The sequence below is a fragment of the Diceros bicornis genome, chromosome 4 (assembly GCF_020826845.1).
Source record: "Diceros bicornis minor isolate mBicDic1 chromosome 4, mDicBic1.mat.cur, whole genome shotgun sequence".
Taxonomy (NCBI): Eukaryota; Metazoa; Chordata; class Mammalia; order Perissodactyla; family Rhinocerotidae; genus Diceros; species Diceros bicornis.
The window spans coordinates 35,926,487-36,070,665 of NC_080743.1; the positions used below are offsets into that span (position 1 = coordinate 35,926,487).

General features: G+C 36.6%; 1 protein-coding gene and 1 long non-coding RNA gene across 5 annotated transcripts; one reads left to right on the plus strand and one right to left on the minus strand.

Annotated features, from left to right (window-relative positions):
- Positions 1-526: 526 nt before the first annotated feature.
- Positions 527-34,457, minus strand: DPH5 (diphthamide biosynthesis 5). Of its 2 annotated transcripts, none has more exons than XM_058538646.1 (8): positions 34,354-34,457; positions 33,973-34,130; positions 27,616-27,740; positions 20,606-20,714; positions 10,001-10,121; positions 4,811-4,850; positions 2,952-3,055; positions 527-1,424 (listed from the first exon to the last, which is right to left on the minus strand). In XM_058538646.1, the coding sequence occupies exons 2-8, from the start codon at positions 34,105-34,107 to the stop codon at positions 1,201-1,203; spliced, it is 858 nt and encodes a 285-aa protein (XP_058394629.1). In that variant the 5' UTR covers positions 34,108-34,130; positions 34,354-34,457; the 3' UTR covers positions 527-1,200. The 2 variants fall into 2 exon arrangements, with proteins under 2 accessions (XP_058394629.1, XP_058394628.1); XM_058538645.1 differs by having other exon boundaries at positions 34,350-34,453.
- Positions 34,458-34,477: 20 nt separating this feature from the next.
- Positions 34,478-106,143, plus strand: LOC131404211 (uncharacterized). Of its 3 annotated transcripts, none has more exons than XR_009219747.1 (3): positions 34,478-34,726; positions 49,485-49,527; positions 105,741-106,143. It is a non-coding gene; the product is annotated as an uncharacterized LOC131404211 (long non-coding RNA). The 3 variants fall into 3 exon arrangements; XR_009219748.1 differs by lacking the exon at positions 105,741-106,143 and adding an exon at positions 64,716-65,878; XR_009219746.1 differs by lacking the exon at positions 105,741-106,143 and adding an exon at positions 50,541-50,689.
- The last annotated feature ends 38,036 nt before the right edge of the window (positions 106,144-144,179 follow it).

Genomic DNA, 144,179 nt, shown 5'->3' on the forward strand with positions numbered 1-144,179 from the left:
GGTTTGTATTTTACAAGTTATTCCACCATCACCAAAACCAGAAGTCCTTCATTTTATAATTCCTATCTGTTCCGTTTAACACCTCAGCAGAAAATAATACAGCACAGGTACTTAAATGTCCTTGGCTCTCTCCCCTTTTGTGTCCAATAGCTTGAAAATGGAATGTTTCATATATATTAAAATATATTTCATCTCAAATGAAATAAGTTAAAATAATCTCTTGCTAACTGATGCTCCCAGGAAGTAGGGAAGTATTTGTTCAACTTCCAATGAATTTACCAAGCAAAGAGGTCAGATAAATCGATTAGGCCATGGAAATACTCAGAGTCAGACCAACTAAACTAGCACATAGCAGAGCTATTTCTGTTATGAACAAAAAGTATAAAACTTTATGGTCATGAAATATAATAAATGGAGTGTTATTTACAACTAATAATAAGAATGTGACTACTTGCATATACATAGTGGCATATTAACTGAGTTAAGTGATATGACGATCTTGACTAATCCATTGTTGTCCTCAAACTTAAATTTTAAAAAATTTTATTTTGTAGTCAGCAAGTTTTCCATTTGTCAGCTTGGATGTGAAAGCTGCTATTTAAAACCAAACAGAAACTGTACATGGCTGGCTGAGCATTTATAATTCGACAATTATATAACCTCCAAAATACAGCAGAATATGAACTACATAATTAGGATGTCAGCTAAACAAGACAAGGCAATTCAGAAGGATGTCATTTTGTGGCATGTACTCAGCTGAGCTTTAAGTAGGACTTACTCTTTCCACCTCTCTTTATATGCACTAATACCAACTGCTGTCAGGACAACTCATCTTGCAGTCAGGACAGCTGACTTGTTAAGAAAGAAGAAAGTTCCACCTTGTATACAGACTGGTTTCATAAGTAAAAACGGGTCTTAAATGACTCTCTTTATGGATGTCTATTTACAAGTTTCCAGCTTGGTCTGCTCCATGTGTGTACATCCTGAAAAACTGCCAAAATAGCAGCAACAACTGATGATATCATGGGGAAAGAACTCATTGTGACAGGAAACCAAGCATTGTTGAGTCAACATCTTTCTTCTTAGTGACTTGTTTTATAATTATTAGGTAAACCAAAAGATCTGTTCAATTTGTTATACAAATATGTGTACATGCATATATGACTGAAATTAACATCCAACAATAGAAAATGTCTATGTTCAGAGTCCATCAATGCTTTGGGAATCTGAGCTATTTTGTGGTATGGAAAACAGACTTAGCATCTCCATCTCCAGCGGATGCATGCTGCCTCCTGTGATAATCAAAGAATGTAATGGTCCTCCCAAGTCCACAGTACACATTTGCTGCAAACTGCCTGCTGCGATTTTTTGGTCCTCAGCTCCAACCCTGGCTAGGCCAACACAGAGTGTCTCCTCGGTGACTGCTATTTAAAAAAAGAAAAAAAAGATACTGCCATTCAATTCAGCAAATGCATTATCTTGTCCAACATTCAAACTAACATTAGTAGCAAAAGTACATTTTAAGAAGCCCCAAATATCTTAAATCTCCTTAGTCACTCACTATGGACCAATTATCTATTGATTTATCTAAGGCTTTTCTAAACTATTTGTACTACCTGACTTATAAAGTAGTACTTCCCAACTGGACCCTTTCAGAATTCCAAAGGCTTACCTTAGTTTAAGTTTTTAGGATTTGATAAACAATCACCTATATCCATACTCTTTACAATTGCATAGCATTTGTCTTTAAATAGATTCTGAATAAACAGTGTTTATTATATGCTTATACTCTTAATAAACTGCTTGAAATATGTTCACATCAACCATTGACCATACTGGAAAAACCACAGGATTGTGAGATAAATACACAGATTTGAGTTTCTGCTTGGCTACCTTATCAGCTATGTGACAAACTTCAGTTTTTTCATTTTTTAAATGCAAAAAGTACTCTTTTCTCATTTCCTCACGGAATGGTGGTTGTAAGGTCTAAGATAATAGATACAGAAGTATTTAGTTAGTAAACCAAAGAGCCCTTAACAAATAATGAGCATTTGACATTACTTATGCTTTTAAGTTCAAAATAACCAACATCAGTGAACTTTAGTATTACTCTGGTACAACAGCTGAAGGGCTGACCCTGTCATGGTTTTATTGTTTAGTTGGGCAAGCTGTCCTGATTGAACAATGATCAAAATGGGGTAAATGAGTTATATGAGGACAAGCAGGCATGCAAGGAACTCTGCACAAAGTTATGGATATTGAACACTCTTGCAGATTATTTGTTTCATGACTTTAACAAGGCCTACTGAGAATAAAATAAGCAATGGTCACTCAAGGATCTCCTTATGCAAATTTTCTATCAAGAAATAGGTGCTCAAAGGCAGTCAGCAAAACTTATGACAATATAATGACTAGTTCATTTAAGAAACTCTCAATTAAGATTTACTGACAATAAACATTTTATTACATAGTATGCACTATGTCTAGACATTAGGAACATAAGGTTAAATTCTCTTATCTTTATCCTGAAGAAAATTATCCCTGATCTCAGTGTGGAGAATGAGAAAAAGCAAAATCAATATATTTTTGCAGGACAAATCTCACCATAGATTTGGGCTAAAATGGAAGTTCTATATTTTACTAAAATATTTATATATTAACATATTTACATTAAATCTGATTTATAGTTAATTTGTGAAAAATCTTCACTTTCTGGAACTTTATTAATTTTACTAGAAAGAACTCCATGATTATTCTTTCAGTACAACTTTCAGCCTATGAGATTCAAGTTAAGGTTGGAAAAAAATGACAAGAAAAGGTACAATTCAAAAACACTGACTCTGGCTTTCTTGGTGGTGGTATATGTATGTGTGTGTGTCAGATGTTGTATCATATACACATCTCAGTGCAGCAGTAGGGGGATATCAGAGCCCTTTTTGGGTCCTGAATACCTGGTTCTTCTCCTCGTATTCTTTGATTTTGAACAATCTCCAGAAGTTGCTGGGCTGCTTGGTTTACACTCATATACCGAGGAGGTTCATAGATCTTCCTTCCCCTGTAAGCGTAAAACTAGATGTCATTGTTCTTAGCCATGAAATGACATAATACATTTTTAATGCAATTATCCCCCAGGTAAACTCAAGTACCACAGTCTACATTCTGTCTGAAGCTTTCACATGCTACCCACTTTAAGTATACACTAAAGCACGGATACAATGATTGCTATCTTAAGCTTCTTAAACTTTTTTCATTGTTCTACTTCAGCTGCCCTCTGATCTCACTGAAATAGTGGCAGAAATAGAAGTCCAATAACTTAAAGATAAATGTCTAAATCAAAGCTACTTTTATTCAGAGATACCTTAGGCAAAAATAATTCCAAATAAGTAGTGCTTTGTTCTATATCCTAGCTTAATCAGGTTCTATCGTGTTCATTTTTATTACTATGTTTAAACCACATATTCCTCTTTTCACTTCTTCCTCTAAGAAAAATACACTAAAGCAGTAAATATCTGAAAATCTTGGAGGGTAAGTTATGTTTACTTCTTTACGCCTCAAAAGCCTACCCATGTTTGCCCAACGATCATAGCAAAAATATTGCTTTTGCAGTTTACAAAACAGTTCATATAGATGATTTTACTAACACTAAAAATAATTCTCTAAGTCAGCACTGTCCAAAAGAAATATAATGCAAGCCACAAATGTAATTTTAAATTTTCTAGTAGCCATATTAACAAAAGTGGAAAAAAAAAAAAAAAAGAGGCAATGGGGCCAGCCTGGTGGCATACTCGTTAAGTCTGTGCGCCCTGCTTCGGCAGCCTAGGGTTCACCAGTTCAGATCCTGGGCGTGGACCTACACACCACTCATCAAGCCATGCTGTGGCAGCATCCCACATACAAAATAGAGGAAGATTGGCAAAGATGTTAGCTCAGCGACAATCTTCCTCAAATAAAAAGAGGAAGATTGGCAACAGATGTTAGCTCAGGCCCAATTTTCCTCACCAAAAAAAAAAGAGGCAAAATTAATTTTAATAGTATATTTTACTCAACCAAATATATCCAAAATACTACAATTTCAACATTTACTCCTATAAAAATTATTAGACATTGTTTTTGTACTAAGTTTTTAAAATTTGGTATGTATTTTATACTTACAGCATGTCTTAATTCAAATGTTAAATTTTCACTGGAAATACTTGATCTGTATTTAGATTTCATAAAATTCATGGTTGTAAAAGTAGATTTACATATTGAAGTTGTTCTAACCATACTTAAAAGTTTTCCAATAACTAAATTGAGTATTAGTTTTAAGTTAATTAAAATTAAATTATAAATTCAGTTCCTCAGTTACATTAGCCATATTTCAAGTGCTCGTTTGTCAGATGTGGGTAGCAGCTACTGTACTGGACATTGCCTCTATAAGCAAAAAAGGATTATTACTCTTATTATACCTATGAGGAAAATAAGGCTCAGAAATGGAAGTAACTTGCCCTACAGCACATAACCTGAGGCAGTGCTAGTCCTGAGGCAGACTCAGGACTCGAACCCATGTCTTCTGACTCCCAATTCGTTCATTCATTCCACAAGTATATACTGAGTGCCTATGGGGTGCCAAACACTGTTCTTAGTATTGAATCTATGAAATATTGCTCTTTCTACTCTACCACACAGCTTAGCATTTCATAAAAGTGTTTAATTTTTAACCATTAATGAAAACTGATTTTCAACAATTTTTAGAACTCATGTCATTTAAGTAGAATTTATTGTTCACGGAATTAAAATAGATGTAAGCATTCTCAGAATAAGAACTTACTTGATTAGATTTTCCAAAGACTGCTCCTTTACTTTGATGTCTGTAGGAAGCAAAAAATAGTTTTCTTTTAATTTAATTAACTACTTTATCCAAAACCCTTTGTGTAAACTTCAGTGGAGTTACCTAAATTTTGGGGAAACAGTCTTCTCAAGTCTCCAAAATGCTCATTTGAGAGTCTGTGACAGTCTTCCCTCACACTTGTTTCTAGCCACTTTTTTATGGAAATACAGAGAAGGATGGAGGTTTGTGGTTGTGTAAAGGTCATTAGTTAGAAAACATACATGAAGTTGGCCTTGAGACCATCCTGAAAAGATCTAATTTCTTCTTGGAAAAGAAGATACAGGAAAGAGTTAGATAAATATTGGCATATATACTACCTAACAGCTAATCAAAATCTTTGTGTTCATTTCTACTAGCTGCTAACTGCATAGACCCAACTGAAAAATCTTGTTATGTTCCTATTCTTACCAATAATGCAGGCACTAAAATGTAAGCTTCAATGCATGTAATATAAATAGAAGAAAATTCTATCCACATTTTGAAAAGAGACTTTTGCTTTCTTAGGAATGGTATTAGAATATGTCATTCTAATAACTTATGAATAGACACTTTAATACCAAATATTCATGCTTTTAACAGGGCTTTCCCGAGCACTGGCTGCCAGGTATACAGCTACCACAGGGGCCAGAATGCACATAATCTGCTCTCATGAAGCTTGACAATCCAAGAGTCACAAATATTTGATTCTTTACGCTTTTTAATCACTGACACTCAGCTGAACAATTTGGTAAAAGGTAAAAAGTGGAATTGCTCTACATCCTCACAGGAACTCAGTCCATAACAGCAGAGCAACAGCTGCTTCCTGTCCTACATACTGAAAACAAACAGTTCAGCCAAAGTTTGTTTTTACAAAAATAAATATAGTGCAACTGAGGGGTCTTTTTGATAGACTCCTACAGCTTTCCTAAGTGATTATGAAAGTTTTTCTTATACAGGATACTAAAGAGTTTGCTTGGAAAATATAACAAAGATTAATCCCTTATATGTGTTTCTAAATGTTCTTGGAACCAGTGGTAAGTGTATTTTTCAGGTTCAAAATATCATTAATTATTTAATATTTCCACTTGTCTGGCACATATAGGAAAAAATGCATACCTGTTACTGAAAATCAGTGGTCTGCAATACAATTAATGGTATAAGTCAACTTAGATTTCCTTTACATGATATTTGTAAGATTTTTTAAATTCAACAAATTTATTAATTCATTCACCTTGAGCTTCTGAAATGTTGTTTATGATGGTAAGGTTTTAAATTTAATATTTCCAATTCTTTTACTTTTTTAATGATATACTCTACAGAATCTGATTTTAAAAATGAAGAAGTTGGGGAGAATTTTTTACAGGCAAATGCTTTTTAATCGAATATAAGATTGCATTAGTGAATTAATCTCAAGCCAGACCAGTCTTAATACTTTTCCCTTGTCTTCACACAGGCCATAATTATTCCTCTCTACTTCTACTTGCTAGAATGTAAACACAGCCTATTCATCTTAGTACCAGCACCATAATGCAAAGTACCCAGTAGACAGTCCATAAATGTCTACTAAATAAACTTGGTCACATGGCTCTACTACTACCCACCCAACCAGCCCATCTTAAACTATCTACTTTAGTATTAATTAGATAATTTAAGTAGAGTAAGTCCCAACTCCTTCATAAAGGCTTTGTTGATTTCCCCTCAAATGCTCTTTGTTCTCTGAAATATACAATTAATGCTATATTTTATTAATCTCTACTTACATCATATATATCAGTCTTGTCTTTCCAAATAAATTTAAAATTCTCTGTGGTTTCCTACCATGGTCTATTCTCACTAATCCCTACAGGGGTTGGACCATAGCCGGCATTCAATAAATACATACTAATTTAAATGATGAGAATTCCAGATGATTAAATGGCGAGATCTATGGTTTGAGGATTTGGAAGCACGGTATCTTATACTTCACACCTTGTTCCTGCTTTTGTTAATGGAGCAAGGAAGACATATTGTTTGACCTTGTTTGTCTTTTCCCAGGGAAGCCAAGAAAAGAGGCAGCTCTTAGAAAGAGAGTTCAAGAGCCAAAGTTCTGGTTTGTCCTTCCTGCTTCTCCATACAATAGAACTTAATTGTTCTTTAAACTTTCATGTCCACAGCATGTTAGTTCCAACTAGATTTCAAAATCCTGAGGGCAAGACCCATATCTAATACTTCTTAGTATTTTAAAAGAAGCGAACTCCACATTGGGCTTACAGTAAACATTTAATAAATACCTGTAAATTGATTTTCTAACTGCCTTTCCAAAGCTTCCTGAAAGATAAATGTTACTTTTCCCTCTTCCCCCCATTTTTTATGGACATAGGGGAAGTTATCAGGTAGCTTGCCTCTTAAGACTCTTCTCTCTCTGTTCTGTTTTAAAACCTCTCAGTGCTATTGTAAAACACACACTCACCCCCAACACACACACATACTCACTCTAGTATCTGAGTTCCACGGAAAGCCTATTTTCTTTCTTTTTCTTTTTTTTTTTTGCTGAGGAAGATTCACCTTGAGCTAATATCTGTGCCAATCTTCCTCTATATTTAGTATGTGGGCCACCAGAACAACATGGCTGCTAACAGAGCGGTGTAGGTCCATGCCTGGGATCCGAACCCGGGCCGCTGAAGCAGAGCGTGCTGAACTTAACCACTAGGCCACCAGGGCTGGCCCATGAATCCCTATTTTTTTATCCCTCAGTTGCATATATTTGTACTTCTTTCTTTAACAAAAGTCCTTTTAACAGCTGTCCTTCCCTCATCATTCTACTTCGATCTTTACATACTGCTGGCCTTAACTGGATCTAAGTTTGGGATAACATGATGGATATATCTAATGGCATAATCCACATGAATTAACAAGTGCCTTACAGTGTGCTTATCAGTAAGAACTACAAAAAAGTAAGGCCAGTCTCTTTCCACATGGAAAATCCAAGGACAAAACTAAAAAGCTCATTAATTAATTAATAATGAAGTGCTAAATTCACTAACAATAAACTAAAATAAGAAAACATATCATACTAGTTAACTGTGGGATATAGGCATAAGCCAAAAAAATGTTAGAGAAGCAATCATGGCTTGATCTAGATCTAGAATTAATTTCGTGTCAATGCGGATGGAATAAAAGGAATGTGTTCTGGCTGGAACTGAATGAACTAGCAAGAGTTAAAGACTTTCTCTGCCAATGGGTAATAAGACTGAGTCTGAGAGTATAAACTAAAAAAAACTTCAACCAATTAACTTTCATAAATATTTATTGAACAGCTACATTGTGACAGACTTCTAGACATTAGGAAGAGAGCAAGGAGCACGACAAAGTCCCTGTTCTTATGAAGCAGGGAAGAAAACCAACAAGTTAATAAAATAATGCAGATTGGTGGTAAGACTGAAAAGAAATAACACAAGGTCATGGGAAAGAGAATCACTGGGGGATACAAGGTGAACCACATTAGATTAGGCACAGCTCCACTTTAGATCAGGAGTCGGCAAATTTCTGTAAAGAGCCAGATAGTAAATGTTTTAGGTTCCGAGGGACATGAAGTCTCTGTCACAACTACTTATCACTGCCATGGTAGCAGGAAAGCATCCACAGATAATACACAGATGAAGTAGCATGGCTGTGTTCCAATTAAACTTTATTTACAAAACAGACAGTAAGCTGGATTTGATCCATGAGCACTAGTTTGCTAACCCCTGGTCTAAATATTAATTTCCATTTCTACCCCATAAGAAATGCCAACTATTAGTAAAACTTTTCTATAATTTTTCCTACTAAAAGAGACATATTAATTGGGGTTCTGATAATGCACAAATTATGTAATACATTATTAAACAATAGAGAATTGGCTATATTACACAAATAACCTAAATGTTTTTGGCACATAGGAATCTTTTCTAATGTTCTGAATATCTGTACTTACTATAGAGGCCAAAATCATGGATTCATTCTCTGCCATGATCCTGTGCTATGTGGCAGACATTCTGCCGGATGGCTTCACACACAGTAATCACTAAAACAGTGCAATTCAGTGTGTGATCTGAGGACTGATGCCAGTATGTGAGCATCTTGTTACCAGTAAATAACGAAGTAACTACAGGAGAATAAGCGTTTACAAACATTTATAGTAATTTGATATTGACACAAAAGATTGGAAATTAAAAAATAAATATATATAAAAAAAGAACAAAACCTGGTCCTTTACCACATATAGTTTGAGAAGTACTGCTCTAAACAAATTCAAGAGGCAAGGAGGGATTATTCCTCTTTGATAAAAATGAAAGGAAAGGTAAAGAATGTTCACAATAATTCTCTACCTATTCTCTATTTCTGTTCATCAATCACAGAACAAAGCTTTGAGACTGGTATATTTACAACATACGTTGTTAGAACAGGAACTGATAGCAAGTGTGAATCTGTACAATTCCAGTGTCTCTGCTGGAAAATGCAGCCCGGGTCCTTCTGAAGCTCTATCAATACCATCTCTTAGTATACCCAAGACAGGGATCTCAGCTCTTCCCACACTAGGTAGGAAAGAGGATTTGGGCAGCATGATACAGTGAAAAGAGCTGGGAGTTAACAGGCTATCTGCATTCTACCGATTCTGCCACCAATAAGCTGGATGACAGTGGGGAAATGATTCAATAGCTCTGTAAATTTCAACTGTAAAACAGGCCTCAATAAGATAATCTCCAGAGTCTCCTTCAGATTGATAATTCTGTGATTCTGATAGCATCAATACTGCAGTATTCAAAGAACATCTCTGGGAAGACAAAGCATGGTGCTTAGTAAGAATAAATGCTCAATATAAGTCTGTTGAATTGCAGTAAACTGACAACAACAGGGTCTTGATGGACAATGTGTAAGACATGGGATGCTGAAGAGGATCTATTAAGGCATAAGAGAGGAGCAGCATGAACTATGGAGTGTATGCAGGAAGAGCCATGTGGTATTTGGAGCAGAAAATGCATGTCTCCCTGAGAGTATGAGAAAGTGGCTAGACTGTCCTTTCTTACCTCTAGCTAGTTACCCACAGAATGGTTTCACCTTAACACAAAATCAAAAATGAGAACAATATGAGAACTCCATACAGTGACTTTAAGGAAACTCCAAAGCCCTTACCAAGTAAGCATAACGTGTGCATGCCGTTTTGTCTGTTCTTCTTCACTTTATCAAAGAAGCTTTCTGGTCTCCACGTGTCTGTCCAAAAAACAATAGAAACTGTCTCTCCAAACTTATATAACTAGAAAAAATAAAAACATTAATTAATTATGGAATAATTCACTACTATTTCAGAGATAATCAAAATAAAAAGTGAGAACCAGACTTGAGATGGGCTGGGGATCAAATCTGTCACAAAAAAGGTAATAAAAGTTCTCTTTGGTCCACAGCAGCTGGTGTCTCTCTGATGCCCTTTCAGTAGCAGGCTTCTGGTATTTCTGCATTCAGTATAGGAACATAGGGAACCAGTTCACGATTTAGCTATGTAGCTGCTAAAAATACTGAAATACAAAGAACCCAGAAGGAAGTCAAAAAAGACTTTTGAGCAGTCAGAGCAGGGTTCACAAGGTGAATTATTATTCTCACTTTACAGATGAGACCACCAAGGCTCAGAAGATCAACTGACTTGCCTAAGGTCACACAGGTAGTTAGTAACGAAAAAGAAACTCAAACGTAGGTCCAAGGAAGTGCTCCTTCCTACCATGCCACCTCAGTAAAATTCATACACTGTATACTCACTCCAGCCGTTTCTCAAAACCTACTCCCTTACTTGACCCACTATCTGTTCCCTCACTATAGAGCTCAATGATGAGGGCCTTTTCCCAAACCTCCTCCTTTCTCCCTAATTGGCCCACCCATCCCACTCAACCATCACATAAGCAAGAAGCCTCCTTGGTTCCAGCTTGCTTCCAGGCTGGCTGCAAAGTTCACTTAAGTGAGTCCAACTCCAAATCTTATGCTGAGAAAATCTAATTTTGAATTCTTGTTCTTCAACTTCTTAGTTGTGGGACATTACTCTTTCTAAGTCTTTATCTCTAAAATAGGAATAGTGATAACATACTGTCCTTCCTACCCATAAAGTTGCAAGGATCAAATAACATGTAAAAAGTTATTCAAACTGTGAAGTGATATGCTACTGTTAGTTCTTATCTAGGCACTATACAAAGGACATTTACTTCAAAGACTTAATATACAGTAAAACATAACACTAAAGTTTTTATGTAAAGACTTTTTTTTTTTAATTTTTTTCTTTTCTTTTTTTTTTTTTAATAATTTTATTTATTTTCCCCCCAATGTCCCAGTAGGTAGTTGTATGTCATAGTTGCACATCCTTCTAGTTGCTGTATGTGGGACGCGGCCCCAGCATGGCCGGAGAAGGGGTGCGTCAGTGCGCGCCCGGGATCCGAACCCAGGCCGCCAGCAGCGGAGTGCGCGCACTTTACCGCTAAGCCACGGGGCCGGCCCTATGTAAAGACTTAATGATTCAATTTAAACATTGCTTGAAAGAATTTTTAACAGAGCTGGAAAGCACTAGATGCTGGAAATCACATCTAGACCTCCGCCACAAATTAACTGTGTGATTGAAATAGCTGTGTGACTTCAGGAAATCACCTAACTTTTCTAAGACTACAGTTCTTCGTTTGAAAAATGAGGAAACTGGTCTGGAGAAGGGATTATTATCCTAAGGCTTCCCAGATCAGTTTTCAGAAGCTGCTTCGAGAGGTAAAGGGGGAGGCAGATAGGAAGGGAACAGAGAGCTAGGGCATTCAGGGTCCTCCAACCCTACATCTGTAGAGAAGCTCAACTTTTCTTGATTTTTATGTACTGAGGTCCTAAAAACTATAACCAATACTCCTAATGGTGACTTTGAATTCCCAAGGGAAGGTTCATCATGTTCCTCATATGGCCATGACCTCTAACTTACCTACCAATGGGCTTAATTCCCCAAGTCATTTGAAAACTGTCTAGAAAGGTATTTCCCCACAGAAGCCATGCAATCCAGTGGCAGTAGAATTAACAGACCAGTATACAAAGACTCATGTAACTCCAAGAATCCAGAGTCATAAATCTCCCAACCACATGTAACAAGGTTTCTCTAAAAATGCATTTACAGTTCCAGTATGGGATTCCTGGAATACATTCACCCAAGCTACAAGAAATGGGCCTGGCCCCGCTGGGGGGTTCTGTTACTGTTATTGTTCTATGAGAGGCATTTTTTTTTTTTTGTGAGGAAGATTGGCCCTGAGCTAACATCTGTGCCAATCTTCCTCTATTTTGTATGTGGGATGCCACCACAGCATGGCTTGATGAGTGGTGTGTAGGTCTGCGCCCGGGATCTGAACCCGTGAACCTCAGGCCACCGAAGCAGAGTGTGCAAACTTTGAACAACTATGCCATCAGGGTGGCCCCTGAAAGGCAAATTTATCTAACAAATATTTATTATAGATCATCCACTATGTGCCAGGCATTATGCTATGCATAGGTATAAGGTGAGAAGCAAAACACAGCTTGGGCCTTCCTGGAGCATGCAGTCTTGTTTATACCTCACAGAGCAGCAAAAGCCCTGGAGTCTTGGCCCTGGTTCTTCCCAGTTGAGTGATAATACACAAGTCAAGCAACCTTCCTGACTTTCAGGAGGAACTCCCCTGCAAAATGGGTATAATAACTATAAACCAAATAATATGGTTTTTAAGGATTAAATGATGAAAAGTATGTAGAGTGCCGAGTGCCTTGCACACAGTCAAGACATATATATTTATAAACATATAAAGATGTTTATAATGATGATATGAAGATGTTCTAAAATGCTGTGTCTCACTATAATCCAACTGCTTTCTTTACTGGAGTGAGCTCAAAAATATTATCAAATATCTGAAACTATGCTTATGATTTAATTCTCACAAGTTCAACTGTTTACATTCTAAAAAGCATTTTTGGTATCTCTAATCAGATTTTGAAATATCAGTATTACTCTATAAAAAATCTTTAAGGGAAAACTATTAAAGAAAATCATATATCCAACCATATATAAATATTTCAAAATGAGTCTTTGATATCTTTAGAATCATGGAAATATAGTCACAGAAGTAAATCCTTCATTCAAAAAGAAAGGGATAAATCATTTAAAAGAGAATTGAGATGCTAGTCACATATACACACTGGCTGAAGCATTCTGTGTAAAAGCATCTTTGAATTGTTAATTTGGGAGATTAAAGAAAATCTCACATAAGCACTGCTTTCTAGGACCCTGATTTATAGACTGTAACCGTTCACATTGCTGTGTTGCAAACTTCTTCAATGACTTCTGGAACATGATGCAAACAGTTTCACCATTTAGACGTCAGTACCTCAAAGAACAGAAGGGCCAGTCCTTTGTGTTTCACAATTCAAGGACTTACAGTAAACTATAAAAAGAAACTGGAGCAAAATCACACAGAGACGAGAAATGAGGTTGCAGAAGCCTAAGCACTTAATGTCAGCCTTTGTGTTGTGATCATTTTTCCCCAAAACATTATTGATACAAATCTAAATTTAAAGACTACAAAAAGGGCTGTTTTCTCAGAACAGTAGGTAAATACAGGCCTTTTTTTTGTTTTAGCTAAAGTAAGTTACAGAGAAAACAGTTTAACTTGATATTGGATCATGTTTTTACCTATTGAAGACAACCAAAACCTCAATTCAAAATGATCCATCTAACGATATATACAGCAATATCTAGTTAGAGTGAGAACATGCAAAAGACAAATGTGAGGTAGTAAATAATTAAGAAAAATGAGATATGGACTGTATTATAAGAGTTCAGCATTTCCCCCACTTAGAGAGCACCTGAAGGTGACTTCTGAAGAGACAAGACATATGCTGTACCTTAAAGGATGGATAAGATTTAGACTGGGGAAGTTGAACATGGTGGAAGAATGAGATGGTATGAACAAATTAATAGAAGTGGGAAATCTTGGGCAATCTTTAGAATGGCATTAAGCAATTATCTAGAAATAGCTACTGCCTGACTTGCTTCTAGCAAATATCTCTAATTCTTGACATCTTACTATGTGCCAATTCCTATCAATTTCAGCTCTATAATTTATCTAGAAACTATTCATTGCTTTTCCCACTACCTTAGTTTGAGCCCTCAATACCACTTAGCTGAATGACCTTAATAGTCTTCTAGCTCATTTCACTGCCACCAATATTTACTTCCTCTCAGAAGCAAAGATGCTTCGTAAATTCCACTTTACAATTAGGTTTTAATGCTGCTGTTATTTTATATTCAAACAACAATATTGTGTCATTTTTTAAGTTAAAAATATCTTCTCTACTTATGGAAAAATTAGAAAATCTACCTTGCTAAGAACTCTATTAAGCCCCACATATATCTTTTATATATGCATATCCTAAATCAGATCAGTTAAATCTGTAGGTAAAAGATAGCTGAGCCAAAAACCACACCACAAAACCAAATAATCACCAGTTAACAGTTTTCTCTTCTATACATAATACCAGTCTTGGAGTTGTTGATTTTTTAAATCCTCACGTTGCATTTTGCTTAATATTGATGTAACACTGATTTTTGCTGACCCTAAGAAAGATTTATGCACATGGCCACACACTAGGTATATAGATAAAGTTGAATAACTATGTAAACAGAAGAGCTACAAGATTTATATTCCTACACATGAATGAGAGAATCCACAGATGAATTAGAAGAAAGAATTATAATTTCAAAGAAGATCCAACTTGGGGGAGAGAATAAATAAACAAGCAATTTAACTCAGCCAATATTTGTTGTACATCGATAATATGCATAGCACTGCAATAAAGTGCAATAGAAGATGTGAAGATGAGTAAATCAAGGAGTTTATAATATGGTAAACACATAAATATATACAAGTCACTGAACATTCTGTATAGGATGGGGATTTACCACGATTGAGTAGCAGAACGGCACAATCAGATCTATAATTTAAAAAGAAACTATAACGTGGAAGAGAATGATGGTAATGTGGCTATTAAAATAGTGATTAAAAACAGTTATAGTGGAAATGGAAAGGAAGGAAAAAGATTTTTAATATGCCCATGAATTAGCAGGTGGTCAAAAACAATTCAGGGGCAGCCTGATGGCGTAGTGATTAAGTTCACGCATTCCACTTTGGCAGCCTGGGGCTCGTGGGTTCAGATCCCAGGCACAGTCCTACACACCATTCACCAAGCCATGCTGTGGCGGTGTCCCACATACAAAGTAGAGGAAGACTGGCACAGATGTTAGCTCAGGAACAATGTTCCGCACCAAAAAATAAATGAATAAATAATAATTCCAAAGTGACTAAAAGAATAGAGAACTTATTAGATGAGTTCTTCTAAGGTTACACAGCAATGCAGAGCTCTGATATCCTCGTTACCTAGTTTAGTGTTCTCTGTACTAGATTAGGCTTTATCATTTCTACATTAGTCCCTGGACAACAATGAAACCAATTTAATGCTTCTGAAATTAACAGTAAGAACTACTATGAGGTCAACAATGCTGATTATTACAATGGGTGTTGTTTTATGAAAAAAGGAAGGAAATGAGTTGTTACTTTTTGAAAGAAATATACATTTTTTTCAAAGTAGAAATGTATTATGTAAACAGAGGAACATACGGCAATAATCAAGGTCACTCATGCAACAGCCAGAGAAAGTAGAAGCATTTCATAATGATGAGAAAATTATACAATCTTTTCCCTGAAGTCAGCCACAACTGATAATGCAGTTTTTACCCAGAAATCATTGCTACCTGGTTGTCTTATTTATCTGTCCCTTAAAATGTCTCAAAACCATTTTAGTCACTAAATTTTTACCAAAGAATTAATATATTCTACCACACAAATGCTTAGCAATAAATGATAAATACCACACAAAGAAAGTATTTTAGGATTTGTAATTTATTCTTTTATTTGGCCTGTCAGAATCAGGAGAATGTATACATAGTAAGTATTGAATAAAAAGACTGAAAGAAAATACACCAAAACTATGGTTACCTCTAGGTGGTAGGACTATGGATGCTTTTATTTTCTTGCTTATACTTACTATATTTTCTGAATTTTCTATAAGTATATATGTTATTTATTATCAAGGAAAAAAGTTATTTTTTAAAATGGCTCTTCTAAAGCAGAAACAATGGTAAATTAAAGCAATTCTGATTCCACATGATTAAGCTGCTAATTGCTTCATCTGAAGAATTCAAGAAAAGAAGGACTTTGTTCCTCTTGTCTTTTGTGTTTTGAGAAAAATCTGACTTTTCATTATCAGGAATGTCTAAATACAACCAACTTGCCTGGCCCTAGACAAATAAATGGATTTTTCTTTGATTAGAAAAATCCTCGAAGTACAAACAATATTTAAGTGTTAGAAATATCTGTTACTTAGGAATTTCAAATAACACGATTCTTAAGTATATGTTTATGACTAATATTTTAATTCTGAAAAATCCTAACATTTCCAATGAAAATTTGAGTATCTAATATATGTTGGTCAAGGTAACCTTTCCCTAAAGTTGGAAAGAGGCCAGCTTTTTAGCTTTGAAATCTACAGGATGTTAGAGCTTATCTAGTTTAGTATTCTTCATATTTTTAAGTGTCAAATCTTTTTTTCCAAATGAATTCTCAAAGAGAACATCAGTAGAGTTAAAGATAATGATTGGCCATCTTGGGGATTTATTCTTTGTGTTTGGTGTCAATTGCTTCATTATCTGCAGAATCCCTGAAGCATCTTCATAAACCATGGTGCGCTCTGAAAACCACTGCTCTTGCCCAACATTCCTCCCTCTCCCCAGTTCATCCCCTTGTAGTTAGGAAACCTAAGATCCAGAGAAGTTAGATGACTCCTTAGTTACTGCCTAAGCAAAAAGTCAAACCAAGACCTTTTCATTTGCAGTTAAACTTTAAACCATTTCCATTATATTTTTCCTTTACCAATTCCACCCAATATATACTCAGTTTTTATCCAACATATATATTGCTAAGTCTTATGTTAACTAATCTCTAGAGACCCAAAGTTTCTGTGGTATGCATGTATGTATTCATTTGTGTTTGTGTATTTCTGTAATACCTTGCAGATTCCCCAAACTGCTTCCATGACTCTCTTCTTTAGCTGTACATTTCTCTCTGTCTTTTGTCTCCTTGTTCATCTAGCAAATTTCTTGTAATTCACTTTTTAAACCACTTAATTGAGGTATAATTTACATATCAGAATATTCACCCATTTCAAGTGTACATTCAATGATTTTTAGTAAATTTACCAAGTTGTACAACCATCATCATATCCAGTTTTAGAAAATTTTTATCACTCCAATCAGATCCCTTATGTCCATTTATAGCTAATCTTTGTTCTTAACCCTAGCCCCAGCCAACCACTAATTACTGTCTCTATAGATTTGCTCTTACTGGACATCTCATATAAATGGAATCATACAATATGTGCCTTCTGTGTCTCACTTCTTTTACTTAATATACATATATTTAATATTTATGCCAGGACTACTAATTCTTCACAAGATAAAAGGTGAAAATTCAGGGCAGTATCCATGCCCTCAATGGTCTGAGAGTAAGACAAACCTAATCATACTCTTCTACATAATCAATTCTAGATTGATAATGGTCCTGAAAGCAGAGGAAGACTGGCACACGGTTCTTAGGAGGCAACTGCTCTAGAAATGATAAGTTAATACAACCAACCAAAATAAGAAACCAACTAAGCAAAGAAGTTAGAAAGGTCCAGCCTCCATGGACAAGTTTAGGTGGGTAAGGACCATAATAACTAGGCGAGATGGTGGGAAAGGATCCATTGACATACACAGTCCATTTCCTTTCCTAGGACTATCAGTAATGAAGAAATGGCTCTTTACATCTCCCTAAATCTCAATTCTCTCAATGGACACTGCTTCTACAAGTCCACTTCTTTTGATCTTGTCTTACACCCCACCCCTCCATGCAGGCCAAGCCCCTATCATATCTCCTCTAAGCACTGCAACAGCCTCCTAATTGACTTCCTCACTTCCAATCTTGTCTGACAGTAATTCAATCTCCACACACTACCCAGAGATATCTTTTAAAGATATTTATCAGATCAAGTATTTGCACTGCTTAAACCCCTCTAAATTCAGTCTATATCACTTAGAATAAAATCCAAACTCCTGACGGTGAATTAGAGAGTCTAGAGAGCCACTCGTACCCACCTCAGATCACTCTTCCCCTTGCCTGCTACTCTCCAAAAAGTCTATCTTTGGTTCCTTTAACAAGCCACACTCATTTCCACTTTAGGGTCTTTGCATGAACTGTTCCCTCTGACTGGAATATGCTAATTCCTTCTTGATTCATATCTAATCTTAAATGTTACCACCTTAGAGACCTCTCTTGACCACCCAACTACAGTACCAACCTAGTCACTCTCTAACATATCAGCCTACTTGAATTTCTTATACTTGGCACTACCTGACATTTATTTTTTTACTTGTTACTGCCTCTCGTTCCTACTAGAACATATGCTCTTCGAGAGCAGGGAGCTTCTTGGTCAGGTTATCACCGTATCCAAAGGCACTTAGTGGTCAAACAATAAGTCGGCAAACAGTATTTGTTGAATAAATGGATCACTATTCCTCTTAACAATGTCTAACTCAGCAGCTTCCAATATATTTTTCATTTAACAAGGAAAATTTTCATTAAGAATATGGGATTTGTGGTAAGGAATTGTATTTTATGGCCTATGAGAGAATGCCTCTCACTGGCTGTGTGTGTATGTGTGTGCAGAAGTGTTAGTCAGTACAACTACTTACTTTCATTTTTACTGATAATCAAGAGTCTTCTATTGGTTAATAAACCACAAAGTTCACGAAAACAACTTGATTGATTCTGAACTCTCTATGCTGCTTTAGAAAAAAGCAAAAACAATAAAATAGCTCAAAAGGGGCTGATAAATAGTTTAAAAAATTTGTGCCCATTTCTAGGTTAGGAATTTCATACTACTACTCTTTAACCTAAGGTAAAGATGTTGGAAAGCATAAACTGTTCAGGCATGTCACAGCACCCAAATAGCACTTTATTCAATAACTAGATGGCTCTTTTTGAACTCATGGGAAAGCTCTTTCACAGAGATGACAGAATACCTTTCAAAAGTGGTGCCCACTTCCCTTTTTAAAGACTGAGCAAGAGAGCATGACAAGGCAACCTGTTAACATTCTACATTTAGCAAGCATATTTTTGGGAATTAAAATCTACTTTTCCTTGGGCCTGCCCAGTGGCATAGTGGTTAAGTTCGCACACTCCGCTTTGGTGGCCCGGGGTTTGCAGGTTCAGATCCCAGGCGTGGACCTACGCACCGCTTATCAAGCCATGCTGTGGCAGGCATCCCACATATAAAGTAGAGGAAGATGGGCACAGATGTCAGCCCAGGGCCAATCTTCCTCAGCAAAAAGAGGAGGACTGGCAATAGGCGCTAGCTTAGGGCTAATCTTCCCTCACCAAAAAAAAAAATCTACTTTTCCAATTCTGCTAAGCTAAAAAAGAGATAGTACTGTTCTTTAACTTTCTAAGAAATTTTTTATCTGCCTAGGTTGGTGGTTCTCCAAGTGTGGTACCTATACCAGCACCTTCAGCATCACCTGAGAATTTGTTAGAAATGCAAATTCTCAGACCCCAACCTCAGATCTACTGTATCAGAAAATCTGAGGGGAAGGCCCAGCAACCTCTTTCACAAGCCCTCCAGGTGATTCTGATGAATACTAAAGTCTGAGAACCACTGGTATAGGCTATTGTTTTTTCCATAAATGTGAGTCCAAATAGGAAAGAGAAAAAGACCAGCTATAATAAGGAAGAGGACTTTGCCAAAGTTTTTGCATTATGCAGGATATCCATACATTTATTTTAAAATTTAAGTGTGCCATGCATATAGTGATAATGTAAATAGCTATTTTAAATTATGCATTCTAGGAAGATATATTGGGGAATATCTTATTTCATAGATTCTAAGATACACATTTTTTTCCTGTTATATCTGAAATACAAATGTGTCTTAACAATCAATGAAATCTTAAAATCATTGTTGGCCATAAGCAGTTGTAGTTGCTATGGATTATATATGTGTGAACATCAGAACAGATATCAAACTTGGAAAACAATTGCCAGCAGCTTGGAAGAAAATCTTGGAAACAGGGAGCACTCTTTTAATCCCTCAGGACCGAGATTGTGCATTAAAAACAACTGACTTTACACATCAATAATTGCAAAACTGGCTTTAAAGCCCAGTATCACTGGCTTTTGGCTCTGTTATACATTATTTTAAGAAATACTGCATCACAATGCTCTTGATGCCACAGAAAACAATACTGTGTGGAAAAACGTGGGCCTCAGCAATGCAGAGTAAGTCATTTGGAAGAATGTAAAAAGGTTTTAGAAATACTTAACCAATTTAATTAGGTTATCTTTCCTTTTTTGTATGCACAAGTTGGATATAAGCTTAAAATCTTTCTCTAGCTAAATATCAATGGCCTATTCCAACGAAGGGGAAAAAAATCTAAGTTACAGGAAAACTTAGTATAAAAAAATTTAGTATTATAAAACAGTACACAGTGATGTAATATAAAATAATAATGTCTTATAATTCATGAAATATAATAAAATCTACTTGCAATTTGTAGAAAAATAAAACATTTTTGCTTAAGGCCATTTGAAAAAAAAGCATTCTCTGTAGTATTACCTGTAAACCGCAGCAGCCTACAGCATTCATTATGGAAGCATTGTGAATAACTCGATAAGGGATTCCCAGTTTTGTTGCTCTCAGAATAAGATCGCTGTGTGTTGTAGCACTGTAGTGAGAAAAGATCAGGTTGGATTAATGTAACCAACACTGACTTTTTAAGACAGTAAAGCTTTCAGATTTCATGAGTTCAAGTCAATCAAAGGGTTGAGGGCCTGGCTTCTCCTCAAATACTGCTGGGCACCTGCATTAAGGCTTCCATCCGGGCTTTTTGGCAAGAAAAGTGTTAAGTCTACACATGCCCTTTACAATGTTGAACTGCACCAGTAATACTCTTAAAGCAGCCTTGGCAGCTATAGAAAAAAGGGAAGTTTTACTTGCTCTTTTCATCCTGTTAATACCTGCAAAAGCCATCTGTGGAATACTGTATAAGCTCAGCAACTGAACTCTTGAGCAGCAATTTTCAAACCTTTTGGTCTTAGGATCCCTTTAAAAAACGCTTAAAATTACTGCTCTAAAGTTCTAAAATATGGCACAACTAGACCTACACTTTGATTTCTGCTCTATTTTGAAGGCTTTGTTTATGTATTTTGAAATACAACAAGGTAGAACATAGAGAACATTTTCATAGCCTGTCAATCTTTGTCTTTATGTTAGAGTTCCATCGTATATAACCCTAGCTGGATTTTACATCAGTCTAGCAGTCATTTTATTTCTAACTGTTTTCAGTCTGGTGACCATATAATTAGTATGTGTATGTGTGTGCATATTCTGCCTGTTACCTTTCCTTTTTTGAGATAAATCTAATGACTATAATTAAAAAGACTGGGGTGGAGAGAGAATATATGTAAATATAAATATGGATATTGTGAAGTGTAAGCCCATATCAATTTAGAACTGCATTATTAAAGGCCTTTTTCCCCTTGATGAAAACTCCAGGCCCTACTGGGGAAAGCAACATTAGCATGTTTGAGAAGCCACATACAAACAAGCAGAACCTGTCAACTGGTCAATGCATACCAAGTAGGAAGATCAAGGGCTGGTACCCCATGTGGCAGTCAGAAACAGATTAACAAATGCCCACCAGGGAAGCCTGTTTTTAATCACACACATAAAATAAAAACAAATATGAAAAACAATCATTAATTTGATTTAGAGAAAGTTTTTAAAAAATGAATGCCAGTTGTAAAGAATGTTTTTAACATCATCTTCAACAGACTCTCACTACTTAACACTAAGGAAAACTGAATTGGTTATTTGGTGAGTTAATGTAATGAGCAGAAAGAAAAACTGATTTAAAATTATATCTTTCTTTAATATAAGTTCATTTAAAATGACCAGATGTGGTTGGTGTACTATGAAGACTTAATGACCCAGCAAAGGGATCTGATTTTGTAAAACTGCCATAAATGTGACTGAATAAGCTCCTCAGGTTTCTGCTATGAAAAATTGTGATAAAATTGGTATTTTACTATCACCATTACTTAGATTATATTGCTTCATGGAAAAGAAAAAACTAATTTGAAACACAGGCTTACACCCTAATATTGAGCATTCCTTCCAGTTTGTGGTTCATGAAAATGCTTTATTATGGTGACTGGGAACGCGCGTGTGTGTGTGTAAAGACAAATTTATTACTATTTCTGGGCATGTGGCTCTACCCAAAATCGTATGTACAGATAGACACACATACATGATTCTGGATAGAGCCACATGCCCAGAAAAAGTAATAAATTTTTCTTAATAATATACTTGTTACTTGGAATTGCTCTGAAGGCAATTTCAAAAGAGAAGATTCAAAAATGTTTTGATCAATGGAATCAATGAAATAAAATACATAATGGTGACCAATTTGAATGTGTAAGACTTGGTATGTTTATTCAAAATTTTATTTTATAATAACATTAGTTTGTGAATATAGTACCACTATATCTGACAGAGGTATGGCTGGTGACCTGAAAATCCACTATTTGCAATGAAATGGTGAAACTGATATTTTCAGGAAGCATTATAAATTGGCACAATCCTTTTGAAAAGCAAATTGACAATACACACTTGTAAGCGTCATGTCCAAAACTTTTGAATCTTTTGGTATTATAAACCTATTTTGGAGAATCTACCATAGGAAAACAATCCAAAATGTGGGGATGGGAAAGTGAGAGGAGGGGAAAAGGATCATATACATTAATCCGTACATGGCAGCTTTATTTATATTGGAGAAAAAAATGGACTAATGATAATAATGCTGACATTTACTGGATGTTACTAGATGCCAAGCACTCTTCAAATGCAGTAACTACATGGAATAGAAGCAGTCGAATGACCCACACTAGGGCACATAGGAGACAGGCACATTTTTGTATGTGTGTCACGAAGGAAAGAGCACACAACATAAGGATAAAAAATTTATGTGTTCATTTATTATAAAATATATATAGTTATAGAGCATAGTAAAACACAGAATGGAATAAAAATGGAACCATCTTTAGAAAGAATTTGGTTAATGATGACCCTGTTCAACTGCTCTTTATGGGGACAGAAAGCTTAAGGCTCATCTCTCACATGACTGAGTCAGATCTATTGATGTAGTATTTTTTTCAGTCATTTACATTCTTTATGTGATTAACTTCTACATTCCTTTCAATAACCTGGATAAAAGGGCAAAGATGAGAACTACATCAACTGACTGAACTGATTTCAACTGCCTTCTTCAAGAATTTAAGATTATTGGACATGGTTGGTGGTGATGGTGCATAACAATGTGCAAGTACTCAATGCCACAGCACTGTACACTTAAAAATGCTAAAATGGTAAATTTTATGTTATATACACTTCACCACAACTTTAAAAATACTAGAAAAAAGAATTTAAGATTGACTGAACAATTTTCCCTTCTTTTTGAATTTTTTATTCAAGTAAGTAGAAAAGGGCTTAAAATTAAACAAAAGACTTTTTTTTTTGGTCTTATATAAGGAAAAATTTCAGTGCCTTGTTGCATTCTGCGCTACCTTTCTGGTTTATCTCATTTAATTCACTCAAATTCTAATTCTTCAATTAAAATTTACACATTCCCTACCATCCTGTCTTCAACTACTATATCCCAACAGTAATCCAGTGGGTAAATGAAAAATAACTACAGTATAATAAATATTACATAATTCTGAATACAAGGTTATACATGATTAGTCACTGACATTGAGAAACTTAACTGTCTAGGAGTTAAAAAAAAAAAAAAAGCACTTACTCCTGAATAAAATAAGGGAGGATTCATGGAAGAGGTGGCATCTCAGCTGGGTCTTCAAGCTAAATGTATTTTACTAAATGTAGAACATTACTAAAAGAACAGTCTGTTTTAAGGAAAGAGCATAAGTAAAGACATGAAGGACGAATACTGCAAAACACTTATGAAATGGCCAAGTCGTACAATTTGGCTCTGGCATAGTCAAAAAGAAGAGTAGCCAAAGGAAAAAGTAGATAGACTATTAAAAGATTTAAGGCCATGAAAAGTCACTGAAGGATTTTGAGCAGCATAAAGGCACTTTCTCTGGGTCTCAGTTTTTTCATTTACATTGAATTCTCCCTTCCACTCCCCAATCAGCACCCCCAGGCCTACCCCACAATCTCCACTTATGAACCCTACCCAGTCCCAGCCCAAGCACCAACTCCTCCATAAAGCTACAACTGATTAACTCTAAACACCGTGCCTTTAAATTTATACACACTTTTCTATCCCCATTTCCTACTTAATCTTTCAGCAGTATATCAAAGTTGACCACTCTTTTCTTTTTGAAACATCTTCTTTTCTTGGCTTCTGTGACAACACACTTTCTTGGTTTTCCTCCTCCTCTGGCTCTTGATAGACCATGAAATGCCAAAGTTTCTAGGGACTGATCCTAGGTCCTCTCCTCCTGCCCTTGTTCTTTACTGAAGTAACTCCATCCATTCCTCTGGCTTTAAATACCATCTAAATATCAATGACTTCAAAAGCCATAAATTTAGGATAATCCCTCCCTTGAACCCAGTCGCAGACATCAAATTGCCTACATGACATCTCAAATTTAAAACGTTTCCAGAACCAATTCTTGTTTCCCCCAATCCTTTTCCCTACTGGTTTTCATCATTTCAAGTGGCACCATCTACTATTCAGGTACTAAAGCCAGAATCCTGGAAGACTTCCTTCCTTTTTCTCATCTACTGTATACACCATGGCATTCTTCCTTCTAAATTTTTCCTAGTTTGTCTTTTTCTCTCTTCCACCAGAGCCACCTTGGTCTCCCTAAAATCCCTTCACCCAAGCATTTAGAGTGATCTTTTAAGAATGTCAATCAGATTGTGATTCTTTCCTGCTTAAAATCCTTCAAAGGCTTACCACTGTACTTCAAACAAAATCCCTCCTCCCTCCAAGGCCTTACATGGTCTAGGCCCTGCCTGCCTCTTTGATTCCTTCTCATGTCCCTCTCTCATTCACTTTGCTCTCGCCACTCTGGCCTTTTAGTTCCTTGAATAGTCTTAATAGTTCCCTCTGCTTAGAATGTTCTTCCCTCCTGCTATTCCTTTTATTTTTCAGATACCTGCTTGAATATCACCTCCACAGAAAGGATTTTCCATATGACTCTGCATAAATAAGTCTATTCCTGTTAGTTCCTATTTTTTTTCCTTTACACGCCTATAAAAATTTTAAATTTATTATTTTTTCTTCAATTGCTGTAGGCCTTTCCTAGTAAACAGTAAACCTGTTTTATCATCTAATATACATCCAGCATGTAGGAGTGCCCGCCATGAGATAGGTGTTCAAAAGGTATTGAATGGATAAATGTCAGTCTGAGATATGCCTGGTCTTCCTTTGTCATGACCTCAGGCAAAATAGTCAACAACTCTTTCAATTAATATTTAATTGATGTCTACTGTATACTAACTATTGTGAAGGAAACGCAGGAGATAAAAACGTGAAGGACAGCCTACAAATCTAAAGAGTAGATATACATATAACAAATACATTGTGAGGTAATATATGAAAACTAACATGAATAATACATTAGCAGTTAGGAAGAGATGTAACTTCTGGTCGGGGTAATTAGGGACCACATCACGGAGAATGTGATGTTTGAGTTGGGCTTTGAAAGATGAGTAGGCTTCTGACAGTCAGAAATAGGGTAAAGGGCATTACAGATGAAGAAAACAGTTTGAACAAGTGTGTGATGGTGAGAAAGCATGATGACTGAGGAAGGGCAAACTGGCATGAATGTGGGTTTCAGCACAGAGTGGCAGAACATCAGTAGAAGGGCAGGCTGGACGGTATTTTTCATGTCTAGCCAATGATGGATTAATAATGTTCTCATTTTGAGCCCAGGTAAGACTTTCAAATGTGGTTTTACAAATAAGAATTTGACCACAGCACAGGTAATAAATTAAGAGTCTATACCTGGACCAGGCAAAAGGCTACTATATTAAACCAGAGTGTACGATAATAAGAGGTTGGATTAGAATAGTGGCAGCCAGAGTGGAAAGGAATGAAAGGATATAAAAAACTGGGTAGCACAAAAGTCAACAACAGTGCTTATCAAACTAACTGTGGAGAAAGATGAATATTTTTTTAAGTTCCAAATTGTCATGGAACAATAGTTTTGCAAAATGCAATAAAAACTAAGTATTAGAAAAATAAAAAATAAAATAAAATAATACAAAATACAAGCTCGAAATTTTTATTATTAGACTCAGCAGAGATAAAATTACTTTTTAAAATTGCTGTAAAAGTTTCTAAATACTTACTCTAAATTTCTGTAGTTATCTCACCCTGGACTAGTAAATTTGTGGGCTGGCACTAGTTTGCAAACCTCACTTTGAGTAGCACTGTTTATTGAACTTTGTCAGTGACCGGATGCCATGAAAGTCAAAAGTGACTCTGCAATTACTCGTCTAGGTGACTGTAAGAATTGTGGTACCATTAAGTCGGGAAGTTTGATGAGTTCAGAAGGTGTCACTATATAAAACATGGGATTTTGGCAGAAGTCAGTGTGATAAGGATAAAACACTACAAGAGTTCCAAGACATTTTATATATAGGATTTTTCGTTACCCTTATTTTATTTTACTATTTTGTGGCTAAAAAAAGGAAGACAGGTACCGATAATTTGGAGGAAGTCTTACTTTTACAGAAAACAATGTCAGAAGCTAAAACAAATTATTTAAATATTTTAAAAGGTATGATTATCCAACGTCATTTGCAACCAAGTATAATAATGATACATAATCTCTGGCACCTCATACTGATACAAATTACTCTCTTTTTGACAGACACATGCACGTGTAACTCCATTCTTTTGAAAAATATCCTTGGTGGTGGGCTCAGAGTGATTTAATTGTCCTTGTGTTCCTTAAATCTGTGACATAAATCTTGGGTCACCAGCTGGAGACAAAGAATTCTTCTGTTTGGCTTGACACTGGAGATTGACGATGCTTGACTAGACAAGTGGAAGCCCATCTTTTTAGTAATGGGGAAGAACAAGGCTCCCAATGGACATAAGAAATGGAAATCTGAGGCTTGATAAATGATAAATTCAAGGCAAGTAAAGTGACAGCAGTATTGCTAAATATTAGATGATTAAAAAAAAAAGCCTAGGACAAAACAAGCAGAAGATGCTTGCAATTACCCACAAGGCAAATGGCAGGTATGGCTCTTGATAATGTAATATACTTATTTAACAATGATATACTAGTTAAGTTATCTGATGCCCTAAGTGACCTTCTAAAAGAACAACAGAAGCAATGATACAAACTCTCAAGTTGACACTTGATAACCAATGTAAGTGATACATATGACATCCTTACCAAGCAGATTTTCTTCATTAATCCAAAGATAATGAAAGTTTAAAGTATGAAATTTTAGACAGAATCTAGGTAAACAGAGTCCCTTATCAGTACCCGGCAGGTAAAAGGTTTTAAATGTAATAGAATAATTCTTATTAAAAAAAAGTAAATAAACCAAAACTCAAAATATCTGCTTTGACTTACCCAAATGGATCACCAACCACAAGGAATGCGACATCACTGACATCAGCATCCTTTAAAATATTATCTGCTTCTTGTTCCACTTCTTCTCTATCAGCAAGAATCACTTTTCTTCCATAAAACTCTTCCTATAGATTTAAGTCCAATATCAAAATGAAACAGCAGGTGACCATTTCAAAACACACATAAAACAATCTTTGTCCCGGGCTGGTGCAAATCTTGGCAACCATCCAAACACAGATCATTGACTAGAACTCATCAATGAGCTACCACTCTATATCATGTTGCAATTAAATTCTGTCTTTGGGGTTATCTTAATATCCCAAGAGGAGGTAGACCTCCTAACATCTGAGGCTTTTTGCATTTTAAATTTACCTCAAATTTGGGTCTAATAAACCAGGCAGAACATTGTAGGATGAACAGAGAACATGTATGCATGAGCCTTACTTCAGAAACATGGTAATACAGAATAAATATATTAAACAATAATTATAAACATAGATGGTAGTTTGAATTTTATTAAATTTTCCATAGGAAAATCTGAGGGATCCTGGCTAAACTATAAGGTAACTTCAATGAGAAATAATAGAAAATTAAGATTTAGTTGTTTACAGAACCAGCAAATCTCCCTATATAATTGCAGGAAAGACTAATTTAAAACTGTATTTCCTAGTTCCTGCTAAAAAAGGCAAAGCTGCAGGGAAAAGAAAAGGAATATAGGAATTACATTCTAAATATATAGGAAGTCTCTATACAACTGCTTTGTGAACTAAGCCCCTGAAGTTCACTCAAGAGAACAAACCCAGGAGGCTGACCTTAACTGGAGCACCGCATGTAAGTAAGAACGAGCTAGCAGTGTGCCAGGGGCCATGTGGTAGTAGTTACAAGCTATTTTACCAGATCATGAATCTTATAACTGATTTCCTACAGAGTAATATGTAATTCAAATATAGTAAAAGTGGATGCATAGGTAGACAATACTATTTCTTACATACTAAGAAGTCTGTTTGAATCATAAGGACTATATCATAAGTCAAAGGTTATAAGAACTGCTGTAATAGAAGAATGTCTGGTACTCACTATTTGTCAAGCAAATGAGTAAATGAACAAATGATTAAGCATTTGAAGACAAAGGCTACAGTTCCAACTGTGATAGTTATTTCCTAATACTTACTAGAATCTGTTTCTCAAATATGAAAAAAGATCCCCTCCTTTCCTCTGCATATCTTCTTAGCAATAATGTTCCAAAAGTTCCCAATGACAATGATGTTTTTATAGATGAAAAATGTTCTCTTTATTTTCACTTTTACCACGTATTTTTTCTTAATCATTAATTTTTATATACATTACTTTAATTTTGTGAATCCAGAAAACTTAATAGTTGCAGAACATTTATATTCACATATAAAACAGAACACACGCCATTACCGAAAACTGAAGGAAATGATGTTTTTTTCTGACCTTCTCACATTTCTTAAAGATTAGGAAGACACATGCTACCAGCTTAATGCTAGCAGTAATTCTATCCAATATTTTATAAATGATTTAACAACAAGAGAAAACGCCACTCTTTAATCAAGACTTCTATTATGGGTCACTCCATATTTAATTTATCACTTACCCTAATCTAAGAAACATTTCATTACAGAACTGAGACAACAGAATGTTTATTAAAAAAATCTCCTTTAAAGAGAAACACATACACACACAAACACCCTAATATAATGTTTGAAAAAGGGAAGAGACAGCAAAAGCAGTAAGAGACTGGTGTTACATTATTTTTAATTTACCCACTTATTTATTTATTTGTTCACTCACTCACTTGAAAAATATTTCTTGTGCACAACCTCCATGCCAAACTCTATGCTTGATGTTGGGAAACACTGGTGAATGAGACATACATGGCCCCTGCCCTGTGGAGCATAATGTCTAGTGCGGAGTTAACTACCGCATTGCATGTGCTATAGGAGCATCAATCCTAGTCAGGGTCAGGAAAGGAAAATAAAAAAAACAAGCAGTACCACTTAACAAATGATTTTTATACTACATAGTATTCAATGACTGATTAGCCAGTTTTTATATAATCTCAGCCCTAATCTTCTCCATTCATGAAAATTAAGGTAAAACTCAAAATTCATTCTTCACTTTAAGTTGGCGGGTTTTGTATAGAGGGGACAGGGTAAAAACTAAAAGTTAAAATTACCTTTGGGTATTTCTGGAAGGATATACAAGAAATCAGCAATGATTGCCTCCAGGAAGGGGAACTGGGGTAGAAATCTTGGTGTATATACCTCTTAGTATCTTTTGAATTTGAAACCATTTAATGTATTACCTAGTGAAAAAGTAGAAGAGTAGAGGCTCAAAGTAGTATATGGAAACAAATGAGAGAACATAATCTTAAAAAAACAAAAATAAAACCACTAACATTTAAAGATGGAATGGAGAAATAAAGAGCTTACAAAGTGGACTGAGAAAAATGGAAAAGTAGGAATAAAACCAAGAGAGAGTCATGTCTTGAAAGCCAGGTTCAAGTAATCAAACTAAGTTAAAAGAAATAAAACACATAAGAATTCAAAACTATTCTCTGGAATTCTCCAATGCTAAATAATTGTTCAACAAACAGAGAAATATTTCAAAGAAAAGGAAGTCAGTCTGCAGGAGTCTGAGACAGGAATGGAAGTGGGAGACAATAAAACGACACTGCTTTTTCAAAAAGCTTTGGAAAAAGAAGATAGAAACAGAATAATAACTATGAGGAAAAGAGGTTTAAAAGAGGAGAGTGTTCAGAACGGACAATATTTGAGTATGGTTTCAGGCTAAGGGGAGAAGGATGTTAAAACAGAACATCAAGAATAAAGAATAATTGATGGGAGTACGGTTCGAGAGGCAGGGAGAGAAAGAGGTTTGAAAAAAACCCATGAAGATGGAGTTAGTCTTGAACAGGAAGAGAAACTTATCTTACAAGTCATCTTCTAAGACTGGAGGGAGGACAGATTCAGATTTAGGGTAAGTACAAAAGGGCAGTTTATAATAAAGGTCATAGAGAATGGCCTCATTTTTTTCAATGCCAAGTCCTTTACTGTCCTCTTCTGTCCCTCCAATCTCAATCCACATCAGTTCGATAAGAGGACAAGGAAACAGAGTGAACTGGTATCAAGGTAAAGTAGGTTAGGAAGGAAAAAGAGGGAACAGACACACTGGGAGAAAACTAAAGTTATTTCAGTGATGCCCAAGAACAAATACAGCAAATACTTGTGCTTTTTCTCCTCCATGCTCTTGCACACAATTATTTTTCTTCAATAAAGAATGCTCTTTCTCTTCCCCTTACCCAATCTTATCTTTAATAATAACTCTTTTTCTTTCTCGTATCAAATCTTATCTATAATAACAATATTTATAATAATACACTTTAAATAGGCTCACTCTGTGGTCAGTCACCATTCTAAGAACTTATGCATATGATTTCACTTAATCTTTACCACAATCTATGAGATAGGCACTATTTTTATCCCTGTTTTACATATAAGAAAAACAGCATAGAAAAGTAAAGTGACTGTTCACGGTCACAGAACCTCGGTTGATTGCAAAACTTTATATGTACTACAAATGGGGTGTACACAGGCAGAGATCAGTGATCTCCTCTGCTTTCTGCAGGGGAGCAGGGGCCCCAAAGTTAGCCCCTTTTGGCCATGAGCAGCTTCCTCCATTTACCCTGCAAAGCGGTACAAATATTATCATTTTCTATTTGGACCATGATTTAAACAAAAGAAACAAAACAACTGAGATGTGTTATTTTAAAACATAACTCAAATTCTATCTATTCCATAGTATTCCCTGACCACCACAGCCTGAAATGATCTCTCTTACATGTATTCCAATTGTAATTAAGAACTAGTGATTATTTAACATTTGAGATAGCTTCTAGCACTTAGTTGGTGAAAGCAAGAGTGTTGGCTCAAATAAGATCATCTAAGCTCTTTCCAGCAACATAATTTTAGTTTCTCCTTTCCACTGCTGTCATGAATTTTGTTATTTAAATCTTCCATTATTATTTAAGTTTTCCTGGGTATATGCAGATGACTCATGAACCACTTGAGAACAAAGATTATAGCTTATATCTCTTTGTATAACGCACACAGGTGCATTATATCAAATAAGCATATAAAATAATAATTTATCCAGAAAGTGCCTAAAGAAATTCAACTTGTATATACCAAAACTAAAACTCTTTCCTGGATTCACTGTCTCTAGTTTAATTAACCTTTGAATAATAGAGAACATACAAATAATACTACCTGTTTGGCAATTTGAAAATGATAGCTTTCAACATAAGAAGAGAGAAATTTTAGATTTCTTTAGCAACATCCACGTGTGCCTTTTATAAAATATAAAGAAAGCATATGTTCATTATAGAAAACAGAATTTTCCAATCTTTTTTTAACAGTAATAATTATCTAGTTATCGAGACCAGATTGTGCACCTAAGTGTGAGCACGTCAACAATTTTTTTTTTTTTATTTGGTGAGGGAGATTGTCCATGAGCTAACATCTGTGCCCATCTTCCTCCATTTTGTATATGGGACACTGCCACAGCATCCATGTGTGGTTTGTAGGTCTGTGCTGGGATCTGAACCTGTGAATCCCAGGCCACCGAAGTGGAGTGCACGAACTTAACCACTATGCTACTGGGCTGGCCCCAGGTCAACAATTTTAAAAAATTAATTTGTTTTAAAAGGAAAGAAAAGGTAGAAATGAAAAGAAGAAAGGAAGTGGTTGAACAGAAAGTGGCTCTGAGATTTTACTGGGCAATGTAAGGCATAAACTTATTTATTTATACCTTACTTTATTCCAGAAACGATTCATTTATGGTGGCCTATGTTGTATGGCAAGCTGCTCAGGGAAGAATATGAACTGAAGACCGGGAGGAGGTCATGGAGAGCAGACCAGTGGAATTTTGTGACAGGGAAGGATCTAGGATTGACCATTTTGGTTGAATCCTAACTTCTCTGTAGGTGTTCTCTGAAGTTATACTTTGTGAAACTATTATCTATCCCTAAGAATACAGAGACACAGGATGGTACAAAGGTCAAGAGTTGTGGATCACAACTCATGACTGCCTTGGCTCATATTCTGGCTCTAACGCTCACTATCTGTATGACCTTGGGCAAGTTTCTCTGTGCCCGTAAAATGTGAACAGTAATTATACAGTAATAATCCTGTTCTACATGTAAAGCATTTAAAACACGGCATAGTAAGTTCTATTAGCACTTATTATTATGGAGGAACAGACATTCTAGCACCTTAACAAAACACACATAATTTACCTCTAGGTGAGGTTGGGCCCAGCCCCAGATCTTCTCTATAAGTAATAACTCTACAAGTATGTTTTGGGAAAAAAATTAACACAAAAAATGATAGCAACCAAAATTAACACTTAGCTAGCGGTGCATAGGTCCAGACCCAGGATCTGAACCTGCAAATCCCGGGCTACAGAAGTGGAATGCACCAACTTAACCACTACACCACCGGGCTGGCCCGGATGTTTAAGATTTTAAAGTAACTTTGAGACCTTCAGAATTCTCTGGGCTATGACTCTGATAAGGTAGAAGACTTGCAATTCTCTAGGTCACCTTTTTGTTTGGAAAACTTGATAGACCAGACAATTCTAAAATCCTTTCCCTCCTCCTATAACATGCCCACCAATCTTTTCATCTTAATTTACATTCTACTTGGAGTTTGACAATGAACCTGAATTTGACCCCTCCTCCAAAATATACTGAGTCCTTAATGAGAGCCAGCTAAATGTATGATACACTAACAAATCCTATGGTTACTAAGTCCCAGGCTCACTCAATATAAACAAGCGTATGGGTATAAGCCTTACTGGGAGATGTCTATTTAAAGGTAAGATCTCTCTGGATATGATACAGACCAAAAGGCGATTAGCATTCCCTATGGAAATACTTGAAAGGGGGAAGCTTTCAGCTCGGTTTCTGAATACAAAACCAACTCATTAAGGCTGTCTCAGCACCTCATTAGCACTCAACTCAGAAAGGATTTCTTAGCTATCTCATGAAATAAGAGATTTTGATAACTATCCCCAGGAGTGTAAAATTACTTTCCTTTCCTATTTACTGGAGAAACTCACAAAATTAGACTTGTAAAGTAAGACAAAGCACCCTTTCATTTTCCAAGTCACTTGGTTGATGTATGATTTCCATTCTTGTACTCCTCAGATCCTGAATGAGCAGGGGATGTGTTTTAAAGGATTCAAACAAGTAGACCTGAAAATTCGGTTCAGCTTAGTGTAATAAAAATCAGCTCCTTCTTCCTAGGAGGCTGGAGAACCCTGAACACCTACCAGGACTTCCTTCCCTACAGTCAGGATCGAGGTATAGGCTTCCAGATACACTCGCCTGCAGCGTCTTACAACTTCCAGGCCCTTGACTGTGATGTCCTTGGCATCTCCGAGGCCCAAGCCGATCAGGTAAAGCATTTCCAAGTCCAGGGGGAGGGAAACTGCAGGACGAAGTGAACAAGAAGAACAAATGTCAGCTACACCGAAGACACCTAAAATCTAGTGAAGATGAAAACCAAAATAGCACGAGGAGGGATGGCCCCTCACAAGGAGTGCGATTTGAGACTCTTACTTCACGCCTCTTAAATAAGGATTGGAATAAGTATTTTTAAACAACCCCACTCCGCGTTCTCTACTGTTACCTAGGAGCAGACAATTACCCACTGAGAAAATCGTAGCTGTGACCCCCTCCTTCCCAGATTCCCAACTGCCGCCTTTCCGCACAGCCAGCAGCCGAAGCGTCAGATTTGCGCCGAACGAGGAGCCACGCCGCCGGCCTCACCTACGGTGCCGCAAAACGCCGGCGCCTTTACAGCACTTTACGACTAAGCTGGAGGAGATGGGCAAGCCTGCTCCTGCGGGGGAGACCCGGTTCCGGCTCAACTTGCAGTGAGCCGCCGGCTGCTGGGGCGGGGAGGTGAAGGGTTAGTAGGCCAAGGGGGTCCGTCTAGTGCCCCCAGCCTGGCCTTTGGGGAAGGACGAGGTCGCCTCCCGATTCCCCTAGCCAGTGGCTTAAACATCTCCATCCTGGGACTGGGTAAGTGCAGGAGCTCTTCGCCCGGGAGTAGCGAGACCCGAGGTTGGGCCGCGGAGCCGTACGCCCTGTGCTTCTCGTCCTCGAGACACGCGAGGGGGTGGGGGCTGGGAGGGACTTCCCTAATTTGCCCCGGGGTTACCCAAGTGCAGAGATTTCCATCCTCGCCTTTTCATTCAGCTGTAGTTCAGCCAGCTGCCTCCCCGGTGAGGTGTCAGCTTGGCAAAGCCGGCAGTGAGTGTGGTTCTGATTTCCCAGCGGGGCAGTGATTCCTCGGGTTTGTTCCCAAAACCGCGTTCTGGAGTGTCCCAAGGGTCATGACTGGAATCTGCCTCCGTCATTCTCACTGTCGGGAAGCCCAGACCCTCCTGTGCCTAGAGAAGTGACCTTTAAGAATGCTCAGGGATTTCAGACCTCGCCCCAATTGGTACCACAGGGGGAATTATAAAGTGGTTGGTAGATGTAGTTAACAATGTCGGAATGAATTGTTTTGACTGGAAATGCTCTTCGTAAGGTCACTAATGACCTCAAACAAGTTAAAAAAACATTTTTCATTGCTTATCTTAGTAGACAGTGTTGATTATTCAGAATTTTCCTGGTGCATTTCTGACGATGCCTTGTATCTCTTTTTGCCCAACTCAGCTTCCTTAAGCCTTGGCCTTATGTTTTCTCGCCAGGTTCCATCCACCCTTTGCATTTCTTATTCTCAACACTTCTCATGATTGATTCTACCCACTCTCATTATATCATCCATTCCTCACACCATAAACAAGAATTAACTCGAAATGGATCATAGATGGAAATGGAAATCCTCAAACTATAAAACTTCCAGAAGAAAACATAGGAGAAAGTATTTGTGACCTTCTTTAGGCAAAGATGTTTTAGATGCAACACCAAAAGCATGATGCAGAAAAGAAAAAAATTTATAAATTGGACTAAAACAAAATAAAAAAATTATGCCCTTCAGAAAACACTGTGAAGCCATGTGCTGGAAGAAAATATTTGCAAAGCATATATCTGATAAAAGTCTTGTATCAAGAACATATGAAGAACTCTCAAAACACAATAATAAAAAAACAACTTAAAAAAATGGGCAACAAATTTGAACAGCCACATCCCCAAAGAAGATACATGAGTGGCAAATAAGCATTTGAAAAGATGCCAAATGTCATTAGACGTTCGGGAAATAAAAATTAAAATGGCAATGAGATACTGCCACACACCCAAAATGGCTAAAATTGAAAATAAATACTAACCCCGGAATATTCACTCTTATAATTTCAGGTATCTCTAATATTTTGCTGACTCAGATTTCAGCCTCCCATTCAGACCTCCTCCTCAGCAGCCTATATTTAACTTTCTGCTGAAAATCACCTAGATAATCCAGAGGTGTATCAAATTCAGTACATCCAAAGCTGAATCCATCATTTTCCTTTTCTACTTGGCTTTTCCTTCTGTATTATCTTCTTTGGTTGGAAGGCGTTGTTATCTGTAGACTGTCATGCAAGCCAGACACATGGAAGTCACCCCACATTTAACCTGACAGTCTGCCTGTCTTTCTCAATAGAAACCATATGTACCGTCACAGTCTTGGTTCAGGTCCTCATTATGTCACTCCTGCAGCTGGTCACTGTATCTTCCTCATGTTCATCCTTCTCTCAGGGGCCAGGGAGATCTAGCTAAGATAACATCTGAAAATGTCACTCCCCTTCTTAAAATCCTTTTGAGGCCAAGAGAAAGTCCAGCTGGTTAACATATCCGACAAGATCAACCATGGCATGACCACTGCCTGCCTCTCTAGCCTCTTCTGTCTTCACTTCGTACCGTGAGCTTTTTCTCTAGCCTCACTGTTCTGTGCCCACAACATCTTGCTTTGTGCCTCTCTCGGCCTTTAGTCAGGCTTCCACCTCAGCATGGAATACCCTCTCCCATTCTCTCCTGCCTAAGTCACTGCTACTCATTCTTTAAGACTAAACTCAGGAAGCCTTCCCAGAGAACCTTGAGCTAGGTTGGGTACCTCCTTTTTCTTACAATAATACTCTATGCATGTACTTATTGGTCAATTTAAATGTTTTGTAATTGTCCATTTGTATGTCTTCTTTACCAAACCATCAATTTTATGAAGTCAGGACTATATTTTATTCATATACTCATCCCTAAGGCTTAGTATGGTGTCTGGCACATAATAGGTATTCAATAAATATTTGTTAAGTAGATCATTATGTATCCACTATTAGCTGAGCAATTTCTTTGAGTTATGATGTATTTTTCTGTCTTTATGAAATGCAAGGAGTGGTATGTTTTCGATGACTACCAAAAAGTTATTGATGGAATATCAAACATAAACATGCCTTGCTCATGACACTTTACAAAGTTGTTTCTGTTGAAAGGCTTATGACACATATCATGTATATTTTATATACACACTATTGAATAGGTAAATTTTCCAGTGTAGTGGTCATTTTTTGTGTGTTTTGTTTGCACATTTTCTCTGAGTAATTTCAGGTAGATTCGCAGTGAGTGAAAGGACATTGCCAAAAAGAATAATCCAAAGGAAGGTATACTTTATCTCCTTTCAGGAAATCTATGTTGAAAATGAGGTTATTCTGGGTAAAGAAATATTATATTTTTAAATATAGAAGTAATTTCAGTTTTTACTCTTCAAAATTCAGTCAAAGGAACTTATTTTCACTATAGAATTCTTAATAGGGCTGGCCCGGTGGCGCAAGCGGTTGAGTGCTCGTGCTCCGCTTCGGCGCCCCAGGGTTTGCAGGTTCAGATCCCCGGCACGCACTGTCGCACTGCTTGTCAAGCCATGCTGTGGCGGCATCCCATATAAAGTGGGCACGGGTGTTAGCTAAGGGCAGATCTTCCTCACAGAAAAAAAAAAAAGAATTCTCAACAAGCAAACCTTTCTAGCTGCCTTCATTTCTCAATAGGAGTGGAAATTTGGGGGACTTTTCTCGAGGTTGATAAAGTAAAGGTGTTATGGCAATCTTTTTTCCTCCCCAGCTTAACAAATATAAGCAGCAAAGTCTTGCCTAGTCTTTTTGTGCAGAATTATTCTGTGTGATTTGGACATTTCTCCCTTGCCATTTAAAACAGTTTTCAAATATTTGAAACAGTTTTCAAATATGATTGCATTTTCCCCAACAATATATTATTAAAAATTTCAAATGTATAGAGAAGTTGAAACAATTTTACAGTAAATGTTTACCTATAGCCATCTCCTAGGTTCTACAAGTTTAACAATTTGCTGTATTTACTGTATCGCATATTTATCCATCCACCAGCCATCAACTCATGTTATTTTTTGGTGCATTTCCAAGGGAGTTGCAGACATAAGTACACATATGATTGTATTTTGTGTGAAAGATAAACCCCTCATATGGGTAACAGATTAGCAAAACATACCTAAGCATATAGCTGATTAAATGATATCATTTTTTCACCTAATTTAGGCGGGGCTTTGAGAATTTTGCTTTAAAACACTTTCAAATTAGTATTTGATCAACACTGTAGCATTATTTTGATGATAATGAAAGCAAATAGAATACATATTTATTTATACTGTCATAGCAAATTTGAAATCTCGTAGCTAGCAGAAGAGAGGGGAGTGGTTATAGAGAACCATGATTGTAGGGCAAAAAAAGGGAGAAGAAGTAAAAGCCTTTTTTGTTGAAAGAATAATAAGGATAGGTGAGGCTTGAAGAGTTTTCTGCTTTCTATTTCTGCTTTAATGTGTAGGACAATACCAGATCATCCCTGAGGGTGAGTGTTCATGCTTTTCCTGGAAAATCTTTAAGGTGTTTTTATAACCTTTGTTAGTAACTCATTTTTAGTACCCTCACTGTCAGAAATTCTTCTTTAAATCTAATCTGAGGCCCTCAAACAGTAGTCATAAGAAGTTAATACTGGTGGCTTTTCTATTCCATTGTCATAAACGCATCATATAATAGTTTTATTTTAAAGTGATAACAGTTGAGGCACTGCATTACATTATGAACAAGTTGTAATTACCTTACATCTAAAAGAAGTCTTCCTCCAATTTTCCAATTTGAGCTCATTGTTTGTCTATTGAAAAGAAGATATCAGGGCTACTGGGTAAACTCCATCTGACCTTATTGTGAATAGAGAATATTATTTTACTCTGAAGCTGGCCTTTTAACCTACATATTCCAGAGACTGTCTTTGTTAGAGGAAATCTTGATTAATATTCGTAGAGCTTAGAGACCCTGAATTGATTCATGGTTATTATTTTCTAACAATTCACAAATAAGTTCTAACTAAAGATAGCATTGCTTTAGGAGAAGGGATTGTATTTACTAAGAGTAAGAAAATGTTTGAAGTTATTTTATTATGCATTGGCTTATGAAAAAAAGTCACTTTTTCTTTATTCAGGGTTCTTGTTTACTTATCTACACATTTTATATGTTATGTGATTGTGCAAATTGCATAATAATTTTTTTTAAAACCCTGCATATCTAGGGCTATTTTTTCTGAAAAATATGGGACTTTTATTGTTGTCAGTACCCCTCGCTTAATAGATTGAGAGAGTAACCATGTGGACTGAATGTAAGAAAGTCACCTAAAGCCCTTTGTTTTTGTGTAAAGTAACTAGCTCCCCAGGATGTTTCCGTGTGTGTGTAAACTTTTTTTCTTTGTTTCTAACCCATTTTTATACTTGGCAATTAATTTCTTCAAAGTCTATTGCTAAAAAAGTAGAATCAGGGATACATAGTTTCATTCTTTCTGTGCTTAAAAAACTGCATGGTTTTTTAAAAAACTCCCTTTTACGTTTTATTTAGGGAAACATCTCAATTAGCCAAGATTTGGTGGGAAAAGGGAGGTGATTTCCCCTTCACTCAAAAGCCAAAGTTCTTTGAAGTGGCCTGCCAGGCTCTAGATTAGCCACCAGCACCCCACCCCACCCCCACTCACTGCACCTCTCTTCTACTTCTCTGATCTCACTTCCTGATATTCTCCCCACCCCCACTCCCTACAGAAATCTGTGAGGCTCTAGCCCCACTTTCTTGAAGTCTTTGCCCAGAATTCACCTCCTCAGTGAGGCCTAACCTGTATGAAACTCGGACACTTCTAATCACTTCATCTGCTCTTTCCCCCATAGCACTGTTCACCTTCTAACATAACTGTATAATTGACTTACTTGTGTTTATTGTCCGTGTCTTCCTAGAATATAAGCAGCACAAGGGCAGGAATTTGTTTTTGGTCCATTTGATTACTGATGTGAAACCAACACCTAAAACAGTATTTGGCACATATGCTCACTAGATATATATTGAATGAATGAATGCACATCTACATATGATAAATTATAAATCTTTTATTTATAAGGGAAGAACTGTGCAGAGAGAATTTTCGTAGTGGTTAGAGCTCAGATGTTGGTGTCCTTACAGACCTTGGATTAAGTTCAGGTGTTTCCCCTCAGTAGTGCATTCCCTTTCTAAACCTCGGTTGTCTCCTCTGTGAAATAATAGAGATAATAGTACCATGCCTCATAAGATTATTGTGAGGATAAATGAAAGAATACATATAAGGGCTTGGCATAGTGCCGGGCAATTAGTAAAGACTCAATAAACATTAGCAATTATAGATATAGAGTCTGAAATTAATTTTATAGTTATCTACATCCATCAGATTATAATACGAAAATTAATCTCATTCATCCCACATAGATTGGTTCTCATTCTTTTCCCCATTCACAAAAGTTCTATGAAATCATTACATAGTTCAGTAATTGTAGACCAATCCTCTAGGTATAATATTTTATTGATTCACAAAGGGTTATCTCAAGCAAACATTATTATTTTAATACTCTGAGGTCCTCCTTCTGAGAAAAACTGTCTTTGTTTCTATCATTCTGTCATTGAGTTTAGCAGTATAGACTCAGTGGGCACCAGATAAATGTTGCCTGGCAATTTGTTAATACTTAAAGTAGAAGATGGTTAATATGCAAATGGACTTTGTTTCTTAGTATTTTAGTGAACAAAATCTACTAGTGAGAAGAGGAAATGTTCACTTGGGATCTAAAAATCAAATTAAATTTTTAAAAACTTTTTTAGATGCCCAACAACAGTAAAAAGAATAATTGTGGTACATTTATACAATACTATACAGCAATGAAGAAGAATGAAGTGCTGCTAAACAAAACAACGTGGATGAATCTCGCAGAAGGAAAGTTGAGCAAAAGAATACCTTGAAGATGATGGAGTATAGCTTACATATGGCAAAGTTCATGAAATCTTAAGTGTATAATTTGATGAATTTTTACATAAATGTACAACCATATACACATCACCCCGATCAAGATATGACACATTTCTATCATCCTGAAGTCTCCCTTTTGTCCCCTCAATAAATACCTTCCTCTCCCCAAGGTAACCGTTATTTGACCTCTACTACCATAAATTAGTTTTCCTGTTCTTATAAATGGAATCATGTACTATATACTCTTTCATGTTGGCTTCTTTGGCTCAAGTCTGTTTCTGTGAGGGTCATCCATATTGTTTTGTGTAGCAGTAGTTCATTCTTTTTCCTTGCTGAATAGTATTCTGTTGTATGATTGTATTACTTTATCTTTTTTATTATTGATGGAAATTTAAGTTGTTTCAGTTTGGGACCAATAAGAATAAATCTGCTGTGAACATTGTTGTATCTGCCTTTTGTTGGACGTAAGCACTCATTTCTGTTGTTATATGTACCCAGGAATTGGAATTGCTAGGTTATAGGATATATGTGTTTTTACTGTAGTAGGTAGTACCAAACAGTTTTCCAAAGTGTTTGTACGGTTTATATTCCTCCCAACAATGGATGAGAATTCCAGTTCTTCCATATCCTTGCCAATACTTGGTCTTGTGAGTCGTTTGAATTTTAGTGGGTATGTGGTGGTATCTCATTGTGGTTTTAATTTGCAGTTCTCTGATGATTAATGATGTTAATCACCTCATATGTAATTTTTTTTCTTGAATTATTCTTTAATTTTTTTATTCTTTTTTGTGTGTGTGTGAGGAAGATCAGCCCTGAGCTAACATCTGCCAATCCTCCTCTTTTTGCTGAGGAAGACTGGCCCTGGGCTAACATCTGTGCCCGTCTTCCTCCACTTTATATGGGACGCTGCCACAGCATGGCTTGACAAGCAGTGCGTTGGCGCACGCCAGGGACCCAAAGCCTGGGCCGCCGCAGCAGAGCGTGCGCGCTTAACTGCTATACCACCAGGCCTGCCCCTAATTTTTTTATTCTTTAATATTAATAAAACAATATCACTTTTTGTATTGGACGAAAGTGTTTTTAAGGTCAGTAGTAATTAAAAACACTTCTAAGTAAATTTATTTTTTTTAAAAATAACAAACAGTGACATCTTAAACTTTATTTTTCTAATCTTTTTGCTATACTTATCCAGACAATGTTTTTTTCCTGCTTTACTGAGATATAATTAGCACTAACATTGTGTAAGTTTAGGGTGTACAATAAATTTATTTTTTAAGGCAAAAGTATTTATTTCCACCATCACAGTGTTTATTTAAGTACTGAGTCTGTACTTGTGAGTAAACCTATTTGCAAATTAAGATATTTTCTTTAAATGAGCCTTAAAATGGTGCACCAATGACCATGTGTGCCTAAAGAAAATAGTTATGCGCGAGAGAATACCCGTGGTTAGTATGCCCAGTTATTCTGGCTCTGTTGCCAGTCACTATGTGAGTTTGGACCGTTTTTGCTATCAGCAAAATAGACGCTTTTAGCTAGGTGATTTCTAAGACACACTGTAGGATTCCGAAACTTTCTTCTGGGGAAGAAGTAGGATAGAATGGAAAGAATACTAGACCAGGATTCAACCTGGGCTCTTTGCACTTGTGGGCTTTACTTTGTTTCTGGGGTTCCAAACCCCAATAATAAGTATCTTTGTCCTCCTCCTCTTTCCCTACCTTCCTTCCTTTAACAGATTTTGATATGAAGCAGTGAGCAATACAATAATTCCTTAAGCATGGAAATTAACATAACCAGAATATACATTTTTTTAAACACCATGTAAGTTGTTATTATTAAATGTGTACACTAATAAACTGTGTAGACCTTGAGTTATTCAGATTTAGTAATATGGTCACTTATGATACTTACAGACAGTGATTTTTTTCTCATGATAAATCTAGAAGCTTTTCAACCAAAATTAAACCCCTGTCCATATCAAGTTGCAGAAATTTCCACAAACTTAATTTTCTTGGAGTGGATTTGGCTTGCATTTTCTAAATCCTAGGCAGACATAGGATATGATTCACCCTAACCTTATTTCCTTGCATTTTACTTTATTTTATTTGTTTTTTTGTATGTTTTACTGTAATATTTTTTGTTGTAACTTTGAGTAGCATTGTTTCTTTTCAGCATTTTTTTAACACCTCACTATCACAGCTCATTAAATTTTCTGAAAATAATGGGTTATTGGGAGCTAGACCCAAATAGAATCTGTTTTAATCGTATCTTTGCTCCTGGCTATCGCTCTTCTTTGGGCACGCGTTAAATAATACTTGATGAAATTCCAACAGTGGTATGGAAGATAACTGTTTACTCTGTGTATGCCAATTGCAGAAGCAATAAAAAGCTGTGATTAAGAGCCTGGGCTTTGGAGTCAGACTACAGGACTTGAATTCTGGCTCTTCTTACTAGCAATGTGACCTTAGGAAAGTTCCTGAATCTTCAGTTGTATTACGTGTAAAATGCAGATAATAAAGGTTATCTTATCTCACAGAATGTCATGTGGCTTAAATGAGGTAATACTACATATAAATTGCTTTGAACAGTGTCTTGTACTTAGTGATGGTTCAATAAATGTTAGCTGCCATTATAAATATCACTACCTTTAGAGTTTTTGTGAAGATTAAATGTGGTAATATAAGTAAAGTATATATCAAAAGGTCTGCAGTGTAGTACAGTCATGTGCCACATAACATTTCGGTCAACAACAGACCACATTTACAATGGTGGTCCCATAAGACTATAATGGAGCTGAAAAATTCCTACTGCCTAATGACGTTGTAGCCATCGTAATGTTGTAGCACAACGCATTACTCTGTGGTGATGCTAATGTAAACAAACCTACCACCCTGCCAGTCGTATTAAAGTATAGCATATACAATTATATACATTACATAATATTTGATAATGATAATAAACAACTATGTTACTGGTTTAGGTATTTCTCTACTGTACTTTTTATTGTTATTTTAGGGTGTATTCTTTCTATTTATAAAAAAAAAGTTTACTGTAAGACAGTGTGCTGTGTTATGCTGGCAGCAGCTTTACACATCTCGTGTTTACTGCATCTCTTGATTGCATCATTTTCTCTTGTGCTTGATTTAATCTCGTGTTGTTTTGTTCATCCTGGTCCTTAAGCATACCAAATCCACTGCTACTGTTGCCAGTAAGAGGCCATGTTGAGTGATTGAACTGGAAACTCATTTAAAAGTGATTGAGGACTGCAAAAGGTAGAAAATCAGTGATGATTATTGCTCCCAGGTCAGTCATGTCCCATTCCACCATAGCTGTGATCTTGAAGAACAGGGACAAAGTGCCAGAACCTGTTCAAGTATCTGTTTCATTGAAGGTAAGAGACTAACAAAAATTCGAGAAGGGCCTATATCAGACATGGAGAGACTTCTAATGACCTGGTTTGAAGAATAGACAGAGAAGCACACCCCTCTCAGCACCATGATGATCATGGCCAAAGCAAAAAGTTTATTTGCCATGTTGAAAGAAAAGGCTGGACCTGGCTATGATGTTGGATTTACTGCTGGGTCTGGGTGGTTTAAACGATTCAGTAATTGTTATTCATTACATGATGTGAAAGTAAGTGGTGAATCTGTGAGTGCTGATGTGAAGGCAGCTGAAGAATTTTTGGGAACTCTAGTTAAGCTGATTGTGGAGGAAAATAACTTTCCAGAGCAAATACTCATTACGGATGAAACCTCCCTTTTCTGGAAACGGACACCTGAAAGGACTTTCGTCCATAAGAAGGCCAAGTCAGTGCCAGGTTTCAAGGCTTTTAAGGGCAGGATAACAGTCTTGCTTGGGGGCAAGTGTTGCAGGCTACAAATTGAAACCTTTTGTAATCTGGCACAGTGATAACCCCAGGGCCTTCAAGCATATCAGTAAGCACATACTGCCGTTGTACTACAGGAGCAATAAGAAGTCACAGATGACCCAGCTCCTCTTCCAAGATACCCTCCTGAATTGCTATGCCAGTGAAATGGAGAAGTACTGTTTGCGGAATAACATACCTTTCAAGATTTTGCTTATTGTTGATAATGCTCTGCAACATCCTCCTTTTATTGGTGATGTTCATCGCAATATCAAAGCGGTGTTTTTCCCTTCCAACACTACCTCATTGATCTAACCAGTGGATCAAGGAGTTATAACAGCTTTTAAGGCCTACTTCCTGAGGAGGGCCTTTGCCCAGGCTATTACTGCAACTAAGAAAGATACTGAGAAGACACTGGTGCAATTCTGGAAGGATTACAACATCTGTGACTTCATCAAGAACCTTGCTTGGGCTTGGGGTGATGTCATCAGGAGTGTATGGATGGTGTCTGGAAGACACTCAAGACGTTTGCCCTTGACTTCAAAGGATTTGCAAAGATGAGGAGGTTGCAAAATCAACAAGACTGTGGTTGAGATGGCAAACAACTTTAACCTGGGTGTGGATGAGGATGACATTGAGGAGCTTCTAGAGATGGTTCCTGATGAATTGTCTAATGAGGAGTTGTTGGTATTGGAACAGGAATGCATAGCTGAAGAAGAGGCAAGAGAAAAGGAAACTTCAAGAAAAGAAAAAGAAGAAGAACCCTCAAGAAAATTCACAGTGAAGGGTTTAGCAGGAGCTTTTGCAGACATCAACAAGCTCCTTAACGAGTTTGAAAACATCAACCCCAACACCCAAAGATTTTCATTAATAGAGAGGAACGTTCGTGGTAAATTATCTGCTTACAAGCAAATCTACGATGGAAAAAAGAAAGAAACCAAGCAAACCATGATGGACATAGTTCTGAAAAGAGTGACACCTCCTCAAGATGAGCCTCAGGCAGGTCCTTCAGGAGGTATTCCAGAAGAAGACATTGTTATCATAGGAGATGACAGCTCCATGCGTGTTATTGCCCCTGAAGACCTTCCAGTGGGACAAGATTTGAGGGGGGAAGACAGTGATATTGATGATCCTGACCCAGTGTAGCCCTAGGTAATGTGTGTATTTGTGTCTTAATTTTTTAACAGAAAAGTTTAAAAAGTAAAAAAAAATAAAAATTTTTAAAAATAGTAAAAAGCTTATAGAATAGGGATATAAAGAAAGAAAATATTTTTGTACAGCTGTCCAATGTGTTTGTGTTTTAAGCTAAGTGTTATTACAAAAGAGTCAAAAAGTTAAAAAAATTAAAAAGTGATAAAGTTACAGTAAGCCGAGGTTAATTTATTGAAGAAAATATTTTTTTATAAATTTAGTGTAGCCTAAGTGTACAGTGTTTATAAAGTCTACAGTAGTGTACAGTAATGTCCTAGGCCTTCACATGTACTCACCACTCACTCACTGATTCACCCAGAGCAACTTCCAGTTCTGCAAGCTTCATTCATCATAAATGTGCTATACAGGTGTACCTTCTTTTTAATCTTTTATACCGTATTTTTACTGTATCTTTTCTACGTTTAGATACACAAATACCATTGTGTTACAGTTACCTACAGTATTCAGTACAATAACATGTTATACAGGTTTGTAGCCTAGGAGCAATAGGCTATACCTTGTAGTCCAGGTGTGTAGTAGGCGATACCACCTAGGTTTGTGTAAATACACTCTTTGATGTTCACACAATGACAAAATTGCCTAACAACGCATTTCTCAGAATGTATTCCCTTCATTAAGCAATGCATGACTGTACGCAATTAACATTAGCTGATATTATTAACCAAGATTTTCTCTTTGTTTTTGCAGTTGGTTTAACACAGTGTCTATGTGTCCAAGTAAAATTGCACTTTAGGACCATTCTTTCCCTTCCCTCCAAAAAAGTGAATTTGCAATTAGAGTATTTGTACTCAGAAAACATGGATTTCCAGGTGAAAGCTCAAAGTTTTTAAAAATTACAGTGTAGCTGAAATGTTATTTGTAATGAAAGGAAGCAAAAGTGGTATTAATACTTATACAAAATAAAGATTTAAACATTCTTTTTGTTGATGATGTGATGACATGTTTTAGTCCCTAATAATTTTGTCCTATGGCCAGTTAAACTCCATCAGTAAGTTGGGGTGTTTAGGGCATGGCAGTGTGAGACTCTGGGGCAAATCCTTTTCTTAAAGAAGCTGTAAGAATTCTTACCAAAAAAATCACAGTCCGAATCGTACTAATCTTGGTCCTTGCATCACTCAACATAATTTATTCACTCTCTGTTATCTGGGCTCCTGTCTGACCTCTCTGCGTTTAGAGTAATTGAGTCTGGTAATAGAGTTCAGTAACTCAGAAATAGAGTTCCTTGCTTGTACCTAGTTCATCAGGACCTGTGTCTCTGCCTTGTTATTTCAAGAGATTGAACCATACAACTGATTTGAGTCTTCTGAGAGACGTAATTTCTTGCCCTTGGCCCCATCTCCCCATGAATGAGCTCCCTTTTGCAAAGCTAGACCCCCACAAAGCTAAGTACTCACATCTCTGAAACTGTCAGGGTCACTGAGTACTTTTGAACAGGTTGTGCACTGCACAGCTTCACATAGTGCCATTTACATGAACTACATACAACCTGCCCAACTGTACATGGTGGCCCAGTGACCAGTTGTCTATTTCTTAAACTGTTGTTGATCACCTGCTATGTGTCTGCTTGGATAAATACCCTGAATCTTGTGTTACTTGATTTTTTGTTTGTTTATTTTTGGTTTAAACTAATGATACATGCCCTATCATTACGTACTGGAATAGCACACTTAAAGAGTGGTCTTCATTGGATAGCATGTGCTGAGATTCTTGCCAGTGTTTGTAGTCTTCTTTAATTATTTGATCTCGTCTGCTTTGTATCTTGCTTCTGGTTAATTTGTCTCAAATTTTACAGCCACCCATTGCTCAGTGTTCTTGCTTCCATCTGGAATACTCCTTCCCTACTTTATCTTACAGGAATCTTATCATTTAAGTTCTAGTTTAGAAGCCCCTCATCTGTGGTGTCGTCGCACCTCACCTAAGCTGCAGTTTCTTTCCTTTCTTCCTCTTTTGATTTCCTTTAATATTTTATTACTATTGCATGTTATTTCTCTAGTTAGACTGTAGATTTTAAGAGTGAGGGCAATGTTTTATTTCTCTTCCTATTCTCTGTAACACCTATATCAGTGCTTTGCTCATAACAGATGCTCAGTGAATATTTGTAGAATGTCTTGGTGAAAGTGCTGCTTAACAAGAGCAGTCAAGTAAAGATATGCTTAATGGAACTGAGAAGGGAGAGGCTAGAAATAGGAAAGTGATTTGGTGTCAACTATTGTAGTGATTTATGCATGAGGTGATAATCAGTCTTGAGTCTACTCAATGATGGTGTAAGTTGAGATGCGTTGATTATATAAATCAGTGTGGATGACCATGATCATAATGAGATAGGGGAGGGGAGGGCAGGGATTGATTAAAACCTGTGGTTGATCTAAACTGGAACCTGTGTCTTACTTTTAGAAGTTTATGTCAGATGTCAGGAAAATAAAACTAAATTCAGATCTAAGTTAACAGTACTCTGTATTCAGCTAAATAATGTTTAAAACCACAAAGAAATGGATCCTAGAAAAGCTCTCCTTTAGTCTTTCTAGGGCTGTCATAACATTTCATTATTGTAAACATAAACTCCATTTTGTGGTGAAATTCAACAACACTAGAATGAGCTGTGGGATTTTTCTTCCCTCTTGTAACCAGCTGGACACAGGCATCAATAGGCAGAGAGAGAGTTGAGATTATTACTCATTTCTGCAAGTCATTTGAAATAATTTTACACCCCTCTCCCAAAAAGCCCCCTGAGCTAAACTTACTCATTTCTGGAGGATTACATTTTTGACAGGTTCTTGCACATTTATGAGTGTTCATCACATGCAGAGATTTAGCTTAATTTCTTTCACAAGTAATTTGAAGCCTGATAATACCTAATTGGCCTTAATTGTGCCTGGTTAAGTACAGCAAATATTTATTGAGTGTCTGTCATGTGTAGGCTATGTGTTTTGTACTCTTAGGGATAAAGAGAGACATAAGTTATTCTCTGTACCCTCTAGAGATTATATTCAAGTGGGAGAAACAGCATAAATAGCTGTGTTCCATAGAGATAACATGATAATACAATGATACATGCTATAAAAGAGATACAAGCTGGATACTGCTCTAATAACTTGGTCTAATTCTGTTCTTTTTATAATATCTAGGTAACACATGGAAGCTCTTTCTGGATGCTTGACTGGTCACCAGATAACCAGAGTTTGTTTATGTCATGGTTTGGGGGGACTGTATTGGTGGGGTGTTGTCCAGGGAGCCCAACTTGTTGCAGATGGGACAGCATTGCAGATAGACTTCAGCCTTGCAAACATGTTAACTGGATTTTCCAGCTTACCCAGAATACCAGTTTCTTAGCAGTGGATAATACTAACCACATTTATCTGTTTCTTATCTACAAAAATCTGGCTGTCGTTTTATCAGCTTTATTGGTGTTTGGGAGAGGTGGGGAATGTGTATTCCTAATTAGGACATCTTTTCTTTCAGATACCAATTTGAAGTTGACTTGATGAACATAAAATCCATACAGGTAAGTGGGTATAATTACCTAGATTCTGGGAAGATGTAAGGAAATACCAGTCTTCCACACAGCTTACAAGTTAATGGAATTCTTGTGAGCCCCATATCCATAAGTTCCCTTTCTGAACCCTGTTCTGGGCTGACCTTTTCATAGAGACATATTCTTTCTTTGCGTTAAAAGCACTTGTTAAGCTACAGTCCAGTTGCTTTTTCTTAGCACCTGGAAAGGTTAAGCCTCATTCCATTATGTGTGGATATATTTGACCAGCTCTCAGTCCTCGAAGGCTCATCTCTTCATTGCAGTCTGTATTTTAAGTTTTGATATTTATTGTTAAGGTCTCATTTATTGTTTTCTGATACTGCTGAAAAGCCACAGTTTTACTGCTAATAATAATATGAAAAGATTCCAGCTATTACATGGACCTCATTCAAAGAAATTTGTTCAAGTTAGTTTGTGGGCTGGAACTATAGGGGCATTAAAATAACACTTACTTCTCCACCTATGATTTCCACTTCAGATAGTCACACAAGGATGCATCTAATTACCCAAACCTGAGATTCTGGAGTCACCCTGCATGCTCTCTCTCACCCCCTAATTACTCTCCATGTCTTGTCAGTTCTGTCTCCTAAATAGCTCTTGAATCTTTCCAGTACTCCCCACTACTCAAACTTTAATTCTAGCTTTTGTTGTTTCTCACCTACACTGTGGAGTAGCCTCCTAACTGGTCTCCCTATCTCAATTATTGCCCTAACCCATCTTTTACACTGCAATAGTGCTTTCTCTAGAAAGAAGTCAAGTTTTTCTTACCATCACCATTTTGTACATGCTGTTCCCCCTCTCTGGAGAACCCCCAAATCCATCCTCTAGGTAGACCCCTGTTCATTTGCACAAGTCAGTTTATATAGCCTTTTCTCCAAGAAACCTTTCTTATACTCTCAGACATAAAGCAGCAGTGCCTTTTCTATGTTCCTTTTCCTACACTTAGTAGTACAGACCCTCTTACAGTAATTCATTGTTTTCAGGTCCACCAATGGAGTTTGTCCTGCTGGAAGGTAGAGGCAATGTTCTAATTTTTGCAACTGGAACAATGCTTGGGACATAAAATTTCTTTGTTATAAGAAATAATGTTTCTTTATTAAATGAATGAAATAAATAGACACTTGTTATTCTGGATTTGATTTCCTAATTTGCAAGCAACTTTGAAGGTCCATCACATGAAGTAATTTGTAATTTGTAGAAGCCTAAATCTAAATCAGGTAGCCCTGTGGGGTTGGTATGCAGAAATGAGTCACTCACCTTGTGAGGATTCTAGCCAGCTCCCCGTAACACCATTATTTCAGAGTGGCTTTGTTTGTTTGTTTTTTATTCATGAAAACTGCCAAAATTCTATTGTAAAATTTTAGTTATAGGATGAATTCAATCAGTTTTTGTGGGCTATTTTTATAAAACTGTTCTGAGAGAAAAATGAATAGTGATTACTAGTTTAAAATGTTGTAAATACACCTCGGTAGTATGGCCGTGCCTTCTGCATACTCAGCAGAAACAGAATCTTTACTTATGTATCCATTTCAATAGTTAATTCCTGGCTTACTCAGGAAAGGAAACATGGTGTGGAAATACTTCTTATTCTTTGGGCCTCATATTTTGCATGGCATTTTTCTGTAGAGAATGTACATAAATTGTTGCATGTTTTGTATCATTTTCAAAGATTAGCAGGCTCAGTAGGATTTCCATTGTCAGTGAATTCCCTGTCCCTGTAAGTAGTTTATCTTTGAATTGTAACTTAAGTTTTTCTTTGTAGTGCCTCCCCTACCATTCTTATTATTGTTTTCCACTCAGAATACAGTATTCAGAATACAGTATTCCTCATCTTATTTGTTGAACATGTATCCCTCTACCCCTTCTCTGAATCTCTTCTCCCACATTAACAGAGACCTTGCTTCATCTGTTGTCCTGTTCCATAGTTTCAACTACTCCCTGCCTGTTGACTTTTTCCCTTCAGCATACATTAAGATGTACCCATCTTAAAAATAATCAGAGCAACCTTCCTCTAATTGTTGCCCCAATCTAGCTATTTCCCAATACTTTTCCTTCCTTTGACACATAAGCGTTTTGAAAAAATAGAGGTCATCTCAAATTCCTCATCTTCTCTATTGTCTTATTCCATTTTATCTGACTTCCATCCCTACTACAATGAAACTATTCTTGCCATGGTCTCTAATGACCTGCATGTTATTAAACCAGGGGACATTCTGCTACTAGATCTCTGCAGCTTTTGACTCTGTTGATCAATCCTTCCTTGGTTTTTCTGACACCATTTTCTCTTGAATTTCTTTATGTTCTAATTCTGTCTACTCCTCAAATATTGGTGTTCTCAGGATTCTTTTTTTGGTCTTATTGTTTCCTTGTTCTACTAACTCCCACTTGATGATCTTATTCACTCTCATATCTCCAAAATCACTTCAAAGTTATGACTTTCTGTCTTTTCTATACAAACATATATATCTGTGTTTTTACTTGAAGTTTCTTTCCTGAGCTGCCATCCCATATATTCAACTATGCATCTGCTACACTTAGTTCTTCCACAGCATCTCAGTATGTGTAAAACTTGAACTCTACTCTTCTACCATGCTGCTTTTCTTCCTGAATTCCCTGTAGTGAAGAGACGCACCATCCAGACCAAAGCCTAATGCCTCCCTAAAGTGTTTACCCCCTCAAACTCAATTGAATCGAATCCAGTTTTACTTGGTTAGTATCTCTTGATTCTAATTCCTTCTTTTTATCCTAATTCCAAGGCCTTACTCCAGAATTACTTCATATTTCCTAAGACTGATTCCAATTTCATCTATTTAATCTATTCATAATACTGCTCCAAAATTTTTTTCTGAAACATGGTTCTTATTGTTTTATTCCCCTACTTGAAATCCTTCAGTGCTTCCCTACCACATTAAAGATAAAATCCAAACTTCTTAGCACAGTGTAGATAAGGCAGTTTATGTTCTAGCCTCAGTATTTTCTTTGTCACACCAATTCTTACCCCTCCTATGTGCAATTCAACTGTGTATCAGGTCCCAGGGAACTCTCTACTCTCCACTTTCCACGCTACCCTCTTTTCTCCTTCTTACACCTTCCGTTCAGCTATTCTCTGCTCAGCTCTCCTATTTCAATCCTGATGTCACTTCATTAAAGCCTCTGCTTTTCTTCCTCATCCACTCATTTTGCATTGCCATACTTCCTGTTTCACATGTTTTTTTTTGGTGAGGAAGATTGGCCCTGAGCTAACATCTGTTACCAATCTTCCTCTTTTTGCTTGAGGAAGATTGTCGCTAACATTTGTGCCAGTCTTCCTCTCTTTTGTATGTGGGATGCCACTGCAGCATGGCTTCATGACCGGTGTGTAGGTCTGTGCCCAGGATCCAAATCCACAAACCCCGGGCCGCCAAAGCAGAATGCATGAACTTAATCACCACGCCACAGGGCTGGCCCCACATTTCTTTTAATAGCACTGATTAATTCTATTATAATGGTTGGTCTGAGTCTCTCCCAGACTGTAAACTCCCTAGCAGCAGCAATTACGTATTTTATCTTTGTATCTTGCCAACTAGAATGTACCTATGGAATATACTTAATAAAAGTTTGTGGGATAAAAATATGTCTGATATCTGATTTACTTAAGAAATAATCACTACTATCTACAGTTACATTGCTTTTTTAAAAGTTTATATAATGCAAAGTAGGTTTACTCTTTAAAAATGGTCACAACTCATTTCAACGACTGTGAAGCTGGGGAGATCCTGTCTGGGCGGAGGACATCGGATCTCATTGGCCTCGCAGCCCTATGACCCTCCCCTGAAGCCCCTCAATAAAATGGTTTGATCCAAAAGAAAAAAAAATGGTCACAACTCATAAATGAACCAAAGAACTTAGAGATAAGAGTAAGTAGCTCAAGAATACATGTGGCAGTAAATATGGTAAAGCCTTTGCAATGCAATTCTAACACCAACTACCCAGAGTTAGACCAGACTCGTAGGTTAAAGGCACAGCCTTCCACAAGACTGCCCTCATTTCAGACGCCAGCTGCAAGCTTGGGAATTCCCAGGGCTACCCTCACTTTAGACCAGCTGATTGCAAATTTGGAAGGTTCTCGTCACCCCCTCAGTTTGATTATTTACTAGAACAACTCACAGAACTCAGGAAAGCACTGTTTTTAGACTGTAGTTTTATTATAGCAAAAACGATACATATCAGAACCAGTCAAAAGAAGAGACACATAGGGTGAAGTCTGGGAGGGCCCTAAATGTGAAATTTTGTCCTCTCCCCATGGAGTCAGCACACACTCCCCCACACATTGATGTGTGGCAATGCATAGAGTATCACTAACCAGGGGGGCTTGTCTGAGCTTCAGTGTCCAGAGTTTTTATTGCAGTTTCATTATGTAGGCATGACTGACTGAATCATTGGCCATGAGGTTGCACTTAATCTCCATTCCCCTCTCCCCTCCCCAAAGTTGGGCTGATACCATATGGCTCAAAGTCCCAACCTTCTAATCACATGATTGGTCTTTCTGGCATGTCTAGCCCCCATCATGAGTCATCTCTTTAGTGTAAACTCCCTAGGAGCCCACCATGAATAACAAAAACCCTCCTATCACTGGGAAAATTCCAAGGATTTAGAGGCTACGTCACAGGAATCATGGACAAAGGCCAGCCACATTCTTTACAACAGCTTTAGGCTATCTAAAATAAAAACAAGCATGGCCACCAAAGCTGAAGCATGTGCAAAATCTAAATTATGTTATTAGTTCAGAATTTGTGTTCTTTTGTCTATTTTAATCATATCAAGAAAGGGCCATAGTGCAAAGGAAATGAAAACAGAATATCAAGGAGATATTTGTATGCTATGTTCATTGCAGCATCATTCATAGTAGCCAAAATATGGAAATAATGTAAGTGTCCATCAATGGATGAATGGATAAAGAAGATGAGATGTGTACGTACAATGGAATATTATTCAGCCATGAGAAAGAAGGAAAGCCTGCCATTTGCAACGACATGGATGAAACTTGAGGGCATTATGCTAAGTGAAATAAGCAAGACAGAAAAAAACAAGTACTTCATGGTATCATTTACATGTGCAATCTTAAAAAAAAAAAAAACCTCAAACTCATAGAAACAGAGTAGAAAAGTAGTTGCCAGGGGCTGGAGGGTGGGAGAAATAGGGAGAGGTTGGTAAAAGGTTACAAACTTGCAGTTATAAAATGAGTAAAGTCTGAAGATCTAATATATAACATGGTGACTATAGTTAACACTGTATTGTATAATTAAAATTTGCTAAGAGAATAAACTTAAATGTTCTCACCAAAAAAAAAGGAGGGGCTGCCAGAAATTTGGAATTCATTTACACATTAAAAGTCTGAGTGACACTTAAAAACCGAATTGACAGCATTTCCATTTGGTATTGACAGCATAAATTTGCACTTGTTAAAGTATGTTAAAGGCTGTCTGTACAAGAAAAATTATCAGAATTAGGAAATAACTTCTTAATTAGATTATACCAACTTTGTTTAGAGAATATGTTTCAGAAATTGTGCTAGTGTGGACAGTTAAGAGCATATAAACAGAATAAAACTTGAATGATCCTTATAAAGCTGATGGCCTGTGAAATCCTGTTGGGTCCTACATCAAACAAATCAGCAGACAAAGTGATCTATTCCTTAGAAATGTTGTTTCCTCTATTTGGTGTTTGTTACTGATTTAATTTAAAATTCTGTTTACCTTTTATAATAGATTTAGGTTTTGCTTATAAACAGTAATTAAGTCTTAAGTTTTCTGCCTACATTTACAGGTACCTTAAGTAGCCAAGCAGTATTAAATCCATTTTACCAATATTGACACTCTTATTAAGAGATGTTAGCCTGGAGTGAAGTATAACTCCTAGGAAGAAATCTAAAAATCTTCCTAGGACTTTAACCTCCAAAACTTTGAAAAATTATAAGGTGAGGAAAGAGGGTAAAACAGCACATTTCTTTTAGGTAGTGTGAGTAAAAATTCCTTGTAATTAGGATCTCTGTTTTTATGGAATGGCAGAATACTCTGAATATCTCCTACTGATAACAGCAATAGATGATGGATAAAATGTATAACTGAGCTAACAAGAAATTTAAAAAATTCAGAGGCTGAAAGCAAAATGAATACAGAAACTCAGAGAGAAAGTAGCACTCAGGCTGCCTTTTGCCCTAGGGAGTTGTACAAAAGCATTTGGACCCCGAGCTGCATTTGCACAACTCAGGCTACTGAGCACAGGAGACAAACTCTCCAGCCTACCAAATTCAGCAGTCTAATAAGAGACCTCCGTTGTAAAGACATCTATACTCAAAGGGCTATACCTTCAGTGTAAGGGTGAATTAGACGTAAACCTGTCCCACAAAAGGGGACAGCAAGAGGGCTGGCCTGGTGGCATAGTGTTTGGGTTAGCATGCTCTGCTTTGGCAGCCCGGGGTTCTCAGGTTCGGATCCTGAGTTTGGACCTGCACACTGCTTATCAAGCCACGCTGTGGCAGCATCCCATATAAAGTAGAGGAAGAGGGGCACAGATGTTAGCCCAGGTCCAATCTTCCTCAGCAAAAAGGAGGATTAGCAACAGATGTTAGCTCAGGGCTAATCTTCTTCAAAAAAGGGACGGCAAGGAATATTAATAAAATTGAACTTTCCCTTGGCCAGGGATCAGCAGACTACAGACCTCAGGCCAAATCTGCCTGCTCCCTGTTTTTGTATAGCCTGTGAGTGAAGAATGGTTTTTACATCTGTAAATAGTTGAAAAAAATCAAAGGAACAGTATTTCGTGACATGAAAATTATATATGAAATTCAAATTTCAGTGTACATAAATAAAGTTTTATTGGAACACAGCCATGCTCATTCGTTTACATATTGTCTGGCAGCTTTCATACTAGGACAGCTAAGTTAAGTTGCAATAGAGACCATGCACAGCTTGCAAAGCCTAAAGTATTTACTGTTGACTTTTTTACAGAAAATGTTTGCCAACCATTGGTCTAGGATTTATAATGGTTAGAAATCATTCGAGTTTTCTTCAGGTGCAGCTCATATCTCTAACCCATGTGATACTACATAGGCCTTTGTTTAAATAATAGATTCGAAATAACCGATAGTACAGTGATTTAAAGGCAAAGAAATAAAACTTAAATTACTTCAATTCTGTCATTTTATGTGACTACTTTGAGTTTATAGTTGTGTTGGAAACTTAATGAAACAGTGTAAACTATGAGGTATAATATTTTAACGAACTTTCTTATCTTTATAATTGAAGTATATTCTTATTCATTTACTTAATTTTTTAAAACTAAAGAACAAATCAAGAAAATAATTTCTAGAAATAGAAGTATAATGATGTACGCCTGAAATTTATACAATATTATAAACCAATGTTACTGCAATAAAAAAATAAATAAAAATTTAAAAAAATAATAATAATTTCTTATAGAAGTCACAAAAAAGCACTAAGCCTAAAGAAAAAAGATTGATAAATTGAAACTATCAAAATTACAATCTGCTCATCAAAAGTCATTAAGAAAGTGAAAAGTCAAGCCACAGATTTAGAGAAAATATTCAAAAAACATATATCTGACAAAAGACTTGTATCTGAGTAAATAATTAAATCCTACTTGGATGGAAAACTCCCTTTCTCCATTACTCTCACACTACCACCACACTACTTCTAACACCAGATGTGTGGGGTTTTTCCTACAGCAACCAATTCTCTGACTCCAGCTAAGTGTCCTGTAACTCAGTTCAATTCTGACGCTAACCAGAGTTAGCACAGGCTCCACAAGTTAAGGGCTCAGTCTCACAAGCCTACTCCCAACTTCACATGTCAGTCACAAGTCGTAGGTGCCCAGGTATGACGTGTGTTTTTTTCCAACACCAAGCAGTTCTCCAATTCTTACTAGATTACTAGATTTACTAGATTTACTAGATTACTAGATTACTAGATTACTGCTTTATTATAAAAGGATATAACTCAGGAACAGCCAGATGGAAGAGATGCACAGGGCAATGTATGTGGAAAGGGCCACCATGCTTTCATGCTCTCTGGGCTCACCAATCTCCCACCATCTCCAGAAGCTCTCTGAATCCTCTCTTTTTGGGTTTTTATAGAGGGTTCATTATAGGCATGATTGATTAAATCTCTGGTCACACGGTGATTGATCCAATCTCCAGCCCCTCTCCCCTCTCCAGAAGTCTAGGGTGGGATTGAAAGCTTCAACCCTCTAATCGTGATTGGTTCCCCTAGCAACCAGCCCCCATCCTTAGGGGATTTCCAAAAGTCATCTTACTAACATAAACTCAGGTGTAGTTGAAAGAGGCTTGTGAATAACAAGACACTCTTTTCACCGTTATGGCTCTGGAGCTATTTCAGCAACCAATGACAAAAGGCCAAATATTATAACAAAAGATGCCTCTGTGGGTCTTATATAGGAAATTATAAGGTTTTAGAAGCTATGTGCCAGGAACAGTGGACAAAGACCAACTATATATTTCTTTAAAGCACAATATCACACCAGGTTACCCACAACTTCTGTCTGACTTGGCTACAAATTGAAGGTTCCCACGACCTCCTTGACTTCTGTCATTTGCTAGAACAGCTCACAGAACTCGGAAATGCTTATGTTTACCAGTTTATTGTACAATAAAGGATACAGATGAATAGCCAGATGAAGAGATACATGGGGCGAGGTCTGGAAGAGTCCCAAGCACAGGACCTTCTGTCCCTCTGGAGTTGGAATGGGTCACCCTCCCAGCACGTAGATATGTTCACCAACTGGGAAGCTCCCTGAAGCTCATACTGTTGGGATTTTTATAGAGGCGTTATAGGCATGATTGACTATTAACTCCATTTCCAGCCCCTCTCCCCTCTCCTTATCCCTTCCTTTTGGGTTTTTATGAAGGCTCCATTACATAGGCATGATTGGTGATTACATTCATAGAGAATGGGAGGTGGGGCTGAAAGTTCTAAGGTTCTAATCGTGGCTTGATCTTTGGTGACCAGCCCCTATCCAGGAGCCCACCAAGAGTCACCTCCTTAGAACAAAAGATGTTCCTGTCACTCAGGAAATTCCGAGGGATTTAGGAGCTCTGTGTCAGATGCTCGTATCACTCAGGAAATTACCAAGTTCTTAGGAGCTCTGTGTCAGGAACTCAAGTCAAAGACTAAATATTAGAACAAAGGATTCTTCTAGCACCCCTTTTCACAAGGGTTTTAGGAGTTCTGTGTCAGGAACCAGGACAAATATATATATATATTTTTCACATTACCACTCAAATATATGAAGACAGCCCAATTTTGAAAAATTAATTGAATGACGCTTCACCGGAGAAGATTAATGGCTGGTAAGGACAGGAAAAGGTACTCAGCATAATTAATCATTAGAGTAATGCAAATTAATATTAACAATGAGATACCACTTTACACCCATTAGAATGGCGAAGATTTTTAAAATTAACACCACCCAATGTTGGCGAGGATGTGGAGCCCCTGAATTCTCGTACATTGCTAATAGAGTGTAAAATGGTGAAAGGACTTTGGAGACCTGTTTGGCAGTTAAACATGCACCTACCCTATGACCTAACCCATTTGATTTCCAGTATTTATCCAAGAGAAATGAGTACATATGCCCACAAAAAGACTTATACATGTTTTCTAGCTGTTTTATGCATAATGGCCATAAATTGGAAACAACCCAAATGCCTGTCAAAAGGAGAATGGATTTAAAAACATTATCATAAAGTCATGCAATGGAATACTATCCTATAAGCAATTAAAAATGAACTACTGGTTCACATAGCAAGATGGATGAATGTCAGAAACGTATTGATCAAAAGAAGCCAGACACAAAGGAAAAAATACTGCTTGATTCCATTCACGTGAAATTAAAAAACAGGCAAAACTAATCTCTGAGGACTATCATAGGTAGTTGCCTATGGGGGTGGCACTTGACTGGAAAAGTGCACTAGGGAACTTTCTGGGGTGATATCTTAATTGGTTGTTGGTTACATGGGTGTATACATTTGTCAAAACCTATCTAATTTTACACTTAAGATCTGTGTATTTCACTGTATGTAAATTTACTAAACAAAACAAAAAATGAGCATACACATAACTTACAATGAAAACATTCCTAAAACTAACCCAAAGCAAATCTCTTGCTTAACGCTTTAGTTACTGGTACCTCTGTATACCATTATACATACTGCATTATTTTTCAAAATGACATTTGGTTTTATGTTACATGATAGGATCTAAAATCGTTTCTTTTCCAAATGCAAGGCCACTTGTCTAAAAATAACTTGTCAATAACTCCATCATGTTCTCTCCAATATGCCTTCATCATAAATTAAGTGTATATCTTTAAATGAGTAATAAAAAATAAAGAATACAGGAGATCAGCATCAGACTTTCAAGTCAAAATCAGGATCACAGGAGGAGTCTTGCTAAGAGCTTGCTACAAGTTAGGTGTTTCATATTCATTATTTCAGTTAACCTTTACCATAATCCTGGTAAATAGGTATAAGGTCCATTTTACAGATGAGTATGTTAAGGTTTAGGAATGTTGAGTAACTTAATCGAAAACACAAAGCTAGTAAGTGGTGGAACCCAGATTTGAACTTAGTTCAACTGACTCCAAAACTTAAGCTCTTTTCACAACACCCACTGTTTCAGTGAGGAAGGGAGGGAAAAGCAGTGTAGTTAAGATTTACAGGCTGGAACATGATAGAGTCTGGTGGGTTGATCACTCCAGTGAGGCCTAAGCGTGTTGACTTCTTGGCTGCCCCTTCAGATGTCTCTTCCACTGTCTGACCCAGGCCTCCACATGATCTCTGTAGCTCATCTGTTTTCTTTGGGTGCTGTGATAGTCAAGGGCTAGCCCACTGTTCAGTAGTTCGGTTACAGTTCTACCAATGTGAATCATCAATACTGAAAATAGAGAAGAGCCAAGGGGAAGAGTGAAGGTAAGTTAGTGGAATGTATTCTTCAAAAGAACTGTGTCCCTATGTTGTGGTAAAGAACAGCAAAGGAGAAAAACAAAGAAAGGGCAAAAGAGAAAGTAAATTCAAAGGCAATTTTAGGCATACCGAAACAGGTGTATTTTCCCAAAAACTTCAGCTTTTTTTAAAAAACCTACATTCTAGTGAAAAGCAAAGGAAAGAGTTATGATTGTTACTGGCACTGATGTTTGTGCAAGTCTTCAAAAGGCATTAAAGAAAATTGTGGCTTATTGTTATTTTAGTAAAAGTAGTATCATCTGATTAAAATTTTTGAGTACTTAGGCTATTGTAAAATATATGAAAACCACCTTAGCACACTTTTTGGAAATGCTTAGTTCTCAGAGTGAAGCCTGATTCTCCCAGTTAAATCATTCTGGATTTTAGTCCTAATTTATCTGATTGCTAATCTTAGACATTCTTTTGGAGTCTCAATGTTTTTGTCTATTAGAGAGTTAGACTAGACGTTTTAATAATAATAATCACTATCTTTTAAAAATCTTCTGCCATATGCTAGGAACCATACTTGATGTTTTGAAATAAGTTTTTTCATTTAATTGGCACAAAAACCTTATGAAATTTGTGTAATATTGCCTATTATATCTTATTAATGAGGAAACTAAAATTCACAATGTTTAGGTCTGGGTTTGGACTCTGACTGCATTTGATTCCAAAGCTTTAAACCACTGTGTTATCCTGCCTATCTCTGGGTCTTTCAACTTTAATGTGCTGAGATCTATTCCTTTGTGACAGATCAACAAACACACGTTGAGTTAGGTGTGAGTCCTTGAAAGCCAGAAGAGTTGATTAGTGTCTTATTTTTTATCTCCGATGCCAAGAACATTTTAGGCCTGGTTGAATTCAACCAAAGGAACAAAATAAATTAATAATCTTCTTAAGGGGAAGGATTATATTTTATTTTTCCACTCTCCTGACCACTCTTCCCTCTTTCCACCGTATTCAGCATGGTATTTTGCACGTGATACACGTTCAGTAATTTTTTACTCACTACAGGTAGAAAAGATTAAAAAATGATCAATTCTGCTTGGTAAAAATAATTATACTCAAAGGTTTCATCTAAACACATCTGTTTAACGTGGAGGAACTGATAGTAACCAAGAGTTTGAGGTTGAGTGACCTTTCAGAGCCAGGGGAGCCTGCGGCTGCTGCTCTGCTGCTGCTGGAGATGATGATGAGAGGAAGAACAATTGATGCTGCCTGCCGCTGCGCGGGCCTGTGGTAAAAAATTGCATACACCTTTTTTGGAGGCCCTATCTTAATCTCCCTGATGGTGAAACCTTCAGACACTTTCAGTTATGATTAAGAAGCCCTTCCCGCTGTATCCCTCCAACATTCCACATGATAAGATGTCCTGTTCTTTATTACAGAGGGTTCTTGTGTTGCCTTTGGTTGTGCTTCTGGATAGTATATGTTTTCACTGCTGCCTTTAAAAAATATTTCTCTTCCTTTTTCAGTAGTTTTATTTTATTTATTCTTTTATCTTTTGCTTTTAAATAGGAAATAGAAATAAGAAGGGGCAGCTCATTTACCAAAGTATTTGCGCATATTGGGTCTTCAGAAGTATTTATTGAATTAAGTAAAATCTTAATTGACAATAAAACTATATGTATCATAATTAGCCTATAGATTAAGTATATGTCCTCTACCCCAGTACAAGTGTTAAAAAAGAAATATTTTAGAAAATTTTAATTTTAATTCATAGATCCAATGGCTTTTCTCCTGAATGCAGAGAGAAGCCCTTCAGAAAGTAGTTTTAGCCTTGGAGAGCCCCAAATAATTTGTATATATGTTTTTATTTTAAGAAACACGTAAGATTATTATTGTATCAAATAAATATTAAGATTATATGTCAAACAAATTTCTACCAATTGTGAAATTCAAGTATTTTAGATGGCATTTCCTGCCAAATAATACTTCTCCTTGACTTCATTAGAGACAAACTAAGACTTACCTTGATAAAAACCAACTTAAGTTCGGTTTAATTATCATGATGGCATAATTCTATGCGTCCATTTCTCATAAATGCCCTTTTTATTAAGTGTGCTCATCTTTAGCTAGCCAAACTAAAAGTATGACTGCTTAACAAAACTGGATGTGTAATAAATGTTTGAATCTTTTCTGATACCAGAAAAGTATATAGATTACCAATGATTTTTTAAAGTAATATTTATTAATGAGTGAATTTGCGTTTCTTTCTACAAAAAAAAATTAAAAACTTTTTCTAGGGATTCTCTTGTATCTCCTAAAAGTATTACTGGCATTTCCATTGTAGTCTCTAATTGGTCATCTGTGACATGAAGCTAATTTCCATAATGCTTGGCATCTCGTCAGCCATGACTGCACCTGTTGCTGGGGTGGCCCCTCAGGGATTGGTAGAACCCAAATAATTTTGAAGACCCAAATAATTTGGTAGCGAGGAGGCCCCATCCGAAGAAAGGGAAAATGTTTTTTGGAAGATTTCAGTCATTGTTCCTACTAATAAATTGCAATCAGGCCTTTACTTCTCAACTCTCTTTCACTTTTCAATTCGCTGTAATCTTGCCCCTCTCCCTAAACTCCACCAAAACAGATCTTACTAGGGTCACAATTAACTACTTAGTGTCAAATGCTGCGAATAGATTTTTGCTCTTCTCTCATGTGACCACTGAGTAGTGCTTCAACCTTTTGGTCATCTTGATGATCTTTTCTTTTTTGGCTTCTGTGACCCCTTTTTTCAAGTTCTCTACCTCTCTCACTGCTTGGTGGTTATTTGCAGACTTTTGTCCCTTTTTTCAAGTTCTCTACCTCTCTCACTGCTTGGTGGTTATTTGCAGACTTTTGTTTTCCCATTGACTGTTGAGTGCTGTCTTTACACCTGTGATGGTTAGCTGTTCATTTGAACTTGGCTAAGCTGTAGTATCCAGTTATCTAATCAAACACTAATATAGTATTGCTATGAAAGTGTTTTGTAGATGTGGTTGACATCTACAATCAGTTGACTTCAAGGAGATAATGTGGGTGGGCCTCATTCAATGTTAGAAGGCCTTAAGAGCAAAAAGGTTTCCTGGGGAAAAAGAAATTCTGCCTCAAGACTACAGCATCAACCTCTGCCTGAGTTCCTGAGCTTCTAGCCTGCTGGCTGGCCCACCCTAAAAGTTTTAGACTTGCCTGCCCATCGGGTTTCAGAATGCCAAGCCTCCACAATCATGTGAGCCAGTCCTTGAAATAAATCTCTTTAAAATACCCGCACACACACGGACATACACATCTCCTATTGGTTCTGTTTCTCTGGAGGACTCTGACTGATTACAGATCCCTTTGTCATTTTATTCATCACACTTTATATGACCCATCCATGTCATTTCTTCAACTGTGTCCATAATATATCTTTGACTCCAGAATATTTACCCAGTCTCTTATCTGAACTCTTAATCATATTTCCTACAAGTAGACATCTCTACATTGATGCCTCAATCCAATCTTAAACCCAATATGTCCAAATGGATTTTTTTCCTCCACACTTCAACACGCTTCTCTCCTTATTTTTAGTCTCAATTAATGGCATCTCTACACCTAATCATCCTGTTTAAAAATCTCAGAGTTCTTCTTGACTCCTCTCTCTCTCTTATCTTGTATATCTACTCAGCCTCTGAACTTGGACAGTTTTTTCCTCCTTAGTAATCCTTGAATCTGTTCCTTTGTCACCACTGAGAAAGATTATTTCCACTGCCTTAGGTTAGAACCTCTCTAATCATCTCTTGCATGGATTTTTTTAACCTAATTAAATGATTTTTTTTGATCTGATCTTCTTGTTCACCACTGTCCTTTTCTCTTATATTATTCTCCACAGATCCACAAAGATTACTGTTCTTGCCATAGCTATTGCACTGTATTGTAATTATTTGTTTACATGCTTTGTCTTCCCTTCTAGACTAGGAACCATCCATTACATTAGGGTTGAATGAATGAGCATGATGTTCACCATCTTTTGATTGATAAAGATCTATGAATTTGCTACCTGTAGCAGAAAATATGTTTTCTAGAGAATCAAATTAATGAATCTAATTAGACTGTTGAATCCAATTATTTTTTCCTTACTACTAATGTATTTGTAGTGATTCAGTTCTTTCCAATACAGGTGTTCTTAACTTGGGATCCACAAATGGACTTCTAAGATGTATGAACTCTCTAAAATTTTATGGAAAACGTTTTGCATATTTTTCTGCGGAGAATGACCACAGTTTTCACCAAATTTTCAAAGAGGTCTGAATTGCCCAGATGCTTAAGACTCACTGTACTGAGTGAAATTGTGTAAGTTTATATCCCAGCTCTACAACTTAATGACTGTGGGATATTGAACAAGTTATTTAGCCAACCAGTGCCTCACAAAACTTGCTCTGTTTTTCTGCATAATAATAGTAACGGCTTCATAAGGTTGTTGTGAATGTGTGCAAGTTAATGTATGTCAAATGCTTAGCACATATAAGTGGCTATGTAACTCTTACTAGAAAAATGCCTGTAAAAATAAAAATAAAACAAAGCACAGAACTAAAAAATTACTGTTGTTGAAAACTTAGGATTTAAAGCTCAAAAGATAGGTCAGACGAGGGGTTGATCTCCATAATATATAAAGAACTCACACAACTGAACAACAAAAAAACAAACAACCTGATCAAAAAATGGGCAGAGGAAATGAACAGACAATTCTCCAAAGAAGATATACAGATGGCCAATAGGCACATGAAAAGATGTTCAACATCACTAATCATCAGGGAAATGCAAATCAAAACACTAAGGTATCACCTCACGCCTGTTAGAATGGCTATAATCACCAAGACAAAAAACAGCAAATGTTGGAGAGGATGTGGAGAAACAGGAACCCTCATACACAGCTGGTGGGAATGCAAACTGGTGCAGCCTCTATGGAAAACAGTATGGAGATTCCTCAAAGAATTAAAAATAGAGATGCACTATGATCCAGCTATCCCACTACTGGGAATCTATCCAACGAACCTGAAATCAACAATCAAGAGAGGCTTATGCACCCCTATGCTCATTGCAGCATTATTCACTATAGCCAAGAAGTGGAAGCAGCCTAAGTGTCCCTCAACTGACAATTGGATCAAGAAGATGTGGTATGTATATACAATGGAATACTACTCAGCCATAAAAAAAGACAAAATCGTCCCATTTGCAACAACGTGAATGGGCCTGGAGGGTATTATGTTAAGTGAAGTAAGCCAGAAAGAGAAAGACAAACACTGTATGATCTCACTCATATGTGGAATATAAACCAACACGTGGACACAGAAAACTGTATTGTGGTTACCAGGGGCAATGGGGGTGGGGGGTAGGCACAAGGGGTGAAAGGAGACGTATATATGGTGATGGACAAACAAAAATGTACAACCCAAAATTTCACAATGTTATAAACTATTAAAATATCAATTAAAAAAGATAAAAAAAAAGATAAGTCAGAGTTGAAGATTTAGGTTTGGAAGCTATCTACATAGAAGCAGTAGTTGAAATCACAAGAATAAGAGTGGTCCTATGGGAGAAAGGATGAAAAGAAGGGCAAAGAGTTTTGGAGTAAGCCCACAATGAGGTCAAAAAGGAGGAAAAAGAGCTCATGAAGATGCAGTGGAGTCTCCAACTCCAGTGAAGGAATTTTACTGTAAAAGGTACAGTTAAGCCTTCCTTAAACCAAGGAAAATGAGGAATAAGAAGGGACTGTTGGATTTTGTGATTAGAGGATGTATTAGTTTCCTAGTAACAAATTACCACAAACTGGGTGGCTTAACACAACAGAAATTTATTCTCTCACAGTTTTGGAGGACAGAAGCCTGAAATCAAAGTGTCAGCAGAGCCATGCTCCTTCCAAAGGCTCTAGGGAAGAATCCTTCCTTGCCTCTTCTAGTTTCTGGTGGCTACTGGCAGTGCTTGGCCTTCCTTGGTTTATAGCTGCATCGCTCTAATTGCTAGCTCCTTCTTCACATGGCCATTTTCCCTCTGAGTGTCTGTGTCTCTATGTCCAAATTTCCCTCTTCTTATTAGGACATCAGTCATTGGATTTAGAGCCCATTCCAATCTAATATGATCTCATCTGAACTTGATTACATCTGCAAAGACCCCATTTCCAAATAAAGTCACATTCACAGGTTCTGAGTGGGCATGAATTTGGGAGGGGACACTATTCAACCCAGTACAAAGGACTTCACTTACTTTAGAGACATGGTGACTAAGGAATGAGTTAGTGAGTGCTTAAAGTGGAAACTACTTTTTTTTCCCCTGGAAATATGTTAGTAAAAGAGAAATAAGATTGTAGTTTGAGGCAAAAGCTGCATCGAGAAGGATAGATATGGTGATACATTACGTAGAGATAGGGATAGGTTAAAAAATAGAGATATAGAGACAGATACAGATATAGCTATAAAACTTAAGCATAGTTTTTAGGCAAAAGTGGGAGTGACAGAAGGGAAGGTTATCAAGTCCAGTGGTGGGAGGTGAGTTGGAAAGGAGACAGGACAACTGTTCCTCTGAGATAAGAAAACAGACTGTATTTTGCAGTTCCAGTAAGTGCTTGAGAAACAAATGCCTGTTATTAATCATACATTCTTCAAAATAGTACCCGCTCTTTTACATTGTTTTTTGTTTTGTCTGAGTTCACATTGCAGATGTCAGTTACATATTTCTCAAAGAGATTCTTTATTTTCAAAGAAAATTCTAAAAGAATCACCTATAATTAAAATTGAATGTAACCAACATGTTTGAATTCAAATTGTGTTTTATAGTTTTCATCAGAAGATTATCTTTTTAGGGGTTGGAATATAATTTCCTACTATATTAAGGGTTGGCATACTAAAAAATGGTTCTTTTAATAAAAGTACTTACATGGTTGGATCCTAGCCAATAGCAAGATGTATGTCTATGATGGCATGTGTAGTTCAAAGCCGTGACAATGTTAAAGTGCTATTTCAGATTTTTCCTTTTCATGGTTAAATTCCGTGTGACATCACCTTTTGTGGGAATCTGCCTGAGAGGGAGGAGGGGAAGAAGAGCTTAAGTAAGTGAAGTTTCCTGATAATGAAATGGCTTTGTTTCTGTGGATCCTGATTTAGTTTTATTCCTATATGAAAATCAATGAATAAATAAACATCTGTGGAGACTAAATGTGTACAGATTGTACATTTATTTGTAAAAACTTCCCTTCTAGCTTTTATTTTTCAGATTTGCTTAACTTATTTTTACTTACGAGAATTTAATACAACACTATTTCTCATCTAGAGAGAATATTTTTACACTATTATATCCTGTTGTTGGGCTTTATTAAATAATGATAGATTTAAACAAAAATTTAACAGAATAGAATAGGTTTCTTGGGATAATATGTAGTCTATATTTTATGATATTAAGACTCATAAACATTGCCATTTAGAGTAGTAAGGGATCATAGAGGCCATCTATTTGTGCCCTTTTTCAGATTAAGAAATGATGGCTCAGAACAGTTCAGTGGGTTACCCAGAGCCAACAACAACGATACCATATAGTGGATCCTATATGCTAGGCTCTGTTCCATAAAGTTTACATGCATTTTTGTATATTAATTTATTTAGTAATTCTTTTTTAAATTTCAGCTTTATTGAGGTATAATAGAAATATAAAATTGTAAGATATTTAAAATGTACATTGTGGTGATTTGATATATGTAAATATTGTGAAAGTATTCCCCATGTCTAGTTAATTAACATATCCATTACCTAACATATTTATCTCTTTTTTTTTTGGGTGAAAACATTTAACTTCTACTGTCTTAGCAAATTTCATTTACACAATGCAGTGTTATCAATTATAGTCACCATGTTTTACATTAGATCCTTAGAGCTCATTCATCTTATAGCTAAAAGTTTGTACCCTTTTACCAACCTCTCCCTATTTCCCTCATCCGCCAACCCCTGGCAACCACTTTTCTACTCTCCATTTATATGAGTTTGACTTTTTTTTTTAGATTCCACATATAAGTGATACCATGCCGTATTTTGTCTTTGTCTGCTTTATTTCACTTAGCATAACGCCCTCAAGTTCCATCCATGTTGTCACAAGCAGCGTGATTTCCTTCTTTCTTATAGGCTGACTAATATTCCACTGTGTGTGTGTATATATGTGTGTGTGTGTATACATATGTATATACACACATGTATATGTGTATATGATATATATATATATATATATATATATCACATCTTTATCCGTTCATACATTGATGGACACCTAGGTTATTTCCATGTCTTGGCTATTATGAATAATGCTATAGTGAACATGGGAGTGCAGATATCTCTTTGAGATCCTGTTTTCATTTCTTTTGGCTATATGATCAGAGGTAGAGTTGCTGGACCATGTGGTATTTCTATTTTTGATATTTTTTTGAACAACCTTCGTATTATTTTCCATAGAGGCTGTACCAAATTACATTCCCACCAACATTACACAAGGGTTTCCTTTTCTCCACAGCCTTGCCAACTTGTTATTTCTTGTCTTTCTGATGACAGCCATTCTAACAGGGGTGAGGTGCTGTCTCATTGTGGTTTTAACTTGCATTTCCCTGATGATTAGTGATGTTGAGCACCTTTTTCATGTACCTGTTGGCCATCTGTATGTCTTCTTTGGAAAAATGTCTATTCAGATCCTCTGCCCACTTTAAAATCAGATTGTTTGTTTCTTTTTTCTATTGAGTTGTATGAGTTCTTTGAATATTTGGATATTAACCCCTTATCAGCTATATGATTTGCAAATACTTTCTCCCATTCAGAAAAATGCCTTTTCATTTTGTCAATAGTTTACTTGGCTTTGTGTAAGCTTTTTAGCTTGATGTAGTCCCACTTGTTTATTTTTGCTTTTGTTGCCTTGACTTTCATTGTCAAATCCAAAAAATCATCTCCAAGACCAATGTCAAGGAGCTTATTACCCACTATGTCTTCTTTTTGGAGTTTTATGGTTTCAGGTCTTGCATTCAAGTTTTAAATTCATTTTGAGTTGATTTTTATGTGTGGTGTAAGATATATGGCCCAGTTTCATTTTTTTGCTGTGGCTGTCCAGTTTTCCCAACAATTTATTGAAGAGAATATTCCTTTCCATTGCCATTGGAATTTTGGTAGGGATTGCATTGAATCTGTAGATTGCTTTGGGCAGTATAGACATTTTAACGATATTAATTCTTCTGTTCCATAGGCATGGACTATGTTTCCATTTATTTATATCTTCTTCAATATCTTTCATCAATGTCTTTTAGTTTTCAGTGTACAGATTTTCACCTTCTTGGTTAAATTTATTCCTAGGTATTTTATTCTTTTTGATGCAATTGTAAATGGGATTGTCTTCTTAATTTCTTTCTGATAGTTTGTTATTAGTATATAGAAATGCGACTTATCTTTGTATTTGATTTTGTATCCTGCAACTTTACTCAATTCATTTATAGTTCTAACAGTTTTTGATGGTGTCATTAGGGTTTTCTATATATAATATTGTGTCATCTGCAAATAATGACAGTTTTACTTCTTCCATTTGGATTAGGATGCCTTTTATTTCTTTTTCTTGCCTAATTGCTCTGTCTAGGACTTCCAGTACTATGTTGACTAAAAGTGGCGAGAGTGGGCATTCTGTCTTGTTTCTGATCTTAGAGGAAAATATTTCAGTTTTTCACCATTGAGTATGATGTTAGCTGTGGGCTTGTCATATATGGATGTTATTATGTTGAGGTACCTTCAATCTATACCCACTTTGTTGAGAGTTTGTATCATGAATGGATGTTGAATTTTGTCAAATGCTATTTCTGCATCTATTAAGATGATCATATGATTTTTATTCTTCATTTTGTTAGTGTAGTGTATCATATTGATTGATTTGAGGATGTTGAATTATCCTTGCATTCCTGGACTAAATCTCACTTGATTATGGTATATGATTCTTTTATTGTATTGTTGAATTTGGTTTGTTAATATTTTATTGAGGATTTTGCATCATGTTTATCAGGGATATTGCTGTGTAATTTTCTTTTCTTGTGGTGTCCTTGTCTGGTTTTGGTATCAGGGTAATCCTGGCCTCATAAAATGAGTTTGGAAGTGTTCTCTCCTCTTTTATTTTTTGTAAGAGGCATTTTTAACAGAAATAGAAAAAAAAGTCCTAAAATTTGTATGGAACTGTAAAAGACCCTGACTAGCCAAAGCAATCTTGAGAAAGAAGAACAAAGCTGGAGGCATCACATGTCCTGATTTCAAACTATATTGCAAAACTATAGTAATCAAAACAGTATGGTATTGGCATAAAAACAGACACATAAACCAATGGAACAGAATAGGGAGCTCAGCTCCTTGACACTGGTCTTGGCAATGATTTTTTGGATTTGACATCCATGGAAAGGCACCAAAAGCAAAAATAAACAAGTGGGGCTAAAACTAAAAAGCCAAACTAAAAAACTTCTAGTACAGCAAAGGAAACCATCATCAAAATGAAAAGACAACACTGAATGGGAGAAAATATTTGCAAACCATGTGTTTGACAAAGGGTTAATATCCAAAATATATAAAGAACTCATACAGCTCTGTAGCAAAAAACCAAATACTCTGTTTTAAAATCTGATTTAAAATGAGCATTTTTTAAAACTCTGAATTTAAAATGGACAGATGATCTGAATAGACATTTTTCCAAAGAAGACAAACAGATGGCCAAAATGTACATGAAAAGGTGCTCAATATCACTAATCATCAGGGCAATGCAAATAAAAACCACAACGAGATATCATCTCATACCTGTTAGAATGGCTGTTATCAAAAAGACAAGAATTAATAAGTGTTGGTGAGGATGTGGAGAAAAGGGGACTCTTGTGCACTCTTGGTGGGAATGTAAATTGGTGCAGCCACTATGGAAAACAGTATGGAGGTTTCTCAAAAAATTAAAAACAGAACTACCATATAATGCAGCGATTCCACTTCTGGGTATATCTGAAGGAAATAAAAACACTAAATCGAAAAGGTATATGCACCCCCATGTTCACTGCAGTATTATTTACAATAGTCAAGAAAGGGAAGCAATGTAAGTGTCCATTGATGGATGAATGGATAAAGATGTAGTTTATATATGCAATGGAGTATTATTCAGCCATAAGTAAGGAAATCTTGCCATTTGTGACAACATGGATGGACCTTGAGGGCATTATGCTAAGTGAAATAAATCAGACAGAGAAAGGCAAATACTGTATGATCTCATTTATATGTGGGAGCTAAAAAAAAAAATCAGAACTCATAGATGCAGAAAACAGATTGGCAGTTGCCAGAGGTGGGGGATTGGTGGCGGCAAAGTGGGTGAAGGTGGTCAAACCATACAAACTTCCACTTATAAAATAAATAAGTGCTAGGGGTGTAATGTATAGCATGGTGACTATAGTTAACAATACTGCTTCAAATACTTGTATATTTGAAAGTTGCTAAGAGAGTGAATCTTAAAAGTTCTCATGACAAGAAAAAAATTTGTAACTATGTGAGGTGATGGATGTTAACTAGTGGTGATCATTTTGTAATATATATAAATATCAAATCGTTATGTTGTACACCTGAAACTAATATAATGTTATGTCTATTATATCTCAATTTAAAAAATAAATTAAATAGATAAAAATAATTACTATCTCAATCCATGAACATAATATATCCTTTTATTTTGTAAATCTTCTTTAACATTCCTCAATACAGTTTTGTAATTTTCTGTAAAAAATAAAGTAAAAGAATAGAGAGCCCAGAAATAAGCCCAAACATATGGTCAATTAATTTGCGACAAAGGAACCAGGGATATACAACGGGAAAAGGACAGTCTCTTCGATAAACGGTGTTGAGAAAACTGGATAGCCACATGCAAAAGAATGAAACTAGACCACTATCTTACACCATACAAAAAATCAACTCAGAATGGACTAAAGACTTGAATGTAAGACCTGAAACCATAAAACTTCTAGAAGAAAACGTAGAGTATAAGCTCCTTGACATCAGTGTTGGCAATGATTTTTTGAATTTGACAAGGAAAGCAACGGCAACAAAAACAAAAATAAATGAGTGGGTCTACATCAAGCTAAAAAGCTTACACGCAGCAAAGGAAACCATCAACAAAATGAAAAGGCAACCTACTGAGTGGGAGAAAATATTTACAAATCAAAAATCTGATAAGGGGTTAATATCCAAGTATTTAAAGAACTCATACAACTCAATAGCAAAAAATCAAACAATCTGATTTTAAAATGGGCAGAGGATCTTAATAGACATTTTTCCAAAGACGACATACAGACAGCCAACAGGTACTTGAAAAAGGTGCTCAACATCACTAATCCACAGGGAAATGCAAATCAAAACAATAATGTGATATCACCTCACACCTCTTAGAATGGCTGTCATCAAAAAGGCAAGAAATAACAAGGTGTCAAGGATGTGAAGAAAAGGGAACCCTGTGTAATGTTGGTGGAAAGTAATTTGGTGCATCCTCTATGGAAAACAGTATGGAGGTTCCTTAAAAAAAATAATTAAAAATAGAAATACAATATCATCTAGCAATTCCGCTTCTGGGTATTTATCTGAAGGAAATGAAATCACTAACTCAAAAAGGTATATGCACCTCCATATTTACTGCAGCATTATTTACAATAGCCAAGACATGGAAACAACCTAAGTGTCTATCGACAGATGAATGGATAAAGAAAATGTGGTCAATATATATACAATGGATTATTATTCAGCCATAAAAATCAAGGAAATCCCACCATTTGTGACAACATGGATAGACCTTGAGGGCATTACACTATGTGAAATGTCAGACAAAGAAAAACAAAACTTGTATGATATCATTTATATGTGGAGTCTAAAAAACAAACAAACAAACTGAACTCATAGATGCAGAAAACACATTGGTGGTTACCAGAGTCACAGGGTGGGGGTTGGTTACAATGGTTGAAGCTGGTCAAAAGGTACAAACTTTAAGTAAGGCCTGGGGATGTAATGTACAGCATGATGACTATAGTTAACAATACTCTATTGTATAGTTGAAAGCTGTTGAGAGAGTAGATCTTAAAAGTTCTCATCACAAGAAAAAAATATTTTGTAACTGCGTGATGAGAGATCTTAACTAAACATATTGTGGTAATCATTTCGCAATATATACATATATCAAATCATTGTGTTGTACACCTAAAACTAATACAATGTTTTATATCAATTATGTCTCAATTAAAATAAAATAAAATAAGGTAAAATAAAAAGAACTGTTTTTTCCTTTGCTATAGTCATATGGGTCTTGTGGATGCAAGCCCCACTGGCTTTCAGAGCTAGGTGTTTTGGGGGCCCTTCCCTTGGAAAGTCAGAGCGCTAGATGTTGAATCCAAACCCTTCACTCCTCAGGGAACAGCTGGGAGTTGTGAAATCCCTCCTGATTGTATGTTGCTATGCCAGGGGTGGGGTGTATGGTTAGGGTGGGTCTCAGCCTTTCCTGCCCATTTTGATGTGGGTATTTTCTCTGATGGATTTTTTTTCTTCCTGATGTTTAAGAGTCACTCAGCTAGTTTCTGGATTTCTCTAAGAGGGAATTGCTCTGTGGGTAGCTGTAGACTGGGTGTGTCCATGGGACGAGGTGAGTTCAGGAGTCTCCTATGTCACCATCTTGGACCAGAATTCCACTTATTTAATTCTTAAAATCACCATTTTAAAGATGAGGAAATAGACGCTCAGAAGTTAAGTCGCCCAAGAGCACCCACCTCATAAGTGATGGCACTGGGATTTGAACCCAGGTGGTCTGCCTTTGAGTCGGTGCACTTAACTATGCTCCAAGTTTCTGGAAAGGGCAGTTTTGAGGCTTACAAACCATTTTATTCTTTTTAAAACAACCCAGTGAGAACAAAAGTTCTGTCATTTTCAAATTCCAGTGAAACTAAGTAGAGAGGAAAGAAAAGAAGTTCTTTGATCTTTGCCATAGGCTGGAACCATTTCAGGCATTTGCTCTAAATATAAGCTGGAGGGAAGTCACTCTTATATTCTCTACCCAAAATGAGCTGCTTAGGCTGTCGGTTGCTTTCACAGGAATATAGGCTTCCATGTACTGTTATTTCTTTGCCTAGGTACACACTCATCTAAATGAAGTTCTGTTTTATACTTGTGACTTGTTTGTATGTGACATCATGTAGATTTCCCTAGCGTAGTTTTTCAGAAAACTGCTCTTGACCTAAGTAATAATTAACAAATGTAATTCTTTTAGGAATACTAAGTGATTATATAAATGTGCAAATGGGTAACTTTTAGCAAAACAAGTGATGTGGCTCATCAGTTATTAATAATCTATTGTCTGTGGACACTTGCTTTGTACAAAGCCCTCTGCTGAAGCAAATCTTTCAATGAGGATGGCATGAGTCAGAAACAAGAAAGGAGCATCGTGGGTGAATGGCAAGTAGTCCATTTTTGCTGAGGTTTAGAGTTACTGTAGGTCAGTGGTTCTTAAGCTTTAGCATGCATCAGAATCACCAGGACAGCTTGTTAAAACACAGATTGCTGGATCCCATCCCCAGAGTTTCTGATTCCTTATTTCATAGGTCTGGGGTGGTGCCTGTGAAATTTCATTTCTAACAAGTTCTTCGGGGATGCTGCTGCTGCTCCTGGTCAAAGTATCACATTTTGAGAATGACTATGATAGACAATAGGGGAGTAGCGGAAGTAAAGACTTACAAGGTACATTAGATCTAGATTGTGAAGAAGTTGCAGTACCAAAATAAACATTTGGACTTTTTTCTGCAGATAGTGGGAAGCCATGGGAAAGTTCTAAGCCAGGGAGTGATAATTAAAGCATATTTTAGGAAAGATGGGGGTACTTAAAGGTCTATATTTGACTCCTGTTAGACAATGCCATATGATGTCCAAAGATACCTCCATTTCAACATATTTAAAACTGGACTCCTTTTCCATAACTTATGCCTCCTTTTATACCCATTTCTGTACTCATTATTATACTCATTACTGGCTCCACTGTATTTCCATTTGGCCAAACCAGAAATGTGGGAGTCCTCTTTGGCTTCTTTTACCCCTGACATTGATAGCACTGGGTTACCAAGTCCTGCCACTTTGAAAATATCTCTTAAATCTGGCTTTCTTTATTCTTGCTCCCTGTGTTGTCTTTTTGCTTGAACCATTATAGAAAGTGCCCAACTTGTCTCACTTTCTCTGGTCTTTTTACATCTCTAGTTTCTTTCCTTATTCATCGACTATTCTCTTTTAAAATGTACATTTGAGCATGTCACTCTCCTCCTTAATGTTTTTTAATGGTTGCCCATTACTTATAGAACCAAGTTTGGACCCTTAATCATAACATATCAGTTCTTCATACTCTGGCTCTTGCCACCTATCTACCCTCACCTTCAACAAACTCTGTACTCCAGCCACACCATACCCACTATTTACCATTCTTTGAACATCATACCAAGCTTCTCGTATGTTTGTGTCTTTATCTATGTTATTCCATTTGCCTGAGAATTACCTGTTCTTTAAGATGCAGCTTATACATTATGATTTCTCTGAAGCCTTGCATGCCCTCTTCTCCTAGACAGAGTTCATTACTTCTTCTTCTGTGTTTGTCTTATTAAACTTTATACATATCTGTAGTGTAGTTATTATACTGCATTGTACTTATTTATGTAAATGTCAATCTCCTTCCCTAGACTGAGATCTTTGATAGCAGGAATGATGTATCCTCAATGAAGAGTTCATTATTTGGTACATGGAAGGTGCTGCATAATACATTTTGAGTAAATAAATGAGTTAATTAATGCATGGAGAGATTTTAGGAAGGAGAGTTTAGAAGCAGGGAGATGAGTTAGAGGAGAGCAGTCCCTCTTTGGGAGGTAATGAAGTACAAAGTTCAAGTGATGAAGTGATTTTGGTAAGGGAAAAAACTGAACAGATGAAAAAAACATTGCAAAGATTGGACTTGGTGATTAACTGATTGCTGTGAGTGAGAGAAAAATCAAAACAATTACATGATCTTTAACCACAGTGACTGGGACAATGAAATAGAAAAATCCAGAAATGTCTGTAAGGTCTGTAATTACATCTCCTTTTTTCTTTCTGATATTGGTCATTTGTGTCTTTTTTTTCCCCCTAGTTTGTTCATTCTTGAAATTTATTAATTTGATTGATCTTCTCAAAGCATTTGCTTTTATTGATTTTATCTTGCTTTGTTTGTTCATTTTCTCTTTTATTGATTTAAATCATTATTTTTATTATGTCCTTCCTTATGCTTATTTTGGATTTCATTTGTTCTTCTTTTCTTGATTTCTTCAGGTATATATGTAGGTCATTAATTTTAGAGCTTTCTTCTTCTTCTTCTTCTCCTTTTTTTTTTTTTGGTGAGGAAGATTAGCCCTGAGCTAACATCTGTTGCCAATCCTCCTCTTTTTGCTGAGGAAAATTGGCCCTGGGCTAACATCCATACCCATCTTCCTCTACTTTATATGGGATGCCACCACAGCATGGTTTGATAAGAGGTGCGTTGGTCCACGCCTGGGATCCAAACCGGCGAACTCCGGGCTACCAAAGCAGAGTGTGCTAACTTAACCACTAAGCCACTGGGCTGGTCCCTCTTCTTTTTAATATAACATTTAATACTATAAATTTCCCTCTAAGTACTACTTTAGCAATATCCAAAAAGGTTTTGATGTTTTTGTTTTCATTCAGTTCAAAATATCTTAAATTTTTTTCATGATTTCTTCCATGACCCATGATTATTTAGAAGTGTTCTGTTTGCTTTCCAAATATTTAGAGATTTTTTCCCAGATATCGTCTGTTATTAATTTTTAGTTTAATTAATAGATTGAATTGTGACCAGAGAAATACTTTATTTTATTTCATTTTTAAAAAATTCATTGAGATTTGTTTTCTCGCCCAAAATATGATTTTTCTTGGTGAATGTTCCACTGATACTTGAAAAGAATGGATATGTTACTATTGTTGGGTAGAGTGTTTGTCACTTGGGTCAAATTGGTTGATAGTATTGTTTAAGTCTTTCTATATGCTTAATGTTTCATTTATGTTTTTGTTTTCATTTATTAGGGAGAATTGTTAGAATATCCAACCATAGCTGTGGATTTGTATATTTTTTCTTTCAGGTCTGTCAGTTTTAGTTTCACGTAATTTTTAAGCTCTGAAATGCATATACATTAAAATTGTTGTATTTTCTTGAATAATGGACTCCTTTATCATTGTGAAATGTACCTCTTTATTTCTGGTGTTTTCTTTGCCCTGAAGTCTACTCTAACTGATGTTAATATGGCTGTTTCTTTTGAGTAGTATTTACAGGGTATATATTTTTCCATCCTTTTACTTTTAACCTATCTCTATCTCTATATTTAAGGCAGATTTCTTATAGATGGCATATAGTTGGATCCTCTCTTTTTTTTTTCAATCTGACTCTTATTTTTTAAGTTATAGTGTTTACACCATTATATTTAATATAGTTATTGATACTATTTAGTTTATGTCTGCCATCTTACTATTTGTTTTGTATTTATTCCATCTTATTTTTCCCCCGTTTTTTCTTTTCCTGCCCTTTAAAAAATAGTTATTTGATCTCTGCTAATTTGCTGGTTTTAGCTGTTGCCTTAGGTTTTTCAGTACATATCTTTAACTCACCACAGTCTACATTCAAATAATATAGCAATAATCCTCCCTATCCTTTGTACTCTTATTGTCATACATTTTAATTCTACATATTTTATGAACCTTATTATATTATTATAAAAATGTAAACAGACAAATAATTATATTTTAAAGAGACTAAAAATGAGAAAAATGTGCTTTTATATTTGTCCACATATTTACCATTTCTGGTGTCATCATTCCTTGGTGTAGGTCCATATTTCTACCTGGTATCATGTTCCTCTGGCTGAAGAACTTCTTCCACGTTTATTTTTGTACATATCTACCAGTGATGAATTCTCTCCATTTTTGTTCATTTAAAAAAGTTAGTTTTTTGCCTACATTTTTGAAATATATTTTTGCTGATATTTTAGAGTCACAGCAAAATTAGGTGGAAGGTAGAGAGATTTCTCTGAAGAAATCTTATATACCTCCTGTCTCCACACTTATATAGCCTCCGCATTTCACCATTTCCCACCAGAGTGGTGCATTTGTTGCAATCAATGAACCTACATTGACACATCATTTTTACTCAGAGTCCATAGTTTACATTAGGGTTCACTCTTCATGTACATTCTATAGGTTTGGACAAATGTATAATGACATGTATCACCATTTAGAGTAGTTCCACTGCCCTAAAAATGCTGTGTGCTCTGCCTGTTCATCCCTCCCTAACCCTTAACCCCTGGCAACTATTGATATTTTTACTGTCTCCATAGTTTGCCTTTTCCAAAATGTCGTATAGTTGGAATCATGCATTATGCAGCCTTTTCAGATTGATTCCTTTCATTTAGTAATATGCATTTAAGTGTCCTCCATGTCTTTTCATGACTTAGTAGCTCATTTCTTTTTAGTGCTGAATAATATATTCCATTGTCTAGATGTACCACAGTCTATCCATTCACCTACTGAGGAACATCTTGATTGCTTACAAATTTTGACAATTATGAATAAAGCTTCAGTAGGCATCCACGTGCAGGTTTTTGTGTGGATGTAAGTTTTCATCTTATTTCGGAAATACCAAGGGGCATGATTGCTGGATCATATGATAAGAGTCTGTTTAGTTTTGTAAGAAACCTCCAAACTATCTTCCAAAGTGGCCATATCATTTTGCGTTCCCACAGTAATGAAGAAGACTTCCTGTTGCTTCGCTTCCTTGCCAGCATTTGATGTTGTGTTCTGGATCAGCCATTCTAGTAGATGTGTAGTGGTATCTCAATGCTGTTTTAATTTGCATTTCCCTTATGACATATCATGTGGAGCATCTTTTCACATACTTATTTGCCATCTGTATATCTTGTTTGGCAAGGTATCCATTAAGGTCTTTGGCCAATTTTTAAATTGGGTTGTTTGTGTTCTTATTGTTGAGTTTTATGAGCTCTTTGTGTATTTCGGGTAACAGTCCTCCATCTGATGTGTCTTTTGTAAATATTTCCTCCCAGTCTGTGGCTATATTTCTGGATATGTTTCTAATTAATTAATTTTCCTACTAGTTGTGGGTTATAATTTATCACTCCTTTGCATGCCTGGTAACTTTTGGTTGGATGCTAGACCTTGTGAATTTTACTTTTGGGTACTGGATTTTATTGTTGGTTACTGGACTTTGTTGCATTTCTTTAAAGAGTGTTGGATTTGTTCTGTTGTACAGTCAAGTACATTAGTTTTATTCTTTCAAAGCTTGCCTTAAGCCTTGTTTCTGGGGCCTTTATATTAGAACTAATTTATCCCCAATACTAGTTCATGATCCTTTTTTCAGAGATCACAGTTCAGCACTGCCTTTTGTGCAATATCTGAAAACCACGCTTCGTATATTTTCTCTGGTTTTCTAGGTATTTACAAAGGAAGGGCAATACCTTGGCAGGTAATCTTTCATAGGTGGAATTAGAAGTCCTACTTTTTTTTTATTATTGATAGAAGAAAAGCTTTTTTTTTAGTTTACAACTCATTATTAAACTTGTTATTAATAATGTCTTCTAAATTTTTTAAATTGTTGTCAAATTTGAGAAAACCTTTCTCACATTTCTTCTTGACTTAGCTACATACTTCCAGTACTAGGCATCTTAGGATACATTCATACCATACCATGACCTCTGGACCTCCGTCTTTGTGTCATGATTATGGACGAGTCAGTACACAGGGTGATAGGAGAATTGCTAGAAGCCAGTCTTGAAATTACTTGGCTAGTTCTCACTAAATCCTAAGCTAAATATATCCCTAACTCAACCTCCTTTTAGCTGGATCCTAAGATGCCTGTGGCCACTCTGATGTACCTAACGTGAGGAAAGGTGATGGAGAAGTCATAATGAAAAGAGACACTAGTCTTAACTAACTGTAGTTAATATATCTTACTTTTACAAATTGTACAAAAGTATATGATCATGAAATTCATTGCTAGGGTCTCTCCCAGTGCCTTGGAAGGGGATGTGCACAGGAGCCTTGTAGCTTGTGCTTCATTAGCTTTACGTTAATTCTGTCTCTGATTTTACCCTCAGTTTTTTAAATGCATAATCATTCTATATCACATACAGACTATGAGGTTTTAGAATTATGCATTAAAAACTATAATCTTGAACTGGAAAATAAACATTCTTTTTTTTTAGGCATTAAAAATGGGAATCAGGAAACATGTTTTTGGTGTGACTATTACTTCATAGCTATCTGATGCTGACAAAAATCAGTTATATACTGTTTCCCCAGCCCTGTGGAAAAAAATGGATTTACTAAATATTTTGGCTAAGAAAAAAAAATCCAGCCTTTTTGCAATGCAGAATCTTTAATGATTACAAAAGAAAAACAAGTAAGTAAAACTCTTGATTCAAAAGAAAGTATTCATTTGTTTTGCTTTTATGCCTGGTAAGTGGTGTAGTTCTTATGTGTTTGTTGTCTCATCTGTTTTCCCCAGCTCCTCACTTAGAAATAATAGGCTGTAAACTCGATTTTCACAACTAGATTTGCTGCAGTGTAGCTCTCCAAAAGTCATCAGGCTCTTACTAGTTTTTATTGCATGTATTCTATTTTTAACAGCATTAATATCAACTGGGGGTTTCTTAATATTTTTCTCTTTTAGGTAATGCTGAGAATGTCTTTTCGTAAGGAAATACTTTCTTCTTTTTAAAAAAAACCTTATCAATATGCTAACCATCTCCATATTTCAGATCTGGTGGAGGTAAGTTCCTCATACAGGACAGAAGGAATTCTTTTGGACACTAAATAGCAACACACAGACTATAGTAATGTCTGGCTGCTGTTAGGAAGTTTGGAATTCTTTTCCTGTTTTGAATGTTCACTTCTGCTTTGAATTCTTGATTAAGAGAAGAGATTTATTGACAGACTTTTGCTTCTGGATCTCAAGTAACCAGTGTTGATTCACTGTCTGCTGTACACATAATAGTGAAGTGTACAAAGGAGCTAATGATACCTTTGAGAAATAAGAATTAAGTACATAAGAAGATAAAATGCTGAGGTGGATTTCAGAAAAGGGAGAGATCTCTATGACCTCAAGTAAAGATTCTAGAACTTAAGCTGGGCTTTGAAGGTTGAATTGATTTTGAAGAAGTACATTCCATGGGGCAAGTAAAAACGCCAATAAGAGTAAAGGTAACAAGGTAGGAGTGTGCAAGTCTTCTTTAACTTGATTTAATTCAACAATGTTTAACAAAAATTCATTCTCTTCTGAGTATTTTGCTAATTAAAGGGTACAAAGATAAATAAGGAATAATCTTTACCCTCATAGAATTTAACAATCTGGGAAACAGGAAATGACGTGGACACAACTACAATAAGAGAATGGATTTCTTTTATTTATTTATTTAGTTAGTTAGTTATTTATTTTTATTGTAGTAAAAAACACATAACAAGAATTTACCCTCTTACTTTTTAAGTGTACATTGTAGTATTAACTCTGTGCATATTGCTCTACAACAGATCTCAGGAACTTTTGCATCTTGTATGACTGACACTTTGTACCCATTGAACAACTCCCTGTTTTCACCTCCCCCAGCCCCTGGTAACCATCATTCTACTTTCTGTTTCTATGAATTTGATTACTTTAGATACTTCATATAAGTGGAATCATGTAGTATTTGTTTTTTTGTGGTTGGCTTATTTCACTTAGCATAATGTCCTTCAGGTTCATCTATGTAGTAGCATATGAGAGGATTTCCTTCTGTTTTAAGGCTGAATATTATTCTATTGTATGTATAGACCACATTCTCTTTATCCATTTATCTATTGATGGACATTTAGTTTGTGTCCACCTTTGGCTATTGTGAATAATGCTGCAATGAACATGGAGTGCAGATATCTCTTCGAGATCCTGTTTTCGATTCTTTTGAATATTACCCAGAATGAGATTGCTGGAGCATATAGTAATTCTATTTTTAGTTTTTGGAGGGACATCCATAGTGTTTTCCATAGGTAGTTGTATCATTTTACAATCTCATCCACAGTGCACAAGACTTCCAGTTTCTCCATATCCTTGCCAACACTTGTTATTTTCTGTTTTTTATTTTTATTTTTTTTATAGCGGCTATCCTAATGGGTATGAAGTGATATCTCATTGTGGTTTTGAGTTGCATTTCCCTCATCATTAGTGATGTTGAGCATCTTTTCATATGCTTATTGGTCATTTGCATATCTTCTTTGGAGAAATGTCTAGTCAAGTTTCTTACCCATTATTTATTTTTTTTTTTGGTGAGGAAGGTTAGCCGTGAGCTAACATCCATTGGCAATCATCCTCTTTCTGCTGAGGAAGATTGGCACTGGGCTAACATCTGTGCCCATCCTCCTCTACTTTATATGTGGGATGCCTGCCGCAGCATGGCTTGATAAGCAGTGCATAGGTCCACACTCGGGATCTGAACCTGCGAACCCTGGACCGCCAAAGCAGAGCGTGTGAACTTAACCACTGCAGCACTGGGCCGGCCCCCCTTGCCCATTTGTTAATCAAGTTATTTTTTTGTTGTTGTTATTGAGTTGTAGGAGTTCTTTGTATAGTCATGCATCTCATGGATTTCTGTGAATAGAATTTATATTAAAACCTTTATTTAAATACCTGGGCAACAGACCTGGGGTCAGAAAGATCTAGGTTTAAAATTTAGCTTTGCCTCTTCCTAGTTATGGAACCCTGAGCCCATCTGAGTCTTAATTTCATCCGTCTCTGTCTTCCATTGTATTTCACAGATATAACTGGAAGCTCTCCACCAGCAAACTCATTCCAAGCATGTCAGAGAGCGTTTCACTACCATCGTATTACCAAGTTAATGGAGCCTATGCTAGCGTCCCTACCACAGGCTTTGTATCCTGTGCTCCATAAATATCTATAAGGCCACGTTAACCCAAGTCCAGATTACTGGACTCCAGTTCTTGCTGTCTGTCTCCAGGCATTACCGCTCCTGCCTCACCAACTGAATTAGATTCTATTGGCCCTGACTCTTCTCTGAGCTGCATCTGCACTTACCATGCCTTTGGAAGTAGCTCACTGGACTGTCCTAAGTGATCAGGCTCCTGTCAGTTCAATTTCCTTCAGCCTGTCACCCATGAGGTGACCAACTGTCTTGGCTTGCCTAGGACTGAGGAGATTACTGGGACATGAGAATTTCAGTGCTAAAGTGGAAAAATCCCAGCCAAAGCAGAAGGAGTTGGTGAAACTACCACTAGCCAGGTCCAGACCTCACTCCTATACCTCTAGCCCTTACTGCTGAAGTCTCAACATGTCTGCAACTTAACCTAATCCAAGTTTAATAGTCTCAATATTTTAAGGGTTAAAAAATATAACATATCCGAGAGCTGACTCCTTGAGATGTATTACTGAGTACTGAGTGAGAATGCCAAGCCAGTTTCAAATTAAAAGTAATACTAGATTGCAAATTAAAATACTCTGCCTCTTAAAAAAATTCAGGGACCGGAAAAGAAAGCCAAATGGCTTGAGTGAAAAGTTATGTGATGTTGTAGATAAAGCTGAAAAAGTAGGTTTTGACCAAGATTTCTTTTCTGTGTGTGTGTGCGGGCGCACGTGCACACGCACCTGTGTACACCTGCATGTGTATACATGCATGTTTGTGTATGTTTCTTTATGGGGAGGTTAAAGCTATGAAAAATTTTTGGAAAACTCAGTAGAACTAAGGTAGGAACTGGATATAACAGGTAAGAAGTAGCTTAATAACTGGATGAATTAATTAAGAGAATATTCTCAATTTTATTTTTTATCATAAATTTAAGGAAGCCCTTGGTACTTTTTATTACATCTCTATGAGAACTAGTATAAGGTAATATCTGGTGTAGACCCAAATCAGATAATTGGTTATTTCTAACTTAATACATCAGCATTCCACAGGGAATTTTGAGATGCATTGGATAATTATCAGAAATAGAGAAAGAAAGAAGGTGACTGATGTTTTTATGTAGAACATGTGGGCAATTCATTTTTTAAACAATCTTAAATGTCTTAGAAGTTTTTATTATTCTTTTTTCTTGACAACTTTATTATAATTGATCTTTTCTTGCATTTGATGACTTTGACTACACACACTACAACCACTGATTTATTTCCATAAATGGTTTTATAAAATGAAAAGATCCCTCAATAGTCAATGAAATGAGTTTCCTAATTTAAAGCTTTTCTTTTCGACTTAGAAATAATTAGCTATGCTTGAAACTTTCTCACAAGAATTTTTCTGTAGAAGAAATGGTACTTTCATACAGAGGTCCCCAACTAGATAAAACCACTTTATGGGAGGAATCAAGTCCCTACTTCCATCCCCATATTCATATAGAAAGTTAAGAAGTGCTTCAAAATCTGTTGGTGTTCACAAAACTGCCTTTTGTAGTGTAGTGATTTTGAGGCAAGAAGATTTGAGGGGACAAAAAATGTGGCAGTACAGTTATACTAGGTAGATTTGGGCTTCTGAATTAGTTTCAAGATGCACATCAGATAATCAAAATGATAAATTCTGAATCCACAAATTAAGGGAGTTTTCATTACCATAGTTGTAGTCCACAGTCATTAGCATAGTATAATATAGACAGTTAATGCTGAAGACACAGTTATTGATAGGTTAATCAAATCCATTCACTCAACAAATATTTATAAGGTGTCTTCTATGTGTAAGGCACACTTCTAATCCCTAAGGATATGGTCAAAATACCTAGCCTTTTAGAGTTCATTTTCTAGTAGGGGAGACAAACCAAAAGAAAAAGAAAGGAAATACATAGTATGTCAGATGGTGATAAGAACTATGAAGAATCTAAAGCAGAGACAGGAGGTTAGGGAGTGATTGGGAGTGGAGGGGCCAGGCCTGTTGTTTCAGGTTTCGTGGCAAGGAAGACCTCACTGAAAAGGTGACATTCGAGCAGAGACCTGAAGGAAGAAAAGAGTGAGACTCAAAGGTGTCTAAAGAGCTGTACAGGCAGAGAGAACAGCAAGTGCCAAGGTCCTGAGGCAGAATTGCTGGAATAGCAAGGAGGTTAGTCTGGTAGGAGCAGGTGGAGAAGTGGGAGAACGGCAGGAGATGAGGTCAGAGAAGAGGGCAGGGTGGCAGATCTTGTAGCGCCTTACAGGTTAAAGAAGGGGTTTGGGGCATTTACTCCCAGTTAGGTGCCTTTGGAAGCAGAGGCTTGCATTTTTAATTCAAATACCTCTAAACCAAATTGCCACAAGACTTGTGTTACCTAATTAAGGAGACCAATTTCTACTTTGAATTATTTTTGAACTTAAGTGGATCATCCTATGAGCTTAATTAATTTAATCTTGGGTATATGGCAGGGACTCTAATTGCCAAATTTCTTAGAATAGCTTGACCAATTCTCAGATTTCCATCTTTCACATCTCAAAAATGTTTGGCTGAAGTTGTTAGCAAAGTAGGGCCAATACTCTTGTAAACCTGTGATGTGTTATTAATACTTTTCAAATAGCAGAAAGCCTGTTTTGTTGGCTAGAATATTTTAGTTTACGTCAATCATCTATTCAACGATCATTTACTTTGTACCTACTGTATTCTAGGAATTTTGCTTGGTACTGGAAATACAAAGATATACAAAAGCTCTTTCCTCAAAGAGCTCACAGTCAAATAGGTGAAGTAGTTTCACAAATAAATAATTGCAATATGATATGGGAAATGCCTGGTAATTAGTGGGTGTTTGTTAGATACTTGTTAAATGGATAAATGATGGTAGCACTAAGAAGGAAGCGTTTATCTCTATCTGAGGAAGTCAGGGAAGGAGGAATGATTCACATTCAACCATCAACTCCACGAGGAAAGGACATTGTCTTGTTCACCTCAGCATCTGCCACAGAATCTATCAAATAGTAGGTGTTCAGTAAAAATTTATTGAACGAATGAGTGAATGAACAAATGAATGAATGAATGAATGAGGAGATGTTGAGCAGAGTCTGAGGGAGGAATAAGATTTGGTTAGGAGGCGTATGCATGTTGCTGGCAAAGAGAACAAAAGTGTGCAAAAGGTATGGAGATGTGGAAAAGTGTAATTCCATCCCAGTAATAATTTTAGTTCCATTTAAAGTACTCTGCCAAGTCTACACTTGAGACATAATTATTGATACGTATGCTTCTTTTCAGTGTATTTCCTATGAATTTGTATGCATCTAGAAACTTCCTAAAACATTATTGATATATATTTGTATATACTTGCCAGTTGAAATATCTATATTTTTAGTACAAAAAATTTCTTTGTTGGCCAACTTCTTTTTAAAAAAGTATATTTATCAGCAAGAACAGCTCTGAAATCAGAACAGATAGTATTATCCTAACAATACAGAGATTAATTCACCAGGGCAAACTTAGTGGGAAAAAAGTTACAGATTTTGCCATACAGTAAATATACTATTTTGTCCATTAGCTGTGCAGTTAAACCTTCATCAAGGTATAATAAGCTTTGGAAGTGATTTCAACAGAGTGACAAAAGAAATGGAATAAAATTCATTTAAAACTGGTTCACACTAGCTCTCCTGCGTGTACTATTAACTGCTAAGATCAAGTCACAAAACATTATTTTGAGGAGAAAGGGTTTAGTGAACCCTAGAAATTGGGTTTGATTTATGCCAGAAAATCTGCCTTTTCACTGCTTGAGATTTCTATGGAAGAAAGCCACAGTCTTTTACCAAATGGTTTCTAGGGAAACTCCTTACAGCACAGCTTCTGGAAACAATTTGGTTGTTAATGAGAAATGGTTCTCACGATGGTGGGAAAGTGTTGACTGAAAGAAAAGGCTTCTAGATTTGGCAGTCAGTCTGTGAAACGTGTTTACTGCTCTACAGTTATGTTCTTGAAATTTCTACATAGATCAAACATCTGTAGGTACTATTTCACAGTCATTCGTGCTTGTAAATATATTTTTTAAAGAAGCTAGGGCACAAAAGATTTTGTGCTAAAAATGTAGTTACTTGAACTTGCAAATATATTCAATAAAGTTGCCTCTCAGAATCTGTGCACTCCATTGACTTTTCCAATCTGTTTTGGAATTCCATCATTCTAGAATTCATATACTATTAGCATTGAATTATAAGTGTTTTAAATAATTAGCATAAAAGATTTCTAAAAATCCTAAAATACAGTAGGGTGTTTATATGTTCTTTAAATCTATTTTTAAAATGTATTCTGAAATGTGCCATAACTTGTATTTATTTTACTTCTTTTAAGTAAGTAATTAATTGCAATATTTTAACTATAATCCTTTTATATTTTCAAGATTAAATTTTAGTATCTAATGAAGCACTAAACCTTGTAGTTAAAAAATAGATGCTAAATATACATTAATTTCTCTAAATGTGCCTATTGAAGTCAGATTCCAAAATAACCATACCTATATTTTCTCAATAACCTTTAAGTAATGAAACCAAAAGAAGAAATTCATACAATAATTCCAAATAGCTTTTCATCTGTAGCATGATTCAGAAACATGAATGAGCATATGACAGGAACCGAAAAAGTGACCACCAGAAGTTCAGAGGAAAATATTTAGAAATATTTCTTGCCCTGGGAGTGTTAAGTTTGTGAGTCTGTGTAAAAATATGATGCTCAGTTGTTGTCACTTGAAAGCCAATGGGTGTATCACTTTGCCATGGCCGCCACCAGTTTAAGACTTTTGTACAAGGCAGAGTTGCCAAGAGTCTTCTTGTTGTCCTCAGTTGTTTTCCTCATTTGACCCCACCGCCTTTCTCTTTCTTCTCTGGTCTTTGAACCTCCTCCACTTTGGACAGCTGCTTTCATTTGCAGCTCTGCTTTGGGCAGGGAAAAAATTCTGCCAATGAAAACAGGAAAAATAAGAAAACAAGAAGGGTTGCAAGTGCTCTGCATGTGTCTCGGCTTGCTAGCAGCCCACTTTGGGGTCTTTCCACTCATTGGGTAGTAGACTGAGCAGGGATCTGCTGTTGGAGAGTGACTCTGGCTGATCAGATGATCCAAGAGAGCTTTTTTAGTCATCTTAGAATCAACGGACACAGAAATCGTTTGTGTTGAAAGAAGTTGGAAGGGGTTGTAGTTTATGTTTACTCACCCACTCTGTACTCTGAGAGCATATATTCTCCATTCAGTTTGGTCAGATCTGTACTGTTGTCAATATTGCCTGGTTACGATAATAATTTATATATTATTTTTGATTATGACCTTTTAGAGAGAGGGAAAATGACCTTCTTTTCTACTCTCCCTTATTTCCTACAATACACGGAAACTTCTCTTTGACTTTCTCAGAGTGGTGTATGATAGATAAGCATGTATATGAGAGTATTTCATAAATACTAGTTCATGAAGAGAAAGAAGAAAACATCTTTTCTAAATCAAAAGAACTGTAAGCAAATACTTTACAATTGCTGCTGTTATGGCAATATGCTTGATTTTTGAGGTTTAGTGAGAACTTTTTTGAGTGGCTAAGAAGCAGAAGAGATGTAATTCTTGTCTTTGCTAATAAAACATCAATCAGGAGGGTTGATTGAAGGTGGTGTCTGAATGATATGCCCAAAATAGACATGTAGTTTCTGCCTCAGCACATTTAACTTGTTTCTACTTCTTTTCTTCCTTTTTCCACAGTATCCACTGCAGGACCACAGGATGGCTCCCTAGATAATGCGACAATCTAATTGGGTGGCTGTAGATCTCTGCGTTAGAAAAGAATATTTGGTTTTACTTATATAAACACTCTGCGTCTCACACTGACAAATATATAGCTGAATGAAGAAATTGCCCAGGTGAAATATTTCCTCCCTTTGACCTTGTCTGAGTGCCGTTAATTGTTATTATCAGAGCTGAACATATAAAGAAGGGGCAGGAACCACACAAGAGCTGTAAACAAGAACAAGAAAAAAAAAGGAGTAACTGTATTTGCTGCATCAAGATTCATGTAAAAGAGTAGATCACATTTCCCTGTCTTGGAAAACCTTTTGAAAATAGTTACAGTCTCAAGATAAATTCAATTCAAAATATTCTAAGTACCTGTTATATGCTAGACTCTTCACTAGTAACTGTGAATTCAGAGATAAATGAGAGATCCTGAGGAGCTCACAGACTCGACTTGTGACAACCTTGCTTCTCCTCAGAATTTGGAGGGTTTTAGATAGTGTCCCTAGATTTATGTTTCATTGAGCAAGGATACCCTTATTCATGTAACAAAATGCTAATGACTGCCCTATTTCGTGATGAAGTGCCAGGCCCTTGAGGACATAATGATGAAGACGACAAGAGACCTTGTCCTTCAGAAGATCTTAGTCTAGAGGAGAAGAGGGACCTGTAAAAGAGAAATTACAATACTTTTTAATATAAATGAGCAAATAGTTTTCTTTCTGAAACACTTAATTTCTGAAATTGATATATCTTGCCAGTTAAATGAAAACACATGTAAAGTGCTTAGTTTAGCACCTGACAGATTGAAAGCACTCAACAGATGTTAACTCTCTCCATTTATCATTATTGCCTTTACCTTTCCTATTTCAATATTCATATGCCAGTATCAAGTACAAATTTAGCCCTTACATATTTGACCTCTTTAAATGTCTCACTAACAAAAGTCAGTGTATTTTTGGGCCAGCCCTGTGGCGCAAGCGGTTAAGTGCGCACGCTTCCCTGCGGCGGCCCGGGGTTTGCCCGTTCGGATCCTGGGCACGCACCGACTCACCGCTTGGCAAGCCATGCTGTGGCGGTGTCCCACATAAAGTGGAGGAAGATGGGCACGGATGGTAGCCCAGGGCCAGTCTTCCTCAGCAAAAAAAGAGGAGGATTGGCAGATGTTAGCACAGTGCTGATCTTCCTCACAAACAAAAAAAAAAAGTCAGTGTATTTTCTAGGAGAAATAAAATGCCTTATGTGTTAGCAAACCATTGTAACTTATGTTCATCCACAGTTTCTAAATATCACATGTGGTGATAAACACAAAGGTATATGAAAATTGTCTATTAGCTGAGAAAAATGGAAGGCTTTTCATTCTACTTCCACATTTCCATTTCAGGAGCTTTTCTCTTTTGGAAAATGAGTACTGAATTGTATAGTGAAACTTTTTTTCTTTAAACAAGGTAGAGTTCAGTGGGTTCTGCTCTGGCTGACTGTCTGCTGCTATCTTGAATATTCAGTTAACTTTTAGATCCGAGTTTCTTAACCTTAGCACTATTGACATCTTGGGCCAGATAATTCTTTGTTGTGGGGAGCTGTCCTGTGCATTATAGGATGTTTGGCAGCATCCCTGGCCTCTACCCTTTAGATGCCAGCACTCCCACAGTTATGACAGCCAAAAATAATTCCAGACATTGCCAAATGTCTCCTGGTGGGTAATGTAGCCTCTAATTGAGAACCACTGCTTTTAATCATCTGGCCATTGATTTTAAGCCTATAGGACAGTGCAAATTGGCTTTGGTGTGACTTTTCTTCCAGTCGGTGTAGGTCTTCAGTCAGCATGCTCCATATATTCAGTGCCTAATTTGTGTGAAGTACTGGCAAAACCATGATGAGTAAGACAGTCCTTGTCCTGTAGTAACTCATAGTCTAAGAATTTGTAAATTAAGTTGATTCTTCAGGTTTTGTAAATGTGCCAGGTGATTCTTAGTAACACTTTGAAGCAGTTCCTTGGGCTTCTCAGCTAGCTGTAATAAATATCCCAAATCAGGTATTACTATGAGGTATCATAATACCTCCAAAGCAATGGACAACCCCCTATAATTTTCTTTAAACTCTTTCATTGAATATTCTTAGGTTCATGTGCATGGAATAAATGGAAATTCGTTGCTTTGTTTTACTACTGGAATATTTAGTTATTTATTTTTTATTTTTATTAAGTCTTTTTCCTCCATATCTTTTATAAGCCAACACTTGTGTTATGGATTTGGGGGATAATAACAGCACCTGTCCTGATACATAGAGTTCTTATTGTTTGGACAGCTGTCTACACTCTGGACATTTGTACATGCACATTCAATTTTAAAAGAATAATTGTGTGATGAGAAAGATCTTATAATTGTGTAACTGAAGCTAAACTGAGTGTTCAGCTCACTGTCAAATACATAAAAAACTTAAAAAGTAACAAATAATCCCAAGTCTTATAACTAAGCATTATGATTCATTTAAAATCAAGTATAGAGCAACATAAAGCATAGCATTTAATATTGCATTTGAACTGATAAGATATTGGAACAATGTAGTTGAAATAGTTAAACAATAATAAAAGCATTACTCTTTAGTCGTATAGCATCTCCTTGGCATTTATCTAGTCCTTTGTATATGCCTAAGTGATTCAAATCTTAATTCATAAACATATATTAAAATCTGACTTTTATGGTTTTCTGTGTGTTACTAGTAAGAAACTTCAACAATATATAGTTGTACTTTTAGTATTTCCTTTACACTGAAGGCTTTTCTATGAAGATTTTTATTTTGCAAATCTAACATTGTTATACATATACAATATACATGTATATAATATGTATGTATATAATATATACGCATATAATACATATGCACACACACACTTATAAGCTACTATTTATTGAGTACTTACCAAGTGCCAGAAACCATGATGCTAAGCACTTTCCGTATGATAATGTGTTTAGTCTAAGAACCTCATCCAGAGTTACACAGTGAGTTTCAGAACCCAAATCTGAACCCACTTTTGCATGGCACCGGTGTTCTTGTTCTTAACCATTACACGACATGGCTCCATTCAGCATTGTACGGGCACTAAAAAAATGTATATTTCATACAAAATAATGAAATTGGACCATTATGTTACACCTTACACAAAAGTCAACTCCACATGAATTAAAGACTTAAATGTAAGGCCCGAAACCATTAAACTCCTACAAGAAAACAGGGAAAAAGCTTCTTGGCATTAGTTTGGGCAATGATTTTTTGGATATGACACAAAAAGCCCAGGCAACACCGGCAAAAATAAACAAGTGAGACTACATCAAACTACAGAGCCTACGCACAGCAAAGGAAACCATCAACAAAACGAAAGGCAACCTACAAAATGGGAAAAAATATTTGCAAACCAAAAATCTGATAAGGGATTAATATCCAAAATATTCAAGGAACTCATACAACTCAATAGCAAAAAAACAAATAACCCATTGCCCATTTAAAAATGGGCAAATGACCTGAATAGACATTTTTCCAGAGAAGACATACAAATGTCTACAGATACATGAAAAGGTGCTCAATATCACTAATCATCAGGGAAATGCAAATCAAAACCACAATGAGATATCACCTCACAGGTTTAGGATAGTTATTATCAAAAGGACAAGAGATAAGTGTTGGCAAGAATGTGGAGAAAAGGGAACCTTTATGCACTGTTGGTGGGAATGTAAATTGGTACAGCCATTGTGAAAAACAGCGTTTGAGGTTCCTCAAAAAAGTAAAAATAGAACTACCATATATAATCCAGCAATTCCACTTCTGGGTATGTATCCAAAGGAAATGAATTCATTCTCTCAAAGAGATATCTGCACTCCCATGTTCATCGCAGCATTATTCATAATAGCCAAGATATAGAAACAACCTAAGTGTCCACTGATGAATGAATGGATAAAGAAAATTATATATAATACATATATTACCTGTATATAATATATATTACATATATATATATATGAATATTTTTCAGCCATAAAAAGGAAGGAAATCCTGCCATTTGTGACAACATGGATCAATCTCGAAGACATTATGCTAAGTGAATTAAGCCAGACACAAAAGACAAATACTATATGATCTCACTTATATATGGAATTTTAAAAAGCTGAACTCATAGATCCAGAGGCTGAACTCATAGATCCAGAGAGTAGAATGGTGGTTGCCTGGGGCAGGGGGAAATAGGGAGATGTTGGTCAAAGAGTACAAACTTTCAGTTATAAGATGAGTAAGTTCTGGAGATCAGTTGTACAGCATGGTGATTATAGTCAATGATTCCATATTGTATCCTTGAAATTTGCTAGGAGAGTAGATCGTAAGTGTTCTCACCACACAGACAAAAAAGATAACTATGTGAAGTGATGGATGTGTTAATTAACTTGATTGTGATAATCATTTCACAATGTATGGTATATAAAATCATCATATTGTACACCTTTAAAAATTCATGTTGTACAACCTAAATATATACAATTTTTATTTCTCAATCATACCTCAATAAAGCTGAGAGAAAAAACAGATGTGTTTTTTATCTAAGCTATCTGCTGCTCTCAGATGACAATTTAGATATTTTGGTCTTTGCAATTTAGAAATACTAGGAGACTGTAGATTTGTTTGAAATAGATTCCAGTGATCTATCCTAATCTATTACAGTGAAAGGAGTAAGGAGAAATTTCTCTGATTTCCAAACTTATTTGAAAGATTCCCCCATTGCCTCGGCCTATTCTCTCTCCTTTAAATAGATAAGAAAACAAAATGTGCTCACACACAATATGACATTATTTAAATGATAATCGTATCACTATTCTGAAGTAACTATACTTTAAATGGTTCAAGATAATTGGCTTTCGTTTTGTTATAACTTCTATAAGCCACAAGGCTATAGTAACTTGAGTAGAAAATTTGAGAAGGGAGGTACTTTGAAAAACACGTTTATAATGAAAAATATCTTGATATATTTTCTTATTAATTTTATACAGTAATGATTTTTGGTTGTTCCCTGATAAAATAGCATTTAACTTATATTACAATCCTGGGCACGTATTACAAATTGCTCATTTTTGGAGACATTTTATGTAACATTTTTGCGTGTGTGTGTGTGTGCGCGAGAAAGAACATGAGGAGGAAAGAGAAAAGTGAGTCATGTTCTATGAAAAACCTAATCTATAAATATTCACACTTAAAAACTAGATGAGTCAGTCAGGGCTGGCCCCGTGGCGTAGCGGTTAAGTGCACGCGCTCCGCTGCTCATGGCCTGGGTTCGGATCCTGGGCACGCACTGATGCACCGCTTGTCAGACCATGCTGTGGTGGCATCCTCCCAGTGGAGGAAGATGGGCACAGATGTTAGCACAGGGCCAGTCTTCCTCAGCAAAAAAGAGAAGGATTGGCATGGGTGTTAGCTCAGGGCTGATGTTCCTCACCAAAAATAAAAAAAAAAACTAGCTGAGTCAGTAGTTCATTTCGTTGAGAAACTTAGGGGAGGTTGGAGTACTGCTAATAATAGTACTATTGTTATCATCCTCATTTTACAGATGCAGAAACTGAAGCACAGAGAGGTTTATTCAGTTCTAGCTCTCAGGCTCTTATCCTTTGTTTGAAAAAAGTGGTTCGCTATGAAGTTTCACGTGTAGAGGAAAGCGTTACATGGCCAGACTCTTAGGATATAACCATTCCAGGCAGAAACTGAGAACGTAAGATGGCCTATTAATTTAAGATGGCCATCCTATACCAAATTTTTGTTCTAGGCAGCCCAGTACAGTTACTCCATTGCTAGGCCTAGTGCCTAGTATGCTCTAAATGTCTAAACATTTCTAAATGTCTGTCACAGAATGAATGAGTATAAAATTTTTCTCTTGGACATACACCTGACGTTAGTAGGCTATAAGCGAAAAACGCATTTTTTTTTAAAGAAATACATTTTATAAATGACTTGTCTGTAACAATAATTTCACTAATATTCTAAAAGGCACCTGTGGCCTGGTCAAGGAATCACTGCATTTTCAAAAGTAAATTATTTATTTTCACATCACAGGCCAGAGCAAATGTGTTATCATCACATCAAGCCTCTAATGTAGATATGGCCTCTAAATTATAAGCAGATGTAACCTGTTGAAACCTCAAGGCTCGGTCCCTTAGGAGCCCCGTTCCCTGAGAGCAAGGAGTACAGTGAGGAACACCTGCTTGGGAGTCAGACTTGCCTGAGGTTGAATCGTAGCTTTGAGGCATATTAGGTGCATGGGCATAGTATGTAATTCCTCAGTTCACTTATCTGAGAATTAGAATAATTATAGCCACCCACAGGATTGTTTTGCGGGTTAAAGAAAATGTATATTGGCTAACATAAAATAGGTTGTATTAGTACTCTCAGTTGCAGACATAAAGGAAAAGGAAGAAAGGAAGGAAGGAAGGAAGAGGAGGAGGGAGGGAGGCAGGAAAGAAGGAAAAGAAAAGAATTTTCGATGTTTTTATTGTCCAGACCTAGATCACATACTCTCTGGAATCAGGGATGATTTCAGCTCCACCCAAAGCATAAGGACCCAAGGTACAGGAAGCATGGTTCCCCAAAATAAAATGTAGGTAGTGTTATCAGAAGAAAGGAGAATGGATGTTGGATGGGAAAATCAGAACAATGTTCACTACATTGGCATTTAACTAAATGGCAGTTATTACTATTATATGCAATTTAAAATCTTATTAAACCCACTATATTAAAAAATCACCGTATTTAATAACTTGACTCAGAAAATATATTTGGATTTCCAATTTGGGATATTGTAATACATCCCCTTCCCTTGCTTCAAGGTGGGCATAATGAGCAGGAATTCCATAACATACGTTTGTGGAACTCTCATTTAACTTTTATGAGCCTCAATTTTCTTGTCACTTTCTAGGGAGTAACCCAACCAATTTTTTTTACTTTTGACCAATGTATCTCTACTCCTTGCAGAATATGATAGATTATTGTTTCATAACTCAAAAACCAGTTACCATTTTTTAGGCATTCTAAGTTATTTTTGGTTGTTGTTGGTGGCGTTTTTAACTGCTAACACCTATATAGAAACTACCACTTCTGGTTTCTCTCTTTTCACTTTGACTCTAGAGGGAAAGACAGGGTACACATAAGTGTTCATTGTGGGCTCTGCAGTATGCCAGGAACCGAAGTAAGGCGTATGGACATTTTGAATGTTGTAACTGTGGGGTGAGTCATCCTAAACCTTTGCAAATAAAGGGGGGATTGGGAAAGATTGAGGTAAGCTTTCTCTCAAACAGATGGATCATGGTATTAAGGAATTGCGAATGCATGGGTAATGATGCTCAAGAGCATGGCATCTGCAAACTACACTCAGGGGCCAAATCACTGCCTCTTTTTGTAAAAGTTTTGTTAGAACACAGCCCCACCCGTTGGTTTAAGTGTCTATGGCTACTCTAATGCTACAGTAGCAGATTAAGTACTTGTAACAGAGTGACTCTGGCCCTCAAAGCCTAGAATATTTATTATCCGCCCTTTACAGAAAAAGTTTGTCAACCCCTGCTCCAGAGTAAAGAATTGCTCATTGAACTAGGGTTTAGAATACGTGATCCAGACTCCAGAATCATAACCAGAGAGAAGACTGTTAAGAATTAGGAAAATCAGTTCTCCGGTAAAAAGGGCTACGTCCAGGGCAGAATCTCAGTCCTGCAGGGCCAGCTTAAAAGGTGAGGAGGCAGCGGTTACACCGGTATCCAGGGCTCATCCTTGATGCAATGGATACTCAGTCTATATGGTACTAATCTTATGGGACCATCATATATGCAGTCCACTGTTGACCAAAACATTGTTATGTGATGTATGACTGTATAGTGAATGCTGAATTGTAATGCCTAGTGACTTAAATTGAATTTAATTAAATGATGTTTTTTATATCCTGCTAGGACTATAGTAGATATAGACACAAGTCAGACTCTTTCCTTGTAACCCATTTTTCCCTTTAATAGATATATCAAATTGTATCAAATTACCTATGCATGGCATGTCCTCCAGCTTAATTTGGCTTGCCCAAGCCCCTACTTGGCCATAGCTTATTAAATTCCCCAGAGGAAACTCAGCAACTAAGAGTCTTTTGGTTGTAAGAAACAGAAAAGTATTTAAGAAACATACTATCTTTTGGGGCTGGCCCGGTGGTGTAGTTGTTAAATTCGCACACTCTGCTTTGGCAGCCCAGGGTTCACAGATTTGAATCATGGGTGCAGATCAACACACTGCTCATCAAGCCATGCTGTGGCGTGTCCCACATACAAAATAGAGGAATATGGGCACAGATACTAGCTCAGAGCCAATCTTCCTCAGCAAAAGAGGAAGATTGGCAACTGATGTTAGCTCAGAGCTAATCTTCCTCACCATAAAAAAAAAAAAGAAACATACTGTCTTTAATAGGAGAACTACTGGAGTAGCTCACAGAATTGAAGGCATCACTGAACAAGCAAGCTTCAGCGAGGTTAGAAACCAAGACAATTCTGAGGACTCCAGCCTTGAGAGCTCATGAATCCTCTGGCCCAGGCACCTCCACTCACGGTACAAATTCCTAAGAATCTGTTTAAACTAACTTGATTCAAGAGTCCAATCCTGTGATTAGGAAACAGTTTCTTCTTCCTCCTCCTCTTCTTCCTCTTCTTCTTCTTTCATCTGAAATTAGAGTTAAGAGGATGCACAGAGAGAGGTGGTGGACAAACAAAACAAATCCAAGTATTACCACAGGAATCTATCCATAGGGCTAACTAAGCCGCCAAGATTGTCTCTCAAGCTTATGAATTTAGAGACTAGAAACCCCACATAAATGGATGCATGACTTTTGGTTGAAAAGTCATGTAGACCAAGACTAGGGCCACTATAAGGAAGCAGAGGAAACTGCGAGTGCAATGACAGAGAGAAGAAAAGATGAGACACAAGACTGGCCATGCAGTCCCTAAGCAATGAACAAGGTGGCGTCATTTCCTACTGGTTTCTCCTACTTCTCTTCTTTAGCCTACCAAGGTGTGATTATTTTCGTTGCAACTACTATGTTCTAAGATATCCTTCAATTCATAAACAGGAAGATTAGTAATTGCTTCATGTTTTGAAATGTTCAGCTACAGAGTAATTGAAATTAAAATTATCTTAGACACCAAAGAATACAGAAAATCAAAGATAATCTCAGGCAATGAGATATAAATCCCATTTGCCTATTCTGCCTTTTGGTGATAATGATGATGGTAGTCATTTAAGATTTGCTTAGCACCTACTAAGTACCAAGCACTGTTTTAAGCATTTACACATATTGTCTTATTTAATCCTCACAACAACCCTGAGGTCTATGTAGAATTATTAGTTCCATTTTACACACGAGAGAACTAAGGTATAGAGAGATTAAGTCATGGAGCCAGGATTCAAATTTCCTAATTTAATGTCAAAGCCTTAGTTGTTGAAAGTGCAGGTCTCTTCACGAACTTCAAGAATTAAGGAGCCTGCAAGAAATCTAAGCCTTGAGGTGGTTTAAAAGCCTTATAAACACCTCTAGATCAAAAATTTAAATTTATCTTTTTTTCCCAGGTTCTACTCAAATCTCACAGTTAGTATTTAGCCTCTGGTATCTCCATTAAAAGATGTTTCTAGCTGGACCAAGAAATAAAGCTTTACATGAACAGTTTCCATGACAACAAGAATAATAGCGACCATTTACTAAGCAATGACTGCACCAGGAATATGGCTTATGAGCACTTTATACTTATTATCTAATTTTATCCTCTCCACAGCCCAGTGAGGCAGATACTACCATTATTTCCACTGTAATTATATGATAGTCTTATATGATAAAGTCCTTGGAATACATACCCAGTCATTATACGATATTTATATAATAAAAATACAGCTCTGGATATGTGTAAAGTTTATAAATATTTACTTAATGAAAACATGAAGGGATTAATTGGCAATTATCTGTTTGCAGTCTTTAGCTCTTGAAGAGCTTGTGGGAAAAGAGGAGCTGCCCTCTCTTTTAGTGGAACTTCTGTCAGAGATGGTTTCACTTGACTTAGATAGTTTTCTTTCTTTTTTTTTTCCTAGAATGATTCAGTTTCAGAATGGTTCTTTAATCTTTAATATCTCCATTAAGAAGAGTTTCTGTCAAATGCTTCAAAAGTACACAATGTGAAGGGGTCTTACTGATCCCCACTGGTGAGTGAAGCACGGAGGACGCAGGTTCCTTAGCCAGTCACTGGATGCTGCACTCAGTTTGGCCTGAGTCCAATGTGGGCAGAAATGCAGGCTGAAGTGCAAGCAGATGCCAAGAACCTGTCTCCTTTTTACCTCATTATTCTCTTTTCACTGCGTTTCTGTGTGTCCTTTGTAGTCCAACCTGCAAATTACTTTGAGAAGGAGAGATCCGCCCCTGGGCCAATCTAGGAATAAATTTGATTCCTTGCTAAGGTAGGAAAAAATACAAGTGTACCTTTAAATATTGAACTAGTGGGTGAAATAATTTGAAATTCCTTTCCTTTCACATTAAAATCTTTTGACTGTGCTGTTCTGAAGCTGTAGCATTAGATTACAGTTTACTTCTCTGTTAGTTTGCCAGCTGTGAACTTGGCACCTTCAGGAGGTTGGTCTGTGGTTTAAATAGGGAAAAAAAAAAAAAGAATGAGTTGGCAAAATGGATACATTTAACAAAAATATGGGACCTTCAGTTTGATACTATATTGTTGATGACAGTTATTTGACTCTTCATATCCAGTCATAATGAGACAAGATACTGCATAAGCCAAAGACCACACAAAGGATGGATGGTAAGTATCAAGAGGGCGTGGAGGAAGTGGGTTGCAACTCTTTTTCTCCCACCTGTTTTAGTGTCATGTTTTGCCTTTAAAAAAATCAGTTAAAAAAAGTACATGAAGCCCTGATGTATTTAGGAACAATAGTAACAACAAAAAAATTAGGTTTATTCAAAGATGCATGACTTTTTCATTTTTTTTCCTTTAACAGGGACTTGCTCTCTCCACCTAGCTCTCTTCCTCTTTATTTTTTTCTCAGATGTCATTATTTCATGTCATTGTGTCAAGCTTAGTCTATTGGAAATTTCTATGTCCTCTGTAATTTAGGTTTTAAGCAACATATGATTCACCCTGTTATTAAAAAAAAAAATTCAGCTGCCTTCTCTGAGTGGGAGACTGTCTGGCATCCTTAATATTCTTCTATAGAAATTGTGATAAAAGAACAGATAAACCTAGGCAAATCTAGTGTGTGGGTCTCCTTTAAAAAGTGAGGACCATGTCACTGGGTTAAAAAGTAAGTTGTTTTGTTCTAAATATCCTTGTTGGGGCCCATTATGCATAAAAAGGGGCCACAGCCCATTTGCAAAGCCTCTGAATGAACTCCATTCATTCTGTACTTGGAAATGTCTCTTCAGCCACAAAGAAAAACAATGGTTATAACCTAATTTCTTTGGCGCCGATATCAGCAGAGGAAAAGCCAAGAGACCATTATGAAAATTCTAGTAATTTCTCTTGGTGATTATATAATTCTGTATTCATTGATCATATTTGTGTATTTAAGTAAGCACTTTTTAAAAAGATTATAAAGTGGTTTGGCAATGCTGTAATATCACATTTCACGCATTAAGCAACATTTTAAAAATGGAGTGCTCCAAAGTAATTTGCTTATTATGGTTACTAAAGTTTATAAAAGTACGCTAACATGCAACCTGAGGCTTTAAGAGGAAAGCCTTTGTGTTTTTAATTACTGTTTTTTAAAAATCTGATGAGAAATCAAAACTACTATTTTGTTAGGTAAATCCATTCATCAGTTTCCACATTTACTTACAGAAGTCAGTGGAAGGTGTACATCTGGAAGCAGTAGTGGTGGGACGATGTGTGTCAATACTGTTTCCAAGTGGTATCCAGGGTGAACTTTCTTAAGTGCAGTCCGATCTGAGCATGTCACTTCTTGCTCAAAACCTTTGGTTGATTTCCCATTGTCATTAGAGGGGAGGCCCACATCCCACGTGACTTACAGAGTCCTCTTTCTAGCTTCTGGCCTCTGCCTACCTGCCTTTTCAGCCTCATCTCCCACCATCTTCCCTCACTGAACTTTCTTCAGCTGGACTGGCTCTTTCTTCCCACGTAACTAATGTTGTTTCTGCATGTTCCTGCCTGGAACTCTCTTCCTTCCCATCCTGTTTCTCCCTTTAATCTGATCAACCCTAACTGACTTTTGAAATCTTAACCTTAAGGTTGCTTTTTTAGGAAGACTCTTAGTTCTATTAACTAACTAATTAGTTGAAAGTCTAATGTATTTGGGGCTCATTGTATGCGGATTAATTGCTGAAGGATATTTTGGAACCAGATTGTAAAGGACTTTCTAAACTGTGCTTTCAAGGTTTTGAACAGGAAAATGATGTCAGGTCTGTGTTTTAAAATTTTGGAGGATGAATTGAGTCTTAAAAGAATGTTTAACATATTCATCAAATTAATGGGCAGTGGACTAGGAAACACCACACTAACCCTTTTCATGATCCATCCCATCTTCACTCTCTCTAAAGCACTGTGAAAAATTACTTGCTCTGATCTCATTCTTGGAGCCCCTGCTAATTCATTATTGAAAAATACCAGCTGCCAGTGTTTGTCCTTACATTGTCATTTACTTGGTGAGTGATACTAAATATAATATTAACTAAAACTCAAAGACCATTAAATTAATAAATAGTATGTAATATAGTAGTTAAGAGTGCAGACTCTAGAGAAATCTGGCTTAAAATTCTTGCTATACCACTTATTAGCTGTATGGATGTGGACTAGCTATTAAGACAACTCACTTAGCAAAATAAACTTGAACTGAGGGGTGGGGAGATTGGGTCAAGGAAGGTAGACCATAAAGTAGTTTGCAAAGCATGACATTTCTTTGAATGTGAGAGTGTCATCTAAAAGTCCGTGTGAATCTTACATTCTCTTCCATAATACATTTCTGTTTGTTTTACATAAAAATATTTTTAAGTTGGGGGAGGGGATTAAATTGTTTGGTGGTTATTGTCTCAAATTTTCTGTACAATTATTTCTCCAAAAAGACACGCTATGTTTACCCTATGGTTTGAAGCACTCCCTGGTACAAAAGGATGTGAACAAACTAAGGGAATTACCAGAAATGTAAATATAAAATTTCATTAGAGGAAAAGTTCTTCATTAATTTTCAGCCACTGATCTACAGTGTTCACCCCAAGAATACTATATTCTAGATGAATTTTTTAAAAATCTAGCTCAACATGGGGCCGGCCCAGTGGCGCAAGCTGTTAAGTGCGCGCGCTTTGCTGCTGCAGCCCGGTGTTCGCCGGTTCGGATCCCGGGCGCACACCGACGCACTTCTTGGCAAGCCATGCTGTGGCGGCGTCCCATATAAAGTGGAGGAACATGGGCTTGGATGTTAGCCCAGGGCCAGTCTTCCTCAGCAAAAAAGAGGAGGATTGGCAGATGTTAGCTAAGGGCTGATCTTCCTCACACACAAAAAAAACATCCTGCTCAACAGTGTTAGAAAATAAACGTATCGTTTCCCTCCCCTCACCATCCCTAAAGCAAGATTATCCTATCTTTCCTGGCTTCACCATTTTTCCAGTTATTCTCAGAGAAACCTCAAAAGGCACATGGCTTACCTCTTTTCCTTGTCTCTCCCTAAATATTTTGGTCTCTCTCCACAGAATCCACCTTAAATATACAATTCTTTCTGTCACTGCCTATTCTTTTCCATTTATTTCCCGTAGTCAGCAGTCCAGCTTTTGATTATTTCTTGCCTAGATTGTTACTGAGTTCATGAACAGGTCTCCCGCATGCATTCTCTTTCCCCTTTCATTTAGGCCACGTGCCATATTCCTTCATTGCCCCTCCACCAGCTATGAGATTAAGTATTGATTTCCAAAACAGGCCTTCCTCCACCATATTATGCTGATCTTTCTTTCCAGCGTAATTTTTCCCTACTCTTCTATATGATCCATGCTCTACAGCCAAGGTAAAGTGTCTACTCTTCCCTGAGCACCTGATAGCTCTCTTGTCTCCAAGCCTCAGCACCAACTATTTCCACTGCCTCTCGCTATTGTGTGCATTTTTCAAAGCCCATCTCACAAGCCTCCTTCTCCATAAATCCTTCCTTGGTCATCCCAACTGGATGTGTGTGGTCTCTCTCTCCTTTCATTTATTCATTCAGGGGACAAATATTTATCAAATGCCTAACATGTATCAAATGATAAACTAGTGGGCCAGCCCGGTGGCGCAAGCGGTTGGGTGCGCACGTTCTGCTGCGGCGGCCCGGGGTTCGCCGGTTCGGATCCCGGGTGCGCACCGACGCACCGCTTGTTGAGCCATGCTGTGGCAGCGTCCCATATAAAGTAGAGGAAGATGGGCATGGATGTTAGCCCAGGGCCAGTCTTCCTCAGCAAAAAAAAAAAAAAGATGGGGATTGGCATTGGATGTTAGCTCAGGGCTGGTCCTCCTCACAAAAAAAAAAAAATGATAAACTAGTGCTGGGGATTCAGCAAAGACTAGACAGAATTGGTACCTATCCTAATGGAGATTATAATCTAACAAAAAAGACTTAATAACTAATTCACGGGATATGGGCTGTACAAGGGTCTATGCAGCCTTTTTAGAAGGATATAACTTAGCCTAGGAGACAGGTACAGCTTCCCTGATGTGAGGTGTAGACAGAGATCTGGAGAGTGAAGAGGAACTAGCTAGGTGAAGTAGGAGGGGATTAAAGGAATTTGGGGACAAGAAAGAGTGTTCTAGGCAGAGGGAACAACATATGCAAAAAGCCTGAGGTGGGAATGAGCATGGCACATTTAACAAACTGAGAGTAGGCCAGTATTTGCAGCCAGATGGGTAACATGAATAATGGGGCAGAGGAAATTGAGATATTAACAAAAGAGGGATTGATGACCCATGGGCTCTAAAATGGATTGGAACTGAAGTAAGGAGAGAGGATAGAGAAAAACAGGGAGAGAGTGGAGGAGGCAATGCTTGGAGACTCTAATGAGTTTGAAGAAAAAGGATGGTGATAGTTCATGAGTAAACCTTTTGGTCAGTGAGTACCATATCTCGTTTCTCCTTAAACCTTGTAATACATGCTCACTTCCTGTTTTCTGTCATATTTTATAGTTATTTATGTATATAATTGTCTTATTATTGATACTAAATTATTATAGATTAATGGTTATATTATTATCAATAATATGGTTCAATATTTACAAGTAAAAATGTCTTTGCTGCTATACTTATTTCTTTCTTTCATCATTAAATAGAGGTATTTTTCCCCATCTTATTTCTGAACTCATCTCATATGTCATTTGGCAAATACTGAATGCCATAGGATGCATGACACTTTAGGAAGCATAAAGAAAGGCACCAAAACCAAACTACATGTGACAAAACAATTTTTAAATTAATAAATGTAGGCTGTTTTCTGGAGTCCCCTCTCTCTTTCAAAACGTAGGAAGTGGGCCGGCCTGGTGGCGTAGTGATTAAGTGTGCGTGCTCCACTCTGGCGGCCTGAGGTTCGGATCCCTGTCGCGCACTGAAGCACCTGCACTGCTTGTCAAGCCATGCTGTGGTGGTGTCCCATATAAAGTGGAGGAAGATGGGCATGGATGTTAGCCCACGGCCAGTCTTCCTCAGCAAAAAGAGGAGGATTGGCATAGATGTTAGCTCAGGGCTCATCTTCCTCACACACACACAAACACACACAAAAGTAAAAAGTGTTAGTATGTCTTGATCCATTCACAGGATTGGAAAGAGAATGGGGACTAAAGGGGGGACAGAAAATTAGTGGTAGAATTCAGTAGATCAGATTTCCAGCTTCCTACTACCCCTGATGTTTAGCCTACTTGTTGAACTTTTCTTCATTTCTCCACCCAGAACAACTTTTTATCCCAGTGAGATTGCTTCAGTTTATGAGAACGAATGCACATGCACTAAGCTATTTTTAGAAATGAGCCTCTAGGACTATTATAACCTAAACAAATGAAATGAGGTACTCTTCACTTAAAGTGTCTCTTTTTATTACACCTTTGTATTTCTCCTACATTCACTTCATTGAGTCTGATGCGTATTTTCTTTGTACGTTTAGCTTACACAGATACAGGCAGAATGTCCCCGTTTTTTTCAGTTAGATGTTAGATAAACTCACCATACATTCATTTTCAACCTCGTATTAAAAATAGGAGTTTAATTACATGAAGAAGTCATCCACATGACATTAGGGGCCCAAAGTTAATGGGAAATAATATTAAAAATGTAACCCTGACAAAATGTTAGTGATCATCATCTTCCTTTGTTGCCCTCCTAGGTACTTCCTGAAGGTGGTTACTCCAATGAACTGTGGTACGTGCACTAAAAGAATGTGGTGCTCATCATACTGGCACAGCCAAAATATATGGGTGTAAATGTCTCTTGGGAGAAGGCACCAAGGACAGTGCCATGAAATGTGAGGATCTCTGGATGACCACAGAATTGTAGCTCAGTGACTATGGCTTTGCAAACACTATACAGTCGTGTCTGAAGTCCTGTGGACAGTTTGGAGTAGAGTACATAGGTATGCTTTGTAGACATCTTCAGGCATTATCATCTGTTTAGAGATTCAACCATTCTTTTTTATATTACTTTAGAGAATTAAATAATTTTGTAACATGGTGTGAGTCTGAGCATGCATTGTCATATGTTTTTAAAGAAATAAAAATTTCTGTTTTGAAATCCCTTTAGATGTTTTCTTGTAAAACTCCCAACAACTTAGTTGCAAAGTCAACTGTCTCAGATGTGATGTCACAGTCCTTGCTAATCTTTTTATGAATTCTTTTGCTATTTTATAATCCTGTGACTCATATCTGTCCCTGAGTGTCCATTTGTCTTTATGTCTCTGTATGTCATGTTTACTTCAGCTACTTTACAAAAAGTAGAACTAGAACTCCCTGCATCCTATAGCATAAAAGGCAATCACTTCTTCACATTCCCACCCCTGATTAAGAGAAACCCTCATTCACGGGGCAATGGCTAAGCTCTGCCTGTCTGCTGTTCCTGGTCATAGGGACTGTCCGAGTCTCACGTGACCTGCACCTTGGAGAGGGAACCTACCACGGCTTAGGGTCTAGTCCTTAGCTGTACAGGTTAAGAAACTCAGTTGACCCACTAACTAAATCTTGCTTATTAACCAAAATGCTATGGTCTATGCATTATAATAATGTGAATTTATCCTGTTATTATTTTGAATAAATAATATGGCATCATATCAAAGAGACTTGATCATGTTAACATATTAAATATAGTACATAGAATTATATCAGTGATTTCCAAGACCTCAATGAGTGTAGCATATAGAAAGAGCAATAGAATAAGGAGGCCTAACATTCTTATCTCAGTTCTGCTGATATTATCTATGTGTATTCGAGGCTAATCTTTCAAGCAAGAAAGGGGAAAGAAGTAGAAGGCACGCCCATCCCTTTTAAGAGTATCATCCAGAATTTGCATGTATCACTTCTGCTCATGTACCTTTGAGCAGAACTTAGTCAACTGGTCACATGTAGCTGGAAAGGAGGCTGAAATATGTGGTCTGTAGCTGAAACTTATAGGATTTTATTACTAAGGAATTGGACTATTGAAGGATAACTAACGGTCTTTGCCATTGTCCCCTTTTATCTCTCAGCAACTTCCTTCCCCTCTCACCACCGCCCCCCCCCAGATTTCTGCATAGGCCAGAATTGGGTCATAAGATAACCTCTATATGCAAGGAAGCTGGGAAAGCAGGAAACAGGATTGACATGATTGGCTTTGACCGAGGTTCCCAAATTTTCTTGGTTCACAGCTCTCTTGGGGTCTTAGTAATTTTTTCATGGTGCCAAAAGAAAGGCATAAAAGTTCCATCTACAACTTAGTAGCCATTTGAAAAAATTACACACATAAATTGAAAGAAAAACATAGATTGAAAGAAAAGTAATACCTTTTTCATTTTTAAATAACCATATGTTACTAACAGGATGTGTACACCTGTTGGACACTCTACTCGGAATCAGTTTGGACAGTGCCATTTCTTATTCTCCGTGCTTTTCCTGCCCTCCATCTTTGTTTGTTTGCTTGTTTGTTAATCACAGCAACCACTGAAAATCCAGCTTTGCAATGATATGGCATGGTCTAAAGGAATGTAGTGATCAAATGTATCCTAAACTAGTAGTTTGATGCTGTCCAATAGATATTGAGCCCCACTGTGTTTCCCTTGAAAACTAAAATATGCCATGGCCCCCCAGTGAGTTTACTTTCGCACCCTTGGAGACTGGGCACATAGTTTGGGAATCGTGGGTTTAGACTAATTATGATCTGTTATCTGGAGCTGGACATATTTCTCCCCAGACAAGAATCAGCTTCTTTTACAGAGGAAGAAGGGGTAATGGAAATTGTTCAGGAAACTAACAATTTCTGCCTCAGTCTGTCCTAACCAGACTATGTGCTCTTTTAGAACAGAGGCCATGTCTGTTTTTACACACTGTTTTTTGTGTAGCACAGTTCTTGGTACTTAGAAGGAGCTCAGTACATGTTTCATAAATGAATGAAGAAACGAAGACTATATGGTTAATGGTATATGATTAATTCTATTAACCAGAGAATGCTGGATTATAGGAAATTTGTTGCCTGTACAATAAGCTTCTGTGTGAATTCAAGGGCCTGGGCTATGCCTTCCTCGTTTCTCACTGTTCAGTGCCCGGCAATTATTTAGCATATTGTAGGTGACAGAAAAGTGTTGGTTGGATGAATGAGTGAATGTCTCAGTGAGAGCTGGTTCTATCTCTAAACACCATTACGGAGGAGTTTCGTTACACTGGTAATGAAAATGCTTGTTAGTGAGCTCTCTATATAAACGCCCCTGCTGACTGCCAAGAAAGAAAAATAACCACTCTATCTTATCACTGCGGATCTAAGGCTTTCTTTTGTTCCCACAGTCACCACTAGAAAAACTGACAAAAAGAAAAAAACAGAACCTTTTTGAGATATGAGGACTTTTTCTATAATGGTTTGCCTTGTCAGCAGCTAAACTATTTCACAATTAGGGATCATTACATAAAGCCTGGAAAGTGACTTTTTTGAGAAGAGCCACCGAACTTTATAAGAGTGGTAGATACTTGAGAAAAATTTGTCTTTTTCCTTTTTCTTGTCCCCTCAGCTCAAATTTATTTTTCTGGATTTCATATTTTTGCAACAGGGGAAGCCGTTCAAGTTCTTGGCCCTTGGTTTCCCTGACTGTAAAGTGTATAATTCTGTGACACTCCGCAGAAGAATGTGTATGTGACAGCATGTTAGAGTTATGTCTGGATCTAAAAATTACCTGTGGTTATTTGATTTATCTGGATATTTAGAAAGTTATGTATGTATCTCTCTCTATCACTAAATCAACAGCATTTTGAAGGCAGGGTCTATGTCCTTTTCATTGTGGAATCCCCAGAGCACTGCACAGGGCCCAGCACAGATTAGGCACCCGGGATATACTTGTTGAGTTAGTAAGCTCTTCCTTAAGGAGATTTTCCCAAAGGCATTAAGCACAGTGTTTTGTTCATAATAAATACTCAATGTGTACGTTTTTATTTTGTGAGAGCCCAAGTCATCCTTACTTTAATTCCGTTAGTACTCCTGAAAACTCAGGGAAATCAGGATTTATTCCCCCTGTTTTGTAAATGGAAAAATGTAATTGTCTTTAATGATGGATACCAAATCTTCGATTTGTGTACTATAAAAGAAATAAACTAGTTAATATATTTTTAAAACATTCTTTGTTTTATTGAAAAACATTTATTACATATGTCTTTTTTTTTTTTGGTTAATGTGTTTTTCTACCAGGGTAATAAAAGCTTTCACTCAGCATTTACGAGATGCAGGTCAATGTCCAGGTGTCAGACTGATGTTGCAGACAGTGTTACATTCCTAAATTTTATTTTTTAAGTGCATTTTTATTTATTTTTTTCTGAACACAAAGTAATACATGCTCATCACAAACAAATAAATTATTATAAAAGTATTTAACAAAAATACCAGAGATAACTCTGTTGATAGTTCAGAGTATATTTCTACAATTTTTTCTATAAATTTATTTACACATAATAATATTACTATTTTTGGGTGCAGTCTTTTAAATGAAATTGAATCATACTGCACATACTGTTTTGCAATTTCTTTTTTTTTCACCTAATAGTGTATCTAAACTTTTAAGTGTAGAACATCTTTCAACTAGCAAATATAAATTCTCCTTATTGTGCTAAAGTGCAATATCTTACTTTTAGATATTCATAGTACCCTATACTTCTACTTTGGAATTACTTATCACATTTATAATTTAAATTATTATTTGTAAAATTGTAGTTCTTATTCCTGTTTCCCTAAATAGATTGTAAATTCCCTGCCTAACACACACTACCTGAAACACACACACCTAACAGCAATAGATGCTATGAATGAATGAATGACCGAATGAGTGAATGGTGGGCTTCCATCCCAAGCCTGTGCGCTTGCTGCATTTTCATACTGCCTTGCCTTTGTGGTTCTTTTATATGCCATGGGAATTTTCAAATTCTTGTTATTTGTTATTACATTATTCGTAGTTTTATTTAGTATGTTTTAGGTCAATGTGATGACAGAGAAATAAGCATTTTAGACATTCAGGAGTTTAGGAATAATAACTACATAATGATATAAATAATCATATTTTAAGTTATGGAGCTTACTAATTTTCAAAATTAAAAAAATAATGATAAACATTCACAAAACAGCTTTATTTCACTTTTCTGACATATTCCTTAGCCTATTCTCTTTCTAGCCATTCAAGAAGAAAATGTTTCTAAACTAAAACAATTACATTAAATTAAATGATAAATGGCAGAGACTGCTAGTTATCCCACAGTAGATGTTCCCATGCTGGTAGGATCTCAGATTTGTGACCATTGACAATGGATACTCGATTTCTAGCATGCAATCAGGCATGGCCAATAGCATGCAAGTGGAAGTGTCCTGTGGCAGTTTTCATGAACATTCCTCAGGAGAGAGCGAGCTGTGTGCCCCTTCACTCTTGTGCTCCGACCCTTTCTCTATTCTACTCCTCTGAAATGTGATGCTGCCATCTTGGACCGTGAGGTTGAAGCCTTGAAGGACGGAACGTTAAGATGAATGGACCCTGTGTTCCCAGCAACATGGGGCACCATGGCAGCCATGAACCACTTCCTGGAGATTTTTTTGAGACAAAAATAAACTTCCATCTTTATTAAGCTATTGTTTCTGTCATTTGCTGCCAAACCTAATCTTAGCTATACAGATATTGAATCTGGAATTTCTAAGAAAGTCCTGTAAGCTTGTTACTTGCCACAAATGACTAGCCCTTACCAATAGCATTTTACCAAAGAAACCATGTGAGGCATTACTCCCTTTTTATGGATAAAGAAAATAAGCACCACAGAAGTTTCAATTCAGATTCTACGTCCAATGCCCTTCATGAGAGATTGCATTTACACGCTGACAAGTAAAAAGATAGAACACTAAGTCAATAATAGCCTGCTTTTGTCTAGTTCTGTATTTGTTTCAAGATATTAATCTCATCTCATTCCTCACAACCACTCTTAAAGTAGGTTAGTAAAGGACAAAACCAAGGCCCAGAAAGTGTCATCTGCACAAGGTGACAAAACTAGACAGTGGACCACTTTCCTGGGTTCCAGTTCTTTATGCTTTTATCGTATTGTTCACCAACTTTCTTAAGCCTCATCATAAAGTATGTTATTTTACATTTTATTAACCAGGTCTGACAATTTTTTCCATCTCCATAGTAGACTACAAGATGTCTTTTTCACACCCAAATTTGCACAACTGAGAAAAGAACATGAGCGTCAAAGAAGATTTTATTGTTTATTAAATACGGTAATGTTTCTCTCTGCCTCTGGGAAGGAGGAGAATTGGAAGATAGGATAGACAAAGAATGTATCTGACTTAAAATGCTCTCTGGGTTCGAAGAAACGGTGATATTAATTGTCACCTACACTCTTGACCTACCTAACGGATAATGATGTATCATTTCCAATCCTCAAAAAATCTAGCAGTCCGTTCATTGGCTGAAACAATATAAGCCTAATTGAAAAATCCACATGCAGAAAAAACCCAATTGCTGATTTGAGTGTCCTAGCTAGTTCAAGCTGAAATTGTTAGTGTTCATGGCCCAGTGCACTCAAATTTCAGTATTATTCAGTTTCCCGAGGATCCCAAATATGGACAACTTTAGTAAACAATATTTTCCTCCACTTACTGTATAATTGTTTAGGTTACTGCTCCATATTACTTTTGCTATAGCCTTAGATAATCAAAAGGGTAATCTATATATAAGGATATAATGACCTTGACCTCTTCTCCAACCCACTTTAAAAAGAAACCATTTTTGGGGGTCTCTGATAGTTTCCCTTTTAATTTGTCTGCTTTTCTTATTGTGTATTTTATTCCTTTTTGCTTGCATGGAATAGGGACTGAATGTTGATGACTGAAAGTGTGGGTTTCTTCCAGGCATTTATTTTAGGACAAGTTCTCAGATGTTGGTGGCACTAACATCTACCTACTGCTGTGTCCTACTCTCTCCTCCCCACAATATGACAAACACTCACTCTTTTCCCCTCACGTAGTGGGAAGTGCGGGAGTTCTTTTAAGAATCTCTGTAAATTTAAGTATTTATAGAGGATTTCTGGGTAGACATAGATAAGACCCAGGCAGCTTATTAAGGATAATAAAATTAGTTGCTGTGCTATTTTTTTAAAGGAAATATTCTTAAACCACTTCCTTGCAGTTCCATCATTAAAGTTGTCTCTAACTTGAACTTTCCTTAATAGTCAATTCTTATGCAACTTCCTTTTCCCCTACTACAGCATGAAATATTTTACTTAAATGACTTTCCTTGGTGTAAACATTTTAATTTCAAGGAAATGGGAGATGAAACTCATGGCAGTCCCCTGCTTTTTTCCTACATCCCACTATTCATTTGAAGGTCCAGAGTCTTAGTGTTTTCGCTTTCATATTTCCGTGCCATGAAATCCTCAGTATAATGAAGCCTTGAAATGAAAAGTTAGAAGTCCTGTATGTTACTAGATAACCGTTGCCCAATCAATGACCTCTACATTTCTTATTAGTAAAATGTATGTATGATGACTAGTAATTGACTAATCTATACACTTGTTTGGGCTTGTCTAACTAAAGTCAGAGAAGCAGTAATTAATTACTAGTAATTAATGAATAAAAGAATTGCAAAGGGAGGGATTCTCATCATTTAATTAGCTTGGATTAAAGAAAAGGAAGAACAGTTTTTTCAAACATTATCACATGATTAGTTTAAAAAGAACTGCGACCTTCCTACTGACTATTGTAAGGTATTTTTTCAAAATATACTGCCATAATTATAGTGATTTTTCAGAAGTCCTAAGAAAGGTAAAATAATATCATAATTATGTTTATTTTTATTTGTTAAAAACAAAAAGTAAAGTACCTTCTTTTATGATTCTTTCATTCCCTTGCAGACTCAATTTCAGTTCCACATTAAGCATAAAAATTCCTACAATTATTTCATATCCTAATAGTATCTGCCTTCTCTGAACATGATATATCTCTTATGTATCTCATGACACTCATTCCAATCTTTCCTTATATTTTATTATTGTTCTCTAGAATTTATTAAAATGCCTTCCATCTTCTCAACTGAATTTTAATTTGCTGGAAAAAAAAGGACTGCATAATCGCATTTATTCTTAACACAGAATAAATCTTAATAAATAAATCATGACTTAACTTGCTCTATAGTTCCTAAGCATTGGAGTGTATGAACATAATTGCTGGGGCAATTCATGTTAGTCTGCATAAGTAAATAAGAAACAGTTAATTTTGACCAATTTCTCAAAATTATATACTATTTCCTTCAAAAAAGAACTTTGTCTTGATACGTGTAATTCACTATAGTACCAAAGTATAAAAATCCTTGAGTTATGGGGAGGAAGGCAATAATTAAAGTTTTGTAATCATAATATTTTACATATTACAATGTTCTATATTTTTCAAAAATGTTTTCATGTGCCTTGTGGAGGTAGACACAAAACATGCTTTAATGTTACAACATATCATTTTATAACGAATATTAGGTTTTACTTGAAATTCTTTGAGAGATAGTATAGAATGGTGGAAATATCAGAATCAAAAGTGCCTGGGTTTGAATCCTGGTCTCACTACTTACACGCTGTGTGACCTTCGTCAAGTTACTTAACCTCTCTGTATCTGATTTTCCATATCTGTAAAATAGCCATCATTATAATAATTGATTGTAATAATTAACTGAATTAATACATAGAAAACACTTAGAATTGTGCCTAGAACTTAATTAGCACTGAATAAGTGTTTGTTTTTATTACTATTTGGGAAAAAAATTTCAATGTATTATGATTTCTAGTTGAATTCAGATTTATTACCACAAATTTTATATAAAAAATGGATCGGCTGTAGTTGATAAAATAATTTTATTTCTCTAACTACAATGTGAGAAACATAGGTATAACCACAGTGTCTTAAACTTTTCTATAAACTATCCCTTATCACGCACACAGGACATTTCTTTATTATATGTTCAACAAATACTTGATTATTGTCAATTAACTGTATAATTCACTTTCTATTACTGGATAAATATTTTTTGGAACATGTTCAAACTCATTCTCTTTAAATTTGTTTTGGTAGTTCAACTTTTTGGGCAAGCTTTTTTTTCTGTCAGTTGAAACACACACAAAGGTAAATATATATATACCATCAAAAACATGTTTTAGAAAAGGTATGAAATCTCTCCAATGCCACTCCATTCCTCCCATAAGCATCTTTATAATCCCATTCTCCAGATGTTTGCTACATATCCTCCTTGGTTTTTTATATACTCTATAAACATAGCAAAGTATACATATATATGCTTACACAGTACTTTTTTCCCATAAAATTGGGATTATACCATTCATAATGGTCCTTATGGTCTATTATGTTTTTTCTTAATATATCACATACATCTTACTAGATTAATTCATATAGATTTATCTTCATTCTTTTGTTTTCATTTTTTTGTGTGTGAAAATTCAGAAGCATGTAAAACCACGTACAATTATATATGTAATTAAATGTAAACCATGTACAATTATATATGTAAATAAATAAATGCATAGTGTACATCCATACACTGCTACTCAGGTTAAGAAAAAGAACATTGCCAGTACGTTGGAAACACTGTCTATCAATGCTCCTTTTTTAATGGCTGCAATGGTTTTATGTCTATACCTTCATTCATTTAACCATTCACTTATCAGTAGATATTTCAGTTGTTCCTAAATTTTTGCTGTAACTAACCATGCTGTAATGACCGTCCTCTATTTTATTTTTACATTCTCTTGTAGCTATGTCCATAGGATGGATTCCTAGAAGTGGGATTACTAGGTAATAGGATATGTACTTTTCAGATTTTGATAGAGAAAGCTACATTATCCTTCAAAAGTTTGTGCAAATTTATACTTCTACCAACAGTATAATAGAGAGCTCATTTCCCCACATCCCACACCTATCCAACAATTTTTAATATCAATCTTTTAAATTTTTCTAATCTGATTTGAAAAAATATCATGTTTATTTTAAATACTTATTTTTAGCTGGTGAAGTTCAGCATCCTTTCATATGTTTATTGTGTATTTGTACTTCTTTGGTGAATTGCCTGTTCATACCCAAAACCCATTTTTCTATTGATTTGTTCATGTTTTCTTTCTAATTGGAAGGAATTTTTTATCAAGCAGATAAATCCTGTGTCAGTTATGAGTTACAAGGGTTTTCTTTTGGGTATGATGTTAAAGTTTTTTATGTATCATTGAACGCATGAAGGCATAGATGCCTTGAGGTTCAAGAATGAATATTTAATAAACCATTTTTTCACACTTCCATTTTCTCACAGTATTTTAACCTCTCACAGCAAAGGTTATTTAAAGAACATAGGTTACTCAGTCTAAACTCGTATTTGTCCTTTTGGTTTTCATTCCTTGATATGCACTTGTGTATTAAGTCATTTGTACTTAATTCTTTTCATTCTCATAAACAGAGGGTGTTAAATTGCCGAAAACTCTATAGTCCTTGGAGACCATTTTAGAGTTGTGTATCTAGTTTTCCAAAGAGGCAATTTATTACTGCACCAAATAAGTCACTATATAGAAGCTACGTATTCCTCAGTAAAGGGGCAATTACATTAGTTTAGCATTAAGAGTCAAGACTTTCAAATCACCTTTCTTAAAGGTTGTTATATACACCTTTAATCATCTTTTGCTATTTTATGTTTCTAGATTTTTTTTGTTAATAAAGAAACTTTGGATGTGATAGAAAGGTGATGAAGATTCTAAAAAAACTGACAATTTATTAAAAAATACCTTGAACGCTTTATATATTGCTAAGGTAAATGAATAATTACTCCTGTTAGATAGGAAACTATGCTTGACTCTATTCTTACAAAAAAACAAAAAAGGACATACACACACTTTTGTAAAAAGGTATTAAATTAGAACCATAGACAATTTTTTTTCCTTTTCCTTTTAAATTTAGGAGTTATATACCTTTGAGAAGCAGGGAATGTATTTTGTTGTTAGCCTGTAGATAGAACAGATATTCTGTCATTTGAATTTTTAAAATTTAAATTTTCTAATTTGGTTAAAATTTTTTTGTTCCACTATCTATAGAAAGACTAACATATTTTGAGAAATAGGAAACTCTGATCTATAACTTCTTAAGACTACAATATGCTTCATAGTAATTTCTTTTTAAATATTTTAATATATTTAATATGTTTTTAATATGTTTAATATGTTAGAAATGTTTTCTTTATTTTTTATCCTCTGCTAATTTTCATCCTCTGTTTGTTGTTTAGTTCATATGCATGAAATAACTAAACGTTGGCAAGAGTTTTTAGCTAAGTTCAGCTTTTAGTAAGCCAGAAGATTTTGAAAGAAGATGGGCATTCTTTAGCTTCCAAAATGTTGACTCTGGATTCAGCAGCTACCAAGTAATAAAAGACTACCCACTGACTTAAAGGTCAGAATCATAGAGTGATTAGAACATTTTGATTATGTGAAGAAAAAAACATTGCATCATCTAGTGCCAAGTTTGAGTTGAATTGTGTTCTGTGACCTACTTTCCTCCTACTGGTCTTGTCTCCATGGATAGAACATGCACCAGTATTCTCTGGAGACTATTGATGAAAGTTTTAAAGAAGTCATATATTAATGATTCTTACTTTCTTAGCAATACTATTAATGTGGCTAATTTGTTGACAACTGTGTGATGTAAAGAACATTACAGTGTACGAAAACTAAGACAAACAATATTACTGGAAGCCTTGATGTAGGCAAATATTATAAACTTCACTGATACTTAGACAGGTTATACAGGTCATGTTATTTTGTTTATACGTATTATTTTGTTTGTATATATATATTTTAAATAAAAACTTTGTTATATATAATTCACATGCATAACATTCATTCTTTTAACATGTACTATTCAGTGGTTTTTAGTATATTCACAGAGTTGCACAACCATCACCAATATTTAATTTCAGAACATTTTCATTACCCCACAAAGAAACCTTGTACCGTTAGCAGTCACTTCCAAAAGGTGGTTCTTTGGAAGAAACCTCTGACTAGACTGAACAAGAGAAAAAGAGACAAGACATTGGGACCGGCCTGGTGGCGTAGTGGTTAAGGTCACACGCTCTGCTTCAGCGGCCCATGGTTCACAGGTTCGGACCGCTCATCAAGCCATGCTGTGGCAGGCATCTCACATACAAAGTAGAAGAAGATGGGCACGGATGTTAGCCCAGGGCCAATCTTCCTCAGCAGAAAGAGGAGGATTGGCAACAGATGTTAGGTCAGGGCTAATCTTCCTCACAAAAAAAAAGAGAGAGAGAGAAGACACAAATAACAAATGCAAATTTTAGGGAGATATTAAGAAAATAGCATTATTGTTATTATTATGAACAAGTTTGTCACTAAACTTAAAAATTCGGATGGAATGGACAAGTTCCTAGGAAAACATAATTTACTAAAAGTAAAGAAAGTGAAAAAAATGGAAAAATCTGAATAGCCTTATAGCTATTACAGAAAATGAATCCATTCCACAATGAAAAGCCCAGGTCCAGATAACTTCGCAGTGAATTCTATCAAAAATTTAAGGGAGAGATGAATCTATTCTAACACAAACTATTCCAAAGAAGTTGAGCAACTTGGTTCATGAGGCCAGCAAAACCTTGTCACCAAAATCCAAGGGTATTATGAGAGATGAAAATTACGAGAAAGAAAGGAAAATTATGTGAGAAAACATGATTATCTCAATAGATGCAGAAAAAGCATTTGATAAAATTTAACATCATTTTATTGTGAAAAAAAAGAAAATCTTAGCTAACTAGGAATAGAAAGGAACTTCATCGATCTGATGAGGGTCTCTACAAAGAAACAATTAGGCATTATACTTAATGGAGACACTAAAAGCTTGACCTTTGAGATCTGGAATAAGGCAAAGGTGATCACTATCACCCCTTATATTCAACCTTGTTCTGGAGGCCTGCGCAAGTGCAGTAAGGCAAAAAAATAAAATAAAAAGTATACAAATTGGAGAGGAATTAATACAAGTGCCATTATTTGTGAATGATTGTGTTGAGTGAAATTTCAAAAGCATCTACAGATAAATTATTGGAAATAACAAGGCTGATGAATAGAAATGAATAGGCAACCCACTACCAATCTGAAATCTTGACTTAAGTATCTCGGAGTCATCTCAAACTTAACAGGGCCCAAACTCTTGATGTTTTTCCTTCTAAACCCTATCTCACCTCCATTCTAGTGCCTCCATTTCTGTCAGTGGCAACACTATTTACCTAGTTACCCAAGCAAGAATTAAAGGGCGGGACTGCTTCTAGCCTACGTACTGCCTTTGTAGAAATCAGAAAAAGGCACTCCCTGCAAGTTCATGTAGCCCCATGCCAGGGGACAGGACTTTGTTGGCTAGGTGTGTGCTGGATTTCAGCTGCCATATGCACTTGTCAGCCAGGCACTCTTATGCAGTGAACATCCTTCACAACTGTATGTGGCAGCCCTGACTTGATCTTCCCCCTGTTTTCTCTTTTCCCCAAACTCAATTAATTCACAAATACTGCCAAGTCTATCTCCAAAATATAAGTTGAAACCACTCTCTTCCCCACCTCTCCTCTCCTTCCACCTCAGTCCGAGCCACCATCATCTCCCACCCTGACCACTGTACCACACACTCCTAGCTGGTCGCTCTGTTTCTACTCTTGCTCTCCTCCAATTCATTCTCTACATAGCAGGTGAAGTGATAATCGTAAAACATAAATCCAATAACATGTATCTCCTGCTTAAATTCTTCATGATCTGACCCTGTCTATGTTTCCAGCCTCATCGTGTGCCACTCATCTCTTTGCCCACTGTGCTCTAGCCATGCTAATCTTATTTCAGTTTAATTGATTTGCCCATGATCTTTCCTGCCTTGGGCTTTTGCACATGCTGGTCCCTCTTTTTGGAATAGTAAGAATAACTAGTGTTTATTTTGCTCTTGCTATGTGGCGCTGTTCTAAGTACCCACTCCCCCAACATATGCACACATTTTATCCTCACAACGGTAGTATGGACTAGGTACTATTGCGCTCTACATTTTACCTATGAGGAAACAAAGATACAGAGAGGTTCAGTAAATTGCCCAAGGCCCCACAGCTTGTAATAGTGAAACCAGGTCGAGCTTCTCCACACTCTGAATAGCAGCCTCCTCTCATCCTCTAGGTCTCAGCATGTTAGTCCCACCCTTGGGAGGCCTTCCCTGGCCACTGTATCTAAGGCAGGTCTCACTATCGGTCACCATCTCAGCTCCTAATCTGTGTGCTTCATAGTGCATACTACGACTTACTGTTATTATTTTTATCTTTTTTTCCCCTGTCTCTCTCACTAGAATGTACGCTCCATAAGGACAGGAACTTATTACATGAGCATCAACATGCAAAATGCTTTAAAATACACAATGATGAAAGAAAAAAACACTTTCAACATCTAGCACCTGGCTTTGCACACAGTAACCACTCATTGTTACTGAATGAATAAGAATAATGTCCCACCACTCATTGTTACGGAATGAATAAGAATAATGTCCCTTTCCTATTCAGATACTTACCTGTAGAAAAGTAAGTCTTTTACAATTTAAAGCAAAATGAAAAAGAACTACTGAAATTACACCTCAATCAATTTAGGTTTTACCAAAAAATCCTACCTGTGCTCAACTTACTATAAAGATCATATAACCAGACAGACAGAAAGGAATATGTTTAGCTGTGAAATAAAGATAAGCTAATAAAGCCCTCTTTTCAAAACAACTCACTGTTGAGATCTTTCCTGATTCTGGGCTTCATTCAATGACTTTAGTAGTAATTACTGTTTCAATTGGAGATTTAGTTAGGAAATAAATTTCTAGTATTTTCTTTTTGGTTGAATGACTTTATTCTAATGCTTAGCCAGGTTTCTTATCAAAAGTGGCAGAAACTAATTGGCTAATTGAAGCAAAGAGAATTTATTGAGAGGACATCAGGCTCACAGAACCAACGGGAGCCTGGAGCATGGAAGGCTTGAAAATAGACAGGAACCAAAGGTCACTATAGTCAAAAAGCCAGAAGCAGCCCCACAGTTACTGCTTCATCACTGGATTGCCTGATCAGGCTGCCACCACAGTAGTGCCACTGTCCCCTGTCCTTGCATGGCTCATGAATCACAAAATCCCATGAGAAAGCATCTGATTAACCTAGCTCATGTGCTACACTGCCCAAGTCTTAACTCTCACATTTCACTATGCACAGTTAATTTCCCAGAAGGAAACTGGCAATATGAATGCTGGGAAGCCAAAAAAAAAAAGAATGTCTTTTACAGTTACATAGGGAAAAGCAGAAATTTATGTTTTCACATTTTCTTATTTTGGGATTTTATAATTTTGTTAAAGGCATAGATTTTACCCAAACATAGAGATCAGAACATTAGAAGGGACTTTACTCTTCTTCTAGCCAAACACTCTTATTTTGACATAGGCATTAAACAAGAAAAGAAAGGACATATTCTCACGGAAGAGTGAAACATATGATGAACATTTGTGAATAAGTCACGTGTGACACGGGTTTGTCAGAATCAAAAGCCAAGAATGCATCCACAATCTTGGCAGAAGTAGAGAGGGACGTTTCATTCAGGTCATGATCCAACCATCTTTTCAACTACCTATTGTCCTCTTCATATGGTTTTCCATCTCCATGAGTTTAATTTTGGACATACTATATTTGAACTCAAGCTCAACATATCCAAAACCAAACTCATCTCTTCCACGCTTGTTACTTTCCCTTTTTTCCCCAATCATGATAAATGCACCACTATCCAATCTAGCCACCCAATCCAGAAACCCAGGACTCATATATGACTATCCTATACTTCACCTCACACTTGAAGTCGTATCACCAAACTGTCAATTCTTCCTTCAAATTGCTTTTCAAATGTATGCCTTTCTTTCCATTTCCCCTTGCCAGTGTCTTGGTTCAAATTCTTGACATCTGTATTTCTCACCATCAAATTTATGTTCCAGTTTTGCTTAATTTTTGTAGGTGCCATAGGCTATCAAGTTTAGGCCACTGACTACAATTCCAGCCATATATCCTACCACTTCTTCCCATCTTACCTCAACTACCTGAATTCTGACTGTATCCCGCTTTTCATGTACCTCACATTTTAATATGCTGATTTTTAATTGGTTAATCTTTCCACTTGCTTTGATCACTCTTGCCCTCCTAGTTTGCTTGCTAAACTTCTACTCCAGCCTTGCAGAATCTGTTTCATTGAATTTTTCCTGAAGACCTACCTATCCCAACCATCCCCATCCCCAAGTAGACTCAGACATTTCCTCTGAGCTCCCATAGCACTTGTCCATACTTCCCTAGGCTGTTTACGTACTCTCGTTATTCGTTCATGTCTGTTTTTCCTTTTGGACTAGGAGCTCCTTGAGTGCAGGGACAGGGGCTCATTCACAGTTGTGTTTTCTCACCTACTGCATTCATTTAGTGCCTGGTTCGCTATAGGCCACAAAACATGTTTGTTTAATAAACAAATGAAGCATATTTCACTGAATGAAACCCACAGATGAAGATGAGACTGTACGAAACTCCAGAGAGCAAGCTGAGAGAGTGTCTATGCATCCTAACCCTGTCATGTCTGTTACCCCAGCCACGTGGCTGCACCCAAAGGGGAGGAACTGCAGGAAAGCAGCCCTCATCACATCCGAAGTTCTGGGCCTTCTTCTCTCTTGCTTTCCCCAATTTTTGTTATCTTATTGCATTTACCTAGAATACAAACTGCCTTCAGCTCCCATTTCTAGCCTAGGATTGCCTCAAAGACCTAACACTGGTTTTGGTCCATTCAGTTGTGAATCTCAGCGTTCCTCCTTACACAATGTTATTCTTTCTTCTCCCGGCTATTCCAGGTGACTACATCCCTGCATCAGCCTTTGACCCCTGGACCATGCCTCAATGTTGGCTTTCATGGTTCACATTTCTTTTGGGGTCAGGCCTAAAGACAGAAGGGGATATTTTAGGCAATGCCAAAATGAATATCAGCCTAATTTCAAGAAAAAAAATGAAAAGTACAGTCAGAGGAGAGAGTCCGTAGTACAACCCTGACAATTTTATCTGCAAACGTCTCTTTTTTTTTTTTTTTTTTTTTTTTGTGAGGAGATCAGCCCTGAGCTAACATCCGCCAATCCTCCTCCTTTTTTGCTGAGGAAGACGGCCCTGGGCTAACATCTGTGCCCATCTTCCTCCACTTTATATGGGACGCCGCCACAGCATGGCTTACCAAGCAGTGCGTCATTGCGCGCCCGGGATCCGAACCAGCGAACCCCGGGCCGCCGCAGCGGAGCGCGCGCACTTAACCGCTTGCGCCACCGGGCCGGCCCCACGTCTCTTTGTTTTAAAGCTGCTTTTCGTAGCCTTGTGTATATGTAACACGTGTGCACACATGCATGCATTCTTCCATTTATGTATTCCTTTGGGCACTTATTGAGCTCAATCACTATGCTAGGCTCTGGGATAAAAAGATTTTAGAACAAAGACAATTTCCTTGCTCTTCAGATTGCTCATAATCTGAGAAGGAGAGATAGTTCCATGAGTGATAATTATAAAATAATATAATAACTGTGTCAGTAGAAATATTCACATGTTCGATAGTAACAGAGGAGAGAGTAGTGCAGTCTTAAAGGTGACATCTAGTGCCTGACAAAAGCCAAAAATGGTAAATATTTTATGTAAGGCTTTTCATAACCTGCCCCACTCTTATCTTTTCCAACCTTATTTCTTTATACACTCTAAACTCCAACCATGTGTGAGACTACCACAGAAGATGTGCACTGGGAATTTTCGGCAGTTTTTGTTTTAGGGGGACATTTTCTTATAGTTAAATGCACACCAAAAGAGCTATGGCAACAGCTCGTGCTTTCTATAAAATCTTGTAATTCACAGTTGTGAAGTAGGATTGATTTATTTAGGGGAGGAAATTTGATAGAATAACTTTGTGTTAAAAATAGTTAGTGTTCTACCAGCACTGTGTATAATTCCAAATGGTAAATAGTCTAAATTTAGTTTCAAGATAATCTTAAAATCACATATGGTTAGATTTAGAACGAATCTTTTGCTTTCCTGATCTACCGTCTCCCCTAGGAGGAACCCATTTAGGTTTTCGCCTTTTTAGGCTATCAACATTTAAAATGTAAAATTAACATGCATTTCCTAACCATATGACAATGTTGATAGGTGTCTGGTGGATGATAAGGAAGGAAACTGTCTAGAGACTAAAATTTGTCTTGCATAATCCCCAAATGAATAACCAAATAGATGTTTAAACGGCTGTTTTCATTGTTCTCATGTGTGTGTACTCAAGATGTGAACAACTTGCAGAAAAATAGCCAAACTCCTATACCAAAGAGGTTTGCAGTACATGCAGTAGCCTTGTTCACACATAGTATTTTAGAACCGACCTTTGGGTGGAGTTACATTACTGCCAACGGATTTACTTGTGGTTTATTCTAACACTTGCTGTCACTTTGAACAATTAAGGTGTTTGATCCAATGTTAGAAGACTGCATTTGATGAGAACCAAGACAACATCTACTCTAGCTGTCTGGGCAGCAGTGTGCGTCACACCACAGACAGCCCGCCCAGCCACTTGTTTCCGGTTCCTGTTTTTGTCTGAAAATGGCACTTGGGAATTAAAAGTTAGTTCTAGAAGACCCCAAATGTGCTTCTTTGTAACCAGATGTAAAGGTAAACAAAAGCATACTTGGTTTTGAAATCAAATACAAAAGTGTATACAGTATTAATTCCTTTAAAAAAGAAATCTAAATATATCTGATGAAATAGCACTGTTACTCTCTCTCCCTTTTGTGTTGTCAGCCTTTATCAGAACACTGCTCTCCAGCCTTAGATTACAAGCGTGCTCTAGTTTCCCTTTGCCTGAAACACTTGCCTTGGTAACTAACTGCACTGCTCCCTCTATGTCCTTATTTTAGTCTCATGCTTCACCAAATGCAATCTGACCCTGCTCTCGAGAAACTGCTTAACCAAGATTTGCCAGTCTCCCTACCCCGTTAGCCACTTTCAGGTCACCATTCTATCCACCTTTTTTTCAAGTCTTCAACACTGACTACCTAAGTACTCTTCTCTTGACTGTTACCCCTTAGATATCTTTCAGGCCTCTTTTTCCCCCTCTCTGACTCTTAAATTATATTTGTGCTTAGAGCATTTCTTAGGTTCCTTGCTTTGGCTCTTCCTTCCTCCCTCTATACTCTCACTCGACAATCTTATCTTTTTCCACAGCTTTTTTTGCCTTAACCCTAAAAAGAACTTAAAAAAACAAAATTAATGAATGTGCATTGTAACAATACAAAGAATACAGTGGCCTATCCAGTAAAAGATTAGCTATCTTCCCCGCCTCCCATACATTTTTTCTGTATATGTATATGTGTGTTTGTATTTACATATATATATATAATATATTCATACATATATATTTACATATATATTTTGTTACAAAAGTTGGATCACATTAAATATTGTTCTATAACTTGTATTTTTTTATTTATAACAAATCATGAATATCTTTCCTAATGGATGCGTGTGGAGCTATCAAATCCTTTAAAAGGCTGCGTAATGTTCCATACTTCTGAACTCCTCATGGACATCTGCACCTGGTTATCCCACCAGCTAATCAAACTCAACAAACAAAAGCCCAAAATTATCATTGTCATTCTAAACTGTTGCATATCTCTAAACTGTATTCCATGTCCTGGCTAATAGTGTCACCATCCTTGCACATGTGTAATTTGAATACTAGTGCTAACATTTCCCCTAAGTCACAGACAAAAATTTCACTATTGGAAACGTTCCTGCGAGCGTGCCACAGATGTTTCAGGCTCTGTGTTTCCCAAACTGAATCTTCGTTTGATGGCAGCACTCTCAACCTAGCAATCCAAGCTAAAAAGCCGGATGTCGGCCACTTCGCATCCTCTATCACTGAGTTCGTTCGGTTTTGTCCCCTAAACGCCTCTTGATTTTATTCTCTCTCTTCTTTCTCTGTAATCACTGTCTTCAAGTGGGTTTTCGTCATCTTTCATCGGACCTGTTGTAACAGCCTCTTGACCTTCACCACCCTCTCCTCACTCCCCTCTTCTTCCGCTCCGACCCATCCATCTGCCAAGCTTTCATCAACGTGCTTCTCCTCTGCTCTTTTCTGAAGGTAGATCTACTCGCTGCTGTGCAGCTTAAAAGCTTTTGCTCATGACCGTTCATGCGCAGGATAAAGTTCATGCTCCTTAGCTCGCAAGGCAAGGGCGTGATCCCCTGCCCGGTTCTCCGATCTCACTTCCTGTTAGTTCCCAGTTCCCTCTTGCAATTTATGCTTTTGCAATGCCAAAATACCTATACACACACACAGATGCACACACACAGACACAAACATACAGACACACACACACACACACACACGAGAGAAGTTTTTTGAGACCTCCACATACATACAAATGTTAACTCCTCTGTGTGAGATGGCCTCCTGCACCTCCTTACCTTGAAAACTTCTAGTTATTCTTCTAAGTTCTACTCCACCATCATTTCCTCAATGGAGTCTCCCCTTGTTCTCCCCAGACAAAATAAATTCCTTCTTTCTTTCCTATTTGTGAACTTTGTATAGATATTATTGCACATATATGCGACATTATTGCATATTATTTTATCTATTTATATTATTATTTATCTAGTTACTTAACTGTCACGCCTAGTTCTTTAACAGCAAGGCCCAGATAATAACTCATATTTGTATGTTTAACATCTACCACACTTCTGGCACATAGTAAGTGCTCAGTAAATTTTTATCAGGGTAAACTGAGCAATGATTTTATTCCTTTGTCTCCCTCAGCATCTGCATCCAAACGGTTCACATCTCTTTACAATGCCACCCCCTTAATTATACCATCTCTCTTTCATTTCTTTTCATTCCCACCACCATAGTACAAGAACTCATTCCCTTTCATCCATGCATTCAGCGGACTTGTTAAATATGTGTGGCTTGGGGATTATAAAGTTGTGGAAAACATGATGTCTGGCCTGGAGGAGCCCATGACTCGCTGCGGGGACAGACAGACAAACAGAACAATCACTGAAGGAACTTCACCACTGGTTTTGTGGCCCATAATTTTTTCCTAATCTTGTATCCCCTTCACAGTACTCTCAGAGTACTCCTCATAGCTTTGATCATATTACTTTTTTGCTCAAAAACCTGTAGCAAGAGTTACCATTTAGACTGGCATTCAGGACTCTATGCATTTTACATCCTGCTCCACCTCTCTCATTTCCTCCACCACTTCCTGATCCCTTGCGCTCGTCAAAGATTAATACAAATGATATCTATTCCATGAAGTCTTCCAGGATCCTTCTAGGAATAATCAGCATGCCACTTCTTTTTTTCTTGCAACATTAATATGCATCCTTCTTTGTGTTAGAATTATTTATGTATACATCTATTCCGTTATTAGAGTGGGGCAGCAATAAGATTTGGGAGGTTTTTTTCTTTTTTGGCTTCACAAAATCAATACTTACAGAAATATAGTGAGCTTTTGAATTTGAAGCTTATTTCTTATTCCATTTGAAGATTATTCACTCTTCCCATTTACATAGTTCTCAGTGATATTTCTGTCTATTAGTTTATAGAATCAAATACCATGATGGTAAAATTTATATTTTATAAAGAATATGATTATTTTATAAAATAACTTCACACCCAATTTAACTAATTCTCTAGAGAGGATGTTATTGCCTAGAGCCATGGTGAAATTACATAGCAGCAAACCTTCGTTAATGGAGAATAATTATTGTAGTGTGGTAATCTCAAATGCAAAATAGTATTACAATAAAGTATATGTATCACACTTGCCAACATGAATTAATATTGCTTACTCTTTTGATTAAAAGATCAAAGATTTTTTAATCATGTCTTTACACATTTTGCCTGTAATCTGCTGAATCCAGTAATAAGTGATAACAAACCTATCGTTTATGTAAATGTTCAGAAGCTTGACAGTAATGAAGCTTGGATTAGCTCTTACGGAGGAAGGAGGAGAGCAAATATAGAATCTTCTCACATGCATGCAGGGAAGGATAATTCTTTTTTTTCCAGTTGAGAGCCCTTTACTGATGCAAAAGTGATTTATGTTGCTTTTAGATCTTTATTTGATACATTGGCCTGGAGGACAGATTACTGGAAAGAGTTACTGTGCAGCTCAAGTAGAAACATGGAGCGCTATGGTAGAATTGTCTGATAGAGATGAGTTTTCTGTGCTTATTACGATTAAAATTAAATATTATTCATCCAGATACACTACATTTCCTACTATTAGAAATTAAATTTTCTTTCAAGACACGTATTTTATTGAAGGCTCCTTCTACTTCTATTTTATTGAGAGGCAATTTGGCTGTTGTAGGGAAAAGAACATGGACTTTAGAATCCGATTATCCTCAACTTTAATTCTGGTTCTGCCACTTAATAACATTGTAACTTTGGGCAAGGGATTCATATTCTCTTAACTTCAGCTTCCTCATTTATAAAGCCTTAAAGGATTGTTGTGAGGATTAAATTAGATAAAATATGTAAAGCATCTGGCACAACACTTTTGCACATAAGAGCCCATCATTAAGTGGCAATCACTGGTATCATCAATATCATCATAATCCTCATCATTGGACTGTGTTCCTTAGACTTTATCTTTTTGTTATTGTGAACCAGGGAATGGAAAAACCTAGATTATAATCTGAATTTTTATGTCTGGCTTCGCCTGTGTAATCAACCTTTTAGTGCTTTGTAATTTGCTACTCTACCGCTTATCTATCTCGTGTAAGACTGTCATGATTATGTAGACAACAACATTCCTAAGGTCATTTTAGTTATCTTTCAGGTTATAAATGTAGTTTATGCAGTGTAGAGTATAGTGGTATGTGAAGCATGAAGTCCAAGCAGGCTTTCCTGCTCATCTGTAATCCCACCTCTCAGAGAGAATTACTTCTTTCACATCTTTTCAAACCACATCTGTGCACACATAAATATTTTTAACCCAAATGAGATCATCCTATATTATATGTTTCTGAAACCTGCTCTTATTTCCCCATCCAAAATATGTTCTGGATATTTTACCAGCTTGATGTTTATATCTTTACTCTATCCTCTTTTAAAAAAAACTTATTTGAAAATAATTTCAAATTTAAAGAAAAGTTGTAAGAATAAAACATAATACAAAGAGCATTCATATACTCTTTACCATGACTCATCTATTGTTAACACTTTACCCCATGTGCTTTGTTGTTCTCTCTCTATTATAAACACATAAGTTTTGAGAGTAAGTTACCTTGTGACCCTTTACTCTTGTTATTGAATGTGTATTTTCTGAAGAATAAGTATACGCTCTTGCGTGAACACAATACGGTTATCCACTACAGTAAATTTAACTTTGATACAATATTTTAATTTACCATTTGTATTCCAATTTTGTCAATTGGTCCAGTAATTTTTTTATAGACTTTTTTCTCTGCAGAACAGAATCCAGTCTAGGGTCAGGAGTTGTGTTTAATTGTCATGTTTCTTTAGCCTCCTTTAACATGGAACTTTTCTATAGCTTTTTTGTGTCTTTTATGACATTGATATTTTTAAAAAATACAGCTTCCCTCCCCCTTTACATAGAATGTTCTTCATTTACATATTTTATTTCATAGAATTATATTTCATGCTTCAAAGGCCTTCCTTACCCCTTGATTAAATATAAAAATATTCAAGTATGTTTGCTTGTTCTCTTAAGAGTTAATTTTTTAAAATCTTTGATACATCAACTGATGAATAAACAAAATGTGGTATATTCATACAATGGAATATTATTCAGCCATAAAAAGGAATGAAGTGCCGATACATGCTGTAACATGGATAAAACTTGAAAACTTTTTGCTAAGTAAAAGAGGCCAGACACAAAAGGCCACATATTCTATGATTCAATTTGTATGAAATATCCAGAATAGGCAAATGCATAAGGGCAGAAAGCAGATTAATGATTACCAGGGGCTAGAGGGAGAGGAGTGACTGTTTAATGGGTACAGAGTTTCCTTTTGGGGTGATAAACACATTCTGGAACTAAATGGTGGAGATGGTTACACAACATTATGAATTGTATACTTTAAAATGGTAAATTTTATGTTATGATATTTTATCATAAAGTATTAAAAAAATCTTTGATCCATTTACAGTTGGTTTAAGAAATTAAGAAATTAGGTAGGAATCTGCTTCAGCTTTTTTTTCCCAACTGGCTTGCCAGTCCCCACAGTATCTAAATGATGAATCTGTTTTGATCCACTGATTTCAAATGCCTCTTTTCATCATGTTCTGTATTCTTATATAAATTTGAGTCTTTTTCTGGACTTTCTGTTCTGACCCAGAGTTGCAGCTGCCTCTCCCTATACCAATACCATATTGTTTTACGTAATGTAGCTTTACATTATGCTTTGATACTTTGTAGGGTCAGTTCTGCTCAATCCTTCACTTTCAGAACTCTCGCTTTACAGAATTGTCCTGGAAATTCTTGTATGTTTATTATATAAGATAAATGTTATAATTTTTATTCAAGTTCCTTATTAAAGCTATTAGAATTTTTTAATAGACTTTATTTTTTAGAGCAGTTTTAGGTTCATAGCAAAATTGAGCAGAAAGTACAGAATTCCCAGGTGCTCCATGACCCCTGCACACATAATCTTCCTTCCATGTGTCACCAGAGTGCTACCTTTGTTACAACGGATGAACCACCATTGACACACCATCACCTAAGTCCATAGTTTACATTAGAGTTCACTCCTGGTGTTGTACATTCTATAGCTTTTGACAAATGTATAATAACACATATCCATCATTGTAGTATCATATGAAGCAGTTTCACTGCCCTAAAAATCCTTTGTGTTCTGTCTATTCATCCCTCCCTTCCCCCAATTTCTGACAACCACTGATCTTTTTACTGTCTCTATTTTTCACCTTTTCCAGAATGTCATATCATTGAAATAATACAGTATGCAGCCTTTTCAGATTGGCTTCTTTCACTTAGTTATATGCATTTGAGGTTCCTCCATGTCTTTTCATGGCTTAATAGCTCATTTCCTTTTACCACTGAATAACATTCTGTTGTCTAGATGTACCACAGTTTATCCATTCACCTACTGAAGGACATCTTGGTTGCTTCCAAGTTTTAACAATTACGAGTAAAGCTGCCATAAACATCCGTGTGCAGATTTTTGTGTGGACCTAAGTTTTCAACTCTTTTGGTAAATACCAAGGGGTACAATTGCTGGATTGTATGGTAAGAGTATGTTTAGTTTTGTAAGAAACTGCCAGACTGTCTTCCAAAGTGTCATTTTACGTTCCCACCAGCTGTGAATGAGAGTTCCTACTGCTTCACATCCTGACTAGCATTCGGTGTTGTTGATGTTTTGGATTTTGTCCATTTTAGTAGGTGTTTGGTGGGCTGTTAGAATTTTGACTGCAAAGTTTATCCTCTAATTTGGGGTTAGCTTTCTGTTATTCAAATCTTCTTTTATGTCTTTCAGTCAGGGGAGATTTAGAATTTTTCAGGTAAGTCCTGTATATTTTTGTGAAATTTATTTCTACTTATTTATATATGTATGCTATTACCTATGACAATTTCCATTTTCTCAATTATTTTTTGCGTCTGACAGTTATTGACTTTTATATATTTCTTTTGCCCTGATTGCCTTACTGAAATTCAACTATAGATGACATGATATAATCATAATAATAATTTTGTCTCCTTCTGTCCAGCTTCATACTTCTCACCTATGTGCGTTCTTGAGAACTTCTTACTCCATACACTCTTCTTCCATACGTCTGGCATGAACTCGGCTCTCTCCTTTTTAGCTATGATCCTCAAATCTATTTATACGTTCCAGACTTCTCTCCAGAACTTGAGACTTATATATTTATTCATTCAACAAATATTCATTGAGTCCTTACAAGGTACTAGACACTGTTCCAGAGTTAATTAATTCGATTAATTCCTAACAAAGAAAGTTCTACTTATAAGCGAATAACACTGCTGTTTTGTTATTATAATGTTCAAGTTTTGAAAGATAATTCACTTGATTACAAAGAACTTAGAGTTTCTCAAGTAGTTTATATTTGTAAAATTATGCCCAAACTACGTTTAACCAGCATCCTGCAATTTGTTTTGATGCCCCTACTGCTCATTTGATCCTGGAAACCCCTTTTTACATGTTTCAATTTCAAATTTGTGGTAAAGAACTCTGAAATGTAGTGTTGTTTTATCAAAAGGATATATGGTGTTAACTGTCATGAGGATTTAAATTAGTGATCCCAATTAAATGTGGTAAATCATCTACTTGCATGGTTAACCTTGCAGATTTTAGTTGAGGATTAAAATTTGTTTTTATATTTTTCCCCTGGCTTGCTTTGATGATTCATCTAAAGTCAGATGATTGGCTCAACTTCGTACCTCTATCAGCATATTATAGAACTAGTAGAATTACTGAGAAAAAAACTCAAAGAGTTTAAGAAGCAAGAAGTCATCTAAGAAGATTCAGAAAATAGGAAGACAAGTTGTTTATAAGCTACTTTGGTTATTCTGTAAGGAGAGAAAGTCAGAAGACTGAGGTTCAGGTTCAAGATCCACAAGGATTAGTTATATGATTTGGGGGAAGTTACGGCTCTTTTCTCCAGCTGTAAGATGAGAATAAGTGTACTTGCTCCTCTACTTCAGAGGAATGTTAGGTGAATAAATAAGATAATATATGAAACCCTTATAATCCTCTTGTTATTGCAGAATGTTAGGAAAGATCACCTAGTTAAACCTTCTTTTCAGTGCAAGGGATCCCATATACAGCGTTCCTAACAGGTAGATAGATATCTAGGCTCTGCTGTGTGTTTCAGAAATCAAAGGTTATAAAGAAAGTACTCTATTAAAAATGGTAATTATTAATATAATGCATTTTAACATATACTCTAATGGTAAATACTAAAATAGAGGAAATCATCTTGACTATCACTTATTTCTTTATAACAAAATATGCTAAGGGCACATGGAATTTTCTAGTGTCAGATCCTGTGGAGATAATGCCAAGTGATATGGCATATATATAACATAATATATTTAAACCTAGTCCTAGCTACTGCACACTTAGAAGGATTTCTTTTCCAAATAAAGATTTTTAGTTTTTTTGTTTTTATTTGGTGAGGAAGATTGTCCCTGAACTAGCATCTGTGCCAATCTTCCTCTATTTTGTGTGTGGGATGCTGCCACAGCATGGCTTGATGAGCAGTGTGTAGAGCCGTGCCCAGGATCTGAACCCGTGAACCCCTGGCTGCCAAAGTGGAGTGTGCAAACTCAACCACTGTGCCACCAGACCGGTCCCAGAACTTTAATTTTTTTATATTTAAAATTTGGGATAACTACATGCTACATTTAGCAAATGTAAAATTTTCTATTGCAATGTAACTCAGAAGATATAAAAAGTAAGAAGATTCTGAAAGCAAAATATTTGCTGTCAGTGGAAGTAAAGTGCACCAGGGTTTTTTTTGTGTGTGTGTGAGGAAGATCAGCCCTGAGCTAACATCCATGCTAATCTCCTCTTTTTTTTTTTTTTGCTGAGGAAGACTGGCTCTGAGCTAACATCTATTGCCAATCCTCCTCCTTTTTCTCCCCAAAGCCCCAGTAGATAGTTGTATGTCATAGTTGCACATCCTTCCAGTCGCTGTATGTGGGACACAGCCTCGGCATGGCTGGAAAAGCGGTGCGTTGGCCTGTGCCCGGGATCCGAACCCGGGCCGCCAGCAGCGGAGCGCGTGCACTTAACTGCTAAGCCATGGGGTCAGCCCCGGGTTTTTGCTTTATATTGCAAAATGAAAAAAAGAAACATTCAAAGTACTGTTGCATAGAGAAAGTGCTTAAAGTACAAAAAACATTAATAACGGCCAAGCTAACCTGTCTCTCTCAGTGAAATGGGAGAATGGCATGTACTATTTTCATCATAAACACTACTTAATGAAAAATGGTAGCATGACATACACAGAAGAAAAACTTTCCTTTTCTGGTTTCAACATCACTAACATCATCCTTCCTAAAAAAATAAGTAAATAAAATACATAGCACATTGGACTGAAATGAGTTTTTCATTGTTTTTCTCCCACAACTGAACAGGCAGACAAAAGGCTGCGTTCCAACGAGGTTGTCTCCTTAGAAACATTTATTTTGTTTTTTTGTGCAGAGAAGACTCTTGATAATGGTGTTGATTTACTAAAGGAGGGCCTTGATTGTGTTCATAAACAAAAACAAGATGTGTAAGTTTAAGGTGCAATGCAAAAATTAAGCAAAAGTGTGCTGCCTTCTAAGAGCAAGGCACTGGAAAATGTAGGACAATTAGTCAGAAAAAATATATTGAATAAGCACCCATCAGATGCTTAACGCTGTACATAAACATTTTTAAAATGAAAAAAAGGAAAATCTACAGCTTTGTTTCATCAACTTGTTTCTATTTCTTGGCTCACATAAAATTCCCCTATAGTATTTTCCTTCCTTCCTAGAAATTTTCAAATACCATCAGTTATTAGTAAATACAGCCTAAAGTACTTTGTATTGTTAAAATGATACACATTCTCTTTATAATGTTTATTAAAAACTATTCTGACTTCTTAGGAAAAAAGCAATGACTCTTTATTGCTTCTTAAAATGGTTTCAGAAAAATAAACTCTTGGAAGTTCCTTTGCTGTCTTTTTCTTTTCAAATGAAGTACCTCCTGTCTGAAGCAGAATTACTAACAAACTAAAAGCAAGAGCTTCAGGGTAACTGAATTTAAAAGTATTTTAGATGAAAAAAAGGTGGTTTTGACCGTATCAGATGAAAAGCTTCAGCATATTAACAGAAAAAAAACCCTTCAAGTTGCTGTGGTAAGCTACAATAGATTTTAAAATACCAATTAGACAGAAAGTTGTGGCTCATGCTAGTGGTCAGTGTGTGAGGAATTAGAAATGCTTGGAGTTTCAATAAGTCAAATCTTGGAATAGGTGAGTACAGTTATTTCTCTCTACATGGTAACTCAATGTGTAGAATTTTACAGTTGTATGATAAAAAGAATATACTTTATGATCATTTTAACGAAATTGTAAATATATATACTATACTTAGGCAGAAGGAGTAGGGAACTTAAATTGAAGAAGGTTTGGCCCCCTTTGGTGCTATTCCCCTAAAAATGAGACAACCAAGGGACCGTCATTCTCAAGCAGGTCCAGAGTGCTTTCCCTGCAGAATGCAGAAGCTGCTTTTCACTCATTTCCTTCCAGGCCTCAACTTGTCACTGACTTGATAGGGTAAAACTTCTCCCATCATTGGAAGAAGCAGCAGCGACAGCAGTTCTGCATTTTCTTTGGTATTAACTTATTATCAACCAACCAGTAACAAAGAAGTATTTTTATGGTCCCCCCTGGAAAGAAAACAGAGCAATGGCAACTTCAGGTAGAGAAAAGCTGTGTATAAGAAAAAGGGACAGAGTAGAATGGCGCCACCATTTGTTCCCCACGCTAGAAACCTGGGTGACAGTCGTGCTTCACTCCTCTTCTCCTTGACTCCCCACGTCCAGATAGTCACCAGTCTGCAAATATTCCTATTCACTATTTCCTGAGTATATCCACTTCTCTCTTTCCCAGGCAAGGGTTAGGCCACCATTATATCTCACCTGGAATTCGTAACAGCCTCCTGGCTGCCACCACTCTTGCCTCATCCAGGCCATTCTCCATGTGACAACTAAAGTGACCTTTCTAAACTGCAAATCTCCCTCATGTAATGCTCTTCAATAATTTCCCATTGCTGTCAGGATAAAGTCCACACTTCCTCGTGTGGCTTATAAGGCCCTTCATGATCTGAACCTCCCCGCTCCCCCACAAACACTTCTGGCTTCACCTCTTTACTCTCTGAATTACTGAAATTTCAATTCCTTGAACAAGGGATGTTCTTACCTCTGGATCTTTGCACATTCCCTGCATGACCTGACTCCTGCTTGTCTCCCCAGCATCATCTCATACCACAGTGCCCTCACTCCACGTTGGTCTTGAACACACCAAACGTGTTCTCTCTCAGGGCTGCTTGTGTTTTCTCTGGCTTGAATGCCCTTCCCAGTTATGAAGTGTATCCATGTAACTCCAACATGTTACACTCAACAGCTGTATGGGAAATGGAAATGAGGGAGAGTATATATATACTTTAAGCATATCTTAAAATAAAGATTCAAAAATTCAAAGTTCTAAGAAACCACAGTGGAAAACTAATATACCGACCATTGAAAATGAAACAATAGAACGACTCTTCTTGAAAGCATTGGGAAAACTAAGGGGCTGGGACAGAATCTAGACAAGTCCTTCAGGTAGTGCTAGTAGTTGTGAGACAGTTCCAAATGATGCTTATAGTGCGCTATAATGAACAGCTCATGGTCCCTGAGCTATGGATGTTTCCAGATCGGGGAAACAAAGATATGCTCAACCAACTAGGGGGTCTGTATGGTGATAGCCTGTGATTATTGAGCTTCTACTCTGTGTCATGTTCCCCTGCATTATCTCCAGATCTGTACTTCTTACCACATGTTGTATATTACTACTTAGGTATCCCACAGGCACCTCAGACTCTACCTATCTAGAACAGAATTTGTCATCTTTCCCACAAAACCCACTGCTTTTCCAATGTTCTTTCTCCCACTTACTGGCACCATCATCCACTCAGATACCCAAGTGGGAGACCTGGATGTGCCTTTATACCTTATACTCTTACCATCCATGCAGCCTGTCACCCTCTCTTGTTGGTTCTACATTCTTAATTTCTTAATAATGCTCAAATCCATTTACTTCTCTTCATCCTCACTGCCTCCACTTGGAGGAAGGCTACACTTGTCTCTGAATAATAACAGATCCTTAACTGGTTTCCCTCCTTCCAATCTTACCTCACCCTCATTCATTCTCCATACTGCAACCAGAGTGATATTTCCAAAATTCAAATCTAATTAGGTTACTTCTTCTGTTTAAGACCCTATAGTGATTCTCCATTGCTGTCAGGATAAAGCACTTGGTGAGTATTTGTTGAATGAATTATCTTCTTGAATCTTCAGAATAACATTAGATTGGACCTTATTATTCCATTGTTCAGGTAAGTGCATGAAGAACTTATCCAATAGTCAAATAGCCAGGTTGGTCTGACTCCTGAGGGTGTGCTGTTTCTGTGTCACACTGCCTATCCTTTCTACCAGTAGATGATCTTTTCATGTAGAAGCAGAGAAAGACTGCTGGTTACGTAGTGGGTTTCTGCCAGTCATACACAAGTAAACAGTCTCTGGTTCCCATAACATTGTAGTAATTGCTTTACAGAATTATCTTGCACTGCAGTGAAAGTGTGATTAACCAGAAACTTCCATTAAGCAGATTTTATTTTAAGAGCACAGAGAGGAAAAACGTTGTAAACTTTTAGGGAAAACATCCATATTACCAAAAACAAGCTGATAGGAATTTTTAACAGCAGTTTCCAAGGTATAACTTGGAATCTCTGCACATTGAGCCCTGTGGTCTCTACTTCTGCTATCGCGTGTATAATGACCATCAAATAGACTTTTTGCCCAGAGCAGTACCTGGCACATAGTAGGTGTTCAGTAAATATTTGTCAAATGAATGAATTAATGAAGGGGAAATGTAAAACATTTAGCATTCTAAGATTCAAAATTGCTTACTTATAGTTGTCATATTCTTCCTACTAAGGGAAGATAGTAAACTCACATATTTTAGCTTGATTTTCTGCTACACAGGTCAAAACAAAAAAGTTTCCTTATTCTCATTAAATTAGAAAATTCACTCAGTCAAAACAACATAGTTCCCAAATATGCTGGGAAAAAAAAATATATGATTCTAGTTTTTAAAGTTTCTACCAAAGCTTAATATATATGTTTTTATTTCTATTGGTTTTCAATTATGAATTTAGCTGTACTGAGAAAGAAGATTGACGTAGTTAGTTGAAATGACAGTTTTGGATTTATTTGCAGATTTTAAATATCAGAGTTATCCCACTCTACATTAATATTTCAGATGCCCTCTTGGTCATCTTTTCCCCAACTCTCTCCATGGTTTTATACTGTAGAGTTACCTAACACACAATAATTTTAACCAAGGTTAACCTAGGATCATATTTGTCATACTAAAACAAAAGTAAAGTATGCTCATTTTCTGAGTGAAATGTTCAATAGATAATTCTTGATTAGTCAGGAAAAAGATACCACTCAAATTGCATATATCATATACTATAATCTAGGTCTTTATTTTTATAATGAAAAAAATTACATTTCCAATATTGTCTTCAACATTTTAATACATAAATCTGCAATATGAAGAATTTAAGGATGTACAACTTAAGGAAATTAAATCTTATCTTTCTTCTTCTTTTTTTAATAAACCAGATCTTTATTTGTATTACTGGTTATGATGTCTGATCTAGTTTCAGGTCATGCTGTAAATAAGACCAGAAAATAGGGGGAAACCAAGCTTGAGTTCCCATTACAATGAAATTGTGATTTGGTTATGATACATTGACTGTTTGTACCATTACTAGTTATATACTTCATGTTTATGAATGTAGGTCTAATATCTCACTGCTTCTAAGATAGTTTGTACGGGAAATTTATTGTATCACCAATACCAATGGTTTCTGATGGAAATTAATCCCATCTTGAAGGCTGGATGAAATTATTTTAGGACTAAGAATTTGGATTTTTTAATAAAAATTTGTTTTCAACCATGGCGTAATATTGGCAAATTTGGAAAATCCAGGGGTAGAGGTGATAATTAGGTCAATATCAGATTTTTAAAGGATATCGATTTTTTCAGAACCCTCTTTTGACAGGATGTGGGCTTCTGGGGAATATGATTACAACTGTTCTGGACATTGGCACCATGTCATATTTCCTTCTGTTTGAGGACCCTTCTCTTCTCTGATTCTTGAATCACGTGTAAAGCAGCCACAATTAACCTGGCATAGAAGCACATCTTCACAACAGCTTTCATAAGAGAAGGAAGTGCTGCATGCACTGTGTATCTATGCAAATTCACTTACTCTCTGTGCGTGGTGGCACTTTGTGCAGGAGAATCCATCCAGTGCTGCTTTCCTCTCTGAGTCTCTGAGGTTGGGCTTCCTTCCTGCAGTAAAGTGGGGTGGGAATCTCTCTGAAACCACTCTATTTTCTGGTCTTGTTTTTTTCACTCCTAGTGAGATATGCAATAGATCAAACTCCTTTTTTTTGTTGACTGTTCAGTTTTACCTACCCATGTATCTGACTTCAATGTGTTTTTTGCAGTCTTCAAATGAATTGTGCATGAAATGTTTAGCAGCTGTCTGCAACAGATAACAGCAAAGTGCCGGGTCATACAGCAGCGTGGTGCTTCCTAAGCTGCAGTCTCCTCCTTTGAGGGTCCCCTGAGTTCTCAACTGCCAGAGTTCAAGGAAATCTGACCATATTTTGATTTCATGGAAAAAAAAATCGATTTAAAATTGAAAGTACCTATGTAATCATTTTTTAAAAAAAGAAATCTCTAAACCTCTGTTTTAGAGAGTAAAGGAGGAAAGAGGTAGGAAATCCCCTCAACAGTTTTCTTTAGATAAAAACAATCACACCTATGCTACCTCCATGGTGACAAGTAAAAATAATACTGCAGGAGAAGAACTTGGTAGACCTGTTTTTAATTAGATATTTAATGTTCACAGCATCAAGTACAAGAGTGCTGGATGTAACCTACTTGATTTTATACTCACTACTGCATACTTAAATGACTTTTGCACATCATGCTGCTCCTTCTCAGGTGGTTTAGTGGTTATTGTGGATCATGAACCCCACCCTTTTGATCAGATAAAGCTAAAAAATGATGATGAAGGGAGAACAAAAAACCCTTATATTCATAAGCGAGTGTTTATAAAGACACATAGTGTATGTCTTCATATGACATCCATATCTAAAATGGAAATATATTTACTGGGCTTTTTAATAAGTTTGTAACAACATTTTAAGGAACACTATTGCTTTTTGGCTTTCATTGGACTGGGCTAAAATCTTCTGAAGCATCTAAGTTAGTAGAAGAGTTAACTGATTTTTATCATGCTTACATTTGAGTTTTTAAAACAACATGAGCTTCAGGTAAATTACCTTGTCAGTTGTTTTGCACAAACCAATAAGACTTCCCTTGTGCAGTGAACCATCCACATAAAGGTATGTGGTGGTTGTCCAAATCCCCTGCTCTTTGTTCTAGCCCAGGGGACACCCTTAAGCTCCTGCTGGCTGGAAATTCTGAAGCTATCGCTGGCACCAGGTCTTTTGGTTCTGTCTTTGAAAGTCTCTAGAGTCCTCTCTTCTGTCCTCACCCCCAGGGCCCTATGACAAGCCTTCTTCTAGGAAAACTAACTGATCTGATGGCCCCCTGTTTATTCTCTACATTGCTGCTAGAATTATCTTTTTAAATGTAACACTGAGAATTTCACTCTTCTGCTTAGAAACCTTCAGTGGTTCATACCTCACTAGAATGGGTTACTGGTATGACAAGATATCGATCACTACAGCCTTTGGGGTACCTGGATGGAAGGAAATAGTCAGTATCCTGCTTCATTGCCTCTAACCTCAAGCAGCTTCGTCAGGTGACTCCAGAGTATTGTTCAAATATTACCATTTTTTTATTTGAGCCTTTACTTAAAAGATTTGGAAGCACTGCTTTAAAGGAAGGGTTCTTAACTGAGAGGTGAGAACCTTTGGGGAAAGCAATGCCTGGGCTGCAGGATGTTCAGGATCCTCCATAAATTTCTGGGAGTGGGTCATCAGAATTGATTTATTCTTAAAGGGAACTATAACCTCTCAAAAAGTTAAAAACCACAGCTCCATAACATATATTGGCCTTAACAATCAGTTCCATACTATCTTGACACCCTCAGCAACACCCATTCTTTCCCATTCACCTTACATTCCAGCCACAGCAGACTAGTTGGCATTCTTCCAACCTGCTGAGGTTCTTCAGCTCTCATTTTTCTGTAGCTTCTTCTCCATTGCTTCCTACTTCTTACCTTATGCTTCAGCAATGATGAATTGTTTGCAACTTTCTGAAATGCACTTTCAAGATTCAGTGCTCTGTCACACGCTGTCTTCAGCTTGGAATGCCCTCATATCTGTCTGATGAATTCATCCGCATCCATCAAGACCCAACTTAAACCCTACTCCTATATGAACCTCCCCTTACTCCTGGATGAATTCATTGCTCTTGTTTTTATGTTGCCACTTTACTTTATATTAATACTTGCATTATTGCACTAATTTCAAGTTATTCTAATGATTTCCATATACTTTTCTCCCTGCTAGACTATGCTACTTGAAAGCAAGATCCTAATCTACTCATCTTTATATACCCAGCATATTGCTCTTAGTTGGTGCTTGATACATGTTTGATGGATGACTGTTCTTCTATCCTCATCTCCATCTGTGAAACTCTGACTTAATCCTTGAAGATATGGTTAAAATGTCCCCTCTGAAAAACCTCTTGCCTCCCCCAGGTTAAGAGGAACTCTCTCCTATATGACATCTAGTAGTTCATACACAAGTCTACTGTATCAGGTATGCCTTTCCCTTACCTTGCTCAGGTGTAAGAACTGAGAGCCTTCAGTTTGTGGGCTCAGCTCTTCTCAGTTCCTTGGCTTAATCTTTACCAGCAGTGGTTTCAGAACCATTGGTAAATCTATTACCCACCATCACCACCACCACCAACAGCAACTTCTATTTGTTTAGAGCCCTAATGTCTTTACTTGCTAGCCCTCTCTTTCTGGAAACTGGACTCGTATATCCACTTATCTGGGAAGACTTTTCCAAATGGGATAATTTCGTGGGAATCATAACCCTACACCTTTCTGCCTCTTAGTATTCCTACTCCAACTTAGAGATTAGTGCTCAACTAGAGAGAGCCCAATATTTCAGTTTGAACTGCTTATCGCTCTGTTAAGGAAGATTGAGCTTACAGCCAGTTTAGTTTTCCTGACCAGGGTCAGCCAGGTCTGTTTTCTGCTTTGTCCCATTCCTGAAAAGCCTGGAGCAAATTGTCTAGTGAGAATGTTTAATAATACCTAAAGCTTAACACTGACTTCCCCGGAGTAGATACTCAATATGAATGAATGGACAAATGGATGTCAAGTTAAAAAAAAAAAAAAATATATATATATATACACACAACAATAGGAAGTAGCAGAGACTGTGTTGAATGCCCCATCTACAGAGGACAACAATTCCTTGGCTCCAGCTGTTTCTTGACATGTGAGAACATGGACCCAGGGTTACCAGCTCTTCTACTTTTTCAAGAGAATCTAGACATCCAGACTTTTATGTGAACTTTTTGATATTGTGGCAAGAAGGAGCGTGGTTCATGCCCAGTGTGATGCCCCTATGCAGGATAAAACAGATTATCATGTAGTTAGGTCAGACATTAGCAAGGGTGAAAAATATAGGCTAGCTTTCTCTCTATGATTTTCAGTGCTAGTTGAGCACCAGTATTTCTGGAAAGAAGGGGCAGCAGTAAAAGTTCTGTACAGGAGTTATCACGATGGAAACCAGGTAGATTCTTTTGATTCGTGGCCATTGTTCTCTTCAGCCTATCATACACTATTGCCAGAATAACAAGATCCAGGAATCCAGAGCCTGGAGGCATCAGTAGTCTGGGACAGATAATTTGGATCATGTTGGCTGAAGAATAACTGTGTCTTACTAAGGAGATTATTAGGGTGGTTCCCTTGAGTCTTCTGCTAATGGCTTGTGAGAAGGAAGACCCGGCAAAACATGGACCCAATAAATATTTGTTGAATGCATGAATGAATGAAAGAACAAATTTATTGTTCTATATTTATGGAAATTTTTAGAAAAAGGTTCAATGTCTTTTTTTTATTTTTAATTTTTTGTTTATTGCAGTAACATTGGTTTATAACCTTTTAAGTGCAAATTTTCTTTAATTCAGTATCATGAAGATATTCAATAAATATATGGCAACTAGAGGTTTATTTCAAATTTACTTCAGAAAACTTCTTTTTTTAGTACATCACTTTGTAGCAATTGGAGTTAAAAGTGAACTATTCATAATTTTTGTGCATCAAAGAACACTATCAAGAGAGTGAAAAAGGCAACACACAGAATGGGAGAAAATATTTGCAAATCATATATCTGATAAGGGATTAATATCCAGAATATATAAAGGACTCCTACAACTCACCACCACCAACAACAAAAAAAAACAAGCCAATTTATGGGCAAAGGACTTGAATAGACATTCCCCCCCTCCAAAATGTACAGATGGTCAATAAACACATAAAAAGATGCTCAACATCGCTAATCATTACGGAAACACAAATCAAAACCATGAGATACCACTTCACACCCATTAGGATGTCTATTATTAAAACAAACAAACACAATAACAAGTGTTGACAAAGAGGTGGAGAAATGGAACCCTGTGTGTTGCTAGTGGGAATGCAATATGGTACCACTGCTGTAGAAAACAGTGTGGCAGTCCCTCAAAAAGTTAAACATAGAATTATTAAATGATTCAGCAGTTCCAATTCTAGGTATATATCCAAAAGAGCTCAAAGCAGGGACTATAACAAATATTTGTTCATAGCAGCATTGTTCACAATAGCTGAAAGATGGAAACGGCCTAAACATTAAATGTCCATTGACGGATGAACGGATACTCAAAATGTTGCGCATATATATATCTTCATTTCCGGTTTACGTAGGATTTTTGGTCAGGCTTCTTTGTGTCTTTACCTTAGTTCCTCCCAAATCAATTGTTCTACCCTCTGTGTATATGTACACATAAGAGTGTGTGTATGCTGGTGTGTGTGTGTATGTGAAGGAGCTAAGATGGATAGCTTGTAGGTTGAAATAGCTAGGGCAAGTTAATATTGATATTCATCTCTGCAATCTAACAACTTATATTTAGAGAGTCTTGTTGTTCCAAGGATGCTTTGTTCTACCTCTAGATGTTTTTATTTTTACTTTTATATACATTTTTAATGATATGGAGCATTTTTTCTTAGGTTTATTGACCAGCTGTATTTGTTCTTTTTTTAAATTTTTGTTTTTATTGAGGTATAATTGACATAACATTATATTAGTTTCAGGTGCACAACATGATTCGATGTTTGTATATATTGTGAAATGATCACCACAGTAAGTCTCGTTTTATCTTGTGATGAGGACTTTTAAGATCTACTCTCAGCAACTTTCAAATATGGAATACAGTAGTATTAACTATAGTTACCGTGCTATATATTACATCCCCATGACTTATTTATTTTATAACTGGAAGTTTGTACTTTTTGACCCCCTTCACCAATTTCACTCACCCCCCACACCCCCACTTCTGACAACAACCAGTCTGTTCTCTGTGTTTATGAGCTTGGTTTTTGTATTGTTTTATTTTTAGATTCCACATATAAGTGAGATCATACGGTATTTTTCTCTGCCTGACCTATTTTACTTAACATAATGCCCTCAAGGTCTAACCATGTCGTTGAAAATGGCAAGATTTTCTTCATTTTTATGGCTAAAAAACATTCTATTGTATATATATATATTTATGTATATATATATACACCACATTTTCTTTGTCCATTAATCCATTGATGGATACTTAGTTTGTTTCCATGTCTTGGCTATTATAAATAATGCTTCAGTGAACATGGAGGTGCATATATCTTTTTGAGTTAGTATTTTCATTTTCTTCGGGTAGATACTCAGAAGTGGAATTATTTGATCAGATGGTAGTTCTATTTTTAATTTTTTGAATAACCTCCGCACTGTTTTCCATAGTGGCTGCACCAATTTACATTCTCACCACAGTGCACAAGGGTTCCCTTTTCTCCACATCCTTGCCAACCCTTGTTATTTCTTGTCTTTTTGATAATAGCCATTCTAATATGTATGAGGTGATATCTCATTGTGGTTTTGATTTGCGTT

Coding starts and splice junctions, on each gene's coding strand:
- DPH5 (XM_058538646.1), bottom strand. CDS start 34,107: ATGCTTTACCTGATCGGCTTGGGCCTCGGAGATGCCAAGGACATCACA. Junction 27,741..33,972: donor CTGTAGGGAAGGAAGTCCTG/GTAGGTGTTCAG, acceptor TTAAATCTATAG/GAAGAGTTTTATGGAAGAAA. Junction 10,122..20,605: donor TAGGCTGCTGCGGTTTACAG/GTAATACTACAG, acceptor TATTTTTTCTAG/TTATATAAGTTTGGAGAGAC.